Below are 127,329 nucleotides of genomic sequence, written 5' to 3'. Positions count from 1 at the left end.
TTAACAACTTATAGAACCATAGAACCATACAGCACAAAACAGGCCCTTCGGCCCACCATGTTGTGCCATCCATCAAACCACCCTCACACTATCTAACCCTTTCCTCCCGCATATCCCTCTATCTCACATTCCTCCATGTGCCTATCCAACAAACTCTTGAACCTGTCCAATGTATCTGCCTCCACCACCACCCCAGGCAGTGCATTCCATGTACCAACCACTCTCTGGGTGAAAAACCTCCCCCTGACATCTCCCCTGAACCTCCCACCCATAACCTTAAAGCCATGCCCTCTTGTCTTGAGCATTGGTGCCCTGGGAAGGAGGCGCTGACTGTATACTCTATCTATTCCTCTCAATATTTTATATACCTCTATCATGTCTCCTCTCATCCTCCTCCTTTCCAGTGAATAAAGCCCTAGCACTTTAAGCCTCTCCTCATATTCCATACGCTCTAATCCAGGCAGCATCCTGGTAAATCTCCTCTGCACCCTCTCCAACGCCTCCACATCCTTCCTATAATGCGGCAACCAGAACTGAGTGTGGTCTAACTAGAGTTTTGTAAAGCTGCATCATCACTTCACAGCTCTTAAACTCAATCCCACGATTTATGAAAGCTAACATCCCATAGGCCTTCTTAACTGCTCTATCCACCTGTGAGGCAACTTTCAGTGAACTGTGAATATGAACCCCCAGATCCCTCTGCTCCTCTACACTGCACATGTGGTAATTTTGATATTGTCTCAACTTTCAACTTCAAGCATAAAATTGAGGCAAAATCAATCGCGAGTATTAAAATGTAAACAAATTTTTTTCTAAAGAATGAAACACTTTTGTAATTCACACAAAAAAGGTCGTTGCTGGTTCCCAGAAGTCATGGCATTTAAATCTAGAAAGAATAGAAGGACATCACATGTGTTGTTGTGAAAGGAAAAGCTGATGACTAATACCCTTACACTGATCAGGTTCTGGGACTCAGCATTTAAAAGGGAAATTGAGGCAATCACAACAAAAATGCCACTGAAACAACTGTCTTAAAATCCATGTGATCACCATTGAACAACTGGGAATTGTCTTCCAAGCACATTACATTTTAATTGACAAATCCATTAAATTCACCATGGTTTCAATACAAATGTAATTTTGTACATCCAGGAAGAAGCTGGTCTAGTGTCTGTTATATTAATTAGCAGTGCAGAGTGAAGGAGAGATGGGCTAATGTGTGTGGGGGATGTGAAAGCAAAGGTCAGACTTTACAACCAGTCAATTGTTCACTGTATAAAATACAAAATTTCATGAATGAACAATTATACTACAAACAAAACAGACTTTCTTTTCAGTGGACTGATTATGAACATATGCAAACCAAAAGAAATTAAGCACATCATGGTGTTTATATCCATAAAACTAGGATAATTTGGTCAATTACTAATAAAAAGGGAGGAGTGAAAGGTATTACAATGAAGTGTATGACCATTTGGTAATTCTGTAATAACCTCATATCAATATAATTCCTAAAATAATAGTAAAATCTTAAATCAAAAATCTAAGACTTGGCTCCCAAATACTAACACGTGAATACTAATTTATGAATTTTGCATTACAAAAGAAGTTGTAATTCATGTAGGAAGTGTTTGCCTGGCACACAGTAATGAAAAAAAAGAAAAATATTTCAATCATGCCTTATGTGATCTTTAAGCTTTCAGATGGGAGCCAAGTTTGAGAAGTTAGATAATGAGAGGCGACTTCCCATTGGTTGGTGGTTACAATAAAGGGGGCAGCGAACTCCTGATTGTTAACAGGAGAAAGAACGGGGAAGTTAATAGAGAAGATGATATTTTCATTCATTGTACTTTAAAGAACATTCTGTTCCCAGGGTGTTGTGAGAAAGAGAAGGTGGAGACCTAACAAAGAAAGAACTTGTAGCTCCTTTCACTCTCTCAGGAAGACACAGAGTGCACTTAAACCAATGAAATACTTCTGAGGCTTAGTCACTGTTGTAATCTTGGAAATGCAGCAGCGAATTTACACACAGCAAGTTCCCAAAAACTGAATTATGATAAACAATCAGATAGTCTACCTCAAAAATGTTGGTTGTGGGATAAATATTTACCAGGCCACCAGGCAGAATTTTCTGAACTGTGCCATGTGATCTTCAATATCTGCCTAAGAAGCCACTTTAATGATGAATCAGTGCAGAGCAGCACTGCTCAGCATTACAATGAGGTAAAAGCTTGGGTCTTGCACACAGGTCTCAGGGGTTAACTTGAACCCATGGCCTTTGCACTCAGGTGAGATTACTCGCTGATACTTCCATCTTTTTTATCTCCCCTAAGTTATGATTTCTACATAATTCGATTTAAACATGGGGCAAGCCTGGTCTAGTAACTCCTTTTTAAGAAGATCCCAAAAATTTTACAAGAAGCAGGAATTTGATTAAATCAATTATATCAGAAAATGTTTATCGAATCGCAGAAAAGCTTTTAGGCCCATGTCACACTCTGTGTGCAGCCCAGAACTGACTGCCCAATCATCCCCAGCTGGAGGCAAGACAATGATAATTAGAGCATCGTCTGTTTTTTATTTAAAGCAGTTCCAACTTATTTTAAATTAGAATTGCTGTCATGGTGATCAAACATATTTTTTACATTAACATGACTTAAACACAGTAAAACATTTCAGTTGAAATGACTTCAATAAGCTGCAGACAATCTAATATGTGAGCAGTCTTCCAGTCGAATGATATGATATTCCACATAATTTTTTTGTATAACGAGAAAGATAAATTTGCTTCCATTATAAATTGACTTTTCCAAAAGAGCAAACCACTGAGAGGCACTGAAATATGATTGTCAGCAAGAACTTAATGCGAACTCTCTACTGATCACTGGCTAAACCTTGGCTGGAGAATTGCTCCAGATCCAGGCACCCTACCTTAGTACGAGGTCACGGAGAGGGTGGAGAGAAGCGACATTCGTTTTTATGAAGAGGTAAAGTAAGAAGAGTGGGAGGAGATTTGAAAGAGGTGCTCAGAACTATTGATGTAGCAGACAGTGGAGAGCATAAAAAAGATAGAGCTACTCAGCAAGTCAGGTAGCATCTGTGAAGAGAGAAACAGTGTTAATGATTCAGCAACCAAAGAAATGGAGAGAAACTGCTTCAGCAAACAATCTGCTGGAAGAACTCAGCGGGTCGAGCAGTATCTGTGGGAGGAAAGGAATTGTCGACGTTCCGGGTCAGAACCCTGCATCAGGACTGAGAGTGGAGAAGCGAGATGGCCAGCATAGAGAGGAGAAGAGGAGCCGTGAGAAAGGAGTTCGAGGTGATCGGTGGACTGAGGAGGGGTGCAAAATGACAGGTTGTACCAGGTGGAGGAGATTGCTCCAGATTCCAATCTCCTTGTGCCTTTGGAGAATCTGCTTCCACTGCCAAGAGGAGACAGATTTATAAGTGGTAGACTGGGTTGGGGGCAGGGGGTGGAGGGTGCTGAAGCTGATGAAGAGAACTCTTTATATGCAGTAACTTGTGATCCTGAAAATGTATCAGAAGCAGCTTCAGTGATTACTTTCAAAGGGGGACTGGATGAATACTTGAAAGGGGAAAAGTGGTGCTGTAGGGAAAGTGCATGGGAACATAATTAATCGGTAGCACTTTCAAGGGGCTGCTGCAGGCAGATTGGGGGAAATGGCATTGGTTCTGTGTTGTAACATTTTATGAGTCTATCAGTTAGTGTACAGACATGGTTCAACTAAATCCTCTGGAATTAGAAACAAAAATGAAAAGTTAAACTCACTGATCCCATGCACCAGATGGAATGGGTCATCGTAACTGCTGAGAAGGTACTGTTCCTCTCCATCTATTCAGAGGTACTTCCCTGCTGGGGTATGGGATTGGTGAAATTTTATTCGTACTGTCTTTATTTAGAAAAAATATAAAGTGCCCTTTGTTTTGGTCATATGCTTTTTATTCATAATAAAATCTATTTGTTTTTTGTTAGTACCAAGCAATGAAATAACTGCTAAACAACAAAATCCTTTTAAATCCACCTCTTTCCTATAGTATTGTGCATTATTTTTACCAACAAGTTTCAGAACATTCTCTTGCAATCAGCCCGTTCCTCTGCTGAAGCAACAAACAAGCTGCTGGAGGAACTCAGCAGGCCAGGCAGCATCTGTGGAGGGAAATGGACAGTCAATGTTTCGGGCTGAGACCCTTCATCTGTGTATCCATTCCTTTCCTGAACGCTGTCTCCAGCAGTTCCATAAAATCAGTGATCTAAATGTACCACTGCAGTATTGGTATTGGTATTGGATTATTATTGTCACTTGTACTGAGGTACAGTGAAAAGCTTGTCTTACATACTGATCGTACAGGTCAATTCATTACACAATGCAGTTACATTGAGTTAGTACAGAGTGCATTGATGTAGTACAGGTAAAAACAATAACAGTACAGAGTAAAGTGTCACAACTACAGAGAAAGTGCAGTGCAATAAGGTGCAAGGGCACAACAAGGTAGACTGTGAGGTCATTGTCCATCTCATTGTATAAAGGAACCGTTCAATAGTTTTATCACAGTAGGGTAGAAGCTGTCCTTAAGTCTGGTGGTACGTGCCCTCAGGCTCCATGCCCTTCACCTGGACCTGAGAGCGTGGACATTTGGGAGCTGGGGTTGGGAATGTGGGGTGCAGTGCGCTGAAATCGGATCATGGGCAGAGTCATTACATCCACTGCCACCATTGCAGTATTACTTCTGGGTTTGATCCTGCATATGCAGCATCAAGAATATGTGGACCTGTGTGATTCGATCTCAGCTGAAGCCTCTGAAGGTGACTAGAAAGAAGAAATTTGGAGAAGTTGGACAGATTTGCTCAGAAACTGTGCAAGGTGGACCCTGGACATGTGAAGGCTGCACACCTTGCTTGATGTTCAGCTGTGGACAGGGAGAGTTGGAGAGAGAGGCCCTTCCACAGAGTGGGTGGAGAAAAACTGCTGCTGCCACAGAGGGTGTGGCTGGAGATCAGTAGCTGGGGCATTGTGCCAGACTCCTGGACTCAGAGCAGGAGGTACTTTAATGAGCCAACCAGGTCAGAAGACTGGAGTATGGTCATGGTGACATCCTGTGGTGTTCACCAACCCCTCACCTCTCTCTTCCTCACGTCACCTTGCTAGCATACCCTTCCTTCTCTTTCCACTCATGAAACATTGAACAGTAGAGCACAGGAACAGGCCCTTCAGCCCATGATGTCTGTGCCAAACATGATGCTGAATTAAACTAATCCCTTCTGCCTGTACACCATCCATATCCCTCCATTCCCTGCATACTCATGTGTCTATCTAAAAGTCTCTGAAATGCCGCTATCCTATCTGCTTCCACCGCCACCCCGGCAGCCCGTTCCAGGCATCCACCACTATGTAAAAAAATTGCCCCGCACACCTCCTTTAAACTTTCCCCCTCTCACCTTAAATGCACGTCCCCTGGTATTTGACATTTCTTACACTATCTAGGCCTCTCATAATTTTATAAACCTCTATCAGCCTCCAACGCTCCATAGAAAACAACCTTAGTTTGTCCAACCTCTTGCCCACTCCCTTTCTCACCGCTGTCTATCCATTCGTAGGTGCCTCCTATCCTTGACCATCACCAAGCCTGATGCCCCTTCTTTTCAGGCATCTTCAACCAAATCCATTGTATTCACCAGCCGACCACATGCCATCACACTCACTCAAAATTCTGTGATCTACTTTATGCAACAATGCATCCAACTGGAAGGCCCTGCATTTATCTTGAAGGATCTGGAGACTTAATGTGGTGGCCGCTTTCACAACCACTGGTTACACGTGGCCAGCAGGGAGCAGGTCTTCCTCCAGGATGAAGCAGATGACACAAGCCAAGCCTCCTGAAGAAGTGGGTTTCCAACAGGTCAGTGAACCTGAGCCTCTGCCAGTAGATCCAGTGCTGAGTTTCTCTGCTGCTGCCCCCACCTCTCTCTTCAACACCTGTTGCTGTTGCAACATGCATCTTGCTTCTTGCCCAAGGTCCAAAAAAGAACACCCATGGTACCAACATGAGTTCAAGGAATAGCTTCTCATCTTCTGGTTATGCGTGCTACACTCCGCAAGACTCAGCACCAAAGTCAATTATTTCAATTGACTAGCTATTCAAGTATTATACCTTATGTTCTTTCTCTCCCAGTGTTTCAGATTTAATTCATCACCTCCTATTTACATCTCACCCAGGTGCACCTTTACTACCCTCTTTTGCCTTGCACTACCACTACTTGTGTCAATCTCTTCTGAACTTTATCCCACCAGAATTGCAATTTCCATGTTTAAATATCCATATTGCAATCCGCATACAGCTTCCTGGGACTCACAGTCATGGCAGTTTAGCCGAGTTCGAATACTAGATGGCATAGCTTTGAGGAGAGAGAGAAGGAAAGTTTAAAGGAGGTGTGCAGGGCAAGGTTTTTACACAGAGGTCCCTGGAACAGGCTGCCAAGGGTTGTGGTGAAAATAGATACAATAGGGATGTTTAAGAGACACTTAGACATGAACATGCAGGGAATGGAGGGATATGGATTATGTGCAGGGAAATGGGTTTAGTTTAATTTGGCATCGTAGTCAGTACAGACATAGTGGGCCGAAGGGTCTGTCCCTGTGCTGTAGTGTTCTGTGTTAGTCTGTGGTGTCCTGTGGTTGCTGTACTATAGCTGACTGTCACCCGCCTTGTTTGCTGTTGTGAAATTGGCTCATTATATTAGATATTGCAATTCAGTTCAAACTATTGCATGAAGAGTGGAGTTTTTAGCCAATTCGACATAAACTGAGAAGGAGTGCCTTCTCACTTCCAACAGCTGTGGAAATGTTCTGTGGCCATAACAGTGTCATTTTCTTTTAATAAACTGCTAAGTATTCCTGTTATAAAACTAAAGCATATGATGTTTGGAATGGTGGTGGGGTGGAGAGCATAATCGCGGTTAACTGGAAAACTATAGAGAAGCATAAAATGAAAATAAAATATCTAGAGTTCAGACATATAATTGCTGTAATTAAGTCTCCTATTTTGTTTAATCAGGTCTAAATCTGGAAGCCAATTATTGCACTACATTTCCCAATATTCATAGCAGCCCATGAGGGAGAACAGGAAAATGCTGAGCTGATATAATCTGGTTACTTGGGTAAGTTTCAACAATTTGCAGGCTTGGTTGCAAAAACAGTTCCATTTTATTAACTGATATTACACACTGTTGCAATTTAAATCTTGCATTTTGAAGTGGTTCCAGAATGCAGGGTTCTTTGGATAACAAAATCACAGGATAATTATAGATAAGGAAGACCTTCCTGACCAGCTTGATTAATCCATTCAGAAACACCCTGACGTTTCTTCAACATACCATATAATTGTTTACAAATATTTCCAGTAATTTTTGCCTGAACTTGTAAATCTGTAATTTTTTTTCTCATTCTCTATGTGAATGATATCCTCATAAGAACTTTGAAAAATAATACCATAATGATCAATAATGAATTCAATGGGGAGCTCTTAGAGAATCTTTTTTTACCCAGATCCAGTTTGTGTCATGTAGAACCCATTTCTCAGGCACTAAACATGTAACTTTTGATTTCACCCAGGAGTAGATCATGGTAGCAAACATTTCTGGGTAAAACCGCGCAATCACAAGATTGAACCAGACACCTCCATGTGCGATCACAGTGGGCATGCCTTAACTTTTTCTAGCTGCAGGCGTGCATCGTGTGATGCTGCCAGTTAAGTATTTCTGCCCATGTTGACATTCATTGGAGTCCAAGGTGTCACATAATACATGTTGTGGAACAATATTGGCAGAACTTAGAGGGTAATGTGCTCATCTCATGATTCTTCTCACTGCTTGGTAGGCCCTGATGCTGACATCAGGAGAACTGACTGGGTAACTGAAGAACTCACTGCAGCCTTCTCAAACACTTAGAAAACCTGAACCTATGAGTGCATTGTTTAATCGGAGAGCTCTAAGTAGAATGCTGAATCTTCACAAATGGGAATGTTTGTGCCTTCTGCTCCAAGGTGTCCAACCCATACTGCATGGCCATCGAGATCCAACTATATCAACTTATCACCATCTATCAGATGATGAGGCTCTGAATGAAACTCCCTCGTATTTTCCTCAAACACTGGTGATATGTTGTTTAACTTCTTGCTCCCAAACCAATCTTTTCTTGTGGTTCCCTCCCACATCCCAAAAACCCATCATTAATAAATAAAAACAAGACAATGAAAACTGCTGGAAATGTTGGTAAAATATTTATCAGGCATCAAAAGCACACTGTGGCCAGTGACCACAAAATAACCACAGAGAAATATTACCCATATTGAGACAGATCCCTAAGTTATTCTGTGTTGACACATTTTTGAGTAATTCTACAGAAACACCAAGCATAACATGTTAATGAAAGGTCACCAACCTGAAGTGTGAATTTTGTTTCTCTCCACAGGCTACCAGAGGGTATACAATATACTATATTTGAAGTATACTCATTGTTGGAATGTAGGAAACCTGGAAACCAATGTAATAGGTAGTGCTGACACCTCACAGTTCCAGCCACCTGCATGTTCTCCGTGATCACACGGGTTTCCTCTGGGTGTTCCAGTTTCCTCCCACATCCAAGGATGTGCGGGTCAGAAGGTTAATTTGTTATTGTAAATTACCCCTAATGTGGGTGGGTGGTAGGAGAACCAGGGTGAGGTTGATGGGCACATGAGAGAGAAAATGCTACAGGGAAGTAAGTGGAGGAATGGAATTGTTGGAATGCTTTGTGAACTGGACTCTGTGGCATAGACTAGATGAACAAATGGCTTCCTATATTTTAAGGATATATGGGAAAATATCCAATAAACAGCAATGCAATCATGACCAAATAATCTGTTGTGTGAGGGATAAGTATTGGTACAGATACTGGAGAGGACTCCTCAGCTAAATGACATAGTACTGTTGGATGTTTTAAGTCTGCCTGATGGGACCTTGATTTAACATCTCGTCCAAGAAACGGCAGTTCAGAAAATGCAGCAATCTCTTGGAAATGGATCAGGAGTGCCAGCCTTGATGAATTTATCAGGCTAGAGTGTTACCATTGTCCCACAGCTGATTAGTGGTTAAGTATGTGGACTGTGTGATGACTGTTCATTTCAGCAAGCATTACACTAGCAATTTACTCGCACTTCTCCACAATGGAGTCTATTGCATCAGACGAAACAACACAAGGAAAAAAAATCTTTTATGTTGCAAGTTATTTTACTAATCTGCAATATAACTCGTAGAGGTGATCTGTGTCTGAATCCCTGAGTACATTGACTTTTCATTTGCTCTTCACAGCTAATAGGCCAGATTATGCGGGACTGAGTCAGTTACCCAGATCAGTTGCCCATGGTCCTCACATGGTTGCACTTCTGTAGACTGGATGGGGAGGCCCAAAGCCGGTGATCTTCCATTTCCTGGAGTTGGGCACCAAGGTGAGTGGGCCTCAGGTGGAGCAATGCTGAAATGCTGAGGCCCTGCCCCTGGAACTGCTGTTGAGCTTTGAAAATTTGTTTTGGGGGGGGGGGGGGGAGCGGGGGGCAGAGGCAGAACTCTTTTTGTCAAAATTATTAGGGATTTGAAACAATTTAAGAATTCTAATATTCGGAAATATTTAAAACCAAATAAAAATGAAGTGAATATAAAACTATTTTTTAAAAATAAGAAAATAAATTTAAAATATATAAACATACTGAAAAATAATTAAAAAGATTAAACCTAAGTAAAATAATTTTTTAAAATATTTAATTTTTTTTACATTATCTTTTAATTTGCATTTTAATTTATTTTGCATTTTAACTACATTGCCTCTAATTCACCACTTAAGATCCATATTGAAATGAATTGGGTGTCTGATCCAAGTCTGAACTCATGTACGATCCAAGTTCTGATTCCCCTGGCAAGGCTGGGCTTCACCCTTGGGCTCCACATGGAATCCAGTGAGAAAGCACAGCAACAGATATGGCGTGGGACCATCTGTCAAACAGCACATCTTTGGATTTCTGCGTTCGACAGCAGATGTGGAAGTCCGAGATGTGCTGAAGATTGAACGGTTGAACACCAACAGTTCTCATCAGAGCTGCAGCCAACTCCAGTCAGCATGGTTCACCCCATTATATATAACTGGCCTGTGGAGGAATGAGGGGGAATCCCTCTTCTTCTTTAACGTGCCTCCTGGTGGCAAGACTAGAGAGCAGCCTGAATCTCTGTTACAAAGACATGCAGTTCCAACCTTCCAACCTAAATCCAGATGCAGGGGAACAAACAGCATGGTATAAACAATGTGTAGTGTATAATCCTGCCCTTTCTAAAATAAAATTACTGGATAATCTAAAACATTCTTGGTTTAATTAAAATGTGCAACATCCAAGCCAAATATATAAACATACACAAACTCAAATATTTTCAACAGATGAATTTAAGATTATAGCTGTAGAGTGGTGGGTCCACAAATGTTTATGCTATTTCATTTTCTCATCTGCAATTATGAAATTGAGCAGAAGGTGGCACCATTACGGCACATTCGTGGAAGAAATGGCATTGCACTCCTGGCCTGGGTCATCCAGTCAAACAATAAATAGCTGGGAGTTAATCGCAATGATGCAGCCGGTTCAGAGTTGTTTTGCAGCTAACTGCAATGTCAATTTGGAATTCATAAACAATTACCAGCATTTTTAAAATTTCTTTACTGTACACATCCACAGGTTGATAATCTCTGTCATTAACTCCAACCCCAGCCTCCTGAGTATTTCTGATTTATGTTTTTCCACCTCAAATGGCCAAACCTTCAGCAGCCTCAGCCCTGAACTCTCTCTGAACTTCTTAATCTCTTTTTCCATCTTTTAAGATGCTTCTTAAAACCCATCACTTTAACAACTTTGTTCATCAGGCTCGGTGTTAAGGACTCTACATAAATACAAGTTGATGCTGATGATTTGTAACACCACTTTATTGTAATTAGTAGATGCCAATGTGCACTGCAGGATACCAAACAGTAAGAAACATCCAGTCACAGACAGGTTACCTCTGTGTACAGAGTAGCAAAGGTTTAAATTTTTGAGCAACACACAAGATGCTGCATGAACTCAACAGGTCAGGCAGCATCTATGGAGAGACATATGAATGATAGAGAAATGGTGGGGTGCGATGTGGGAGGGAAGGGTTAGATAGATCTTAGAGCAGGATAAAATGTCGGCGCAACATTGTGGGCCGAAGGGCCTGTACTGTGCTGTAGTGTTCTATGTTCTATATAAATGGACAGTCGACATTTTGGGTTGAGACCCTTCATGTGGACTGACTTCTGGATTTAAATTTGTGAACCTGGGAACTTACATTGAACTTATTAATCTAATTTTAGTTACATTTTATTTTCAGAATTCATCTTAGGTAAGTAAATGCATAATCACACAACTCTGTTGATGTTGCAGGCTATAATTTTTGAGGCTGTAATATAATCTCAGAATCATAAGGATTTTTTTAAACTGAGCATTCCCACTCAGAGCTGCACATCAGCAATCACAGGCACAGGAATGAACGATCACACAATAGTGTGATTGTTAAGTGTGTAGTTCAATTGATTATGCCTAAGCTGTGAGTACAAACTTGAAAATTCACTTTCCATCACCTGAAATATTAAAATATTAGTGCTAGCTATAGTGTGCTTTTCAAATCAACTACTGAAACTCGCAAGACATCCAATGAAAGCAAATACTTCTATTACACGTCACATAAAACTGTAAAGTTAAGTCCTTCACTTAATTAGTTGAAGTGTTTGGAGGGAGTTCCTGCTTTGGTACTAGAGGGTGAAGATGGGGAGAAGGAATATATATTGTGGATTATAATTCTATTAGATTTAAATGACAAAAATTGTAAACAATATTTTGGCACTTTTGTGCCTAACTTTCAATTGCAAGTTAAGGAGTGGTTGTATTGTTGTTAAGTAATACAGTGGCTTTGACTATTAGTCTACAGAATTTGAATTCACAGTGATAGCTTGAGAACGTCAGCTTAGTTTTTAAGGATAAAATCTCAGGAAAATTTACCATGAAGTATATGGTAATGAGGAGGTGATTTACTGTCCTGTGAGGAAGGATAACTGCTGTCGTTAATTAGTCTGATTCAGGTCCCACATCAACCTGTCTGACTCTTAGCTACACTTTGGTGAAGTAAGTTGGTTGAATCAAACAGAATGGGCTATTTTTGCTGACTTTGCACAAGCCAGTGATAAATGTTTATTTCCTCTGTCTCTACATTTTCTACAGGAATCATGCCTCTCTAGTCCCTCTCCCTTCCTCTTCGTTCAGTTGTTTCCTCCTCATTGTAAGTTAATCTGAGACCGGGCTCTGCACACAGAGGGCTGCTGGCAGAGCCCGGATGCAGGTCAGCATCTTGTTCTCTCAGCTGGAGCTGGTGTGTGATATGTGGAGATATCAGCGGAGAAAGCAACAAAATAATCTCCACTGGATGTATTGTTAAACTAAGAAAATGATGATTAATATCTATACTTGAGGAATGAACAAAACAACAATTGACAATCATCCCAGCAGGACATGTGACAGGATCCTTGATCACAGTTTGTCTATATACACAACGTAAGAACACTAAACACAATGAAATAAGATCCATTCTCAAACAAAATGTTGACACTTTATCATTAACAGACAGAACACTTTTGAGATCTAGCCTCACAATTGCCCACTTTCCAATCAGATAAGTAGCTCAGCAAGCAGTGGTTTCCTGGGGAAGTTCAACAGCTGCTCCTATCTCAGTGCTCATGACTTTCTCAGTTTATTGATTCTTGCAGTGAAAGCCTCTTCTTGCTTTTGCAGTTTTTCGTTTATCTCACTCTGTGGAGGTGACAGGACAGGGTTAATAAAGAAACCATCTTATAGAGTACTGTCTCCTTCATACTTAGGTTTGGTACTGGGCTAACAGTGGTTGATAACCCTTGCACTCCCACTTTCCTGTTTTTTACAAATGGAGGAGATATCTCTGCCCATGTGCGATAACTGTCTATCTTATAGTTTACAACTTTGCACATCCACCCTCCCAATATACATGATATCTACAATGAACAGAAGGTGTAAGGAAGTGATATAAGATATAAGTAATATAAGAGATATACTTATGGTAACTGAATTGCAGAAAAGGCCTGGCAACTCAATCAACAAATTACTAAATATAGTAAGAGATTATATGTCCGAATGCAATTTGACATGATGAGTATTAGACACAAGTGATATGTGCTGAGTGCAGGCCTTCCACATTTATGGAAGAAGCCATGCAGGACATTAGTCTTAATTTGGATTTGCTTACTTCAAATTAGTTGTTTATTTGAAATGAAACAGCACGATATTGGCTCTCATGTGCTATTCTATTCAATTCATGACCTGAACGACAGGAAATTAGATTTTTTTTTAAATCACAAAATTTTTTTTGCACCAGAATCATATGCCTCGTGCTTTTAGAAGAAGGAGTTGAGCAGAGACATTGCCCAAGAGAATCAACGATGGGCATTGGGATAAGAACATGTATTTACCTGGTGCACATGAAAGACTGATAATTGTGTGAACTATAGCTCTCCAGAGATACAAATTCTGCATAACTCAACTGCCTTTGGATCTAACTGAATATGTGCACTAACCCTCTAAGCTGCCATCCAGAAAATATAAGATCACTAGACACTTGGCTTTTTAATTCTCCAAGTTAAACTATTGAGAATTCTGCAAGTGTTTTCCAAATCTAATTGCTTATCATGGGACACATCACGTAGATGCCACAGCCAAGAAAGCTCACCAGTGCCTCTAATTCCTCAGGAGGCTAAAGAAATTCAGTTTGTCCCCTTTGACTCTCACCAACATTTACCGATGCACCATAGAAAGCATCCTATCTGGATGTATCATGGCTTGGTACGGCAACTGCTCTGCCCAGGACCGCAAGAAACTGCAGAGAGTTGTGGACACGGCCCAGTGCACCACAGACACCAGCCTCCCCTCCTTGGACTCTGTCTTTACCTCTCGTTGTCTTGGTGAAGCAGCCAGCATAATGAAAGACCCCACCCACCCAGGTCATTCTCTCTTCTCTCCTCTTCCAGCGGGTAGAAGATACAGGAGCCTGAGGGCACATACCACCAGATTTAAGGACAGTTTCTACCCCACTGTGATAAGACTATTGAACGGTTCGCTTATACGATGAGATGGACTCTGACCTCACGATCTACCTTGTTGTGACCTTGCACCTTATTGCACTGCACTTTCTCTGTAGCTGTGACACTTTACTCTGTACTGTTATTGTTTTTACCTGTACTACGTCAATGGATTCTGTACTAACTCAATGTAACTGCACTGTGTAATGAATTGACCTGTACGATCGGTATGCAAGACAAGTTTTTCACTGTACCTCGGTACAAGTGACAATAATAAACCAATACCAATACATCTCACTTACCGAAGCTTTCAACACAGGATATTAAAATTCAATCACAGGCAGTGATAGATAGGTGCTTTGCTGGAGTTTAACTAGGTCCAACCATGCAGTCTTTCTTACTGGTTGTCCAGCTAGCAGTACCTTACTTACAAGGTCGCTAACTTACAGGGAGATCTGGCCCCCATTATCAAGGACTCTGGTCAACCTGCCTGGTTCAAGTATCAAGTGACTTGTCAGTCATTCAGGAACAAATCAGTATTAATTTTCTACTAGTAAATATGTAAATGATGCCAAACACACTTCAAAGAAGCATTAGTCAAATGGAATTAGTGATTATGAGGAAGCATTTTTTACAGGAAAATATTAATGAAAAATGCAGGTTTATATTTTTAACTGGTGTTTAAATCACTCTGTAGTCTGTACCTCTGTAACCTCTTGCTGCACTACACCCCTGCCTAACTCGTCTTTTCCAAGAGACTGCAGATGCTGGAATCTAGAGTAAAAGCCAAACTGCTGGAGGAACTCAGCAGGTTGAGCAGCATCTGTGGGGAGGGGCGAAGGAATTGTTGACAATTCGGGTCAAGACCCTGCTTCATTTCCAAGTTAAACTGTATGTAACCTGAAGTATGATTTGATGGTGGTGTATGATTTGACAGTTAAAGTTATAAATCTGAGAGCTTGTTACTGAAAAAGTTGGACTACCGCAGTACATCTTGAAGATGGTACACATTCCACTCCAGTGTCTGTGGTGGTGGTGGTGGTGGTGGGCATGATTATGGTGGTGGATGAGGTGCCTTATTACCCTGGATAATGTCCAGCTTTTTGAGGGTTATTGAAGTTATGTTCATCCATGAAGTGGAGATTAATCAAACACATGCCTGATGTGCCTTATAGTCAAAGGACTTTGAAAAGCTGGGGTGAGTTACTCTTCACAAAATTGTGTATCTTCAAACAGCTCTTGCAGCTGCAGTGTTAATGGGATTGGTCGAGTTAAGCTGCTGATCAATGGTGACTCCTGTGATGATGATGATATTGAAAGATTTAATGATGGTAATGACGGTGAATATGAACAGGATATGGTGAAACTCTACTTTTTTAGAGATGGTAATTGCCTGACACAACTATTACCTGCCACTCATTGGTTCAGGCCAAAATGTTATCGAGGCCCTGCTACATCAGCAAGCATTCCCACTTCTGACCTCCTCGGGAAGGCTACTGAAAATGCAGCTGAAGATGTGTTGTCCTGCATTGATGGCCTGGGGCTGAGATGATTAGTTTCAAAAATATCACCCCACCCTGCTTTGGGTTAGGTACAGAATCGGCTGATCAAGAGTTTTCACCTTAATTCCTACTGACATCAATTTTATTCGGACTCCTTGATGTCACTCAGTCAAATGTGGCCACGATGTCAAAGTTGATCATTCTCATCTTGCCTCTGCAGTTCGGCTCATTTGTTCGTGTTTGAGCCAAGTCTAGGATGAGATGTGAAGGCAAGTGATGCTTGTGGAACCCAAACTGAATGCTGGTGAACAAGTTATTGGAAATTGCCACTTTTGTAGCACTGTCAACCCCACCTTATTGATTGACAATAGACAGATGAGGTAGCATTTTATGAAGTGCTTTTGCCATTTTACAATAAATGAAAAAAATGAAAGTTGTACTTATTGGATCAGGCTAAATTCACCAGAATTCTAATCCCAGTCAGGGCTCCATTATAAGGGAAATATAGTACTGCATTTGGATCTACAACCTGCATTCCTATTTGATATGATTCCCCACTCAAGTTGTTTGTATGACACTGGTGTATCTAAATGACTTGCATTAGTGTTTCACCTTTAAGATAGAAAAAATATTCCAAGAACTTCATGGAATTGTAAGAGGAAAAAAAAGATGTAATTTTAAAGGAGAGATTTTGAGGAATGACAACAAAGTTAAGTCACTGATGTTTTAAAGAAATACTTGAATGAAGCTGGAGGGATTTAGGCAGAAGTAGGCTTACCAGTAGGAAAGCGGCCGACACAATTGGTACGAATGGGTTAAATGGGCAATGTTACCAATACGCCACACTGGTGGTAAATTTAAATTACTTTCACCCTGGCTTTACGGAAAGAAACCTAAAGAGTGTGTTTTTGATGTTGGAGGGCATTGCTAACAATGGATGAAGGGAGGGACTCAGTGCAGAATAGTCTGGAACATTGCATACATGAGAAGTTGGGTGGGGGTGTAGTGCAGCAAGAGGTTACAGAGGTACAGACTACAGAGTGATTTAAACACCAGTTAAAAATATAAACCTGCATTTTCATTAATATTTTCCTGTAAAAATCGTTCCTCATAATCACTAATTCCATTTGACTAATGCTTCTTTGAAGCGTATTTGGCATTATTTACATATTTACTAGTGGAAAATTAATACTGATTTGTTCCTGAATGACTGACAAGTGAGTCAAAATGAGTCTGGCACATTGTCTGGAAGGTATGATTCTGTAAGGATAACTATGTCGGGCTGTTATAGTCAACAAGTATTCAATAAATCACTGGGAAGTAATGGATGCTTTCAATACTTTTATGGAGATAATTAATTCTCTTCCAACTGAAGCTTGTCATTTTGATATAATTTCCAGAATGTAATAAGTAAGCAGTTTTAGTTGAAATTTAAAGAGGTTAAACTTGACACATTAATAATCTTTTTTTGGTTGTGGAAGCTCATATCAAGAGCTTGATTAAAGGGATTACTTTAGTAAATTTTCCATCCATTTGAAGTGCAAAATTGTGTAGATCATATATACATGGCAATAAAAGACCTAGCTATGTGGGAATGGAAACTTCTGATAAATATGCAATTACCATTACATACTTTTTCTGCCTTTTAAACAACCTCATGCATACCCTGTTCTTTTTCCCTATTACACTATGTGTCTCATTCATTAACAGACCTGTGGCACTTTATCAAATGCATTTTGAAAATGCATATCAAGTGCATTTCCAATATCAATACATTGCTTCCTGAAAGTACTCTTAAATACTTTTGGAAATTGTTTGCTTTTTACAAATCCGTATTGGTTGTCCTTAAGTAAACTATGTATTTCTAGTGAATACTAATTTTATCCCATGTTATTGAAACTGGCAATTCCTCTGGCACAACTTTGACATTCAAGGGTTTTTTGAAAATTGTGGTCAGATCAAAGCCTTGCTATATCCTGCTTGATTTTCCTCAGAATTCAGGGGTGCATGCAGGGGCGATTTAAAAGTTAGAGGAGTACCTTCAGCTTTCTTTTCAGCGGTGAGAGAGCGGAGAGAGCCGGAAATTAACGAGAAGCGAGTTTTTTTTTCTTTCCTTCTAGCGTTCGGGATAGTGGCAAGTGACTGTGCAGGCACGTGACGTCACTCGGAAGCACGCAGGCGATTTAAAAAGACCACCATATCCAGTGGGCAGCGTCGGAGCGGGCAGAACAGTGAGAGGGAGCAGAGTGGTTGGGCTTTGGCTCAATGGGCTTCGGCGAGACCGGGTAAGAGGTGAGATTTATAGAGCGGGGGTAAGTGTCTGGTTTATTTATCTCAGTAGTATAGTATTGGACAGTGCTATAGCAGTATGCATCTGGGGTTGGTCTTATGTTTGGAGTGCCAAATGTGGGGACCCTGGGAGACTACCAGCCTCCCTGATGACTACATCTGCACAAAGTGCACCAAGATGTGGCTCCTCAAGGAACGTGTTGAGAGTCTGGAGCAGCTGCTTGATGACCTTTGGCTGATTAGGAAGAGCGAGCAGGAAATAGACAGAAGTTATAAAGAGTTTGTAGAGAGTACCTCTGTGGCGGTCCCCCTCGAAAATCGGTATCTCATTTTAGATTCTGTTGGAAAGGATGACCCGACAGAGGAAGACCACGGCAACCGGGACCTGGGCACCGTGCCTGGTGCTGTGGTCCAGCAGGGAAAGAGTAATGCAGTGGTTATTGGGGATTCTATAGTGAGGGGAACGGATAACAGATTCTGTGAAACCAACAATGAATCCCAGATGGTGTGTTGCATCCCTGGTACCAGGGTATGGGATGTCATGGACCGGGTCCAGAATATTCTGAGGGGAGAGGGTGATCAGCCATAAGTCTTGGTACATGTAGGTACCGATGACATAGGTAGAAAAAGAGAAGCGGTCCTGAAGGAGGAATACAAGGAGTTAGGAAGAAAGTTGAGAAGTAGGACCTCTAAGGTGGTAATTTCAGGATTACTACCTGTGCCACGTGCTAATGGAAGTAAGAGTAGAAAGATCTGGCAGATGAATGCATGGCTGAGTGACTGGTGCAGGGGGCAGGGCTTCAGATTTCTGGATCATTGGGACCTTTTTTGGGAGTGGCATGACCTATTCACTAAGGATGGGTTACACCTAAACTCCAAAGGGTCCAATATCCTGGCAGGAATGTTTAATTTAGCTGTTGGGGAGGGTTTAAACTAATCTGGCAGGGGGATGGAAACCAGGATGTTAGGATACAAGGTGTTAGGGTAAGGGAGGAGGTTTATAGAAACAAGTCCAAGACAGTGTGCAGTGAGGATGGTAAGAAGGACAGGCAGGTGAAAAGTTAGGATAATTTGCTGAACAATAGAAGTGCAACAAAATCAGTAGCAGATACTGGACTAAATGTACTATATTTAAATGCACGTAGCATTAGGAATAAAGTGGATGACCTAGTGGCACAACTACAGATTAATAAATACGACATTGTGGCAATCACCGAGTCATGGCTTTATGACGGATGTGATTGGGAACTAAATGTCCAGGGGTACACAGTGTATAGGAAGGATAGGCGGGTAGGCAGAGGGGGTGGTGTGGCCCTGGTGGTTAGTAATGATATAAAATCAATAGAAAGGAAGGACATTGGGTCAGAGGAAGTGGAATCCTTATGGGTGGAGCTAAGAAATAGCAAGGGTAAGAGGACAATAGTAGCAGTTATATATAGGCCCCCTAACAACAGGCAGGATGTAGACTATAAGTTGCAGTTAGAAATAGAAAAAGTGTGTCAGAGTGACAACGTTAAGATAATTATGGGGGATTTTAACTTGAAGGTGGACTAGGAAATCCAGCAAGGCAGTAGATCTCAGGAGAGTGAGTTTGTGAATGTCTACGGGATGGTTTTTGGAGCAACTTGTTGATGAGCCCACCAGGGATTCGGCTGTTTTGGACTGGATGCTGTGTAACGAACTGGAGGTGATTAGAGAATAAAGGTAAAGGAACCATTAGGAACTAGTGATCACAATATGATTGAGTTCAGTTTCAAATTTGAGAAGGAGAAGCTGATAACTGGTGTATCGATATTTCAGTAGAACAAAGGAAATTACAGTGGCATGAGAGAGGAGCTGGCCCAAATTGATTGGAAGGGTAAGCTAGCTGGAGGGACGGCAGAGCAGAAATGGATGGAATTTCTACAAGAAATAAGGAAAATGCAGGATAGATATATTCCAAGAAAAAAGGTTTTGAATGGAGAAAAGGCACAAATGTGGATAACGAGAGAGGTGAAGGCTAAAATAAAAGCAAAAGGGAGGCCATACAAGGAAGCAAGAATTAGTGGGAAAGCAGAAGACTGGGAAACTTTTAAAAACCTGCAGAAAGAAAGTAAGAAGGTTATTAGGAAAGAAAAGATGAATTATGAAAGAAAGTTGGCAGATAACATTCGAAAGGTTTTTTAAATATATAAGGAGTAAAAGAGAGACACGGGTTGATATAGGACCAATCGATAATGGTGCGGGAGAGATTATAATGGATGATAAAGAGATGGCAGAGGAACTAAATGAGTATTTTGCATCGGTCTTCACTGTGGAGGACATCAGCAATATACCGGATAGTCAGGGGTCTCAAGGAATGGAACTGAGTTCAGTTAAGATTACTAGAGAGAAGGTGCTAGGGAAGCTAAATGGACTAAAGACTGATAAGTCTCCCGGACCGGATGAGGTGCATCCCCGGGTTCTGAAGGAGGTGGCTTTAGAGATTGCGGGGGCACTGGTGATAATTTTCCAGGAATCGATAGACTCCAGCATGGTTCCAGAGGACTGGAGGGTCACAAATATAGTTCTGCTGTATAAGAAAGGTGGGAGGCAGCATAAAGGAAATTACAGACCTATTAGTCTGACATTGGTGGTGAGAAAGTTGTTAGAATCAATCCTCAAGGATGAGGTTATGGAATACCTAGAGGTGCAAGGCAAGATAGCTCCAAGCCAACATGGTTTCGTGAAGGGAAGATCCTGCCTGACCAACCTATTGGAGTTCTTTGAGGAAATCTCAGGTAGGGTGGATAAGGGAGAGGCGGTAGATGTTGTGTATTTAGACTTTCAAAAGGCCTTCGACAAGGTGCCGCACAAGAGGCTGATTAATAAGATGAGAGGTCATGGAATTACAGGTAGGATAACAGAACGGGTGGAGCATTGGCTGGTTGGCAGAAAGCAAAGGGTGGGAATAAAAGGATCCTGTTCTGGTTGGCTACCAGTTACTAGTGGTGTTCCGCAGGGGTCGGTGTTGGGGCTGCTTCTTTTTACTCTGTACATTAACGATTTGGATGATGGAGTAAATGGTTTTGTGGCTAAGTTTGTAGATGACACCAAGATAGGTGGAGGAGTAGGGAGTATTGAGGAGACAGGAAGGTTGCAGAGAGACCTAGGTAGTTTAAGAGAATGGGCAAGGAAATGGCAGATGAGATTCAATGTTGAGAAATGTGCAGTGTACACTTTGGAAACAGAAATAAACAGGCAGATTATTATCTAGAAGGGGAGAAAATTCAAAGTACAAAAGTACAAAGGGACTTGGGGGTACTCGTGCAGGATACCCTAAAGGTTAACCACCAGGTCGGATCGGCGGTAAGGAAAGCGAATGCTACGTTGGCATTCATTTCAAGAGGTATAGTGTATAAAAGTAAGTAAGTGTTGATGAGGCTCTACGGGGCAGTAGTGAGGCCTCATTTGGAATACTGTGAACAGTTTTAGGCCCCATATCTTAGGATGTACTGATGTTGGAGAGGGTTCAGAGGAGATTTACGAGGATGATTCCCGGAATGAAAGGGCTTACAATATGATGAGCGTTTGTCGGCTCTTGGACTGTACTCACTGGAGTACAGAAGAATGAGAGGGGACTTCATACAAACATTTAAAATGTTGAAAGGACTGGACAGAGTAGATGTGGCCAAGCTGTTTCCCTTGGTGGGTGAGTCCAGGACCAGAGGGCACAATCTTAGAATTAGAGGGTACAGGTTTAAAACAGAGATGAGGAGAAATTTCTTTAGCCAGAGGGTAGTGAATTTATGGAATTTCTTGCCACATACAGCAGTGGAGGCCAGATCATTGGAGGCGTTTAAGGAGGAGATAGATAGATATCTCATTAGTCAAGGTATCAAGGGATATGGGCATAAGGGCGGAAATTGGGGTTAGAATAGTTTTTTTTCTGCTCATGGAGCAGACCTCCCCCCCCCCCCCACCCCGCCATTTCTCATTTCTTTTTTCTTTCTCCCCTTTTCTTTGAAGCAGACTCGATGGGCTGAATGGCCTACTTCTGCTCCCTTGTCTTGTGATCTTGTGATGCCAACAGAGTCTGGCTCCCTTTCCAGGCTGAGTTCCATTAATGGTTTTTATAATTGCCCTGTCTAATTGTTCCAGTTTCTCATGTGTTCTTTCATGCCCACTATCACACTTTTTCTGTGAATACCAAAGCTATTCAGTAGCTCTAACACTCTGTTTTCCTCCTGAAGATTTCATTTTAATCTCTAATTAACTAATCACTTTTTATTTATTTATAAAATCCTTCACCCATTCCCCTTATTTGATGCACCAGTTTTCCCTTATACTTCCTTTTGGCCTTTCTAATTTTTTGTTTGTTTCCCCTATATTTTGCATTATTAGCCCTTTATACTTTTTTAAATTCTCCTCCCAAATTTGGAACTGTAGTTGTTTACTGCATTCACATTTCTCCTTGTGGGAAGATGTACAGTCTATATAAAAATATCTTGTTTTTCATTACTTTTCATTCTTTAAAAGAACATAAGAAATAGGAGCAGGAGTAGGCCATCTGGCCCGTCGAGCCTGCTCTGCCATTCAATACGATCATGGCTGATCTGGCCATAGACTCAGATCCACCTACCTGTCTTTTCCCCGTCACCCTTAATTCCCCGACTATGCAAAGATCTATCTAACTGTGTCTTAAATATACTTAATGAGGTAGCCTCCACTGCTTCCCTGGGCAGAGAATTCCACTGACTCACTACTCTCTGGGAAAAGCAGTTCCTCCTCATCTCCATCCTAAATTTACTCCCCCAAATCCTGAGGCTATGTCCCCTAGTTCTCGTCTCACCTATCAGTGGAAACAACCTTCCCACCTCTATCTTATTTATCCCTTTCATAATTTTATACGTTTCTATAAGATCCCCTCTCATTCTTCTGAATTCCAGCGAGTATAATCCCAGGCGACTCAATCTCTCCTCAAAGGCTAACTCCCTCATCTCCGGAAACAACCTGGTGAGCCTCCGCTGCACAGCCTCCAAAGCCAGTATATCCTTCCTCGAGTAAGGAGACCAGAACTGCACACAGTACTCCAGGTGTGGCCTCACCATTACCCTGTACAGTTGCAGCATAACTTCCCTGCTCTTAAATTCAGTCCCTCTAGCAATGACGGCCAACATTCCATTTGCCTTCTTGATAACTATTGCACCTGCAACCCAACCTTTTGCGATTCATGCACAGGCACTCCCACGTCCCTCTGCACAATAGCATGCTGCAATCTTTCACCATTTAAATAACAATCTGATCTTCTAATTTTCTTTCCAAAGTGGATGACCTTGCATTTACCAACATTGTACTACATCTGCCAGACCCTTGTTCACTCAAACTATCTATATCTCTCTGCAGACTCTTCACATCCTCTGCACAATTTGCTTTTCCACTCAACTTAGCGTCATCAGCAAACTTAATACACTACACTCGGTCCCCTCTTCCAAATCGTTAATGTACATCGTGAACAGTTGCGGGCCCAGCACTGACCCCTGCAGCACCCCGCTCACCACTGATCGCCAACCAGAGAAATGCCCATTTATCCCAACTCTCTGCCTTCTATTGGTTAACCAATCCTCTATCCACGCTAATACATTACCCCCAACTCCATGCATCCTTATCTTATGGATAGGTCTTTTATGCAGCACCTTATCAAATGCCTTCTAGAAATCTAAGTATACAACATCCACCTGTTGTATGCACTATTTAAAGAAAACTGGGTGTCTCCTGGTATCCTGACAAGGTTCTTCTATCATTCAAAGTAATAAAAAAACAAAATCACTTTGCTGTTTGTGAGATTGGGCACAACTTTGGTGCCGCATTTTTTAATTTGATCTTGGAGTGTAAGCCATCATTATTGGCAGCAAGGGCTGCCTACTGAGAGCACAGATTTAACCTTGTAACATGGATGGTCATCTGCAAGCCAGACTAGATAAAGATAGGATGTTTCCCTCTTTGAAGAACATTAATGAACACAAGATTTTGCAAGAATCCAACTGCATTCATGACCACTATTTAATGACAGTGCACAAAAGACCATTTATCTTGAATTCATTTCATATTTATCATAGTGAAATCCTGAACCCGTATCTAGCGCTGTAATGGATTCACTAATTACTGTTGCCACCCCTTTTCTTTTTTAACCCTATTTCCTGAATATTTCATTAAAAATGTTTCATAGGAAATATTTAGTTTTAATTCTGCCCAGGCCCAAGGTATACATCTATTCATAGCTGTTATATCACATCCAATTCAATTGACCAATTTAATGCAGAATATTTGTGCATTTGATTATATAGAACTCAAACTTGTTGTAGTTTTACAACCATAGAACAGAGAACATTGAACAAGGAAAATTGAACAGTATAGCACAGGGACCGGCCCTTTGGCCCACGACGTCTGTGCCAAACAAGATGCCAAATTAAACTAAAACTCTTCTGCCTGCATATGATCCATATCCTTCCATTCCCTGCATATTCATGTGTCTATCTAAAAGTCTTTTAAATGCCACTGTTGTATCTGCTTCTACCATTGCCCTTGGCAGCATGTTCCAGGCACCTACCACTCTGTGTAGAAACCTTGCCCTGCACATCTCCCTTAAATTTTCCACCTCTCACATTAAATGTATGTTCTCTAGTATCCAACATTTCTACCCTGGGATAAAAGATACTGACTATCTACCCTATGTATGCCTCTCATAATTTTATAAACCTCTATCAGGTCTCTCCTCAGCCTCTGATGCTCCAGAAAAAACAATATAATAACAAAACTTCTCACAGCTCACCACCCCCCCACCATTCCAGGTAAACCTCTTCTGCACCCTATCCAAATCTTCCACATCCTTCCTGTAACAGGGTGACCAGAAATGCACACAATAAATCCTAATATTGGTATTGGTATTAGTTTATTATTGTCACTTGTACCGAGGTACAGTGAAAAACTTGCATACTGTTCATACAGATCAATTCATTACACAGTGCATTGAGGTAGTACAGAGTGCACTGAGGTAGTACAGGGTAAAAACAATAACAGAATACAGAGTAAAGTGTCACAGCTACAGGGAAGTGCAGTGCAGGTAGACAATAAGGTGCAAGGTCACAACAAGGTAGATTGTGAGGTCAAGAGTCCATCTCATGGTATAAGGGAACCGTTCAATAGTCTTATCACAGTGGGGTAAAAGCTGTCCTTGAGCCTGGTGGTATGTGCCCTCAGGCTCCTGTATCTTCTGCCTGATGGGAGAGGGGAGAAGAGAGAATGATCTAGGTGGGTGGGGTCTTTGATTATGCTGGCTGCTTCACCAAGGCAGCGAGAGGTATAGACAATAAGTTAATATCTGCTCCTCCTCCTAATAAACCAAATGTCTGCCATCCTAACATTCCTTGCTTCATCTATTTCCCTTTTTGTTTCCTGAAATTATTCTTTCTTCCATTCCAACACCAATAACTTGCATTTATATAGCACCTTAACAAAATAAAATTTCCTGCCCTACTTCATAGATTTGTTATAAGGTGAAAATTGTCACTAAGCCTAATAAGGAGATGCTAAAGGTAAATAAAAGTCAGTCAAAGATTTTAAAGGGTATTTTACAGTAAGATTTAAAAGAGGAAGGATTTAGAAAGAGAATTTTAAATCTAAGGAACCGACAACTGACAGCTGAAGGAAATCAAGGATGAGCACCGAGTTGTTGAGTTCCAGTGTTCCATGTGCACCCTATAGTTTACCTCATTGTAGTGTATTTATACTGTTTTCTACACTAGGCATGCACTATATAAGTACAAGTTATTGATAAATCAGCTTTTAATTTTGTGAAAGTGAGAAACTGCAAACCTGAATATTGCCAAGCACTTCGCCTGTTACTTGACTCAGCACTGATTTGACATCATCTATGTTATAACATGCCAGAGGATCCTCAGTTGTGGAGTCTTTAACTTCTGTACCCTCCTCAGTCTCCGCCTCAACCTAGAAAAAGATGTCAGCCAGTAGATAATTTATCTAAACATGGGAATCTGTGAACAAATTCTTGATTAGCCATGAGCTTAGAAAACTGGGCAATACCTCAGTTTCTGGTTCCTCTGTTGACTGCTGTAGAACGAAGGATGAGTAGATATCCCAAGTTAAACTCTCCTCCAATGGTGAAGGGAACGGATCTGCTGACTTGATGACTTCAACCTCAAGCTTAAAACAAGGAGAAATATATTCTAAATTAAGATACTGTGTCCAGTTCTCCGAGCCATGATAAACATAAAAAAGATAAAGTTCAGCAAACAAATCACTAAACTTATCTGTATATGAAAATCAAAAAAAAACTTGCAGATTCTAGAAATCTCAAATAAAAACAGAAAATGCTGGAAGCGCTCAGCAGGTCAAGCAGCATCTGTGGAAACAGAATTAATATTTCAAGTTAGAGACTCTTCTCTAGAACTGGGGAAGACCTCTCTTTCTCAGTTCTGATGAAGGGTCTTGTACCTGAAACGTTAACTCTGTTCCTTTTTGCACAGATGCTACCTGATCTGCTGAGTGTTTCCAGCATAAACTTATCACTTCCTTACTTGCTTGAATCATAAAATGCTTCCAATAATTTGTACCTACTGAGGCTCACTTCTCTCATGGAGAACTCTGCTTTTCCTAGGTTTCTGCATCCCAGATATTTTCTACAGGATTACCTTCCAGATTGTTCAAATGCAATGAGCTTCCCTCATGTTCCAACTTCTGGCTGCTATGGGCCCAGCTCTCTTCTGCAGAGTCACAGAGCTAGTCACTCTATTCCTTGCCTGCATGCATGTATTTGAAACTTTCAACTCCCTCCGCTTCACTGCTCTGCTTTGGGCTCCATTTTCAGGTCCAAATTTTTCCACTGCATTCACACCTCTTTTCAATCCTCTTTTCCCAAATCACCTTCCAGAATGCTAGCCCTTATAATTTAATGAGAAGGAATACAGAAGAGACAGTCTAAAATCTGTCTGGCACTTCACATCAAATACGCAGTGAGGCAATAGGGCAGCACAGTGGCACAGCCAGTAGAGCTACTGTGTCACAACACCAGAGGCCTGGGTTCAATCCTGACCCCAGTTGCTGTCTGTGTGGAGCTTGCATGTTCTCCCTGTGACCTCATGGGTTTCCTCTGGGAGCTCTGGTTTCCTCCCACATCCCAAAGGTGAGCAAGCTGGTAGGTTAATTGGACACTGAAAATTGCCCCTAGTGTGTTAGTGAGTGGTAGAATCTGGGGGGAGTTAAGGGAATGTGGGGAAAATAATAAAATGGTATTACTGTAGGATTAGTGTAAATGGGTGGTTGATGGTTGGCATGGACTTGGTGGGCCAAAGGGCCTGTCTCTGTGCTGTGTCTCTCTATGACTCTGAGACACAAGTCATTTTAATACTTCCCACCCATGTTTATCCACTGCTTTGTTATGTTTTGGTCCTTGTTCATATAAGCCCATTGTTGTTGCAACAAGAACCCTCATCCTTACATTCTCTGGATCTCTATTGTTGCAGTTACTCCAAGCCCTAGATTTTGCAGCTCTCCCTTTAGTAAGTACCTTGGTCTGACTGTTTTACTTACTCAGAAGTGCACACTATCTATTCACAAGTCTTCTATTCCACCCCAACTCCTTTGCTTCTTCAATACATACATATATGTCCCTCTTTCACCCTCCCTTTAGTACCATTGCCATTCAACCCTCTTTTCCCTTCTGTAGAAAAAGAGATGTACTTATGCTGGCCTTCAATGTGAACCCAAACCACTTTACTGCCAATGAAGTACTCTAGAAGCATTGACCAACCAACTTGCTCACAGCAAATGCCCACATCCAACACTGTGATAATGATTAGATTGTCTGTTTCAGTGATGTTAGTTGGAAAGTACATATTGGCCAAGACACCAAGAGAACATCCTTGTTCTTCTTTTAATGGTGTGGTGAAGTCTTTTACCTTCGTCTGACGAAGCAGATGGGTTGTCGGTCTTATCCAAAAGATCACCTTTCTGACAGTGTTGTGCTCATTCAATACACTGTGGGATCTTTAGAACAGGACTTGAAATGATAATTTAACAGAATATGTGTTCAAATCTTTGAAACAGAGTTTGAACCAGAAACTTTGTGGCTCTGTTAATAAGTTATAACATTTATAAATTAAGATATGTCACAATTTATTCTTACATTATATATTTTCCTACTGATTAATTCAAAATTACTCAATAGGTTATAAAAAGCTTTGTGACTTTCCAAGTTTGTGAAAGACACTTTCTAATTCACTGTTCAGATATTGGTTGTTTTCATAATTTCCATTCCACCAATTGAATGTGGTAGTCTGCATTTCCTCTCCAGCAGGATGGAATTTCTACCCGAGTGATGTGGTGCTGGTGTCACCAGATCACCTGGGCTTTGGTATCATTTTAAATATTTAAATATGTTTTGTGGTACCAATAATGGGCTGAACCGTGCTGCTGCTATTTCAGTCAATGACTTGAAAGAGAACCGCTTGCTAGTTGCAGAGTGTAGGTCAGTTTATTCCTGTTATATGTGCTTGCCCACTGCAGCACAAAGATCAATTGCATCTGGCCCACTGCTCCTCAGCTGGACTTAATACTGAGTACAAGGTGGAGCATATTTTTGTCTTGAGCTGTGGGTCCAGATGCACCTGGTTCCTCAGCCTTACACCAGCCATGGCTGGCATAAATAGCCCATCCCCATTCATTTGAATGGAGAAAGCAACTGCCTTTCAAAATATGAATCAGGTTTATTATCACTGACATATGTCGTGAAATTTGTTGTTTTGCGGCAGCAGCCCAGTGCCAGACATAAAGACATAAAAAGTACTTTAAGTTACAAACATAAATAATGCAAAAGAGGAATAACAAAGTAGTGTTCATGAGTTCATGGAACATTCAGAAATCTGATGGCAGAGGGGAAGAAGCTGTTCCTGAAACGTTGAGTGTGGATCTTCAGGCTCCTGTACCTCCTCCCTGATGGTAGTAACGTGAAGAGAGTATGTCCCAGATGGTGAGGGTCCTTAATGATGGATGTTGCCTTCTTGAGGCACCATCTCTTGAAGATGTCCTCGATGGTGGGAAGGGTTGTGCCCGTGATGGAGCTGGCTGAGTCTACAACCCTCTGCAGCCTCTTGCGATCCTGCACATTGGAGTTTCCATACTAGGCCATGATGCAACCAGTCAGAATGGTCTCCACTGTACATCTGTAGAAGCTTGCAAGAGTCTTCGGTGACATACCAAATCTCCTCAAACTCCTAATGAAGTAGAGCCAGTGCCTTCTTCGCGATTGCATCAATGTGTTGCGCCCGAGATAGCTCCTTTGAGATGTTGATGCCTAGGAACTTGAAGCTGCTCACCCTTTCCACAACTGACCCCTCAATGAGGACTGGTGTGTGTTCTTCCGACTTCCCTTTCCCGAAGTCCACAATCAATTCCTTGGTCTGCTGACATTGAGTGCGAGGTTGTTGTTGTGACACCACTCAACCAGCCGATCTATCTCACTCCTGTATGCTTCCTCATTGCCATCTGAGACTCTGCCAACGTTGGTGGTGTCATCAGCAAATTTATACATGGCGTTTGAGCTGTGCCTAGCCACACAGTCATGAGTGGGCTAAGCACGCATCTTTGAGGTGCGCCTGTGTTGACTGTCAGCGAGGAGGAGATGCTACTACCAATCCGCACCTACTGTGGTCTCCCGATAAGGAAGTCGAGGATCCAGTTGCAGAGGGAGGTACAGAGGTCCAGGTTTTGAAGCTTGTTGATTAGTACTGAGGGGATAATGGTGTTGTATGCTGAGCTGTAATCGATAAACAGCAGCCTGACATCTATTCTGCTGAGGTCTAGATGCTCCAAAGCCCAGTGGAGAGCCAGTGAGATTGCATCCGCTGTAGACGAATTGTGACGGTAGGCAAATTGCAGCGGTTCCGGGTCCTTGCTCAGGCAGAAGTTAATTCTAGCCATGAACCAACCTCTCAAAGCACTTCATCAGAGTAGATGTGAGTGCTACTGGGCGATAGTCATTGAGGCAGCTCACCCTGTTCTTCTTGAGCACTGGTATGATTGCTGCCCTTTTGAAGCAGGTGGGAACCTCTGACTGCAACAGTGAGAGGTTGAAGATGTCCTTGAACATTCCAGTTTGTTGGTTGGCACAGATTTTCAATACCCTCGGGGCCTGACGCCTTGCGAGGGTTCACCCTCTTGAAGGATGTTCTGACATTGGCCTCTGAGACAGAGATCACAGGGTCGCTAGATGCACTCAACCAGCTGATCTATCTCACTCCTGTATACCTCCTCATTGCCATCTGAGATTCTGCCAACAACAGTGGTGTCATCAGCAAATTTATAGATGGCGTTTGAGTTGTGCCTAGCCATACAGTCATGAGTAGGCTAGATTCACTGGACCTAAGGGGCTGCAAGAAGCAAATGTGGCTTTTGGCTGCAGGAAGAGCACAGTGAGTGAGTGTTCAAAAGGGGGCTGGATAAGTACCTGAAAGGAAAGAACCTGTAGAGTTATGGGAACAGAGTGGGCAAGTGGGGCTCCCTGGATTCCTTCTATTTAGAGCATAGAGCACATTTGGACTCAATGAGCTGAATGGCCTTGTTCCATTGTGCATCATTACCAGAAAGTGAATAATAGTAAGTGTAAAATCCCATTCCTTAAGGCATCGGATATGGGAAATTATAAAACAAAATACATAATTGGGTTTTTTTGTGTCTCAAACAGTCTCAGTTCCTTTTTTTTGTTCCTCTTTTTGGACCTGATTTGACTTGATTTCCCACTCTTTCTCATAGATCATTTCTCAATAATTTCATCTCACTGGTTAAGAGGAAACATTGTTATTCTCATTTTTCACCAACTATTCCACTTTCCTCACTCCATCATTATCAGCTCCTACACTGCATGAATATGTTTAACTGCAGGGCATGTTGCAGGATTCTCTACTCCAGCAAAATCTGGGGCATTTGCTGCAGCCTTCTGCTGCTATTTGCACCTGACCTTTGGATTCAGCTTTATGGCTGAACTGTAGGGACAGATATCTGTTTTTTTTACTGCAGGATACAGCAACTGATTCCATCAGGGACCACAGTGTTGCCTCCACTCCAGGTTCCACCAATAAAAGGGAATAGAATATAAGTCCCACATGCTATTATGGTGTCTGTTTTGAGCATTCAATGTTTCCTCCAATTTCCCAATGCACAGTAACCCTGGACCCTAATGAATGCAGCAGTAAACAGGTGTCCAGCATCATTGTTGAAATATATGATTTATAATTTTACTTATAATTTGAAATTATAACAGGAGGAAGAAAGATCAGCTGGCAGTTGCATAGCACATGCTTATTGAGAATTTTGCAACTGAAAATCAATTTAACCCAGGGTAAATCTTGAAGGTGCTTTAGAATTTCTAGACATCTGTGTGTTTCTGCTTGTGAATTCATCTGCAAAGAATATTTAAACCATCCTCTGCACAGCACATATGAATTTGGCACTATGTGGCATGAATTTTACATGGAGATGTGCATGCAAACATGAAAGTCTGGAAGTCGCAGTCAGCAGCTCGCCACTGGATGGCTGACTGCACGTTGTTGTTTGACTCCTCATAGAGTTCATAATGGGAGTGGGAACTAGAGTAACATGATCAGGACTTCTTGAAGAATCTGCACTGAATATGAGCAATTGTTTTCTTCATCTTGGTTTAAGTGGGACAGAATAAGAGTCTCAGGTAAGTGTTCATCATGTAAAGTCTTTTGGTGTAAAAAATGCACTTTATAACCTTTTTATTTTTAAAGGTATATTTTAAAAATATATAAAGTAAAAAAGTACAAGTAGTTCTGACGCTTATCGCACATTTTCAGCATTTAGTTGATTTCTCTGTCCTGGTATTTCAGATTTCAGTCATCTCCTCCTATTTATACCTCCACTAGACATAGCTTTACTGTCCTTTTTCAGATGATTTGATGAGGGCAGGGCAGTAGATGTGGTCTATGTGGACTTCAGTAAGGCCTTTGATAAGGTTCCGCATGGTAGACTGCTACGGAAAGTTAGATCGCACGGGACCCATGGAGAGCTGGCTAATTGGATACAGAATTGGCTGGATGGTAGGAAGCAGAGATTGATGGTGGAAGGTTGTTTTACAGAATGGAGGCCCATTACTAGTGGTGTTCCCCAGGGCTTGGTGCTAGGCCCATTGCTATTTGTCATCTATATCAATGATTTGGATTCGAATGTACAAGGCATAGTTAGTAAGTTTGCAGATGTCATTAAAATAGGTGGTGTCATTCACAGTGAAGATGGTTATCAGGATTTAGAGAGGGATCTTAGTCAGCTGGGTAAGTGGGCTGAGGAATGGCAAATGGAGTTTAATTTGGATAAATGTGATGTGTTGAATTTTGGGAAAACAAATGAAGCTAGGAATTTCACAGTGAATGGTAGGGCCTTGGGGAGTGTTATAGAACAGAGGGATCTAGGAGTACAAGTACATTGTTCCCTGGATGTGGTGTCACAGGTAGACAGGGTGGTGGAGAAAGTTTTTGGCACAATGGCCTTCATTAGTCAGGGCACTGAGTATAGAAGTTGGGATGTTACTGTATGTTGCAGTTGTACAAGACGTTCGTGAGGTCACATTTGGAATATTGTGTTTGGTTTTGGTCACCCTGCTATAGGAAAAATGCCATTCAGCTGGAAAGAGTGCAGAGGAGATATATGACGATGTTGCTGAGACTTGAGGGACTGAGTTATGGAGAGAGGCTGAACAGGTTGGGACTTCTTTCATTGAAGTGTAGGAGAATGAGGGGTGATCTTATAGAGGTGTATAAAATTATGAGGGGCATAGACAGGGTGAATCCACACAGTCTTTTTCCCAGGGTTGGGGAATCAAGAACTAGATGGCATAGGTTGGAGGTGAGAGGGGAGAGATTTAATAGGAACCTGAGGGGCAACTTTTTCAAGCAGAGGGCGGTAAGTATGTGGAATGAGCTGCCAGAGGAAGTGGCTTGGATAGGTACATTAACAACACTTAAAATGTACTTGGACAGGTACATGGATAGGAAAACTTTAGGGGAATATGGGCCAAATGTAAGGAAATGGGACTAGCTTAGGTGGGAATTTTGGTCAGCATAGACCAGTTGGGCTGAGGGCCTATTTCCGTGCTGTATGACTATATGATTCCATCACCAGTTCTCTCTGTTCTCGAAACTACTACAAACTTCACATTTTGTTCTCTCCCCACCTCCTCACATCTTTCTCTCCAACATAGAAACTTGTTTCATTTGCAACCTTTCCCAGTTCTGATGAAAGGTTTTACTCTCTCCATAGCCGCTGTCCAACTTACTCAGCTTTTCCAGCATTTTTTTGTTATTATGTTTTAAAATAACATTGAAAAAAAGGAAAACCCTAAATAGAAATATTAAATATTTTAAACCATCTAAAACATATTAATAACCAAGACATTTTTATAAAAATAAAAAGTTATAAAGTGCATTTTTCACACAAAAAGACTTTACATGACAAACTCTTAGCTGATACTTTTATTCTGTTCCACTTAAGCCAAAATGAAGAGAACAATTGCTCTTATCTGTTGCAGGATTCTTCAATAAGTCCTGATCATAAGTGTAGAGCATGTTGCTCCAGTTCCCACTTCCATGCTGAACTCCATGAGGAGTCAAGCATTAAGGTGCAGTCAGCTGTCCAATGGCAAACTGTTGACTGCAACTTCCAGATGTTCATGGTTGCATGCACATCTCCATGTAAAATTCATGCCTATATGGTGCAGTTTAACAGAGTACAGTTTAAATATTCCTCTGCAGATGATTTCACACATTGAGGTCTTCAGTCAGCTGATTTTTTATTATCTATTTCTCTTAATAGCTGTAGATAATGGAAAAAATAGATTAAGTTAATTTTGTCATAATATTTTTAAAGTACCATAGCTAAATGATGGCAAAACTCCAAATATATGAACTAATCACATTACAATTTCCTAATCTGAGTAAATATGCTTGTTGCGATAGAGTACAGTTATATGTCACCACACTTAGGGATATAAACAATCAGTCATTATCAGTTTATCACCATCACCAACTCAAACCCACGTGACATATTTGAGTCTAATGAAATTATTTCTAAACCAGTTATTCTAAAATGATCCCTTGTAGCGACTCACTGCACCGCCATCAAACCGGCTCCCAACATCGCGAACGTCATAGGAGGCCCCGATCCAAGATGGCGCGGGGCCCTCCTTCTTCCCTATCGTCGGGCTAGGAAAGCCCGTGCGTGGGAAGGTCAGGTGACCCACGCGTGACATCAGCACGGGAACTGTAGCGCGGGAAGTTTTGGGATATTAAAGGTACACCGCACCCCTGTCGTTCATTCAACTTCTGATTTCGAACCAGAGATTCTGTGTCTTCATTTTGTAGTGTGTAGCTAGCAGCTACACCCTAACAAATATATCCTGAAGTAAATATAATCTGTCCTTGGTAGATATTTTATCTCAATCTTGGTATTGTATTATAAAGCACATGGATAAAAGGCATGATTCATCTTCATTTCTATGTTGCTGACTGTGCAAAGAGATACTTCAGAGTACTTAACAGTCAATATGTATCGATCTACAAGCTGAGGTGGAGTTGAGTGGAAGAGAGTCATGTTGAAACAAAGCTATGGGTTAAAGCTAGATGTCAGATAGGTGTTGCAGTAAAAAATATTGACTGTTTTATTAAACAGTTCAACAATATTCAATCTTTTGTAAATATTGATACATTGCTCTTAAACCTTTTAAAGTTTCCAAAGCAATTTGTGCACAATATTCATGCGATCTAATACTGTAATATTTGTTAAATTCTTTCAATAAAATTCAAACATCCTTCACTTATTTGTCAAATGCAATTAGATAATCTATGGTTAGACTATCAAATCCTTCTATTCTTAAAAGTTAATTAAATATCCAGCTAACGACCAACATTTCACAATTTTATTGGACAATAATTGAATTAACAGTGATTTGTATTTATTTTTAATTGTCAAATGGTTTTTGGAGACAATAAATGAGCTTTTGTCAAATATTTTAATGAATATATTGACAATTTAGAAGAGTTAATCAACTTAAACTGGGAAGTAAAAGGCTTAAGAGTTCATAACCTCGGTTGACACAAAGGCAGGAAAGAGTCTGGACTTCATCCAGAGTTTAGTGCCCTTCTTCGAATTATCGCACTATTTCCTTGAACTTCAGAAAGGCTGATTTCACACAGCATATGCCAGTGCCTCTCAATCATCAAAAGAAAACTGCTGTCTAAAAACTAAACCAATGTGGGTGCATGTAGAGGATAATTAAGATATCTTTCAATCAAAGTAACATAGAAAAATGGTTTCTCAAAATCTTGTTTTTGAAGGGAAGCTAAGTCTAAAAACAACAGGAAGTTTCCCACCAAGCACACAATTTTTTGTGAGTTGCGTCATAATTATTGAAATAAGTGTGAAATGATAATCCAAAAGACTAGATGAAATGGATAACTTTTCTACTTTTACAAATGCTTCAAGAAATAATTTCATAAAATAAACAGCAGAAAACCATTGCATGCTGACAATTACACCCCCCACAAGCTTCTGCCCATCTTCATCTAACTCTGTCACTATAGCTTTTTAATCTTATTTTCCCCTTCGGGCTTGCCTAGACTCATTTTGAATGCATCCACATTTGTTGAGTTGGCCAAATCCGACAGCAGCACATTATATATTCACACCATTCGTTAGGTGAAAGAAGTTTCTTTTTAATTCTCTCTGATTTCTTGATCGTTCTTATATTGTTGGCCTCTAATTTTGCTTTTCTCCAAGCAGAAACACTCTGGTCTGATAACTCAATCACATAATTCTGTTTTTTTTCAACATTATGCAGTTGAAAATTAGCTTTACTTTGAGTAAAATGTGATAATAACACTGCTGTGTTATTTTGCGTTACTTCAGAATTTTGACAGGGCATTTCCCAGAGTGGTTCACGCATGTGTGCCTGAGGAGGTTTCCAAGTTGGGTCATGCACAGGATGATGCTATTTTCCGTACCATGACATTCTGCTGCATTGCAGAAGAAATTTGGCCCAGCTGACCCAAGAGTGACAATGAAAGTCAAAAAATGCAGATGCTGGACATCTGAAATAAAAACAGAAAATGCTGGAAATGCCCAACAGGTCAGGCAGCATGACATTTTTAGATAAAAATACCTTTGTCAGAACTGGAAAAGAGGGAAAACCAAGTTAGTTTTAAGTTTGCAGAGAAGTGGTGGAAGGGATGATTAGGACAAAGGGAATAGCTGCGATAGGATGAGGCTAGGGTCAATGGGGCAGTTAGATAGTGATTAAAATAGACAAAAAAACTTAAAGTTCATCAAATGGCAGGGTTTTGGGACATGCCCAACAGGTCAGGCTTTACTAATGGAGAAAAAAAAGACTGAGAAAAATCATGTGTGAAAAATCATGTCTCATGAATTTGATTCAGTTTTTTGAAAAGGTCACCAAGAAGATTGATGAGGGCAGGGCAGTAGACATTGTTTACATGGTCTTTAGCAAGGCCTTTGACAAGGTCCTACATGGTAGGCTGGTCTGGCAGGTTAGAACACATGGGATCCAGGATGAACTAGCCAATTGAATACACAGCTAGCTTGGTGGAAGGAGACAGAGAGTGGTAGGGTTGTTTTTCATTTTGGAGGCCTGTGACAGATGGTGTGCCACAGAGATCCGTGCTGGGTCCTCTGTTGTTTGCCATATACATTAATAATTTGGATGGGAGTGTAGGTGGCATGATTAATAAGTTTGAAAATGACACCAAAATTGGTGATATAGTAGACAGTAAAGAAGGTTGTCTAAGGTTATAACAGGATATAGATCAATTGGGAAAGTGGGCAAGAGTATTGTAGATAGATTTTAACTCAGACAAGTGTAGAGTGATGCATTTTGGGAAGTTCAACCAAGGTAGGCCTTACACAGTGAATGACATGGCCTTGGGGAGTGTTGTTGAATAGAGAGACCTTGGGATACAAGAACATAGTTCCCTGAAAGTGGCAACACAGGTTGACTGGGTGGCAAAGAAGGCGTATGGCATACTTGCTTTTATTGACTGAGGCACTGAGTACAAGAGTTGGTACAAAATGTTACAGTTGTACAAAACGTTGGTTAGGCCACACTTGGAGTATCGTGTGCAGTTTTGGTTGCCACACTCAGGGAAGGATGTGATTAAGTAAGGGAGGGTGCAGAGAAGATTCGCAAGGATGTTGCCTGGAGTTATAAGGAGAGATTGGATAGGCTGGGTCTGTTTAACCTGGAGCAAAGGGGCCTGAGACTTGACCTGTGGTATATAAAATTATGAGAGGCTGTTTCCCACAGTAGGAGTGTCTAAAACTAGACGGCACAGGCTTAAGGTAAGAGGGAGGTGGTTTAAAGGGGACCTGAGGAGACCAGAGGGCACAAAAAGTAGTTGGTATCTAGAATGAGCTGCCAGAGGAGGTCGTGGAAGCAGGAACAATACTTAAGTGGCATCAGGACAGGTACTTGAATGAGCAAGGCAGAGAGGGCTATAGAATTAATGCATGCAAGTGGGATTAGTGTAAACAGGCAAGATGGTCGGCCAAAAGGCCTGTTTCTATGCTGTACACTTAGATGATTACTGCCCCATCCCAACCACAAACTTCTCTTCCTTGCCCCAATATATTAGTCATTCCACATCTCCTTCCCAGCCTCAGCCACTTATCCTGGTGTCTGATCTAACTCCAAGCCCAAATCTTTGGGTTTCAGCCACAGGCTCTCTCCCTCTTGAATGGCATAGTTTCTATTATGAGAAAAATGCAATGCCTATTTAGTGGTGGACCAATAACCTAACCCACCGACTTTAGGCACAGAAGAACCTCTAAGCTTCTCTCTGTGTCTTCTCTATCACAACCTCTAATAATTTTGAAGATCTCTCTTGTATGACACCACAGCTTTGTTATTTTGAGAGATAAAAGACTCAGCCTGTTCATCCTTTTCAGGAAGATTTAATTTTGTACTTCTGGCACTTTTATGTTTTATGTACCTTCTCCAGCAACTCTATATCCTTTTTTATAATAATCAGAATTTTATGTACTCTTTCATGTGCCGTCTAACCAAATTTCAACACTAATTCAATATACATTTCTAGAGCTCTAGAATTAACTCTAGTACTTGGTTTCCTTTTTTTTTGAGACCTTTTAAACCTATATCCCCACTTTTGTGATTTATATGTTTGTAAGGCAAAATCTCCTTAATTTTTGAACATAAACATATAGTTTTATATCAGTTTTGATACAATATGTGTAATTCCTTTGATGATGGTTGAATAATAACTATGAGTATTGAATATGGCAGATAAGCTACATACAGTAAAACAACGATCTCACACATCTAAGCTAATCTCATCTGGGCTCACAGTAAGAGACCTACATTAATCTCTTTGTCCCAGGGAGAAAGATGATATTGGCATTTTTGAAGTTACATATTACTGACCTTAGTATCCAGAATCTCTAGGTCAGGAGTATGATGGAAAAGGAACTCGTACAGTCTATAATGCTGAAATAAACTAGGAAATAAACACAGTTAATGCAAAATAGCCTAAGGCTTCCTAAAATAAAATTATACATTGTGCAATATTTAGAAATGAAATTATATTAAATGTACATGAAATATAGCCCAAAGGCCAAAACCTGTCTGTCGAAGACAAGCAATAAAACTGTAAGGTTTTCAGAAATGTGACACAAAGGTAAGTCTTTATTGATCAATGGTGTGATGTTATTATTGATCAAGTGGTTGATGTTATTTGTTGACCAGAAAATGCAAACCTGAACTTTAAGGCGATAAGTAGCTGAACTTTAAGGCTAGAAATAGTTACAGGTTCAAACGTACTCTGTGCTCAGTACAGTCAGAGGCATAGCCTAGGCCCAAGAATTGGTCACAGTCTCCCTACATTGGGTAGAGAAAAGTTGTTCATTGTCCTCTTTCCTGATCATTCTCTTAAGATCTGAGGATCCTAACACATGAGCAGACGATGGAGTTGATTATGATGTACTCTGCAGTTTAATCACATTCCAAACCTTGTTATTTAGGGTCTTGCATGAAGGATCAATACTTGCATAGGGAACTGTCATTCTACCCTGATAGTAACTTTTGTTGTGCTGTGAATCATGATTTATTTACAACTTAGTTTCCTATTATCAGAAATTTTGGAAGGATCAGTTTTCTCAATCATTTTTTTTCATGGAAATAACCCAATATCCATCCCAAACCTTTGCTTGCTAATATTTGCAGCCTTTATTTATGGTCTTCACCCTTTATTCAGTGCATTTAATTCCAATTGCACTTAATTCCATAGCCTGCACCCTTTATTCGGTGCACTTAATTCCAATTCTCTTACAATGAAATTAAATGGAAGGGAACGAGAGTAAAATTCAACAAAGCACAAAGACTTTCAGGAAAAGAGCAAAAGAAGAAAGTAAGGGAAAAAGAGACCCATAAATACATAAATGCCACCTTGACTCAAACCCAAATTATGCAAGAACTACAAAGGGGAGAACTATAGACTATAAAGAGGCAGAATTTAATAGAAATAAGTGTATACTGATAGTTGGTATTGAATTAATTAGATTCATTGGGAAACTAGGTTGGTGAACTTTTACGTAATTCTTTTAAACACATTCGGGTCTTTGGATTTTGTTGGGAAAGTAAGAATTCCTGACAGCATTGAGGTAAGAATACTTTAAACATTAAAAAAAGCCCTAGTTATTCATCCCTCCATTAAACTATTTTTAAAGATACAAACAGCAAGAGATTGACTTGAGAACTAGTAGAAACCAAATTATTTCTCTCAATTAGAATTTGGGTCTCAAGCAGAAAGTCCAGCCCAGGATGAGTTGCAACAAATTAGATAAACTGCACATTTAAGGGTCAATGACTAGATATCAGTGTCACAAGCATGCAAGTTGAACATATTCTGATTGACGTAAGGTATCTCTTAAACAAGTTCTACATAAAAACAAAATAAATAAGGTCTTCAGCTGGGGAGGATTTAGAAAAGCAATCTAAATGAAAATACAGTATAATTTCTACTATTTTCTATTGTTCATTATATTTAAATACAGGAAGGTTCAGCAATGTTGTCTATGTGTTTACTAACTTTCTGCAATTGAAGAATCTACTGTTGACTCTCAAATTATCATTTTCAAGTTGCAGACATGGTCTCTGATTGCCAGATATGCTGTTTATATGTGGTATTCCCACAGATCTGTGCACGTAGCTATCTCATTTCCTCTTAAATCATTTTATCTGGCCTGTAATCTATCAATTGTTATTCCCATTAAGGTATATATTCCCAAAAGATCTGTTCTCCCTCTCTCACTATTTCCTCTTCATATCAGTGACACTTTGCACTCATTATATCACTTCAATAAGAGGTTTGTGTGCAAAATTAAAGCTCATGGGATTGGGGTTTATATGGGACTGGCACGGAATGAGAAATGATTGACAGACAGGAAACTGAGTGGGAATAAACACCTCTTTTTATCCCCCATTGCGATCAGTGCTTGGGCCTCAGCTATTCGCAATATGTAACAATGATTTGGATGAGGAAACTAAATATAATATCCACATGTTTACTGATAACACAAAGTTGTAACGCAATGTGCGCTGTAAGGAGGATGCAAAACTGCTCCAATGTGATCTAGACAAGTTGGGTAAGCAAACTACATGGCAGATGCATCTTAATGTGGATAAACGTGAGGTATTTATCTTGCTGTATTTTCCTTGGTCCTGCTTTAATGAAATTATAGCATTCGCATCAATAACAATGAATCATGTGGTAGTGATTCCCAAATTCTAAACAATTTCTGGGTAAAAAAACATCATGAATTTGCCATTGAATTTATTAGGGATGATCTCATATTTATAAATTGTAATTTTGGCTTTTCCAGAAAGCATAACCTGCAGTTTGAATATTAGAATATAGAGCATAGAACAATACAGCATAGGAACAGGCCCTTTGGCCCACAATGTTGTGCCAAACTAATTAAACTAGTAATTAAATGCCTAACTAAACTAATCCCTTCTGCCTAGACAATATCCATATCCCTCCATTGTCTGCACATTCATATGCCTATCTAAGAGCCTCTTAAACATCTTATTACCTAAGTAAACCACTTTATCATTTCAAAGGCCTCGATTAAATCACCCCCTAAACTTTCTTCTCTCTGCCACCATGGAATCATCTTCAAAAGAAAGCTGTGCATTACAAGCCGTCCCTGGGTTATGAATGGGTTCTATTTTTTACAGACATCCTTAAGTTGATTTAAATATCTTAATATTAGATATCTTAATCTTTATTAGTCACATGTACATCTAGACACACAATGAAATACACCTTTTGCGTGGAGTGTTCTAGGGGCAGCCCACAAGTGTCGCAATGCTTCTGGCACCAACATAGCATGCCCACAACATACTAACCTGTATGTCTTTGGAACGTGGGAGGAAACCCGAGCACCCGGAGGAAACCCTTGCAGACACAGGGAGGACGTACAAACTCCTCACACAAAATCACTCCATACAGTAACCATACCTCTACAATATTGTAATGAGTGGTGTTGATGAGAGTCAATTAACAAGAACATTTATTTGTCTTTCCCTGCCTAGTTACAATGGTACAGAATCAGGATTTCTCACACTCAATGGCTGGTTTCAATGGCCTTGAGGTATCAGTGCATGTGACTTGCTTAATAGAGTATCATTGCAGAAGTATCAATAGAAGCAATTGCTTGACAATTTTGAAAGCAAATCTCTTAAATGGCCTCCCACAGTGAAACTGGCAGCCCTGTGTTCTTTAGAGACAATGGTGTCTGATTACTATGTGGTGGTCTTGTTTTTTCCCTAGACTGGTTCTCATTTGAATCTATTAATATTTATGGCAGCTCACTTGTAAGTACAGGGTGTCCACAAGTTCGGCATTTGTAACCTGGGGAGGGACAGTATTGTCTTGTATTAAGTGAATTTACAGGTATCAATCAATTGGCAAATATACAGTAAAATATATATTTACAACAGGTATAATGTGGTAGACCCTCAAAAGAAAAACAATAGATATTGCCACCTGCAAAGTTAAACTACTTTTAGCTTCCATATGTGCAACTGCTCTTTCTAAAAGCCTTATCAACCGTAGAAGCTAAATAAAATTTTGAAGACTGCAAACTAATAGAATAATTGAAAATCACCCAGAAGAATACTGTTCCAGCAGTAATGAATTTGACTGTCAATAATAATTCAAAAATAACTTCCATTAACTTACATAACTGAGTAAATTATATGGGATGGAGATACAAGAGACTGCAGATGCTGGAATCTGGATCAAAAAACTAACTGCTGGAGGAACTCAGCGGATTGAGCAGTGGCTGTGGGGCGTGGGGTAAAGGAATTGTTGACGTTTCAGTGGAGAGGGAAGGTAACCAGTATAAAGAGGAGAGGGGGGAGGGTGAGACAGGGGCCAGTAGTAGATAGATGGACAAGAAAGGGCGAGGAATGATGGAATATGTAGTAAACTAACAGGAAATACAAAACAGATTGTATGAGCTTCTACACATATGTATGGAAAATAACAGTAAATGTAAATGTTGGTCTCTACAGGGAGGAGAAATTTTAAAAGATTAAAGAAAAAGCTGTGGATTAAACAACTATCTGTTTCTGTACTCACAGCAGAAGACAAAAAAAACAGATTGGGAATCCAGAAATCTAATGGGAATAAAGAATTTATAGTAGTTGATATTAGTAAAAAAATATATGCAGGAAATTGAAGTGATAAAAAAACTAACAAATCTCCCTGAAGATAGTCTACATCCAATTTAAACATAAAACCTTCTAGATTATATTTGTTTTCATCAATCAGTACTGATCCTGGTATTGCAATGGTTGGAACTGGGTTCTGTCAGCAAGTCTGCCAATTACCTGCACTGACAGGTTAACTGCATCTCAATTTATTTCACTTCTTTGAAATTCTAAATACAATATGTCAGTAGTGAGTATAAATTTACATATGAAAATATTCACCAGATAAGGAAAGAAAACAACAGACCAGGTCAATTAGAAATGGCAGAGCACCAGTTCAAGCTCTATCTGCTTGGAAGATGTATCTAATTAAAGGTATCTCCAGTCATCACAAGATTTTACTAAACTTCAGAAAACAATGGCCTAGGAATTGCATTTCACCCTCATTAAGTGCACTAAACATGCACAGCATATAGCACAAACACCACTTGGATCTCTGGGAAAAAAACAGATTTAAAGGATCTCTATGGTCTATTGCTCACAGAACCATGCATTAAAATGGGATGGGTGTGATTCGTTTCAGGAGCTACACAAAGAACTTCCAACCACTGTGTCATTGTGATCAACGGGAAGCAAGTCAGAGTTTAAAGAACTCTCTCCCTGTCAGCCATGGTAAATCTGCAGAAAACATTACCCTGGAGGTAAAACACACGGATGTGAGTGAAGGCATTTTTCTTGTGTGTGTCTGGGTGCTGTACATGTGATAGTCCATTCAAGGTGCCAATGATAGCAAAATGTTTAGATTTTGTCTGCACAAAATGTTTGTGATCAGTGAATGAACTATCGCTGATATAGATTCCATAATCCTGATAATTGAAAACTGAGGCAGGTAGATGCAATGAGATATTTGATGTCATAGTGCAGATGCTCTAACTGCCTTCCCCTTTTTAATCCATTCTTTTCTGTAGGTGATCAGTGAAGATCATACATTACCCTAAAGAGCTCCAATTTCTACCAGCAGTGGAGGAAGCATAAATTGTATAAACTGTGATGTCATTTGTGCACGACTGATAAATATCAGCTGAGCTAAGGTGAAATGTGTGCAGAAGTGCCTGGTTGAATTCCTCAATGGATGTAATTACATTCTCTATCTTGCATAAAACCACTTTTTTGTCCAATTTGCGCACAAACAAACTTGAGCAAATGGATCTGATTTCTGAGATATTATGCCTTAAGCATAGAAATACAAGTAGGTCATTTGGTTCCTGATAACTCTTCCATCATTCAATGAAATCAAGTCTGTGTTGTATCTGAACTTCATCCATTTGCCTTGGCTCCATATTTGATACCTTACAAAAATTTATCAATCTCAGGTTTAAAATTATAAATTAAGCTGGCACCTTTTGTGAGAATTCTATAATTCTAACATTAATTTGAAGCACGTGGTCAAGCCCAGAAACCAGTTATTCTAATGAAGGCCTCCCTATGAATACCAAAAAATCGGAATTACAATGGGTTGATAAAATGATCTGTACACTTTTAAGAATCCAATTTAAAACAAAGCTCTCACAAATGAACAGGCAAAAAAAGTGTATCTTGTAGTTGAGAAAGGATCTGCGGCTTCTTTTTTGAGGTTCGAGTTGCAGTCCAGAATTGTTACATACAAAAATGCTTATGATTGACCATGCCGCTGGGGCACTGTGGCAAAGCAGCACCATAAACTGCCGTGTGTAAAGGTGCAAAGTTCACGTGAAGATTTCTGAAAAGGAATTCAAAAATTGCAAAATAGTTTCTTGATTGGTATTCAGAAAATATATGAGTGCACTACAACAATTTAGCTATTCTGATTAGCTGATTTCTGTTGCTTCTGCTTTGCAGTGAATAATTTGCAGTTGAGTATGAAATATACATTTTGATCGCATAGTATTCTCCTGCCTCGTGGAGAACTTAGGAGTACAAGAGAGTGCTAACACCTTGAAACATGCAGTCTGAAGCAAACCACAGTGAGAGGCTTAAATAGTTAGGGACAGAAAAATATATAATATCAAAGGATTGGATAGTGACAAAGATGAATGTGATCCCTCTCTAGAGCTATGGTAAAGGATATCACTCAAATAGTGAAGTACATTCTGCAAGAATCTGCAAACAGCAAGAGATCATCACCTGTACTGGAACTCATAACATGAGCAGAAAATATGTGACATTTTAAGAGTAGAATTTCAGGAGGTGGAAAAAGATTAAAGAGTAAGACCTCAAAGATGGTAAGTATTTGATTACTTCCAGTGTTTTATGCTAATACATACAGAAGCAGAATGATTATACAGGTGAATGGTTGGCTTGAGAGGTTCTACCAGAGTGAGATTTTCAAATTCCTGGAACATTGGGACCAGCACAAATCAAACAGATTGTACTCAAACAACACTGGGATCAACATTTTCACAAGGTGATTTGGTACTATTGTGAGAGAAAGTTTAATCTGGCTGTGAAATCGGCGCCAAAAGCTGCATAGAACAAAGACAAAATGCAAAGAAAGCCAGAGGTTCAAACAGAAACACAAATGATAATGTAGAAACAGCAGGAATCAGACATGAAGACACAAAGCAAAGTCAATTAGCATTGCTTTGGAATATATGTATGTTGATGTGAGTAATGATACAAATAAGAATTAACATAGAACAGTGCAGCGCAGGACCAGATCCTTTGGCGCACCATGTATATGCCCACCATGATGTCAATCTAAACTAATCATATTTGCCTGCATGTGGTATGTATTGCTCTATTCCTTGCCTGTTCATATGCCTGTCTAAATGCCTCTTAAACATTGCTATCGTATCTGCTTCCACCATCTCCCCGGCAGCGTGTTCCAGGCACCTACCACTCTCTGTGTAAAAAAAATGGTTGAAATAGGGTGAATCACAAAGGAAATAAAAGTTAATATAGAAAAGGGAGATTTATGACAGATAAATGGGGAGAAAACACAGTTAATGTTTTAGTAGAGGAGGGGGAGAAGGAGGGGAGTACCTGACACTTCAGTGTCTGATATTCACTATAAACCTTTTACTAGTTAATTGTAGCTTTTTATACGCTTGATTCAAAAGATGTAATGTTATTTTCAACATATTTTCCATTGTCTCTAAAGGATTTAGTGGTAGATGGAAGTAGAATTTCCAAGTACATGCCATAAAGGTCCAAGTGACTGAGACCCTTTTGAAGAGACCAATAAGCAGCAATGATGAGCAAATATCTACAATCAATGTCAATAAGTGAAGTGCTGTCATTTTTCCTGAGGATGTACAATTTAACTAAATCCTGCAGAATTGGAGCTTCCACCCCTGATTGTAATGCTCTGACCTATCCATCCTTCCCAGTTATCTGTTATTTACACATTCCTTCATACATCATTGGGATTCCTTTCTTGCTAGCCCTGGCTTCTATTGTTTCTACTCTCTTAGTTTGCAATGTCTTTTTTGCCTGTATATTTTATAATACTTGACCTCTATTGCATGTAAAAAAAATTAGAAAATCACCATTCATCTTTTCAATCCTGGGTTGGCCCAAGTCCTCTTGTTGATGAATAATTTTCTTCTTATCAATCTTCATATTCATTGGTTACTTTACAGCTTGAAACTTTCTCAGTCTGGCTCTTAAAGCAGTAGTTTCTGCAGTCTCTCTCCTTCCCTTTATGATTAATCTAGTTCTCTCTATCACTGTCACATTCCTTGAAACCACTGCTACTCTCTTCTCCATTATGTCCTGGCAGCTCAACAACAAAATGTGATGTGAAGCCAATGCTGTAAGATAATTTAGTTTGACAGTGATTTCCTTCTACTAACCTGAAACATAACTTGCCAAAACCTAAAAGAAATGCTTGGTAGGAAACAAACTTACATTTTTTTCCCACTGTATTACAAATTGTTGCTTAACTTTGGTTTCCCTTTTAAAACTCTGAAATCTTCATAACGTAAGTTACTAAAATATGCTTTAATGTGCCACTTTTAGCTATATTTCTATACTGAAAATTACTTACATGCTACAATTTAAAATAATGAGAACTTCCTGTTTTATATATTTTTGTCAAGAATTTGGAACAAAGATAAGGAGAGTGATTTACAAAATTAAAATTGTAAGACAGCCAAAAACATAAATAAGCTACATTGGGAAAGTATTTTAACAGTTACACAAATACTATTCAAAATGAAAACACAGATTAAAAATATCTCAGATTGTATCATCAATAGGCCTGTTCTTTAGATTAGTTAAGGAGCCACTGTCAAATTAAAATTGCTATCAATCATTGGAAAAGGGACATTTAGCCAGGTTTTCTCTCATTAAGCATTATTCCGAGAGCTATATTGATGTGTATGGATGGAGACATGTATGGCCTGACAAAATGAATCCCCACAGTCAAGACAAAAGACGAGTAACAGCCATCTGTATGACCTTACTTGTGAAACTGTATCCAGCATAAGACTTCAAGAAAGCTGGAGGTATGGTAGAATGCACAAACGGGAAGTTGAAAAGAAAAGGTAGAAAGTTGACACCAAAAGACGCATGTTGAATTATAGAACATTACAGGGCTGGAGGCAACCATAAAGTCCATGGTATTTCCTGACTTTTTCATAAAGATATCCTTATAGCCCCACACCCTTGTTGTTTCACCATAGCCAAAGATGATTTTTCTTTTCTAACATGTAATTCAATTTCCTATTGAAAGTAATGATTAAAATTGGTTCCACCACTCTCTTCAGCAGCACATTCCAGATTACTGAATAAAGCAAAAAGATCCTTCTCAACATCTTATAAATAACGGAAATTCTGCACACACAGACATCTTAGGCGCCAAAGTTATCAAAAGACGCCCATATATGTAAAATGTTTACTTTTCTGCGGACCATTGATCTCCATATTCTAATCTATTTTCCACTACTGTGTCACTCACTGGCTAACTAGTTAATGACAGTGTCTACACAGCTTGCATGAATCTTATCTTCTGGTGAAACCAGTTAAGAAAATCCTCTGCACTGAATATTTTTCCCCATATATGATTTCAACACCTTTGGTTCTTTTTGTCAGCTTTATCGAGCACCAGAATACTGCCTAAAGGTTAAATAAATAACATTAACAGAACTTGGTGTGCACGATTAGTTCTCTTGGGTTGGTCAGTGGGACTGTGTATTTCTGTCAGGAAATAAGATAAAGGGAACATGGAAAGCGAATTAAAACAACAAGCAAAGACTGGTTTTGCTATCAAGCCAGTTGCACACTTCAGAGTGCAACTGAACAACTTGACATCAATCATCTCCTGTCTTGCCATTCGTCATGTAATCTCATGGAAAAGGCAAAAAGAAAGCCTGAGAATAACCTGAGTCCCTTGGGTAACTAAGCAGAGAGAAAAAAATACCGGGAGATTCCTCTCTGTTTTCCTGAGGATTTCAGGAGCTCTCACTAATGTGGAAAATATAGTGATCTAAAATCCACCCAGCTTTAGTACACTCAATCTATTCTTTAGTTACACCTTAGTAACAGTCACGGTAGATAAATTGCCCAGGTTTCTTCTGTATATCTTGCCCTACTGCATTTAATGAAAAGGATGATCCATTCATGGCTAACTAAAGATATTAAGGATGCTATCAAATTGAAAGAAAAGGCATATGCCCAGAAATATGTGCAAAATTGCTCTACACGTTAAGCCAGTTTTTGATAGTATGGAACCATCTTCTCCAGAGTGGGAACAAATTTCTAGCTAGAGATACAGCAGAGGGATAAGTAAGTGGGCAGAAATTTAGCAGAAGGAATTTAAAGCAGGGAAATGTGAGTTTATCCACCTTGGTTCGAAGGAAAATAAAATATTGTTTAAATGCAGTAAGACTACAAGATGCTGTTGTTCACAGGAATCAGATTATCCTCATACATGAAACAGAGAAAGTTACCATGCAAGTAATTAGGAAAGCAAACAGAACATCCGTGTTAATTGCAAAGGAGCTGGAACATAAAAGCAGGTTAGTCTTATTTAAACTGTGCAGGTTGTTGGTGAGACCACAGTCTTGGTTGTAATTGAAAATCAAAAAACTACAGATGCTGGAAAGTGAAAAACTCAACAGGTCAGGCAGCGCCTGTGGAAAGAGAAATAGTGTTAACGTTTCAATCAAAGATCCTTTGTTATAAGTGGGAAAGAGAGAAAACAAGTTAGTTTTAAACTGCAGGATGGGGCAGGAATGGACAGGACAAAGGGAATATCTCTGATAGGGTGAGACCAAGACTGCCATGGGGATAAGATGTAGATGGAATTATCCACTAGATAGGTTGATAAAGGGAGAAAGAGGGGGAGGGAGGGATGGAGGGAAAGAGAGAGAGAGAGAGGTGGGAGGGAGGGGGGGAGAGAGGGAGGGAGAGAGAGAGAGAGAGAGAGATATGAACATAAAAGCAATGAAATGAGGGCGATTTTACAGAGTGAAAACACAAATAAGAAGTGTTGTAAGATGCAGAGATCTAGGAAATGCCCAGCAAGTCAGGCTGTGCTAATGGAGAGAGAAAAACTGAACCATTATTACAGATGGATGACCTACAGCAGAAATGACTAGTTCTGATACAGAGAAAGAGAATTATCTGAAGTTGTATAGTTCAATATGACAGAAAACATGAGAGAAACACTGGGTGGAGGGCTTGTGGAATCTCACAACTGTCTTGATTATACTTTCTCCCTCCCTTTATTCCATTCTGCAGCTTTCTTGATCACTGTCGTATCTGGCCCAATGAAGAGACTTTCCACAGAGATGCCTCTGAGATATCTTCCCTTTTTCTTCCCCTCCACCATAGCTGACAGTGCCCCTGACTGTTTCATCTATTTACCATTCTCTCACTCCCATTCCTCCTGGGCAGAGCTTACCTTTCATGCCACTCATCTCTGCATTCAAAGATCATCCTTTGCAATTCCATCACTTTCAATGAGATTCCGCTATGAGACACACCGTTCCCTCCTCTCCCTTCATGACCCCCTGATCCACTCTTCTATCCTCACTCCCTTTCTCAAGGCACTTTCCTGTGCACTATGGGAGGGCAATACCTACTCTTTACCTTATCTCTTCCCACCATCCAGGGGTCTAACAGTCCTTCCAAATGTAGCAGCAATTTATTTGCATTCCTTCCAATCCAGGGTACTCCATTTGGTGGTCACAATGTGCTCTCCTCCACAATAGGGAAACGAAACACAGATTGGTTCACTGCTTTGCAGAAAACCTCAACTCAGTCCAAAACAGTGACCCAGAGCTTCCACTGGCCTGTTATTTTAATTCTTTATCCCACTCCCAATCTAACATATCTGTGGCCTCCTACACTTCCAACAAAGCCCAATATTCAATAGTTCAATAATTTCAGATAACTTGCTTTTCTTTTCTGTACCAGAACTTGTCAGTTCTGCCAGGTTATCCATTTTTTGCAGTGGCAGGTACAGCAGCTGGGCAAAACTTACTTGACACACCTATTATACCTTCACATATATCATTACTTGCAGATCTTATTATGTTATTTGTCATAGTGAGTGAGAACATATACTGTTTTTTCATCTCTGTGATAATATGAAAGATTTGATTGGATCAAATGTTTCACTGTGAAAGCTGAGTTTAAAAAAGCATAAAGTCCTTTAATATTTCTGAGGCAAAGAGAAAATTTTTTGTATATTAATGTACAGAGTTAATCCTGGAGAATATATTTCAACTGTGAATATCATTATTTGTTGGTAAAGGTTAATCAAATTAGTAGGATAAAGTGGATAAGGATACAATGAAGAAGGAAAGAGATACAAATGAGTGAAAAGAACAGATGTCACAGAAAGAGAGAGGGGCAGAGACAGAGTAATAAACAATGATTTAACAACATTGAAATAGTTAAAGAAGTTGTGGAAGCATAGCATATTTTGCTGTGATTTCCTTTGCACAGAAGTTCCCAAGATTTTGTTTCTCACCTAGGTTACATAATGTGATCACTTCTGTTGTGATGACATCATAAATGTCCATGGTAACTACAAAACTACTCTCTCTAGGCTACATTTGTTTTAAGACATGCCAAGATACTTTAAGTTCAGTTGGTTCACAAGAAGATTAAGGAAGCTAAAGAAAGCAAGAAGAAGTCCATCTTTTCAGTTTTATTCCAATTTATACGAAGGAAAATACAAAATACCCCTGAATATGAAAGAGTAAATGACTTTGATCTTGAAGAAAGGCCCCTCACCGTGGCTGAACAATTACAGCTTGGGTGCTACTAACATCGAGGAAGATAGAGCACTAGTACCTGATCTTCATGTAATTAATAATGGCCTTGGCTTGCTCGATAGTGAAGAATTCCACGCCACGACTCTTATCTGAACTTGACTGACTAACTTCAGTCATGAGTTTTGTGAGCTCTTTTAAATTACCTGGCATTGGCAAGTGTTTGTCTGCAATAAAACACAACACCAACTGAGTGAATGCCTTAGAAGATATTCCAATTCATATAAAATGATGAAGCAATAAGCAGAGAGTGACAAAATCAATTTGAAAGCTTGTTTTATCTACTGTTAAATTAAAGGAGTAATCTCTTATACATATACATGTAGTATCAAAATCTTATTAATTTAACTATCAGTTGGTAAGATTAGTATGAATCTAACCTTTTCACAAGACATAATATTTTCTTCTGTTAGGAGGTTTCTTTGCCTTTTCTCACCAATGTGGAGATTGGTTGAGACACACAGGGCAAAACATTCCCTTGTTTGGTCCCTTTTTTTAATCTTAAGTGTAGAATTGACAAAAGCAATACAAATGGGCTCAACGCCTTTCTGGAACAGCAAAATTCTGCAAATTCCTGTTCATTGTTCCTATCCAATGAGCCCTGTTGGAATGTGCTTGTGTGTGGATGAGGCCAGCAATGAACATAGGCAATAGGAGAAGGAGAAGAATGGAAATCTGATCCCATCCTGTTTCTTGAACCAATACACCCCTTCACTGCTCTGCAGAGCCTATTCATAACTGTCCAAGAAATCACTGCCCTTCCCTTTTTCTTGTAAACTTCCTGTACCCCAGTTCTCCCAGAACCTAGGATCCCAATGAGCCAACAACCCCCCAACATAGTGAACATTGAGCATTTGCAACATTAGCATTTCTCTAATTTCACTATTATCATATGGCTATTTCTTATCCCCTCACCCAAAGTCCAACCAGTACGTCATTCCACGATCACACTTAGTAATTCAAGGCTCCAATATTCCCAAATCTGGAGTCATATAATAACCCAGATATGGCCAAAAATTCCACAAAATCTATTTCATGCTGCAACTCAACCTCTTCAATGTTGCGGCCTCAAATGATTATTTTGTCTCTAATCCCAAATTATTTCCAGATCTAAATGTGTAAGTGTTATGACATCAAAATGGAAACAGTTCATATCTGACTGACCACGAAGAGATAGAGTCATTTTACTTATGCAGACAGATGCTGCTGGGAAAGTAAGCATTAAAGTAAGAACCTCATTTTTGCAGTGCAAAAGTACAACCAAAGTAGGCAACATTTTTGTAAAAATCTGTTAGTTTTAAGCTTTAAGAAACTAAATACATCTGGTAGAAAAATTATTTCCAGAAACAATTTCTATGAAGATTCTGGCAAAAAGCCAGGCCACATATTTATAACTTATCAAAATAGCATGCTGATGAAAAGAAAAAACAAAGGTTCCAGACATGTTTGTTAGTTGATTCGCAGATTTAAATGGTACCTATCAACTAATGTATATCTTCCAATTTTTTGATATAACTTTCTGCTAAATTACTCCATTCTCCTGTGATTGATCATTGCGAACTGCATCAAAAATTATACTTACTGCTGATGTTCTCCAAAATGATATTAATAGAGTCATGAAGGCAGATATTTGAAGTATCGCAAAGTTTTGCTCTTTGGCCCACCAAAACCCAGAGACATAATAATCCAAGAGGATGCCTTCTTTCATGCAATTCTGGTACTGTTTGAGTTGTAGGATTTCAGCCAGTGCTCTTTAATGAACAGAACAAGAAAGGAAAATTACATTCCCTAGAAAACATTTTCATGGATAACATATGTCTTTAAAATACAATGCTTTGGAATGCAATAACACTGAATGAAGTATTCAAGGCTGTTTTTGTCTGAAAATACTGGTAGCGAATCCAACTGTGAAATTGTTTTCTTCACATTAATATTCACCGGAACAAGATTAAGAATAAAGGTGCAACTATACAGCAGTTTTCCCAACCTCACAAGATCCCAAAGCGTTTCACATCCAATCAAGTATTTTTAAAGTGCAGTCACTGTTACAATACAGCAGTCAGTCTGAATAAACGTAGCAGAGCCTCACAAATAGCAATGAGATAAATGACCAGATAATCTGCATTGTTGATATTTGTTATGGAATTAATATTGGCCATTCTTTTCCAAAAAGTGGCGAAGGATCAGGGTATAACATCTTGCAATTCCCACATGATTAGTTAGCCTTTGTACTCTCAGGTAATGGGAGACAATAGTGACTCCCTCATCAATGTGAAATATGCAGACATTGGTCACAGGGAGACCTTCAAAGCTGAAGCATGGCCTTAGTTTGTTTATGATAAAAGCTAGTACCTTAGCATCTGTTTATCAATGAAGTATGATCTTTTTTCATTTTGAAAGTGTTAAATCTGGTGCTTTGGATTATAATAAAGACATGCTGTACAATGCATTAATTTATCTTTGTAATGGATTATGCCATTTAAAACCAAGATCGGGAGAAGTTTCTTCACCCAGAGAATGGTTAACCTGTGGAATTCTCTACCGCAAAATACATTGGAGGCTTCACTTCTTAATTCTAAAGGGATTAAGGGATATGGGGAGGAGGGCGGGGACAAGCTTTGGCATGGATAAACGGCCAAGATTGTGCTGAATAGTGAAGCAGGTCCAAAGGGCTGAATGGCCTACTCTGCTCATATGTTTCTATAAGTTTCTATCCGTATGTAGCATGGCTACCCGTCCACTGGTCCACTCTTCCATTCCCATCAACCACCTCCCTTCTTATGGCATTTTCCCTTACAACTGCAGGTAACGCAACACTTGTCCTTTCATTCCTTCCCTTTCCACCATACAGGGACCCAAACTGTCTTTCCAGGTGAAGAAGTGATCCACTTGCACATCTTCCAGTCTACATCTCTAATGCACTGCAATTGGTGTTCGCAATGTGGTCTCCTCTATATTGAAGAAATCACACGCCGATTGGGTGATTCCTTTGCAGAGCACCTGTCTTCAGTCTACAAGGGTGACCCTAAGCTTCCCATTGCCTGCTACTTTAATTCTCCATCCAATTATCACTCTGACCTATCAGTCTGTGACATAGTGTGTCATCTGCCGTCAGGGCATGTTGCAGCCTTCTGGACAATGCTGAATTCTGCAACTTCAGGTAACTAGATTATGCTGTCTGTATCAGTTGTCCACATGTGATATGTGGCTCAGCTTGTTTGTTTTATCCCCCTGGATGTGGAGGACATGCCCAATCTGACCTACCAGGCATGTCTTCCTGCTCTGCATTTCGCAACTCCTGCATTCTTTTATCTATGTTGTTTTGTCTATGTTCTCATTCTCTAATTGGTCCCATTCTCTGGATGACCAAGTAACCTTGTTTATAGTTTATCCCCATGGTCACCCTGGTTTTACCCTATCTAAGACATCCCCCCTCCCCCACCTGACTCTTAACAAGTTCCTTTTGTCTCCTTCCTAGTTCTATCTTTTACATTTTCTATAATCTAAATATATTTTAGATTTCCAGCATCTACAGTTTTTTTTCTGATTTTTCACTCACCCGTCGTTATAGAGTCATAGAGTCAACTGGCACAGAACCAGGCCTTTTAGCCCAGCTGGTCAATGTCGACCAAGGTGCCTTCCTGAGCTACTCCCATTTTCCTGCATTTGGCCCATATCCCTCTAAACCTTTCCTATCCATGAACCTGTCCAAATATCTCTTAAACATTGTAGTTCTATCCTTCTCTACAGCTTCCTCTAGCACCACCCTCTGTGTGAAAAAGTTGCCCTTCAGGTCCCTTTAAATCTTTCTCCTCTCATGTTAAATCCATGTCCTCTCATTTTAGACTCCCCTACCCTGGGAAATAGACTGTGGCCATCCACCTTATCTATGCCCCTCATTATTTTATATACTTCAATGAGATCACCCCCCAGTCTCCTTTCCTCCAGGGAAAACAGTCCCAGCCCAACCAGTCTCTCCTCATAACTCAGTTCTCCAGTCTCAGCAATATCCTTATGAAATCTTTTCTGCACCCTCTCTAGCCTAATCACATCTTTCCTACAGCATGGTGACCAGAACTGCATACAATTTTCCAGGTGCAGTCTCACCAACGTCTTATACAGCTGTACATGTCTTCCTGACTCTTGTACCTGATGCCCTGTCTGATGAAGGCAAACGTGCCATACGCTTTCTTCACCATTTAGTCACCACTTTCAGGAAACTATGTACTTGTACCTCTAGCTCTCTTTGTTCTACAACACTCTCTAGGGTCCTGTCATTTACTCTGCAAGTCCTGCCCTGTTTTAACTTCCCAAAATGCATCACTTTGCACTTGTCTAAGTTAAATTCCATCTGCCATTCCTTTGTGCTCTTTCCCAGTTTGTCTAGATCCTGTTGTAACCTTCAACAACTTTCTTCCTTGTCCATCACACCAGCAAATTTTGATGTCATCTGCAAGCTTACTATCTATGCCAACTACATCCTCATCCAAATCATTAACATAGATGACAAACAAAAGGGACCCAGCATTAATCCTTGTGGTACACCACTGGCCACAGGCCTCCAAACTGAATAAACATCTCACCCACTGACTTCTTCTAATAGAATTATGGTCACTGGTCCCGAAGTGCTTCATCACTGACACTTCAGCCACTTGCCCAGCCTCATTTCCCAAGAGAAGGCTGAGTATTGCCTCCTCTCCAGTAGGGCCATCTACACATTGCTTGAGAAAACCTTCCTGGATACACTTCAAACAAATTCTAACCCCGCAAATCCCTTAATACAATGGTAGTCCCAGTCAATATTAGGGAAGTTAAAATCACCTACTAATACAACCCTATTATTTCTACAGCTATTTGCAATTTCCCTATATATTTGCTCCACTAATTCTCACTGACTATTGGGTTCTACACAATTGCTTTGTTCCTCATGGAAATTTCAGGTTTAAAAAATAATCCTTTGTTCAGCATAAAATATGAAAGTTACTAACATCAGAGAATGAAAGGACAACTTTAACAAAATGAAAATAGATAAATGAAATTTATAGCTCATTTGATAAATTATTTTGAAAATCCAAGTGCTTTTCCATTGTGATTGCATGTTGCCTTCACTGTTCAACCACTACATTGCAGTAGTTTCCCAGTGGCTTTTGTGTAGGTTCTGGAAGGCTGTTCCCTTTGTGTGATGGGAAAAGTAATTGTCCATGTTGAATGCTCGCAGTGAACCCTTGCCTGGAAGATCTGGCGTTCAACTACTGCTACAGGACTAACTGCAGTAAGAGAAAGTTGGCTGTGAACGCATTGCCTTAAATTTCATTGTGGGAGAAGAAATCCTGATATTCCGAAAGGAGACAGGACTTCAGAGTCCTGATGAAAGGTCTCGACCCGAAACGTCGACTGTTTATTTCCCTCCATAGATGCTGCCTGACCTGCTGAGTTCCTCCAGCATTTTGTGCAAATTTACAATTCTTTGTTTAATCCTGAAATTCACAATGTAATTGTTGTTTGCTTTCTCTGGCCTTTGATTATGCATAGCAAATTAGCAGCTTTGTGATACCTCCTATGGCACTAGGCTAAAAAGAGTTGCCAATATTTGAATCATCTCTTTAAATGAGACATCATCTCTGTTGTGTAGTGTCAATTAGCTGGCGTTGCACATGTATCCACACTCTTAACTACTAGTAAGGCTTATATAGCTCAAAGATCACAGAATTTTGTTCTTTGGAATTTTTACCCGTAACTTCTACAACATTATTGTCTTTGGAGAACTTAAACAACCGTTCAAAGTAAATGCTCAGTGCCTCCAGAGATCTGCCATATTTATCAGTTTCTCAATATACCCTATTTGTACTGCTTTTGCCATCCAGTTTTACATCCTTTTTACACATTTAATGACGTCTGTATTGAAGGATTCACCTTCTGTCTTTCCCTGCTTTATTAAAGTCACAGATTTACAAGTGTCACTTTATAGCAACGTAGACTCTCACCAGTGTGGTGCATTGGGTTCTTCTAGCACATAACTCAGTTAACCCAGGAAAATCAGGAAAACATGACCACTTAATACAGTAGTCAATACTTAAATGCCTGAAACACGGTATATACAATGTTGTGCAATAATGAACCACATGACATAATGTCTTAAGGTAACAGCAACTCCACCAACCTTAAAACAACAGTTCAGACTTATGCATTTATGCTACATTCACCATCTATCTCCATCTATCAAAACCCTCTCATAATTTTGATTATTTCCATTAAATCTCTTGTGGATTTAAGAGATGTAATCGTAAACAGTGGCTTCTCATGGTAACGAAATGCCACCCCCTGCCTCTGACACTCTCTCTCCCCAGCATACACTTAAAAGTAATTCTTTTCTAATATTTTAATATATCTGTACAGCACCAACCAGGCCCACCATTAGAACAGCTTGGCTAGATTTGTCTTCTCCAGGGTTGGTCTTAGGCTTATGAGATTTCTTAAAGGATAGGGGGAGGGAGGAGAGAGAGAGAAAGAGAGAGAGAGGGGAGAGGAGAGAGAGGAGAGGGGGAGAGGAGAGAGAGGAGAGGGAGAAAGGAGAGAGAGAGCAGAGAGAGAGAAAGAGAATGTATATGTGCAACCACTCACAGTGAAGCACACAAAATATTCCAAACTAACCCCATACATATCCCACCACTGCCTTTCTACCCCCTCCATCCCCTACATAGGGATCACATTTCTAGAGATTGGATACTAGAAAGGTTACACAATGCCCTTTGCCCTTCATTTCCTCCATTTAGGCTAAGACAATGAGGGATAGGAGGGAGACCACAAGCACAGGAAGATAATCAACGACTGTAGTGTCTCTCCAGGCTTTAAGGGAGCATGCTTATCCTCTTGGGAAGAGGATTCAGAGAGATGCAAATATGACTTCAGAGAAGTTATACAGAATCGTCTAGATAACCACACTAACAATTGATTACTAATCCCCTTTGATTTGATCATTATCCATGTGCTGCATCATCATAAAGATATTTGGATGCAGCTTACAAGCACAAATACATTGTGATTTGTCTCTACAAGTTACCAGCAAAACCCTGTTCCCCTCCCCCCCCACCCCCCAAAGTATGAGGAAATGAAAGGAAATGAAGCATGCAACAAAGACTGGAGAGAAAGCAAGTGAAGGGAAATAATAATGATGAAGACAATAATGTTCTTTATGTCTGGCCTCCTTGAGGACTGGACAGAATAATTGAAAGAGATGCATGACACAGGAGATACACCAGGCACTAACAGGCTGCAGTGTGCCACCAGATGTAGGCAGTCTGGTGCAAGGACTTGTAACAGAGTAGGCTTATGCAGCTGCACTGCTCCAGAGGTCTCATTTGAGGTTTGTGTTTGGCACGTTGTCATGACAATGCTGATGTGGATGCACAAATAGATGGTTAGCAAGTTGTTTGGGCTGCCTAGGCAAATGCAGAAGATGGAAATGAGCCTGCATAAATCCATCTTCACGTTCTTGCAAGATGTTGTGTGGTACCAGGAAACCATGATTTCCCTCTGGAGATCATGTGCACTTTTTGCAAGGACTGGGCAACATTTCTGTGACACCACACCAACAGCTGTTAAATGATAGCTGCCGCAGAAGCATAGACATAAACCGCACAAAGTCTTTCTGCTTTTATGCAGTATATGCTGACCCAGCTAGAGGCCTGACTTTTATCATATGGGAATGCTGAAGGAAACAACTGTATGTAGGGAGGAGCATGATGTCCTGATTGAACACAGAGATGTCATTCATAAGTGGACTGCTATTCTGAGAATCCCACTCCTGAGAAAATGATTAATCTCAAACAACAAAGGGATGCAGCCCATGAGAAATTCGTGGTTCTACAGGAGCTCAGGGATGCTGAAAATGAGCAGCTTTCTGTATTCCATGAACAGTGAGAGGCTGCATGTCGCTAGGTAGTTCAGAGATGCCATGTGTAAGCAGGTTGCTCTCCTATAGAAGCAGGGATATGGCACATGGATACTCATTACTCTTCTGCAGGAGCATCAGCATGCACCTCCCAAACACTGCCCCCACTCACACACCTATTCATTGTAAGCAAAGTTCTGCTCAGATTGCACAGATAACTGACTCCAAGGGGATGAATGAAGACAGCAGGGACCAGACATTGTCATTCGGGACCTGTCAGCAGAACAGCTCCAGGTCTAGAGGTTAAGACAACGGTGGAGTGTCTGAACGCCAGCTGATCATTGCACCATTACCTACCCAGTCATCTCAAGGGTTGTCTCATGTGCAGGATCATAAGGGCATCGATTAAAGCTCCCATTAGACTCTCAGACAGCACACTAATCCACTTATCCATGCTCCACAAGTCAGCTATCCCATTTGATCTGTCAAAGGCCCAGGGCAGGAAGCTGAACCTAACCTATGTATGCAAGACACTTTTCTGGATCATTAAAATGACATCAGTACAGACTCAAAGGGAAAGGAACCAGTCTTCTGGTAGCCAGTTTGCAGACACACAGGAGGCACTTTGATATACCACTAAGGTATCAAACCACACCGACAAGTTTGTCAATCAAGAAAGGCATTCTGATGTGGTACATTTACAGACAAATGTTATGATTTTCCATTCATGTATTAGCTCTGTTTTAAATTATTCTCAAGACATTAGCACTATTCAAATACTTTCTCATTTGAAGTAAATAATATCCTTCTTCTTTCAAAGGTAGGTCACATTGGTTTGGCAGCTGCTGACGTTGAACAGACCCAACACTGCCTCACCAAGAAAGGTTTACTAATTTCAGGTCAATTTACACATTTCAGGTCAAAAAGCTTCAGAAAAGTTTTGATTGTCACCATCCATTGAATGATGTTTTCCCCTTAAAAATGATAGCTTCAGTGCATTGTACCGAATGACTGTGAAAGAATTAGACTCAGGCCATAATTGCCATGTTACTTTGGCAATGATTACACCTGACCTCCAATGTGAAGTTGATTATTATCTCACATTTTTATCTCTTGCTTGTTCTGCTCTTACAATACTTATCATGGTCACTTCTAAGGAAAAGATATACGAGTGAGATGAAGCATCTGCTCTAAATTGTTAATTTCTAGGAACCCTCCTTTATACGGGGATGAAAATGATTGTAAACAGTGGAGGCAGCATTAGTGAAAAGCTATTAGTTGTTCAGGAAAATGTGACAATCAAATGATCAGATCCAGTTGTTGCCAGTTGAGTAAAATTCTGTGCTTTCACACTGATAGTTCATCAGTTCTGTCGCTGTATACCATGAAATGTTCAATTCACACAAAGGCTTAAAGTGGAATTCAAGTGGAGAGTCAGAAAGAATTTCTCCTTGATGCATGATTGTGGATTTCACCTACTTGAAATGTTTGCCCTTCAATGTATCTCCTGAGCCAATGAATGCCAATCTGATCAATATGTTGCTAGGTGCATTACTCTCAGCTGCTGTGGCTACAATGCTGGCCAGGCAACCTCAATGTTGAAAAACATTCCAAAAGGTTCAAGCTTCTGAACAAGGTTTAGATCTGAATAGCACACTAATCCAAGGGAAGTTTACCTTGCGCGAAGGTCAGAGTTCTTTAAACTAGGTGCTGCTCATCAGGAAATTCAGAGATTTTGCATCAAACTATCTAAATCATTCATTGCTGTGTTATATTCGGCACAAATGAATGTGCACAGCAGGATATGGGAGAATGTTATGTGCCATCTGGGCTCTCCTAACTGATTATCTATGCACTATGTTGACGTTAAGGATTGGAATGTGGAGACAGGCACTAGCAGGCTCCTTATGAAAATGGCCTGTGATGGAATTCTTTATGGCCCATCCAGACCATGCCTCCCCCCTCTATTCTGCTGGGAGGTAAAGCTGTTCCTATTCAACTGGGATTTCTTGTAGCTCTACTTGTCCTACTAGAAAAACAATATACCTCATTGGTGTATATTGCAGGCCACACTGGCACACTGGTGTGCAATTTCATTTTCAGAAGACCAAAGGCTTTTCCACAACGACTCTGGTATTTGTGTAGTTCTCATTGTATTTGTGTAGGGCTGTTGTGGTTAGACAGGGAAGGAGAGTCAGCCCTTAACCCAGAATACATCCCTCAGGCAGTGCTAATTGCTGGAAATGCGCAGCAGTGCTGACTCTTTCAGACACAAGACTATGGGTGAAAGTCTTCCTGAAGAACGTCACCAGTGGCAGCTTATATTGTCAGAAGGCCATTTCATTGTATCATAATATCTCTGATAATCATAGGCATTTGGAAATGGGTAAAAATACAAATTAATGTTTTTGAAGTTCTAAAAATAATATATTTCTTTAATAACACATTGTTATTAATTAATTAAAGACAAAAATAGACAGACAAGGAGGGCGGCACTGTTCCACAGTCCAGTGACCCAGGTACATTCCTGACCTGGAGAAACAAAGGACTGCAGATGCTGGAATCTAGATAAAAAAACAAGATGCTAGAGGAACTCAGCAGGTCAGACAGCATCCGTGGAGAAAAACAGACAGTCAACATTTCGGGCCAGGACCCTTCTTCAGGACTGAAGATAGGAAAAGGGAAGCCCAATATATAGGGGGTAAAAACAGAGCAGTGATAGGTGGACAAAAGAGAGGAGGCTGGGTGGGCACAAGGTGGTTATAAGTAGATGCAGGTAAAGGATAACGATAGGCAGGTGCGGGAGACGGGGTTGGGTCAAAGGTATGGAGGCAGGTGGCATAGGGAGAAGGGAGGAGAGGAAAAGGAGAGAGAAAAAAAATGGTCAGAGAAAAAAAGAGAGATTGGCTAGGAAAGGTAAGAAAAGAAGCAAGGGAGGGGGGGAGGTGAGTTTACTTGAAGTAGGAGAATTTGATGTTCATGCCATTAGGCTGTAAGGTCCCAAGACAGAAAATGAGGTGCTGTTCCTCCAGTTTGTGTTTGGACTTCTGACAGTGGAGGAGGTCGAGGACTGACATGTCAGTGATGGAGTGGGAGGGGGAGTTTCTTCTCCAAACCCACTGATGCCCACAGCTACCTTGATTACAGCACCTCTCACTCTGCCTCTTGCAAGCACACTATCCCTATCTCTCAATTTCTCTACCTCTGCTGCATCTGCTCCCATGATGAGGCTTTCCACTCTAGGTCATCTGAGATGTCCAACTTCTTTACTAACCGTGGCTTCCCTCCTTCTGTGGTTGAGAGAGCTCTCACCCGAATCTCTGCCATTTCCTGCACCTCTGCTCTTACCCCCCACCACTCCCAGACCCAACAGGAATAGGGTCCCTCTTGTCCTCACATTTCATCCCACCAGCCTACGTAGCCAACACATCATTCTCCGCCTCTTCCGCCATCTCCCACATCCCACCACCAAGCATATCTTCCCCTCTCCACTCATTTCAGCTTTTCACAGGGATCGCTCTCTCCGTGACTCCCTAGTTCAGTCCTCCCTCCCCACCCATCCCGCTCCCACCCTGGAGACTTTCCACTGCCCCTGCCACATGTGCAACACCTGCCTCGACACCACCTCCATCCAGGAACCTAAACAGTAATTACTTGTGAGGCAGAGATTTACCTGCACTTCCCTAATATCATCTACTGCAATTGGTGCTTAAAGTGTGGCCTCCTCTACATTGGCAAGAACAAGCGCAGACTAGGTGACTGTTTCATAGAACACCTACGCTCCATCTGTAACTGTAATCTGCATCTCCCCATTGCCAGTCACTTCAACTCCCCCTCCCATTCCATCACTGATATGTCACTCCTCAGCATCCTCCACTGCCAGGAGAAGCCCAAACACAAACTGGAGGAACAACTGCTCATTTCTGTCTTGGGACCTTACAGCTTAATGGCACGAACATCGAATTCTCCCACCTTAACTAACCAGCCCCCCCCCCCCCACCTGGCCTTTTTTTTTCTTTCCTTATCTCTTTCTTTTGCTTGCCATTTTTTCTCTCTCCTTTTCCTCTCCTCCCCTCATGCCGCCTGCTTCCATAACTTTGACCCACTCCCGGTGGATCTGCTCTCCCCTCCTCACCTGTATCTGCCTGTCACTATCTCTTACCTACATCTACCTATCACCACCTTGTGCCCGCGCCGTCTCCCCTCTTTTGTTCACCTATCACTGTTTTGTTTGCCCCCCTAAATATTGGGCTTCCCCTTCTCCTACCTTCAGTCCTGAAGAAGGGTCCTGACCCAAAACGTTGACTATCTGTTTTTCTCCATGGATGCTGCCTGACCTGCTGAGTTCCTCGAGCATCTTGTTGTTTTTTTCATCTACATTCCTGACCTCTAGTGCTGCTTGTGTGGAGTTTGCATGTTCATCCTGTGATTACATGGCATTCCTCCAGGTGCTCCAGCTTTCTTCCACATCCCAAAGACGTATGGATTGGTAGGTTAATTGGCTACTGTAAATTGCCCCTAGTGTGTACATATGTGGTAAAATCTGAGGGGAGTTGGAGGAAATGTGAAGAGAATAAAATGTGTAGGGTTAGGGTAAATGGGTGCTTGATGGTCAGTGTGGTCTTGGTGGGCCAAATGGCCTGTTCCGTGCTGTATCTTTCCATGACTCTAAGACAAGTAAAGAGAAATACACCAAAAACTTGCCTATTTTTATTTCTAAGTGAAGGTTAGTAACACAAACAAATGGGGTCACATTGACGCGCCAGCTATGGCTGGTATCCTTGGCTTAGCAACTCACAGATTGCCTCTCAACTCAGATGTGCACACTTCTGATTTCAAGTGTGTTCCTGATGTTCATGGAGCATGCAGGCATAATTATCCAAAACATACTGGGGCATGCATTGCAGATAGCTAGCGGTTCCTTAGAGAACCACCAGCTGGCAGCATGTTCTGGTTCATTATTCAGAGAGGTTCAGGTAGGATGTGTTGTCTCTAAAAGTTCTCTGAGAGTATGGTCTTTGTGGATGTGCATATTGTTTTCTTCCATCCTTAGACTCCCAGCCCTCTCCAAGTGGTTAACCTTGTAATCCAGTAATGTAGTATTGCCAGCGGTGTCACCACTGAGATATCCAAATGGAGGAGTAACACTCATTATAAATATAAACACAGTCTGTAGATCTTTGGAGATGTCTGAACAGCCTACAATCAGTTCTGAAGATGCTCAATCAAGGTTTCCCGATATCAGCAGAGTGTCCCTTTAAGTGGCAAGTGAGGCAACAAACCAGCTCATAATTTTATTGAAACTGTTCTAGTTTAGTCTTGTATGGAGCTTGGAGCTCCGACATTTGACTATACAAATGGAAATGCAGCAAAATGTCAGGCATGCTAACAAGGATTGCGACTAGGAGTACCTGGTCCAATTTTGTAACTAGCAATTTCACCTAGCAATGATTGCAAATTCGTCCTGATCCAAAGGTTAACAAAAAAAGGTCATTTGAATATATAGCAGCTAAACTAAACCAGTGCCGAGCAATCCAAATTCTAGACTATGGTAATTGACTTACAAATGATATTTATTGCCCTAATACACGTCTGATTTCCATTTGCACCATGAAATCTTACACAAGATTCTGAAGACAAATCAGAGATACAAGTAACTTTGTATACATCAATCGAATTACAAGAGGGATTTTAAAAATATTTTTATATTTAGTTCAATTAATGGATAAATGATTGAATAACACCTATGTGGTAATAAATTAGATTTGAGAGAAAATATATGCTTACATTCTGTAGTACTACATTCACGATTTATTTGAGAGTATAATTATCTTGACCTAAGTTAAAAAAATACCATTAACAATGTCATTTGTAATTACAAATAAGAGCTCCAGCTGATTTCCTCAAACAAAGTTTTATCTCAGGAAATACTTGCTCTGAAAGATCACATCCTGTAACTAATTCTCTGAATGCAAATCCAGCTAATTTATGCAGAACTCTTATCTTTTTCTCTGACAAATATGCTTCCCTCCTGAATAATTGCAATTATTGGGACTATTGAGGGGTTCAGCATGGGAGAGGATGCGGAATGGTTCTTCTACTTAAAACCGAACAGATCTGCTTTTACCCACTTAACCAGGTGGAACCTCAGGGCTTCTGAGCACAGGCTGAAGTTCAGCCTTCCACTCAGCTAAGGACTCACTGGGATGTTGTGTGGATGGGAGGACTTCAATTGTAGGGAGAGACCGGATAGGCTGGGCTTGCTTTCCCTAGAGCAAAGAAGATTGAGGGGAGACCTGACAGAGGTATATAAAATTATGAATGGCTAGACAGTCAGAATCTTTTGCCCATGTTAGGCATGTCAAAAAACAAGAGGGCATAGATTTAAGGAAGAAGTTTAAAGGAGATCTGAGGGGAAAGCTTTCTTTACACAGGGAATGGTTAATATCTGAAACGTGCTGCCAGAGGAGATGTGGCATCAGATGCAATCACCACATTTAAGAGGCATTCAGACAGGCACTTGAATAGGCAAGGCATAGAAGGATCCTTCTCTAAAATGGGCAAATGGGATTAGTGTAGATGGGCAAAAAGGTCAGCATGTACCTAGTGGGCCAAAAGGCTTGTTGTGCTGTATGACTCTATGACCCTTGGGACACCTGTGCTGTATCTTTGGACTTGTAGAGTCAGCAATTAGGCTTGGAAATCTGACCAGTCAACCTACGTCAGCTAAATCTGGCAGTAATTCCAGCAGGCCCAATGACTTAAATGGAATGAAATGGCTGCAAAAAAAATGGTTTAATTTATTTTGAGGCAACTAAAACAACTAAATACTATAAGAATGTTATAGTGTTAAATGATTTTCGGAACTCTAGGTTTTAATTCTTTTAATAATTCAGATATTTTAATAGTATTATTTATTTTTAGTAATGCTTGAATGTTTTTGAATGCTGGTGAATCTCAAAGTAATTCACAAACATTTAATCTAAATGACAGCTTCGACAGCCAGGGCATGAGGCCCCAATATCAGGGTAAAGAGCATGTCAGCTATGGTTGGAGAAAGCCTTCTGGACTTCTCTGTAAAGCTGGGTGTTCGGGCCCATTGCAAGCGGCAATGGGTTCTAAGGCAGATGACACACAACAGAAGATTTCACCTCACCCCATTATTTCTAACTAAAAGGTATTTATTAATTATCATTCTAAACAGCATATAATATGGACTTCATTAAAACAGTGTCTGAAACATACTCCAGCAACTGCAGCAATGATTGATGAGAGGAGAAAGTGGGATATATGCAAATTAACAAATATATGTATTGCTTTCAGAAGGTTTCACATCAATTACACTGATATTCCAGTACAAGTGTTTCTTGGACTGTTATTTGAAACTGTATGGTCTAACAAAACAGACTAAAAATTTGGGATTTGTTGGTGTGTAGAAGTTAGAGCATGCCAAAATAAGCAGGCTTTACATACGTTCATTTGTTCATATTTTCAGCATAGAAAGAGACCACTTTAGTTAATTTTCCTTCACAGTTAATGTAAAATTAACTTTACTCAAGAACAAAGTACCAGCTCTAAACTACTGTTCTATGCCACATCAAGTACTACCCTTTAATACTTATTAAATACTCATATAATTTGTTCTGAAATGTAGTAAGAATCAATAAGAAGCTTTGTGCAATTTTTTTCTAATAACCCTTGCAATAAAAAGACTCCTCTTTTCAGATCCAATGCTGATTTTAATTCCCCATTCACTAACATGTACAAACATTTTTTCAATACCCTTTCATCATTCCCAACACTTCCTTTTGTTCTCTCTCAAACTTTTATTTTGCAATGAATATAGCCCAGTTTTCAAACTTGTCCCCATGATCATATTCTGTACTTCTAGTGAATCTAAGCTCCACTTGTTCAAGGAATCATGTGCTCATACCTGCCCATTGCACTCCATCTCTGATTTAACCAAGGTTCTTTACAAAGTTATCATTTTATCTCACCTCACAGACCTTTGCCCAAATGTTAATTAGAGTCACCCTTCATTAAGAATATTAAAAACTTTTTTTCTCCATTAACATAGATCATTGATCATATTCTGTTGATCATGGAAACATAATGATAAATTGACAAACATTGACAACATAAGGGCACTCCTGGGTTTCATTATGAAGTCTACTTTGCTTCATGCTTTAAACATTAGCGGCAAATTTGTTACCATACGGACCAAAGCAGCCTAACTTATAACTTTGTTGAAGCCATTGAACAAACCCTAAAGTGTCCAAAACATGGCAAGTGACTCAAACTCAACTTTTGACTCTCTAAGCACCTCTAAAGCTTGGATATTCTTCTGTGCATGCAGCAGAAGGTGACACTTGCAGAAAAAATTCCTCTGTTATCTCCTGTATTCAAATGGAGTGGAGACCATGGAGGAAACATTGGGGAGCATTTTTCAGAAATTGGGGAGAGAATCTCGGGGAGGTTGGTAGAGAGTCAAAAAGAGGATCAGTGAGGTGGTCAGAGAGAACTCAAACCTGAAAGAGAGAGGGGGATGGTAGGTAGGATGGAATCAGAGGACCAGGTGAAAGCTGTTGATGAGATGATCAGTGGTGGAGAGGATGTGAGTTCTGAAGGATTAAAATTAGAGACTTACCTGGAGGAAAATGGATGCCTTAGACTCTTCAGCAACTCTATTAACACCAAAGCCACACTCAACCCTTTAGTTAAGATCTGCTTCATTATTCTTGCGAGCTTTGTATATGTGGTAGATTTGTGTGACATCACTGTACATGCATATAGTTCCTGTGCACCAGCATGGTGTCCACACAGAAGAGCTGGTGAATGAAAATGGCCATCCAAGCACTGATATTTGGGAATCTCTGCTCTGTAGTCTATGCTGACCTATCCAGTGCTACCCTAAATACTCTATTTCTTCTTGTATTAGTTTTACAAATGCCATATTTATAGGCCATTATAAGGGACTCAACTAACTTCTTACACAAGAGAAACAAAGGACTGCAGATGCTGGAATCTAGATGAAAAACACTATGATGCTGGAGGAACTCAGCTGGTAAATGCAATGAGGGCTGGGTGAGAAACGTTGGGGAAATACAATGTTCCTAAACCCTCCAAAGCAATTATTTTTTTAAGTAGCATTTACGAAGTGAGGGTACTATTGAAACCCAACATGTTTTGAATAGTTTAAAGTGGTCTTTGCTGTACTTATTACTTACTTCTCAACTAAATCCACTGTTAATAGTACAAGGTCAGACATCTGGGAAAAGGAGATAAATTTCCAGGCCAGTGGGTTTTCTCTTTCCTTCACAGTGACCTCTTCACTCTATTTAATAAACAGAAATATAACTTTCAGTAAATCACAATGATTCATTACAATGTGGATTTATTGGTGGTAAATATGGATTCCAAGTCCACATCAAATGTATGTAGTATCAAAAATTAAAAAATATGATGCAATTTTATTAACATTACATAAAAATATATTTCCTAATTTTAAGTACTTCAATGTGTATTGAGATGATACTTTGCAGTTGCCAAATAAAAATGTGCACCCTCCATTGCACATTGCAAACTTCACCAAGAGGAAAACGGAGCTGTACAGTTTGTTTGACAAGATCAGCTACATCTTAGTCAATTAAAGGGAAAACTGGCCAAAGTTATTTAATTCAAATATGGGCCGCAGTGGAGGAGGGTGTTTTTGTAACAGATAAGTAAGATCTACATATTTTCTTTAGAATATTACCAGGATGTTATCCATACATAGTAATGGAACCCTATATAAGTACTCAAGTAATAGCTGATTAAATGAATAAATATTAAACTCTTATCAGAAAATAAAGTCAAGATGTTGAGATGAATGTCATGAGGTAGCTGAATAAAATGATGTTAAAAGAGGCAGAAAGAATAGGACAATGGAAAAAGAAAGGAGTGGAGAAGAGTCAGGCATGTGAGAAGGAGAGGGGAGGAGGACTAAGGGTGAAAGAGGCCTAAGAATAAAAAAGATTTGCAGTGAGTGGAGGGTACTTCCCAGGGGAGTGGAACAGTGGAAAGAGGATAATAGTGATATCTACCTTGAGTTCTGTAATTATTAAACTAAATTTGCTTTTTGTTTTCAGCTGGTTTCTGGTTGATGGATTTGGGATGCTTTGGAGATGACCATAGTGTGTTCAGGAACTTATATCCTGGGAAGTTTGTTGTTAATAAGTTGACAACTCCATTCTTTGAAATGCTACATTCATTGACTGTTGGCTGTGAGTAAATAAGAATACGACATAGCCCAGGCAGCATCTATTTGTCAATTACCCTGTACATTACATTCAAGCTGTAAATGACTGACAAAATATATCTTGAAACTATTCTGTTACACCTTTAGTTTTATAATCAGAGTAATTGAGTGCAAAAGAAGAAAATAATGCTTAATCTTTATTATTCACTTGATAAGTTCTAGCTGCAATAGTCTATCAAAAACTGGGCACCACACTTTGGAAAAGATGCAAAGACCATGGAGATGTACTTGAATGATATTGCCAGAAGGGTTATTAATCAGAGGACACAGATTTAGATTGGCAAATGAACCAGGTGAAATGAGATTCTATTTTTGAATAAAGCATATTCTTATGTTGTGGAATGTATGGTATCCCTGAAAAGGTGGTGGTGATTCAGGGATAACTTTCAAAAGATAATTGGGTGAATATATGAAAAGGAAGAAATTGCAAGGCAATTGCATGGGAAAAGTGGAAAATTGAATCTACTAAGATGGCTTTTTCAAAGACCCAGCACAGATTCAATGAGTTAAATGGCCTCTTCCCTCAGCTGTCAATGGATAAATAAAGAACTTCAAAAGATCAAGTTGTCAATTATCATTTGTAACAGAATTTCTTTTTTTCAAGAAAATACATGTTTCAATAGCGAATTTCTACTTCTTTTCCGACCAGTAATCATGTCACACAAAGCAATATGTCCTGTAATGCTACGTCCTGTTACAATATTGTCATCTAGCTAGGTCAAACCACTCCGGACCTTAGCTCTTGTCATATTGCACCCAGCTGTGGATTCCTAGGCACTTGTTTGGCACCAAGTGCTATATAGACAAGCCACAGACTTGCAGCTGAATGGAATGATATACGTTATATCTGCAACTTTCAGCTTGACTCTGACTTACACCCTGCACCTGCCTTACCTCTATATATGTTCAATCCACTTGCCCACCCAACTCTCATAACAACATTGTCTTCATAACAGCCAACCTGACCAGAATGTGTCTCAACACACCATTTGGAACAAGGAACAGGAATCAATGAAAGAACAAATTCTTCAACATCCCAATAATATTAAGTTTTCATATCTGGAGTAGACTCCATTAACAGATTTAGGATGGGACACCAACAACATAGAGACAACCTTCCTCTCTGAGGCCTGTGTGTTCACCTTTCTGTAGCTCTGATGAAATACAGAGAATGTTGCTTGTTAAGGTATTCCCTCACCAAATTTAGCAGTGTGACAACTGTAAACTCAGCATATAAGGAGACTGTCATTTAGCTCTGCTAATAATTTAAGGTCATACATCTGTAGGCATAGTTGCTTTGAATTAGTGAGGTTACTTCCCATGTGTAACGTACAATAACTAAGTAAATAAAATCACAAAAATAAATTTTCTTCACAACGTTGTGTGGCATAGAAGAAATAGATCATATGTGTGAATCCTCAGAAGCTTTTGTATGTTAACATGTACTCATGGCTCACTCTACTACCTAATGAAATACCTCACTGTTTAGTTTGTTAACAGGCTTTCAACTCAGATCAAAGATGGATTCCTTTCTTTCAAAAAAAAGCTTACCCTCATCAAACTCTTTGATTCATGTACAAATTATTTTGTGTATTCCAAATTTTTAAAATTACAAAGTATATATATCCCTCCAGGGCATTGTACTATCAAACAAGTTAAAGTCCCACAAGAATAAATTGATCCAATTATTAACATTTCTTTGGGCCTTCTTTATTATTTTTACTTTATTAAATAAATATTTCAAGTTTTTGCACTTCTGTTAAGAGAATCTTATCTTCAAAGGAATTAAGGAGATTTTCTTGAGTTGTTAGTCCTGTGTGGATACTTTATATAGGAACACTGCAAGCATTGAGCTATATCTATTGGTAGGAGAAAGCCCATACATTACAAAGAGAAGCTAATCACTTGTTGCAAGATGTACATTATCACCTTTCATTGTTATACAATCAAATATTGATAGTGCCATGACAGAAGCATGTTGGCGACCATTTCTAGGTCATTTTGTGTCATTTAGAAAATTTCACCAGGCACTTCCTATTATCAGTTACTCCTATAACACCAACGCAAGTTCCACATCTAGACTACATGGGATGACATCATTCCCTATCCAGTGCGTCCTTTGGAGCAGTGAAGGAGAATTTGGACCACAGTGTCCTCAGGGTACCCACTGCTGAGCATTCTCAAGTCACTGAGGTTTTGCCACTGTAGCACCAACCTGGGAGATATGTCGGTGAATGAGAATCTTGAATCCTGTCATCAACTACATCACCTTCCCAATTAAATCTATACCCTACACTCCAAATCTCAAGGAGATTCTCCAGTCCCCAACATCCACCTCATCACTGCAATCCCCCTCCAGTAAACTTCCTGGCCTCCATCCCCTCTGCCCCACACCACTTTCAGACTGATTTTTCCTGCACCAACCTCTCCTCACCACCACAGATACGCTGTTGAATTCCCAATCCATAGTTTTCCCCCTCCCACAATCACAGAAGTACTGATTTTCTAATTCCTCCCTCCTTCCACCACTGAAGAATCCCACTGAAGTCCTGATCCAAGACCAACATCACCCCAATCCCACCACCACAGAAGTGCCTGCAAATCCAAATCATCTCTTCCCCACCCCCCATCACCACAGAAGTGTGACCGAAATGCCATCACATAACTCTGCAGTGGAGTACTGGAGTATTCCTACACATAGACGGCAGGTGAGGCATTACTCCAATGCCCACCCTATACTAGCCAAAGGTCCCCTCAGACTGAAGCCGCAGGAGAGGAAGATGAAGCAAAATGCAAGTTTTCAGATTTTAAGAAATATGATCCATTTACAAATGCCATAGGTTGTTCAAGCAAGAAAAATATCTAATCAATCTGGATGATAATATCGTTCTCTTTATTGTTCTAAGAATTTGACACATTTCTAATGTCACCAGAGCATCCCATTAGTGCATGGGTGTAAGTTTTGTACAGAGCCTTCATTGTCTGACTTAAAAATCCCACCAGATTGTTCAAAGAGCAGGGGTATTCTCCTCCCTTCATCACAAGAGTAACTGCATATCAAAAGTACCCCTCTGTTTCTGAAGTACTTCTGAAAGGTGCTATATAAATCAAGACCTTTGACAACAACCAACCTACTGGCCTCTTGTGAAAAAACAAACTGTTGGAGGAACTCAATGGGTCAGGCAGCATCTGTGGAGGGAAAGGAATAATTGACATCTCGGGTCGAAACCCTGCATCAGGACTGAGATTGTAGAGGGAAAATGGCCAGTATAAAGGGAAGAGGGGAAGCGGTGAGGCAGGGCTGGGGGTGTTAGGTGGAAACAGATAAGGAAGGGAAAAAAGGGGTCAGAAGCAACCTGGTGGGGGGAGGGGAGGGTGAAGGTACAAATAGAAGCTGGAGGGTAATAAGTGGAGGCACAAGAGGTGCAAATGCTGGACTCTGATAAGTAAGCAAGGTTTTAAGTGGAACCAGATAAGAGAAGGCTGATGGGCAGCTGAAATCCAATAGGGGAGGGGATGGGAGACCCTGTGGTAAAACTGTGTGGGTAATAGATGGACGGAACCAGGTGGAGGAGGGGGACAAAACTAGGTGATGGGGGAACTAGAGGGGTGTTTGAGAAAAAGAGGGTGTGAGGACCTAAATGGATCAGAAGGAGTGGGTTACCTTAAGTTGGAAAATTCAAAATTAATACTATTGGGCTGTAGATTATCCAGGCAGAATATAAGATGTTCTTCTAGTTTGTGTTGGGCCTCACCCTGGCAGTGGAGAAGGCTGGGAATGGACAGGTCTGTGTAGGAATAGAAAGAAGAGTTGAAATGGCAATGGCAATGCAACCAGGAGGTGAAGATGGCCATTACAAAAAGAGAGCTAAGGTTCTCTGCGAAACGGTCACCTGGTCCACGCTTGATCTCGCTGATGTAGAAGAGGCCACATCAAGAGCACAAAATGCAGTAGGCAAGGTTGGAAGAGGTGCATGTGAATCTTTGCCCCACCTGGAAGGCTGTTTAGGTCCCTGGATAGTTGGTGAGGGACGAGGTGTAGCAACAAGTGTTGCACCTCCTGTGGTTGCAGGGGAAAATGCCAAGAAGCAGGGAGGCATGAATGATGAGGGATGAGCGAACCAGTGAATCAGAGAGTGGTCCCTGCGGAAAGGAGAAAAGGGTTGGGAGGGGAAGATGTGGCTGGTGGTGGGATCCCATTGCAACTGGCGGAAATGACAAAGGATGATGTGCTGGATACAGAGGCCAGTAGAGCTGAGTGAGGACGAAGGGAACTCTATTCCTGTTCTGTTTGGAGGGAAGGGGCATGAGAGCTGAAGTCTGGCAAATGGAGCAAATATGAGAGAGGGCTCCATCAATCACAGCAGGAGGTGGAAGCCAAGTGTTCTGATAAAGGAGGACATTTCAGATGTTCTAGAATGGAAGGCATCATTGTGAGAACAGATGCAGCAGAGATGGAGAAACTGAGAGAAAGGAATAATATTCTTAAAAGAGACAGAGTGCAAAGGGGCATACTCAAGATAGCTGTGGGAGTCAGTGAGTTTATAGTAAACGTCAGTGAATAGTTTCTTAAATGAGATGGAGACAAAGGGATCCAGAAAAGGGAGAGAAGCATCAGAAATGGTCCAAGTGGACTTGAGAGTGGGGTGGAAGTTAGCAGTGAAGGTGATAAAATTTACGAGTTCCGCACAAGTACAGGAAGCAGCATCAATGTATTTGTCGATGAGGCAGAGAAATAGTTGGGGAGTGGTACCAGAAAAAGTTTGGAACAAGGACTGTTCCACACAGCCAACAAAAACACAGTAGGACCCATTTGAGTCCCTTAATGCTACACCTTTGATTTGTAGGAAATGAGAGGAATCAAAAGAGAAATTGTTCAATGTAAGAACAAGTTCAGCCAGGTGGATGAGAGTGTTGGCAGAGGGAACCTGGCTGGATCTTTGTTGCAGAAAGATGTGGAGGGCTCTAAGACCTTTCTGGGGATGGAGATGTATAAAGATTGGACATCCATTGTGAAGATGAGGCAGAGGGGGCCAGGGAGTTGGAAGTTGTCAAAATGGTAGTGGGCAAGCAAGATGTCCCAGATGTAGGTGGGAAAGGACTGGACAAGGAGAGACAGGATACAGTCAAGGTATGAGGAGATAAGTTCAGCGAGGTAAGAGCAAGCAGAAACAATTGGTCTAACAGGACAGTCCTGTTTGTGGATCTTGGGTAAGAGGAAGAAGTGAGTAGTTGGGGCACCATCAGGTTGGAGGCTGTGGAGGGGACATCTCCTGATGTGATGAGATCTATGAAAGTCCAGGAGAAAGTAGCCTGGCGCTTGTTGTTAGGGTCATGGTCCAGGGGTAGGTATGAGGAAGGGTCTGAGAGCTGACCTCTGGCCTCTGCAAGGTAGAGGGCAGTTCGTCAGACCACAACGACACTGCTCTTGTCTGCAGGTTTGATGACAAAGTTTGATGAAATTGGTGCAAAGTGAATAAAGTGTGGCACGTTTGGATGGGGCGAGGTTGGAGTGGGTGAGGGGAGTACAGAAGTCAAGGTGGTTGATATCACAGCAGCAACTGGAAATGAAAAGATCGAGAGGGTAAATGGCCCAAAGGGGATGACCAGGAGGAAGGGCAGGGCTGAAGACGTGCAAAGGGGTCTTCAATGGGAGGCAAGGATAAAGAAATAGAAAGACGCAACTGAAGAACAGCTTGACATCACATGAGACTCTGGACTCTTTAAGATGGAGGCGCAGGGGTACAAGGGTGAGGACAGACCACTCAGCATCAAAGATCGGTGGGGGGGGGTAATGATGAAGATCTGGTAGGGGTTGGAGCTGGGTAAGGCATGGGGTCAGAAGAAGAAAAAGAGGGTAATGGGAAGGAGGGCTTGGGGCAGGGGGGCTCAGGGCAGGGTTGAGAGGGAAGTGGGAAGGGTGGGGTTGGGGCTGGGGGTGGGATATGAGTTCAGAGGAGTTAGGAAGCCTGGTAAGAACAGCAGCAGAGGAAGAAGGAAACTGCTTCAGCAGAGCTTTGGGAGCCTGGGACCTGGCAGGAAAACAAGGAAGTCAAGGCAGAGCATCGAGAGCCTGGGGCTGGGTGAGAGAGCAAGGAGGCCCCAGCAGAGTGGCTGAGGAATTGTGCTTGCTTAAAATAAAGTTCGCAACTTGGTTCTAAAAGACAATGTAAATAGCACTGTAGAGTTTATGGTAGCATTAGGGGGACACTTTTGGGAATATTCTGAACGTTGGCCAGGCTAATTGTAACTGATCCGAGAGAATGGAAAAACTTTGGAAATTCAGCATCAGGGAATGTAGCGCTGATAAATTGAGCTGTTAGTACATTGAATAGAAACTGGTGTATTGGAGCCAGAAGTGAATGGGTTGTTTCCTGCAATTGCCTGTAAGGCTAGTTTATCATTTCAGCCAGAAGTCAATAAAAAAAGTGCAGCGCGAGTAAATCTAAGTGAGTCACTTTTCTAAAGTTCTTCAGAAGAATTTCAAGGAAAATATAAAGCAGTGTTGCATTTATAGTTATCCAGATCATGGTCCCTGAGTTCAGTCAGATGTTGACAAACCACAAAATCTCAAAGAGTATCAACCCAGAAATTAGATGGGGAGGGATGGAGGGGGGATTCAAACTGGAAGGTTGTGAAGATGGGTGGGGATAGAGGATGCGCAGAAAAATGGTTCAGGGAGAGAGGCAGTTGGTAGGTTTGGGGGATAAATGGGAGAGGTAGTCGGTAGAGAAAGAGGTCAAGGGGAAGAGTGGGCAATAGGTGGGGAAGAGTGGGCAATAGGTGGGGAAGAAGCAGTGGGCAGTGGGGAGTAGAGCTGGGCAGCACATGCAGGATGGGAAGACATGAGCAGCAGTATGGGGAGGAAAAGGAAATCAGAGACAGGTAGCAGGAAGATGCTTAGTGGAAGAAATGGGCAAGAGAAGGAGGGCATGATGATGGTATGGGAGTGGAGAGGGATGTGAAATTGGGACACTGGAAGGGGAAGAGAGATGATAGGTTTAGATGAGCAAGGAGATAAGTGATTGCATGACTTAAGGTGAGAGGGGAAAGATTTAAAAGGGACCTGAGGGGAAATTTTTTTCACACAGAGGGAGGTGGGTATATGGAACAAACTGCCAGAGGAAGCTGTAGAGGCGGGCACAATTACAATGTTTAAAAGACATTTAGACAGGTACATGGATAGAAAAGGTTGAGATGGGTATGGGCCAAACACAGGCAAATGGGTCAGCATGGATGCGTTGGACCGAAGGACCTGTTTCCATGCTGTATAACTCTGTGATTCTATGTTGGAATAGCATCGGACAAGGTGGGTGGGGGAATGGGATGTGGAGGGGATCTAATGATGGGAAGGAATATAAATAGACAAGTTTTGTCTTTTCACATCACATGTGGTTTCTTTCTGGAACTAGCACTGCAGTTAGGAGCCAACTCAATTTTTAAGAGCAAGTCCTTTGGTAACAACATGGAGCACTGTACTAGACAGGACACACTCTTACTTGTTTTATATAAATACCTTATCTTCACCTGAACAGGGCTTGATGCAATGGGGTTAGGAGCTGATGGAGATACTAGGGAGGAAGATGATGGAGGGAGAGAGAGTGGATGAAAGGAAGGGTTTTCGACTTGAAATACATAATGAGGAGGGTTATAGATTAATGGAATGGTGAGGGAGAAGAGATAAGATGATAGGGCATGGAAATAGGAAAGGTTTTATTGAAATGGGGAAGGGAAAGAGGGAGTGTAATGGCAAAGAGGGAAAGTTATAGACAAGAGGAGAGGAAGGATGACCAGAGCGGGTGGGATGAGAAGATGATTGGATGGGGTTAAGGGGCAGGGGAGGAATGATGGGATGAGGAAGATGGAGGAGAGGAGAAAAGCTGGAGAGGAGAAGGGCTGATGAGGAGGAGGTATGGACTGATTGGATAGAAAGGGGAAGGTGATGGTCTGAAATGAATATTGATGGGATGGGGAGAAAGTGGGACCAGAAAGAGTTATGAGAAGGGATTGATGGGGAGTGGAAAGAAATGATGGAAGGGAAGAGGGACACTGATAGGGTGAGGTGGTGAGGAATTACAAGGATTGATGTGAAGAGGAAGAAGGAAACCAAGGGAGGGTTAATGGAAGAGGTTTAAAGATTGCTGAGAAGGAGAGGCAAGGACTGATGATCAATACTGGTGGGTCACAATGGGATGGGGCAATGGGGAAGGGGTGTTGGGGAGAAGAGGGAGGCAGGGAGTGGAGGAGATATGTGAAGAAGAGAGGTTGATTATGGATTAATGGAGAGAGAGCTGGAGGTGATGAGAAGGGACAAAAGGGGTGATGAAGGTGGGATTAAAAGAGAGGGGATGGGGTAGAGAGAATGGGGTGAAGGGAAGAGAACAGGGAGTTGATAAGGAAGCAGGGTGATGAGGAAGGGAGAGGGGATTGATGGGGAAAGGAGCAGGGTTGCTCGGAAGAGGAGGATCTGCGAGATGATGGTGATAAAGAGGGTATTGGCAGGAGCGAGATGGGGAGGAGAGAAGAGGGAGGGAGGGGAGAAGAGGATGGTGGAGAGTGATAGGCAGAGATGGGGAGGGAAGAAGTGGGATGGAGGCAGGAGACGAGAAGGTGACAGAGGGAAGGGGGCTGGAAAAGGCATGACAGGATGGGGAGGAAGGTGGGGAAGGCGAGCAGGAGATGACAGGGAGAAGAGACAGAGTTGATAGAGTGAGTGAGAGGAGTTGTTGATATGAAGAAGTTGAAAGGAGAGGAAGTGAGAGTGTTTGATGGGGAGGGAGGCGATGGTGTGGAGAGAAGAAGCTGAAAGGGATAGAAAGGAGTAAAGAGGTGGGTAAAATAGAGAGGAGAGATTTGATGGGGAGTGGAGGCTGGGGAAATGTGGATCAGAGAATGATGTGGGGGAGAAAAGAGAATGTTTCTGGAAGAGCAGTTGGTGATGGGGATGAGTGGGATGATAGGGAGGTGAAGGGGGAAGGCTAATCAGAGGGTCTGATAGGGAGGAAGGGATGATGGGATGGATTGGTGGGTGATAGGGAGGGGTTGTGATTGGGTGACGAGTAGGTGATGGGGAGGGAAGAAGTGTGATGGAGATGGCAGGAGGGTGATGGAGAAGTCAGGAGGGGTAGTGGTGGTCAGGAGGAGGGAAGAGGGGTGCTGTTGGGAGGAAGGGATGCGGTGATAATGGGGTGAAAGGGAGTTGTGAGGAGATGAAAGAACTGATGAGAAGAATTCAGTTGCACACGGGATGATGCAGATGGGAGGAGGGATGGAATTGGAACATGGTGATGGAGATCGGAAAAAAGGAGGGTGTTGGAGAAGTGAGGACAGGAGGAGAGGTGATAGGAATAGTAAGTAACCCATATGATAAAGAGTTTTCATTCTTTTCTCATGTCTATCACAACTACTCTAGAATTGATTACTTTTTTATCGATTCTCGATTAGCTCCATGTGTTGTCGTTTCTGATCATGCGCCATTGAAACTATCAATCAAATTAGTGGATGTACCCTCTGGTGCTAGACAATGGCAATTCAATTCTTCTTTACTTCAGGATTTAGACTTTGTTCATTTTATTAAAGAACATATTTCCTTTTTTTTCTCAACTAATCCTATGGAAGAAACTTCCAGTGTGAATATCATGGGATACATTTAAAGCTTATATCCGTGGTCAAATTATTTCATACTCTGCTGGATTGAAAAAACGAACTAATAATGAACTACACAGATTGGTTGATAAGATTAAAGAAATCGATAAAAAATACTCTGATGCTCCTAATTTGGAGCTTTATAAAAAGAGAACTGAACTTCAATTGCAACACAGTTTATTATTAACATCTCCAGTTGAAAATCAACTACTTAAAGCTAGGAGTCAGTTTTATATACATGGTGATAAATCTGGTAAATTATTGGCCAACCAACTGAAAGCTGCTTCGACTAAACGTCAGATTATTAAAGTTCGTAGACGAGATGGTAATTACACAGTGGACCATGATCAAATTAATAAATCCTTTCAAGAATCTTATACTTCTTTATATCAATCAGAATTTCCTGAGGATTCTACATCAATGCATGAATTCTTAAGAAATTTGAAGATTCCGGAATTATCACTTAATGAACATTTAATATTAGATGCACCCATTTCGGAGGAAGAAATAAAGAAAGCAATCTCTTCAATGAACTCGGGAAAACACCTGGTCCCGATGGGTATACAGTTGAATTTTTTAAATCCTTTTCTGATCTTCTCTCTCCCTGTTAGGTAAAATTTTTAAAGATGCCCTATTAGCAGGTAAATTACCACTATCCTTTTATGAAGCAACTATCTCTTTAATTCTTAAAAAGATAAAAGATCCTACTAAATCACAAGATCACAAGACAAGGGAGCAGAAGCAGGCCATTCGGCCCATCGAGTCTGCTCCAAGGAAAAGGGAAAAAGAAATGGGGTGGGGAAAAAAAAACTATTCTAATCCCATTTTCCAGCCTTATCCCCATATCCCTTGATACCCTGACTATTTAGATATCTGTCTATCTCCTCCTTGAACACCCCCACTGATCTGGCCTCCACTGCTGTGCGTGGCAAGGAGTTCCACAATTTCACCACCCTCTGGGTAAAGAAATTTCTCCTCATCTCTGTCTTGAAACTGTACCCTCTAATTCTAAGATTGTGCCCTCTGGTCCTGGACTCGCCCACCAAGGGAAACAGCCTAGCCACATCTACTCTATCCTTTCCTGTCAACATTTTAAATGTCGCTACGAGGTCCCCCTCATCCTTCTGTACTCCAGTGAGTACAGTCCAAGAGCCGACAAACGCTCATCATACGTAAGCCCTTTCATTCCCGGAATCATTCTCGTAAATCTCCTCTGAACCCTCTCCAACGTCAGCACATCCTTCCTAAGATGTGGGGGCCCAAAACTGCGCACAGTATTCCAAATGAGGCCTCACTAGTGCCCCGTAGAGCCTCATCAACACTTCCTTACTTTTATACACTATACCTCTCGAGATGAATGCCAACATAGCATTCGCTTTCTTAACCACCGATCCAACCTGGTGGTTAACTTTTAAGGTATCTTGTACGAGTACCCCCCAAGTCCCTTTGTACTACCGTACTTTCAATCTTCTCTCCTTCTAGATAATAATCTACCCACTTATTTCTGCTTCCAAAGTGTACAACTGCACATTTCTCAACATTGAATCTCATCTGCCATTTCCTTGCCCATTCTCCTAAACTGTCTAGGTCCCTCTGCATCCTTTCTATTTCCTCTATGCTCCCTACTCCTCCACTTATCTTGGTGTCATCCGCAAACTTAGCCACACAACCATTTATTCCATCATCCAAATCATTGACGTACAAGGTAAAAAGGAGTGGCCCCAACACCGACCCCTGCGGCACACCACTAGTAACCGGTAACCAACCAGAACGAGATCCTTTTATTTCCACCCTTTGCTTCGTGCCAACCAGCCACTGCTCCACCCATTCTGCTATCCTACCCATAATTCCATGACCTCTCATCTTATTAATCAGTCTCTTGTGAGGCACCTTATTGAAGGCCTTTTGAAAGTCTAAATACACAATGTCTACCGCCTCTCCCTTATCCACCCTACCTGTGATTTCTTCAAAAAACTCCAATAGGTTGGTCAGACAGGACCTCCCCTTCACAAAACCATGCTGACTAGGTCCAATCTTGCCTTGCGCCTCTAGGTATTCGGTAACCTCCTCCTTGAGGATAGATTCCAATAATTTTCCCACCACTGACGTCAGACTAATAGGTCTGTAATTTCCTTTGTGCTGCCTCCCACCTTTCTTATACAACGGAACTACATTCGCTACCCTCCAGTCCTCCGGAACCATGCCAGAATCTATCGATTCCTGGAAAATAATCGCCAATGCCTCCGCTATCTCTACAGCCACCTCCTTCAGAACCCGGGGATGCACCTCATCCGGTCCGGGAGACTTATCAGTCTTAAGCCCCTTAGTTTTCCTAGCACCTTCTCCCTAGTAATCTCAACTGAACTCAGTTCCAATTCGTGAGACTCCTGACTAACCGGCACATTGCTTATGTCCTCCATGGTGAAGACCGATGCAAAATATTCATTCAATTCCCTTGCCATCTCACTATCGTCCATTATAATACCTCCTGCACCGTTGTCAATTGGTCCTATGTCAACCCGTGTCTCTCTTTTATTCCTTATGTATTTAAAAAAGCTCTTAGAATCCTTCCGAATGTTGTCCGCCAGCTTCCTTTCATAACTCATCTTTGCTTTCCTAATGACCTTCTTAGTTTCTCTCTGCAGATTTTAAAAACTTTCCAATCTTCTGTTTTCCACTACTTTTGCTATTTTGTACGCCGCCCCTTTTGCTTTTATTTTATCCTTCACCTCCCTCGTTATCCACATCTGTGCCTTTTTTCCATTCAAAACCTTTTTTCTTGGAATATATCTATCCTGCATTTTCCTTATTTCCTGTAGAAATTTCTTCCATTTCTCCTCCGCCGTCCCTCCAGCTAACTTACTCCTCCAATCAATTTGGGCCAACTCTTCTCTCATACCTTGTAATTTCCCTTATTCCACTGAATATCGATACACCAGTTATCAGCTTCTCCTTCTCAAACTTGAAACTAAACTCAATCATATTGTGATCACTTGTTCCCAGTGGTTCCTTTACCTTTAGTTCCCTAATCACCTCGGGTTCACTACACAGCACCCAATCCAAAACAACCGATCCCCTGGTGGGCTCCTCAATAAGTTGCTCCAGAAAAACATCCCTTAGACATTCCACAAACTCACTCTCCTGAGTTCTACCGCCTTGCTGGATTTCCCAGTCCACCTTCATGTTAAAATCCCCCATAATTATCTTCACATTGTCACTCTGGCACGCTTTTTCTATCTCAATCTGCAACTTATGGTCCACTTCTTGACTGCTGTTAGGGGGCCTATTTATGACTGCTACTATTGTCCTTTTACCCTTGCTATTTCTTAGCTCCACCCATAAGGATTCCACTTCCTCTGACCCAATGTCCTTCCTTTCTATTGATTTTATATCACTACTAACCATCATGGCCACACCTCCCCCTCTGCCTACCCGCCTGTCCTTCCTATACACTGTGTACCCCTTGACATTCAGTTCCCAATCACATCCATCATGAAGCCACGACTCAGTGATTGCAACGATGTCATATTTATTAACCTGTAGTTGTGCCACTAGGTCATCTACTTTATTCCTGATGCTACGTGCATTTAAATATAGTACGTTTAGACTGGTATCTGCTATTGATTTTATTGTACTTCTATTGTTCAGCAGATTATCCTGACTTTCTACCTGTCCATCCTTCTTACTATCTTCGCTACCTACTATCTTAGACATGTTCCTGTAGACCTCATCCCCTATCCTAACATTCGGTATCCTAACATCCTCATCCTAAATGTGCATCTTACAGACCTACTTCTTTATTGAATGTGGACTCCAATATTTTTTCCAAAATATTGGCTTCTAGACTGGAAAAGGTACTTCCACAAATTATTTCTGATGACCAGACAGGATTTATTAAAAATCGCTATTTGCATTTTAATATTAGGAGGTTAATGAGTATTGTATATATCCCTTCATCTACAATTCCAGAATGTGTTATCTCGCTAGATGCCAAGAAGGCGTTTGATAGAGTCAAATGGGAATATTTATTCAACATGCTTGAGAAATTTAATTTTAGCCCAAATTTCATATCTGCGATTAAATTGATATACCATACACCTTTGGCTTCAATACTTACTAATAATCAGAGATCCCCCTTTTTCAGGATTTTTCAAGGCACAGGATTTTTGATCAGGAGTTTTGACAGGGCTGCCCTTTAAGTCCTTTATTATTTGATATTGCCTTGGAACCCTTGGCAATTGCCTTTTGGGACTCTTCTAACATATTTGGCATCACTCGTGGAAAGGGGACCCATTAGATATCACTATATGCAGATGACCTGTTACTTTATATCTCTAACCCTGAGAAATCCATCCCTGCAGCATTATCACTGCTTGCTCAGTTTAGTGTTTTCTCTGGTTATAGATTAAATCTTAATAAGAGTGAGCTTTTCTCATTAAATATGCAAGCCCCAATTTATAGGCAATTACCATTTAGATTAGTGACTGATTATTTTACTTAGATTAGTGACTGATTATTTTACTTATTTGGGTGTTAAAATTACCAAAAAGCATAAGGACTTATTCAAAGTTAACTTTTTACCCTTAATTGATCATGTTAAACAATTGTTTACTAAATGGTCCCCATTGTCTCTATCATTGATTGGTCGAATTAATGCAGTTAAGCTGAACATTTTACCAAAATTTTTGTATTTATTTCAGATGGTTCCAACCTTCATCTTGAAATCCTTTCTCGATACTATCAATTCTAAAAATTTTTCATATATATGGCAGAATAAAAACCCAAGGTTAAGTAAGAAATATTTACAAAAATTAAAAAAGGATGGTGGTACGGCTTTGCCTAACTTTAGATTTTACTATTGGGCAATTAATATTAGATATTTAATTTTTTGGACACAAGATTTAGATGTAATTCAATGTCCCCGATGGGTGTATCTTGAGTATGAGTCTGTGCAAGGATTTTCAATTTTCATTAGCTTCTATTTCAGGAGCCTCACTCCCTTTTGCACTTACTAAATTGAGTAAACAAACGATTAACCCAATAACTAAACATACAATACGAATATGGTTTCAATTTCGTAAATTTTTTGGATTGAATAAATTCATTTTATCAAGTCCTATCCAATCCAATTTTTTCTTTCAACCATCCAGAATTGATTTAGCTTTTTCTTTATGGAAAATGAAGGGAATAACATGCTTTCGTGATCTATTCATTGATAACTGTTTTTTGTCTTTTGAACAGTTGTCTAATAAATACAATTTGCCTAGATCACATTTTTTTCAATATTTACAGATTAGAAATTTTTTTAAAGTTATTTTACCTACTTTTCTGATACCACATAAAATTGAAATCACAGAAAAAATTTTAGGTTTTAATCCTTATCAGAAGGGCTTGATAGCAATAATTTATGGTCTGATTATGAAAATATGTCTAGAGCCACTTGATAAAATTAAGAATGAATGGAAGAGAGAACTCCAGATACTTTTACCTATAGAGACATGGAAGAAAATTCTCCAATTAGTTAATACATCTTCAATGTGTGCTAGACACTCTTTGATACAGTTTAAGGTGGTTCACAGGACCCAAATGTCTAAGGACAAGTTAGCCCGTTTTTATCACCATATAAATCCTATATGTGACAGATGTAATTCGGAGGTGGCTTCCCTGACACATATGCTTTGGTCTTGCCCTCTTTTGGAAAAATATTGGAAAGACATTTTTGATATTATTTCAACTGTATTGAATATTGATTTACAACCTCATCCTATTACTGCAATTTTTGGGTTACCAATGATGGATTCTGGCCATTTATCCATTTTAGCTTGTCGTATGATTGCATTTGTTACATTAATGGCCAAGAGATCCATTCTTTTAAATGGAAGGATCCTATACCTCCTACCACATTTCAATGGTTTTCTCCAACTATAACATGTTTAAACTTAGAAAAAATTAGGAGTGGTACTGTTGATCCTTCACTTAAATTTGAGGAAGTTTGGAGTCCATTTATTCAGTACTTCCATATGATATAAGCAGACCTTTTTCGAATCCCTTTCAATAACCTTTGAATATAGAGGAGCGGAGCTAACGACATAATAATGTTTTTTTTAACTGAAGAAATAACAGTCCAGCTTTTTTTTTTTGAAGTTTTTTTGAAGTTTTTTGAAGCTTTTGTTTATTTTTTTTAATTTGGGGGTTCTCTTTTCATATAATTAAATTTCTTTTCAAATTCTTTTGTATCATGCTCACTTAGTAAGAGATCGGGAGGTTTAGATTATATATTTTACTCCCTGTGAGTGTACATGTCAACTGTTATTATTGTTATCCCGATCTCTTTGCACTATGTGTATAATCACTAATGTTATGTATATTAATTTGAAATTTAATAAAAAGATTGAAAAAGAAAGAGATAGTAAGTAGGTGGGGGTTGATGGGGATGGGTGAAGAGAGCATGATGATGATGGGGAAGGAAGGAGAGAAGATCATGGGTAGGTTAGATGGAGCTGGGAACATAAGCATAAAAGAAAAAATGAGCAGAAATGTGTCATTCAGCCTCTTGAATTTATTTTGTCATTTAACAATTTCATGATTGATCTCCCTCAACATCATTTTCCTGCCCTATCCCCATATCCCTAGCCTCCTCAGTGAGCCAAAAATCTATTAGTTTTGAATAAAATCAAAATATAGCTAACACTTACTTTAAATACCAGTGTAAGGTTTCTCCATGGAAGAGGAGACTGCATCCTGAATACCAAATGTAATCATGATACTCCTGATGTGCTCTCTTCTACAGTTGAGGAACTACATGCAGATTGGGTGACTGCCTTACAGAACCCCTCCATTCAATCCGCAAGATTGACCAAGGGCGTCCAGTCTTCTGATACTTTAATTCTCTGGGCCACTGCCATTCTGACCTCTGTCTTTGGCCACTGGTACTGTTCCAACAATACCCAATGTAAGCTCAAGAAACAGCACTTGGACAAGTTGCTGTTCTCAGAACTCAATATTGAATTCAACAATTTCAGTTAACCAATCTTTTTTTCCCTGGATATTTAATTTCAATTTGTTCCTTTGATTTTTTCCTGTCTCTGTCAGTATGACTACCTTTACACAACTTTGGTCTGACCCTGTCATATACATTCCCTCTCCTCTCTGTCTCTTTCTGCAACTGAAAACACTCTTATTTTCTCAGTTATGCAGTTTGATAAAGGATCAATGACCAGAAACATTGACTGTTTTTCCACCACTGATGCTTCCTGACTTGCATTTCCTGTTTTTGTAACCATTTGTCTCGCTGCCTGTTGCACTTACATGTTAGGTTCCATTGACCTGTGTACAAGGATATGCAAGTCCTTTTGAACATCAGCACTTCTTATCATTTAAAAAATACTCAATATTTCTGGTTTTACTACTGAAGTGAGTAACCTCACACTTTTCCACTTTGTACTCTATCTTCTATGTTGTTGCCCACTTACTCAGTTTGTTGGTATCTTGAAGCCTCTTTGCATTCTCAATTGCCTATGCCCAATTGCTGTGAATCGTTGGAGCTCAAGCCCCCTTCCCTGTGATATGGTGCTAGTTACAGCCTTCCAAGCTGAAGACCTGTTTATTGCTTTTCTTGAATTCTTATCCATGAACCAATTTTCAATCCACACTGGTATATTACCCTCAATTCCATTTACTGTTTAGCATCCTCCTGCGTGGAACCTTGCTTAAAGCCTTCTGAAGATTGAGGTACACCACATACACTGGTTTCTGTACATCTATTCTACTAGATACATCCTCCAAGAATTCCAGTAATGTAGTCAAATTCGATTTCCCTTTCATAAATTTATGTTTACTCCATTATATTATTTTCTTAGGGCCTTGTAATCACATCCTTTATTATAGATGCCAACATCTTTTCAACAACCAATGTCAAGCTAACAGGTAGGTATTTGTCAGCTTTTTCTTTTCTCTCTTTTTTTAAAATACTAGGGTCACATTTGCTACCCTCCAATCTGCATGAACCATTCCAGAATCTACAGAACTTTGCAAAATGATAACCAGAGTGACATTATCCACATTGCCATCTCTTTCAAAACTCTGGAATGTAGATAATCGCTCTTTCGCTCATTAATTTTACTGGTAGCATTTTTTAATCATTAATTTTTTATATTTTTTTATTCATATTAATTTCTTTTGCCTCCTCAAATGCACTGGACCATTGGTTTTCCTGTATTTCTGGAAGGTTTTTCGTGCTTTCTTCCATGAACACAGACACAAAGTATTTGTTTAATTTCTCTGACATTATTCCCCATTATAAATATTTCCATTGCAGTCTGTAAAGGATCCATATTTGTTTTCGGTAGTCTTTTCATTTCTCTTATTCATATTTTAATATTTACAACAAAGAAGGAGCCATTCAGCCCATCGGATCTATGCCAGCTCTCAGAGCAAACCCAATGGCCAGGTACTGCAGCAGACTCACGGCTGCAACAATCCAGTTTAATCCTCACCTCCAGTGCTGTCTCTATGGAGTCTGCACATCCTCCCTGTGAATGCGTGGGTTTCCCCAAGTGCTCCAGTTTCCTCCAACCTCCAAAGACATGCTGGGCTGTATAGGCTAACTGGGAATGTAAATTACCCTAGTAGGTGCCTGGTGGAATCAGATGGGTGTTAAGGAGCATGTAAGAAAGAATAGGTTATAATGAAATAAGTGGAGTTGCTCTGAGATCTCATACAGATGGAATTATTTTATTATTATAGACGCTGAATTGCTGCCTTATATATGATTAACAGAGATGAATCAATCCCACTCCCAATTTTTTTGCCTGTATTCTATTCTCTCTCAGATACTCATTAACTTCCCTCTCATTCTTCAAGTGCCCACTTACACTTCGGGTACTTTACAGTGATCAATTAACTTATTACCCTGCAAATCTTTGGGATGTGGGAGGAAACCGGAATACCAGGGGAAACCCATGTAATCACAGGGAGAACATACAACCTCCATGCAGACAGCACTGGAGGTCAGGATTGAACCCATATCACTGGAGCTATTAAGGATCAGCGTTACCTGCTGTGTGTCTGTCCAGTTTTGTCCGCTTTTAGAAGTTCTCAATGTCTGTTTCGATGTTCCTTGCAAGCTTACTCTCTTTAGTTATCAATTTCTTTGTCAAACTTTCTTATATTCTAAAACACTCCCAGTCTTTATGATTACTGTTTTTTCAAGCAACTTCATGTCTTTTCCTGAGATTTAAATCCACCTTTAATTTATCCTCTAATCTATGGTTCGTCTCACATTTGCTGTTGTGTCTTTGTGCCTGAAAGGAAGGTATATTTGCCACAAATGATGTATTAATTCCTTAAATCTTAGCTATTGTTTGGCCATTGTCAAACCCTATAATGTAGTTTTCCAATTTACCACAGTCAACCTACACCACATTCAAACTTAATGTAAAATTCTACCATATGATGATCGCTTATTCCTTGGGCCCATTTAAAACAAGGTGATTAATTTACCCTTTCTTTTTGCAAGGTGTTAGATCTAAAATGGTCTATTCCTGTGTCATTTTCTGAACATACTGATCAGGAGATGGGCAAGGTCCTCAATGAATAATTCTCCTCTGTTTTTACGGTGGAGAAATACATGAAGACTTCAGACCTTGAGATAATTAACAGGGAGGTCTTGGGGATAATCTGCACTGCAGCAGAGGAGGTATTGGATGTTTTAAAACGTATGAAAGCAGATAAATCTCCAGGTCCTGGTTGGGTATATCCAAGAACACCCTGGGAAGTTAGAGAAGAAATTGCGAGAGCCCTGGCTGAGATATTTGCATCATCCTTAGCGACAGGTGAAGTGCAGAAGACTGGAGGGTAGCTAATGATGTGCCTTTATTTAAGAAGGGCTGCAAAGAAAAACTTGGGAATTATAGACCCATAAGCCTAACATCTGTAAGTTATTAGAGGGGATTCTGAGGGATAAGATAGTCAAGTATTTGGAAAGACATGGGTTTAGGGATGGTCAGCACAGCTTTGTGCACGGGAGATCATGTCTCATGAATTTGACTGAGTCTTTTGAAGAAGTAACCAAGAAGGTTGAAGAGGGCAGATCAGTAGACATGGTCAATAAGGACTTCTGTAAGGCCTTTAATAAGGTTCCACATGGTAGGTTGCTATGGAATATTAGATCGCATGGGATTCAGAGAGAACTAGCTAATTGGATAAAGAATTGGCTTGATGGTAGGAAGCAAAGGGTGATGGTGGAAGGTTGTTTTTCGGACTGGAGGCCCATGCCTGGTGGTGTTCCCCAGGGCTTGGTGCTAGGCCCATTGCTATTTGTCATCTATATCAATGATTTGGATGAGGCATGGTTAGTAAGTTTGCAGATGACACTAAACTAGGTGGTGTCGTTGACAGTGAAGATGGTTATCAGGATTTACAGAGGAATTTTGATCTGCTGGGTAAGTGGGCTGAGGAATGGCAAATTAAGTTTAATTTGGATCAGTGTGAGGTGTTGCATTTTGAGAAGACAAATGAAGCTAGGACTTTCACAGTGAATGGTAGGGACCTGGGGAGTGCTGTGGAACAGAGGGACCTAGGAGTACAAGTACATGGTTTCCTGAAAGTGGTGTTGCAGGTAGACAAGATGGTGAAGAAAGCTTTTGGCACGCTGGCCTTCATCAGTCAGGGCATTGAGTATAGAAGTTGGGATATTATGTTGCAGTTGTACAAGACATTGGTAATGCCACATTTGGACTATTGTGTTCATTTTTGGTTGCCCTGCTATAGGAAAGCTGGAAATAGTGGAGAGAAGACTTACAAAGGTGCTTCCGGGACTCAAGGGATTGAGTTATGGAGAGAGTTTGAGCAGGTTGGGACTTTTCTCATTGAAGTGTAGGAGAATGAGGGGTGATCTTATAGAGGTGTATAAAACCACGAGGGGTTGGGGAATCAAGAATAAAGAGCATAGGTTTAAGGTGAGAGGGGAGAGATTTAATAGGAACCTGAGGGGCAACATTTTCACTCAGACAATAGTCAGTATATGGAATGACCTGTCAGAGGAAGTGGTTGAGGCATGTACATCAACAATATTTAAAATGTACTTGGACAGGTGTATTATGAAAGGCCAGGGGTCAGATGACCGTGACAACACTACTGACCCCCATGGTCGGATGATAGCATTGCCTATCAGGTCGGAAGCTATACCACTGTCAATCAGGGGTCCGGCTCCGCCCCACCCATTAAGAACACACCTGAGAACTGGCTCATAACCCACCATTGTTCTTGACCCTGAATCATTGGCTCGTTTCACCTGAGCGGGCTCCACCCCGCTACAGCCCTATAAAAGATGGTACATGTGGGCTCTCTTTCTCTTTTCTGATTGCTGCTGGGGTTGAGACCACAGGTGAGAGGGTGCACTTCCACAGGGGTCTAGGAGCGTCCTGAGTAGATTCCCAGTAGCGTAGAGCCGTTGTTTGTCCCGATTCAGGGGGTCCAGACAACGTATTTGTTCGTTCCCTGATAGTTTGTACTAGTTCGTTGTGTGTGTGTGAGAGTGTGTGCACTTCACCTCTGTTGCGACTCCCCCCCCCCTTCCATGTTTCGCGGTCACCCTAGTGCGAGTCTGCGAGGGTGCATTTGTTCCTTCACATTCTGTTCCCATGTTGGTCTTTGTGAATAAAATCCTCCTTTTAAAGCACAAAGACTGTGTGTCCAGATACCTTTTATCTTTAAGATACCAAAAGAACCTTTCGCATAACAACAGGTATATGGATAGGAAATGTTTAAAGGAATATGGGTCAAATGCAGGCAAATGGGACTATCTTAGATGGGAACTTTGGTTGGCATAGACCAGTTGGGCTATTTGACTCTAAGATTCTATCTAGAAATCCATTTTAATGCAGATTCCAGGAATTCACCCTCTACATTGTAAATAATAATTTCATCTGCCCAGTCTACTTTTTGATTAGAATCATGTGATCGCTGTGTTACTCCTGTCACATGCACCTCCAATTTGCTTGTTTATACCGTGTATATATCACTACTACTGTTTGGAGGCCTAAAAAAATCTCTGACATTTCTCTACCCTTGCTTCTTCTTCAGCCCACCCAGATGAACTCCAATTTTACACAACAATCTGAATGTGGAGGTGGGAGGTAAAGGGGAAGGATGATGAGGGTGGGAGAAAGGAGGGTGATGGTTGGGGATGAGGGTGGGAGAAAGGAGGGTGATGGTTGGGGATAAGGGCGGGAAGAGGGAGGGTGACGTTTGGCGAGGAGGATGGGAGGGTGATGGGTGGGGGATGGTGGGAGGAGGGAGAGTGACAGGTGGAGAGGAGAATGCGAAGAGAAAGGGTGGGGGGAGGTGGAAGGAGGGAGGGTGAAGTGTGGGGAGGAAGATGGAGGAGGGAGGGTGAAGGGTAGGCAGGAGGTAGGAAAGCTGGAGGGTGGGTGAGGGGTGGGGAGGAAGGAGGATGGGAGGGTGATGGGTGGGAAGATAGGAAGAAGGATAGTGAGGGGTAGGGAGACAATGGGAGGGTGAGGGGTGGGAGAAGGGAGGTGACGGGTGAGGAAATTGGTGGGAGGAGAAAGGGTGAGGGGTTGGGGAGCACGGTGGGAGGGTGAGGGGTTGGAGGGTGAGGGGGTAGGGAGCACGGTGGGAGGGTGATGGGTTGGGAGGTGACCGGTGGGAGGGTGAGGGGTTGGGGGGCACGGTGGGAGGGTGAGAGGTTGGGAGGTGACCGGTGGGAGGGTGAGGGGTTGGGGGGCACGGTGGGAGGGTGAGAGGTTGGGAGGTGACCGGTGGGAGGGTGAGGGGTCGGGGGGCACGGTGGGAGGGTGAGGGGTTGGGAGGTGACCGGTGGGAGGGTGAGGGGTCGGGGGGCACGGCGGGAGAGTGAGGGGTTGGGAGGTGACCGGTGGGAGGGTGATGGGTGGGAGGGTGAGGATTTGGGTACGAGGGAGGAGGGTGTGAGAAGTGCTGAGGATGGAGACATGTTCACTGCCTGTTCAAGGACTCCCATTGCTCCCCTACCAGAATGCTGTCGACGAGCACCTTCTCGGAAACTTTGTGCTGCGATCGCGCAGTCCTGAGCTTCAGTCGCGACGCCGCCATGCCTGGTCACCATGGAGACGGGAAAGGAGGCGGAGCCTCGGCGCGCAGCCGCAGAAGCGCCCCACGGGTCAGCGGGCACCTTCCCGCCTGTCATGTTGCCAGGGCGACGGGATTGCTGGATCATCTCTGTTACTTGTTTCAACTATTTTATCCTTTGGGGAAATCCAGAAGCAGGTTTCTTTTTCATTTTATACTCTGTTCCATTACAAAAGCAGTCCATACGTGATTGTAAACATTGGTCACTATGTAATAGGTTTTGTCAACCTGATGGCAAACTATTTTAAAACTTTCTGAAGAACCTAAGTTATTACAGTGATTCCCTACACAACGGCTTGGACAGTCAATTTATCTGAGTCACCTACACCGAACCGACAACATCTTGACAAGAATATCTGGTTCCAGCACTTAGACCTAATGCCTCCTCGTCCCGCGCTTCCAGCTTTTAAAAGCAGAAGTGTTAATGCAGCAAAACTCCGATGATCCAGCACACGGGACGTTGTGTTTCGGAGCTGGTACATTTTCTGGACGAAGAAGTTGCTGGGGGAACTCAGGTGGTCAGGCAGCATCTCTGGAGGGAAATGGAGAGACGACGTTTCGGGTCGAGACCCTTCATCTCGACTGAAAGAGGGGAGGTAGCCAGTATAAAAAAATTCAGAATCAGGTTTATTATCACTGTCTTATATGACGTGAAATTTGTTGTTTACGGCAGCAGTACAGTGCAGGGACATAAAAAAACTAATAAATTACAAAATAAATAAATAGTGCAAAAGAGGAATAACGAGGTAATGTTCATCAGTTCTTGGACCGTTCAGCAATCTGATGATGGGGGGGGGGGGGGGGGGGAAGAAGCTGCTCCTGAATCATTAAGTGTGGGTCTTCAGGCTCCTGTACCTCCTCCCTGACGGTAGTAACAAGAAGAGAGCATGACCCAGATTGTGAGGGTCCTTAATGATGGATGCTGCCTTCTTGGGGCATCGCCTCTTAAAGATAATCTCGATGGTGGGGAGGATTGTGCCTGTGATAGAACTGGCTGAGTCTGCAACCCTCTGCAGCCTCTTGTGATCCTGTGCATTGGAGCCTTCATTACAGTAGATGTGAATGCTACTGGTTGATAGTTGTTGAGGCAACTCATCCTGCTCTTCTTGGGCACCAGTGTGATTGCTGCCCTTTTGAAATGGAATCTAATAGGAAAGGAAGATGGAGTGTGGAACCAAATAAGGGAGGTGTGGAGGGCAAATGGGAACAGTAAGGGGAGGGGATTCAGTGGGAGGATTGTGTAGGTGATGTGAAATGGAATGGGTGGAGGAGGGGAAAGAAACGGTGATGGGGTGGGGTTGATGTGAGAGGAATTGGGTAGATCAGGAGGAGAGCAAAAATGGACAGAAGGGAGCGGTTTACGTGAAATTGGAGAATTCATTGTTGACACTGTCAGATTATAGACTACTGAGGTGGAATATGAGATGCTGTTCCTCCAGTTTGTGTTTGGCCTTACCCCAGCAGTGGAGAAGGCTGAGGACAGACATGTCAGTGTGGGAATGGGGAGTGGAATTAAAATGGCTAGCAGCAGGGAGCTCCATAAGGCTATGGCAGAGCACAGGTTTTTGGCAAAGCTGTTGCCTAGTCTGCACCTGGTTTCACTGATGAGAAGAGGTCACATCGAGGGCACCAAAAGCAATAAACAAGGCTGGTGGAGATGCATGTGAATGTCTGCCTCACCTGGAATGAGTGTTTAGGGCCCTGGATGGAGGTGAGGGACGAGGTGTAGGGACAGGTGTTACACCTGCTATGGTTATAGGGGAAAATGCCTGGAGAGGGGGAGTGATGAGTGGATCAGGGAGTCACAGAGAGAGTGGTCTCTGTGGAAAGCAGAAAGAGGTGGAGAGGGGAAGACGTGGCTGGTGGTGGGATGATGATGTAGCTGGCGGAAGTGTCGAAGAATGGTGTGCTGGATGGGATGAAAGGTGAGGACCAGGGGAACTCTATCCCTGTTCTATCTGGGGGGAGATGGGGGTAAGGGCAGAACTGCTGGAAATAGAGGGGATGCAGGTGAGGGCACCATCAACCACAGTGGGGGTGAAGCCCTGTTTTCTGAAAAAAGAGGACATCTCAGATATCCTGGAGTGGAAGGAGTCATCTTGAGAACAGATGCAGCAGAGACAGAAACTGAGAGGAAGGACTGGCGTCCTTACAAGAGACAGCATGGGAGGAGGTGTAGTCAAGGTGTGGACACTGTGGCAAGGCAAGGGTTAAGATAGTGTGCAGGCAGAGATGGTTTGCAGACAGTCAGAAGTCACCCATGCTGAGCAAAGTCCTTGAGAGCACAGCTGCTCTGTACAGCATGGGAGCCAAGGTCACCAGCCATACCAAGACAAGACAAGAATGCAAACAAAGGATTGCAAGGCATGCACTAACTATCGGACAATTACTTTACTAACTCGAAGGTATTATTGGCCATTAACATATAGTTTCTATTGGTTATTAACACCTATATTAGTGGAATGTGATTGGTATTTTATTTATGCAAATGAAGATTTTAATTGGTCAATATCTGTTTAAAAAAAGACAGCTCTTTGTTGAAACTTTAGAATAGTTTGGTGACAGAGGCCGGACTGTTTGCCTTGTGCACAAGTAAATAAAGTGTGATTGAGAAATGAGTGCAAGTGTCAGAGTCCAATTAATCGGCGACAACAGAGGCAGCTGTGGAAATCAGTGGGTTTGTAGTAAATGTCAGTGGATAGACTCCTACCACTCCCTAACAACTTTTCTTTTGACTCCTCTGACTGTCTTCAAATCAAAGGTATAGCCACAGGCACTTGCCCCAGCTATACTTGCTTTTTCGTTGGCTTATGTGGAGCAGTCCATGTTCCAAACCTACTCTGATACCACTCACCAACTCTTTCTCCACTACGTTGATAATGGCATTGGTGCTGCCTCCTGTACTTGTACAATTTCATCAACTTCACTACAAACTTCTACCCTGCCGTCAAATTCACTTGGTCCATTTCCAACACATCTCTCCCATTTCTTGATATCTCTGTCTCCATCTCAGGGGACAGACTATCTACTGACCTCTACTATAAATCCCCCGCTCTCCCCCGCTCCCATATCCTGACCCCCCCCCCCCAACTCTTTCTCATTGTGAGTGTGTCTTTTCCTTTCTCTGAGAGGATGTGTATATATTTATATATTGTATATATGTTTCTGTGCATCCTTACTCCATGTCTGTCTCCCCTCTCGGGGGTGAGTGTATGAAGAACTGGATAGATCAGGGGGAGCAGTTTACCATGTTCATGCCGTCAGGTTATAGACTACCCAGGCAGAATATGAGGTGGTGGTTTTCTAGTTTGTGTTTGGCCTCACCCTGGCAGTGGAGGAGGCTGAGGAAAGACATGTCTGTTTGGGAAAGGGGAGGAGAATTAAAATGGCCTGCAACCAGGAGTTCCAGATGGCTCTGGCAGGTAGAGCATGGGTGCTCAGGCAAAGCCCATTTGCACCTGGACTCCCCATTACAGCTTCCAGTAACTTGCTCACCCTCTACCCCTTTTCTCTCCTCCTGATCTACCCAGTCTTCCTATACTCACCCCAGCCCCCATCAACCTGGTTCTTACCCCTCCTCCACCCACTCCATCTGCCCATCAGAAACACACCTCCCACTAGTTCCGCTCCTCCACTGTTCCCACCTCCCTTCACTTTAATCCATGCTCCACGCTATCTTCACCATGAGGGACACTGCAAATATCCCTAAGATAACAGATGGTCTAATTTTAAATAACGGGGAGGAACTTATAAAAATCCCAATCACAAGGGATGAAGTATGAGAGAAACTCACGGGGCTAAAGGTAGGCAAATCACCAGGACCCAATGGCCTGCACCCAAGGGTTTTAAAGGAAATGGCTTCAAGATAATGACTTGTTGTTTTGACCCATTGGTTGAAACTTTTCAAAACTGGCTAAATTCCAGGAGGTTATCAAAAGATTGGAAAACAGTCAATGTGACTCCATTGTTCAAAAAGGGAAAGAGGCAGAAGGCAGAGAAGTATAGGCCAGATAGTTTAATGTCTACTGTTGGGAAGATGCTAGAGTCAATGATCAAAGAAGAAATAACTAATCATTTAGGAAAGCTGAATATAATCAAACCTAGTCAACATGGTTTTATGAAAGGCGAATCATGTACTCAGGTAGACAAGGTGGTTAAGAAGGCTTATGGAATGCTTGCATTTATTAATCAAGGTATTGAGTATAAGAGTCAAGAAGTTATGATGCATCTCTATAGAACTCTCGTTAGGCCGCATTTAGAGTATTGCGTGCAATTCTGGTCACCTCACTACAGGAAGGATGTCGAGGCTTTAGAGAGGGTGCAGAGGAGGTTTACCAGGATGCTGCCTGGATTAGGGGGCATGTGCTATCAAGAGGCTGGACAAACTTGGGCTCTTTTCTCTGGAGTGGCAGAGGCTGAGGGGTCATTTGTTGGAAGTGTATAAAATTATGAAGGGCATAGATAGGGTGGACAAGCAATACCTGTTTCCCATTATTGAGCGATCCAATACCAGAGGGCATGCATTTAAGGTGAGGGGGGTAGGTCCAGAATAGATGTGAGGGGTACAATTTTTACTGAGAGAGTGGTGGATGCCTGGAATGCATTGCCTGATAGGGTGGTGGAGGAAAGTTCATTGGGGGCTTTTAAGAGGGGCTTGGATGGGCACATGAATGAGAGGAAAATGGAGGGATATGGGCATTCTGTAGGTAGGAGGGAATAGCTATGTCGGCACAACATTGTGGGCTGAAGGGCCTGTTCTGTGCTGTACTGTTCTATGTTCTATATACTCTCTTCCATCATCTGCAGCCCTTTGTTGCCTCCACCTTTCACCTCCCAGCCTCTGTCACTATTTCCACTGTCCCCTCCTCCATCTGCATATCACCCCTCCTCACCTGGATCCACCTATTGCTTGCTAGTTCTTGCACCATCCTTTCCCTCCACGTTTTTATACTATCTCCCCTCTATCTTTCAGTCCAGATGAAGGGTCTTGACCAGAAAAATCAACTGTCCATCTCCCTCCATGGGTGCTGGCTGACTCTCTGAGTCCCTCCAGCATCTTGTGTGTTGCTCCAGATTCCAGCATCTGCAGTCTCTTGTGTCTCTGTCTTTTTTTTGTATATGCCCTCTGTCATTTTCTTTTTGCTTTGTTTCTCTCTCTATCTCTCTATCTCTTTCTCTTCCTCTGCGAATACCTTAATTTTGCTCCCTCTGTATCTTCCTCACACCTCCCCACCATCAATAACTTCTCCACTCTCTCCTATGTTCTATTCTCTCCTTTTATTTTGCTTCTCTTGCTTCATGTCCCTCTCTGTATTTTGTGCTCTGCCTTCCTGGAGAGAAGCTTCAGCAAACATTTAGACACAATTCATAACAAACATACATTACTTTGGAATGAAATACGACGGGCCACATGGTGCGACAATGGCTTAAAAATGAAAAGGTAGACGGAAGGAACGCATAGATAATATTGACAAAACTAGCAACAACCTTGAGAATTAGGAGAATTTTGGAAATATAGAAAGTACATCCAAGGAATTGATGAAGAGAGAAAATAAAATATGAGAGTAAAGCAGTAGGATATGAAAACAGATTATAAAACCTTCCAGAGGAATATAAAATATGGAGGTTTGTAGCAGTAAAACCAGTGGATCCCTTACAGGCAAAGAGATGACAATTATAAGGGGAAGACAAAAGTGCAAGAAAAAATTAAATCCATGCTGTCTAGCTGTATCCCAGTAGGAGATTAAAAAACATTTTGGAAAGAATGGTGATCTATTCAGAGAGAGGAACTTTCAGAAATTAGGATTTGTAAAGTATGTAAAGTAAGTAGTTCCATTGGTTTAGGCTTCGATAAATTATAGAATCATCCCATTGGATTGAAAGGTAGCACACACATCCCCGTCATTCATCAGAAGGAGAGGAGAAAAGGAACCCAGACATCAGTTGGCCTGGTGCTAGTCTGAGGGCAAACACTAGCATCGATTATTAAGGACCTGGTACCAGAGCACACAGAAAATCAAAATGTGATGGAGAAGAATCGAAACAAAGTTAAAGAGAACTGTATTTAACAGATCGGTTAGCAGTATTTTGTGGTTGCAGGAGGTGGGTTGATAAATGTGGATCAGTGGAGTTTCAAAAGGGATTCAATAAGTTGTCCAAAAGGTTCTTATTTAAAATTTGGGCTTCTGCAATTGGATCGATCATTGTTGGTAATCAGTGTACTAATGCATATGTGTGAGTTCTCCCTTTGTGTGTGTATGAGAGAGAGAGAATGAGAAAAACAGTGCATGGCACCAGCCTTTCCCTCCCTCCATCTCTCCACTTTCTGCCCTCCTCCCACCCACCTACAGACCCTTTCCCTTCAGCCTCCCACATTGCTCCAGTCTCCAACTCCCTTCCAACCCATGCTCTGGCTCCTGCTACCAATCTGAGCACACACCTGCTCCCAGTTCCTGGATGTGTTCTTTATTCAGTCAATCAGTGTATTATGGAGAATGCACAAGTCCTGATGCAGGGTTCCGACCCAAAACGTCGACAATTCCTTCCCTCCCACAGATGCCGCTCAACCCGCTGAGTTCCTCCAGCAGCTAATTTGTTGTTAAATGAATGTATTATGTCTGATATCAAATGCAGCTTATATTTTTTTGCATGTTCTTCTTTTATCTAGTGCCTCTAATTTCTTATACTTGGTTTCTAGTTCGAAAAGTTAAATTTGTCTTCTCAACAGGTTTAGTCATGATTTTCATGTTTGATCATGCCTATTCTACATGTTCAGTATGTTCTGTTACGTATACCACGATGACAATAGCCAACTTAAATGATGTGGGACAAAACGTTAAAACCTCAGATTTGAAAACTGCAGATTATTTTTGTGGAGCAGCAGATAATGCAGATGCCACACAGCTCCAGCAACACAGGTTTGATTTTAGAGTCATAGAGTTATACAGCATGGAAACTGACCCTTCAGCCCTACTGGTCCATGCCAAACAAGATTTCTATCTGAGATAGTCCTATTTACCTGCATTTGGCCCATATCTTTCTAAACCTTTTCTATCAATGTACCTGTCCAAATGTCTTTTAAACATTGTAATAGTATCCACCTCTACTGCTTCATCTAGCAGCTCATTCCACATACCCACCAGTCTGTGTGTGGAAAAAGTTGCCCTTCAGATCCCTTTTCAATCTTTCCCCTCTCACCTTGAATCCAAGTTTTCTAGTTTTAGACTCCCCATCCTGGGAAATAGACTATGACAATCCATCTTATCTACGGCCCCCATGATTTTAGATATCTCTATAAGGTCATACCTCAGTCTTCTACACTCCAGTGAAAAAAGTCCCAGCCTCTCCTTATAACTCAAGCCTTCCAGTCCTGGTAACATCCTCATGAATCTTTTCTGCACCCTTTCCAGCTTCCTATGGCTGGGTGACCAGAAATGGGCACAATACTCCAATTGAGATCTCACCAACATCTTGTCTAGTTGCAACATGACATCCCAACTCCTGTACTCAGTGTCCTGACTGATGAAGGCAACCTCCTTCACCACTTGCCAATGTCGCCGATTTCAAGAAACTATGTACCTATACCCTTAGGTGTCTTTATTGTAAAAAAAACACTCCAGGACCCTAACATTTACCATGTAAGTCCTGCTCTTAGCAAAATGCAACAACTCATACTAGTCTGAGTTAAATTATATCTGCCATTCCTTTGCCCACTTACCCAGATCATCTAGATCCTATTGTAACCTTAGATAACCTTCTTCACTGTCCACTACATCATCAATTTTGGTGTCATCTGCAAATATACTTACCATGTTCAACATATTGTCATCTGAATCGTTAATATAAATGTGAAACAACAGTGGACCCAACACCGATCACTGTGGCACATCACTGGTCACAGGCCTCCAGTGAGAATAACAGACCTCTACTACCACCCTCCGACTCCTTCCACCAAGAGGGTAAGGCACTAGGAAATGAAAATAGATTGTAAAAACATCTAGAGGAATGTAAAATATGGTCTGCACCAGTAAAACCTGTGGATCCCTTACAGGCAAAGAAATAAGAATGATAAGAGGAAGACAAAATTGGAAGAAAAAAATAAATCCATGCTATCTGTCTATCATTCCAGTAGAGGGAAAAAACCATTTTGGAATGAATGATGAATCAAGGATCTATTCAGAGAGAGGAACTTTAAGAAATTAGGATTTGTAAAGTATTTAAGTAGTCCATTGCTTTAGCCTTCCATAGATTATAGAATCATCCCATTAGATTGAAAGATGTCACACACATCCTTGTCACTCATGAGGAGGAGAGAGGAAAAGGAAATCAGTTAGCCTGGTGCTAGTCTGAGGGCAAATACTGGAATCGATTATTAAGGACCTGGTACAAGGGCACATAGAAAATCAAAATATAATTGAGAAGAGTCAAAACAAAGTTAAGAAAGAGAACTGTACTTAACAGATTTATTGGCAGTATTTTGTGGTTGCTGGAGGTGGGTTGATAAAAGTGGATCAGTGGATTTTCAAAGAGGATTCAATAAGTTGTCTAAAAGGTTCTTATTTAAAATTTGGGCTTCTGGGATTGGATAGATCAGTGTGCTAATGCATACGTGTGAGTTCCTCCTTTGTGTGTGTGTGTGTGAGAGAGTGAGAAAGACAGCAAGTGACACCAGCCTTTCCATCCCCCTATCTCTCCACTTTCTGACTTCCTCCCACCCTCCCACAGACTCTTTTCCTTCAGCCTCCCACATTCCTCCAGGCTTCAACTCCCTTCCAGCCCATGCTCTGGCCCCAGCTACCAATCTGGACACACACCAGCTCCCACTTCCTGGATGTGTCCTTTATCCAGTCAATCAGTGTATTATGTCTGATATCAAATCCAGCTTGCTTCTTTTTGGATGTTCTTCCTTTACCCAGTGCCTCCAATATCCTGTACTTGGTTTCCAGTTCTTGAAAGTTGTTTTGTGTTTTCTTGGAAGGATTAGTCATGATTTTCATGTTTGGTTGTGCCTACTCTACATGTTCAGTATGTTCTCCTATGTCTGCCACGATAGCAATAGCCAAAACATGTGTTTTCCAACTTAATTGACATGGGACAAAACATTAAAAACCTCAGATTTGAATGTGCAAATTACTTCTGTGAAGCAACAGATAATGCAGATGCCACACAGCTCCAGCAATCCAGATTTGATTTTGATCTTTGGTGCGATGTGTGTGAAGTTAACATGTTCTCCCTGTGACCCATGTGGGTTTCCTCCTGGTACTCCAGTTTCCTCCAAAATCCCAAAGACGTACTGGCTACTGTAAATTATTTTAATCTACATGGGTGACAACAGAGCTGGGAATTCATGGACACCTGAGAGTGAACAGTTACAAGAAAATAAGTGAGGGAGCAGGACTGAAGCAATCTGAGAACAGGCAGAGATTTGATTGGCAGAATGGCCTTCTATGAAAATCAAACAAAGCTGCAGATGCTGGAAATCTGTTTAAAAAAAACAGAAAATGCTAGAAATACTTGGCAGGTAAGGCGGCATCTGTGGAAAGAAACAGTCAACATTTTGGGTCTGCGGCCTTTCATCAGAACTGGAAAAGAGAGATGCAAGATGGTTTTCAGTAGGAGAGAAGCTATGGGAGGGAAGTTTGGAACAAAAGGAATATTCTCTCTTTCCCAGTCCTGATGAAGGCTATCCAACCCTCCTGTTTCTACTCCCACACATACTGCCTCACCTATTGAGTTTTTCCAGGACTTTCTGTTTTTGGCCTTCTTCTATGTTGTGAGAAAATATAAAATATGAGAAATTCCAAATACAAGACATTAGGTGTGGACAAAGACTGTGTGTTGACCTATGAGGTAATTTCTCTGGGTTGACATCCAGATAGCGAGCTACAAATTACAAAGGCAAATGGAGCAATGGATTGGGACTATATTGTGTGGTTGCCAAAGGTAGGAGGTTAACTTATGGAGCAAACAACAAAACGCTGGAGGAACTCAACGGGTCAGGCAGCACCTATGGAGGGAAATGGACAGTCAATGTTTCAGGTCGAGACCCTTCATCAGGACGAGAAAGAAAGAGGGCAGGTGGCCAGAAAAAAAAGGTGGGGGGAAGGGGTGGAGCAAGATTTGGTGGGTGATAGGTGGGTCCAGGTGAGGAGGGTGATAAGCAGGTGAGGGAGGGGGAGAATGGGAATGATATAAAAAGCTGGGAGGTGATGGGTGGAAGTGACAAAGGGCAGAAGAAGATGGAATCTGATAGGAGAGGTCAGTGGACCATGGAATAAAGGGAAGGAGGTGAGGAGGGGAACCGGTGGGAGGAATGTGTGGGTGTTGGGCAGATCGAGAGGGGGAGGAAAGGGGAAAGAGATGGGGTGATGGTGGCCAGTGGGATAGGGAAGAAAGGAAGACAGAGGGGAGTGGTTACTGGAAGTTAGAGAAATCGATGTTCATGCTGTCAGGTTGGAGACCACCAAGGCAAAATATGAGGTGCTGTTCCTCTAATCTGCGTCCAACCTCAGCTTGGCAGTAGAGAAGGCCGTGGACTGACATGTTGGTGTGGGAATAGGAAGTGAAATTAAAATGGCTGGCCATGGGGAGATCCTGGCTGTTACATTGGACGGAGCAAAAGTGCTTGACAAAGCTGTCACCCAATCTGTGTCGGGTCTCATTGATGTAGAGGAGGCTGCACCAGGAGCACCGGATGCAGTAAATGACACCAATGGATTCACATGTGAAGGACTGCCTCACCTGGAAGGACTGTTTAGAGCCCTGAATGGTGGTGAGGGAGGAGGTGCAGGGCACTAAATCCTGCACTTAGCGCAGTTTCAGGGATAAGTGCCTGGAGGGGGAATCAGTAGGGAGGGATAAGCGGACAAGGGAGTCACAGATATAGTGATCCCTGCCGAAAGTGGAGAGGACAGGGGAGGGGAAGATGTGCCTGATGGTGGGATCCCATTGGAGATGGCAGAAGTTGCGGAGAATGATATGTATGCAGGGTTGAAATAAGTGGGTAGTGTTGCCAAACACGGCGCGTGGCAGAAAAGAAAACGCAGAGATGTGGAGGCTGGACTGGAGCAGACTTTACTGACTGAAACAAAACGCGTGCACTCGCAAAAGTACCCGAGAGCCTCTCCGGCAGATGTGACGTCAGGTCCTTGCCGGAAGGCCCGCCCCGCGGTTAGTCTATGCCGCGCTCCAGCGCATGCGCCTGCGGCCGCTGATGGCAGTTCAAGTTCTGCGGGTCCAGGCCGCTACACCACCCTCCCCAGAACTGTCCATCGGGGGCGTGGGACTCCCAGTCTGTGTCCCTCTTGGGTGGCCTGCCCTGCCGGTGCGGTGGGGGCACCTTCACGGGCTGCCCAATGTCCAAATGCGCCGGTTTGAGGTGGTCCACTGCGAAGGTCTCCTCACAGCCACCCACCTCCACAACACATGTAGATCCGTTGTGCCAGATCGCCTTGAAGTGTCCTTCGTACGGCCTCTGCAGAGGTGGCTTGTGCATGCCCCTGCGAATGAAAACGTACTCACAGTCCCGGAGATCCTTAGGGATAAAGGACGGTGTAGTGCCACGTCTGGAGGTTGGAACCAGTGCCAGACTCCCCACCTTGTCCCGCAGCTTCGTCAGCACTTCCGCCGGCGTCCCTGCTGGACCTTGGGCCCGGGACCGTCAGTGGGGTGCCGTAAACCAACTCCAGTAAGGAGGTGCCCAGGTCCTCCTTGGGGGCCGTGCAGATGCCCAGTAGAACCCAGGGAAGCTCATCTGTCCAGTTGGGCCCTCTGAGGCGCGCCATCAGGGCTGACTTGAGGTGCCTATGGAACCGCTCGACCAAGCCATTGGCCTGTGGGTGGTATGCCGTGGTCTGGTGTAACCGGGTGCCCAGGAGCTGCACCAGTGCTGTCCACAACCCTGACGTGAACTGTGCCCCTCTGTCGGAGGTGATGTCCGCTGGGAGTCTGAACCTGGCGATCCAGTTTGCGATGAGCGTCCTGGCGCAGGACTCAGTGGACGTGTCTGCTAGCGCTATGGCCTCCGGCCATCTGGTGAACCTGTCGACCATGGTGAAGATATACCTGGCACCCCGGGAGACGGGCAGGGGGCCAACGTTGTCCACGTGGATATGCTGAATCCTGCCGAGCGTCAGTTGGAACTGCTGGAGGGGAGCCTTCACATGCCGCTGGACTTTGGCGGTCTGGCAGTGTACGCAGGGCCTGGCCCAGTGTCCGACCTGCTTGCACAGACCGTGCCAAATGAATTTGCCTGCTACCAATTTGATAGACACCCAGATGGACGGGTGGGCCAGGCCGTGTAGCGTGTCAAACACACGCCGCCTCCATGCTGCTGGTACCACGGGCTGAGGTCTGCCAGTCGACGTGTCGCACAGGAGCCGAACCGCTGTTGGGCCGACGGGGACGTCCTCCAACTGGAATCCCGAAACGGCGGTGCGATAGGCCGGGATCTCGGTGTCCACTTGTTGTGCCTGCGCCAGCACCGTGTAGTCAATCCCTGGGGCTGAGGTGGTCACTGAGTGGATGTGGGGACGAGACAGTGTGTCGGTGACCACGTTGTTCTTCCCCGCGATGTGGCGGATGTCGGTGGTGAACTCCAAAATAAGCGAGAGGTGCCTCTGCTGCCGAGCCAACCATGGGTCCGATACCTTTGCAAGGGCGAAGGTGAGGGACTTGTGGTCCGTATACGCGGTGAACTCCCTTCCTTCGAGGAAATACCGGAAGTGCCGGATAGCTAGGTAGAGCGCTAGCAACTCCCTATTGAAAGCGCTGTACTTCACCTCCGGTGGTCACAGGTGTCGGCTGAAAAAGGCGAGCGGTTGCCACTGGCCCTCAACGAGCTGTTCCAGGACTCCGCCGACCACCGTGTCGGAAGCATCGACTGTGAGCGCCATGGGTACATCGACTCTCGGGTGTACTAGGAGGGCCACCTTCGCCAACGCCTCTTTGGTCCGCTCAAAAGCTTCCTTGGACTCCGCGTCCCATGCCACCTCCTTGGCCTTGCCGGCTATCAGACTGAACAAGGGTCTAACGATGCACGCCGCCGCCGGCATGAACTGATGGAAGGAATTTACCATCCCCACGAACTCCTGCAGGCCCTTGACCGTGCTGGGTTTGGGAAACTGGCGGATGGCCTGGACCTTGTCCGGCAGAGGGGCGGCTCCTTGCTGGTTGAACCTGTGGCCCAAGATGTTGACTTCCGTCAGACCGAACTAGCACTTCACCGGGTTATTTGCCAGTCCGTGGTCACTCAGGCGCTGGCAGAGCTGGCGCAAATGTGCCATGTGCTCTTTGCGTGATTTGCTGGCCACAAGGATATCGTCTAGGTAGATGAAGACGAAATCCAGGCCTCCCCCCAACGAGTCCATTAGCCTCTGGAAAGTCTGAGTGGCGTTCTTGAGGCCGAAGGGCATCCTTAGGAATTCGAACAGCCCGAAGGGAGTAATGCAGGCTGTCTTGGGCACATCGTCGGGGTGCACGGGGATCTGATGGTACCCCTGTACCAGGTCGATTTTTGAAAAGATAGTCGCCCCGTGGAGGTTGGCCGTGAAATCCTGGATGTGAGGCACCGGGTATCTGTTGGCGGTTGTGGCATTGAGTCTCCTGTAGTCCCCGCAGGGCCTCCAACCTCCTGCGGACTTGGGCACTATGTGCAGCAGCGATGCCCAAGGGCTGTCCGAACGGTGGATGATCCCCATCTCCTCCATCTTCCGGAACTCCTGCTTGGTGAGGCGGAGCTTGTCGAATGGAAGCCTACGGGCCTGGGCGTGCAGGGTTGGTCCTTGCGTGGGAATGTGGTGCTGCAGGCCGTGTTTGGGACCAGTAGTGGAGAACTGTGGGGTGATGATGGAGGGGAATTCCGCCAGAACCCTGGCGAACTCGTCACCTGAGAGTGTGATGGAGTCCAGGTGGAGGGCCGGGAACTGGGCTTCCCTGAACTGGAAGGTTTGGAAAGTCACATCATGGACCAAACGCCGGCCCTTCTGGTCAACCAGAAGATGGTCGGCCCATAGGAAATCCGCCCTTAGTAATGGCCGCGACACCGCTGCTACTGTGAAGGTCCAGGTAAAACAGCTGGGGCCAAAACACAGTGGGATGGTACACGAGCCATACGTCTGGATGGTGGTGCCGTTCGTGGCAATGAGGTCGGGGCCTGGGGCCACGGTACGGGTGTCCATGTTTGAGGAAGGAAGGACGCTGATCTTGGCCCCGGTGTCCACCAGGAAACGTCGCACAGAGTGTCGGTCCCAGAGGAACAGGAGGCTGTCGCGATGGCCAGCCGTCGAAGCCACTAGCGACGGTCAGCCCCCACGTTTCCCAGAAGGGCACACGGTGGATGGCAGCGGCACGCGTTTGACCCCCACCTCTGATGGTAAAAGCACCATTGATCCGATCCCTCCTCCTTGTCCCCCATGGGTCTCGGTGGTTTCAGTTGTGGGGTCTTGGCCTTAGGCTGCGCGGTCGTGGTTAGGCAGATGAAAGCCGCTCCCCGCTGCTTACTCTGCCACAAAATGTCCGCCCTGGCCGCGAGGCTGTGCGGGTCGCTGAAATCTTCACCCGCGAGGAGGAGGTGAATGTCCTCTGGCAGTTGCTCGAGGAACAGCTCTCCAATAGGAGGCAGGGCTTATGGCCATCCATGAGCGCCAGCATGTCGTCCGTCAGCTCCGATGGCTTGCGGTCGCCCAGGTCGTCCATGCGCAGAAGCCGCGTGGCTCGTTCACGGCGGGAGAGTCCAAAAGTGCGGAGGAGGAGTGCCTTGATCTTAGTGTACCTGTCCTCCATAGGTGGATGGTGCAGGAAGTTGATGATCCGGCCTGCCATGTCCTGGTCGAGCGCGCTGACCACGTAGTAGTACAGCGTGGCGTCAGCGGTAATGCCTCTGATACTGAACTGGGCCTCAGCCTGCTCGAACCAAACGTGGGGCTGAGCGGCCCAGAAAGTCGGGAGCTTGAGCAGGACTGCATTGTGTGAGTCGTTGGGATTCATGTCGCAGGTTCCAGATGCCATCTAGGAGTGTTGGGGTCACCAAATGTAGCTGAACACGGTGCGTGGCAGAAAAAAAACGCAGAGACATGGAGGCTGGACTGGAGCACACTTTACTGAAACAAAACGCGCGTGCTCGCAAAAGTACCCGAGAGCCTCTCCGGTGGATGTGATGTCAGGTCCCTGCCGGAAGGCCCACCCCGCATTTAGTCTACGCTGCGCTCCCGTGCATGCGCCCGCGACCGCCGATGGCGGTTCGAGTTCTGTGGGTCCGGGCCGCTACAGTCGGACCTTCTACTACAATTCTAAGCTATGTATTATCTCTATACTTTGAAATTATGCCCCCTTGGATCTAGGATCTAAGACAGTAAATGCAAAACAAAACAGCAGTTCTCATACAGTATTACAGACAGTATCATTGTATGCTTCTCTCCAGTCTGAAAAACAACTGCTTTTCAGCTCTTGGAAGCCCTGTGTTTTTCACTATGGTTCATTCAGCAGTAACCTTCTCCATATATGGCATCAGCAATCACTCTGGTTAAGGTTGTGAAGCTATTTATTGTGGCACAATGTAGTCAATTTCTGTTGGCGCATGGTATTGTCTTTGGTCTTTAACCTTTACTCCCTGAGGTATCCTAACATCACGGCTGGCGTCATTCCCCGTAGTGGGGAGATCTTCTTCAGTCCTGTAATTGGATTTAACGATGTTTCTCAGCATTGGAATGCATGTAAACTAGGGACTCCAGTGGGGCAGTGTGAACTTCCGCAGATTTCCCAAGTCTCAGGCTGGGAAGTCTGCCTGCTGAGCTGGCCCCAGGATCAACTTGACATAGGTACAGCTGTTCAATCAAATGAGAGAAATTGGATTCCAGAAGTAGAGCACTGTTTCATGCACTGTTTCATTTCACTGGGTTGGTTTAAATGTTTTTCATTGTTCTTAAGTGGGCTTTTTAATCTTTTAGCTTGAAAAGAATTAGTAATTTTCTTTTAGCATTTGTACTTTTTGACAGATTACAAGTGATTTTGAGTGTAAATGTCAAGTGTTCATAAACATTCAATAACAGTAATAGATTTGACAGTTAGTGAGCCTGAGGCCGAGACCTCACAAGCAATCAAAGCCTTTCTGTGAGTTCAGCTTGTTGCACTCCAGCAGGTCAAAGTGGTAGGAGCTGGACTCCTAGTGAAAGTGGGGCCTCTCTGGAAGAGAGAGCATGGCCCTAGGCAGAGCAGAGCTCTATAATAACAAGGGACTTTACACAATAATTCAACATCTGGCATGAGCTTACAACATTTAATGATGCTTTGTTTCACCCTGTACAAAGTTCATTACTTTCTCTTCCAGAGAGGCAAGAAAGTAGAAAGAACCAGAAAGCGCTTTCTTGCTGATCAGTGGTCAATGTTTCTCAGTGCTAAATGTACGTATGCAGTGACAATTTAATAGTCTTGAAAAATGCATCCATATTATTAACTTTTGGAATAATTTGGACTGACTGTCTATCTTGTCTGGATCATGGGTTGCCTGTCAGTAATTCACTCAGGTGTCATTCTGCATGTCCTACCATCTAATTGCTGCTCCACTTGTTTAATTGCATCAGTGTAAATGACCTTGGGATGTGTTGCTGTATCAAAAATGTTGTAATAATATAAGTTCTTGTTAGCATTGTTGGTTATTCCTTTCCTTCATCCTCACTTTAATTATTTTTCTTCTTCCAAAGTTCATGTAATTAAACAGGTTATCATTATTCAGGATGTGGCGATCGCTGGCAACACAAGCAAAATTGCACACCTTTAAGTGCCCTTGATATGGTGGTAGTGACCTGCCTTCCTGAATAACAACATTTTCTCTGGGGAAGGTACTCCAACAGTATTGTTAGGTAGGGACTTCCAGGGTTTAGACCCAGCAACGATGAAAGAATAGCACTATATTTCCAAAGTTATGGTGTAAACACAGAGGGGAATCTGCAGTTAATGATGTACTTGCTGCTCTTATTCTGCTTGGTGATAGATGACACAAGTTTAGGAGATGCTCTCAGAGTACCCTGCATGAGTACAAGCAGTGCACCTTGTAGATGGTACACATTGCAACCACTATGCACTGATGATGGAAGGAAAGAATGTATAGGATGGTTGGAGGGCTGTTTTGTCGAGCTGAATATTGACAAGTTTCCTGAGTGTGATTGGAGCTGTACATTCACACAAGTGGGGAGTATTCCATCACAGTCCTGATCTGGGGTCTATAGATGGTTCTGCCAGGCTTCAGCATGTCAGGAGGTGAGTTACTCACCACAGGATAACCAGTCTTTGGTCTACTATTGTAGTTGCAGTACTTATATAGCTGGTCCATTGAGTGCCTGGTCACTGGTGGCCCTCCCAAGGATATTGATGGCAGAGTCTCAGTAATAGTAATGCAACTGATATCAAGGCTAAGTGGCTAGACATTCTCTTATTTGAGATGGAAATTGCTTAGTATTTGTATGCCACAAATTTTACTTGCTACTTATCAGTCTAGTTCTTGCTACACACAGGCATGGATTGATTTATTTATTGATGAGTTGAATGGAATTGAACATTCTACAGTCATCAGTGAACATCCTCACTTCTGATCTTATGAAGGTCATTAATGAAGCAGCTAAAAAGAGCTGCAACTTGGGCATGGCCCTGAGGAATTCCTGAAACAATGTCTTGGGATTGACATGGTTAACCTCCAACAGTCAGAACCCTTTCCCTTTTGTTTGCGGTGTGATTCCAACTCTTGGAAAGTTTACCCCTTGATGCACATTGACTTCAATATTACCCATGCTCTTTGTGTCAATGGTCCTTGATTAAATATTGCCTTGACATCAGTCATCCTCTCTCACCACGTCTAGATTTCAAGTCTTTATACTTGGAACAAGACTGTGTCAAGATCTGGAGCAGAGTGGTCCTGGTAGAACACAAACTAAGCATTGGTGAACAGGTTAGTGATAAGTGCTGCTCATTGGCACTGGTTAGCAACACTTTAGTGATGATTGAGAGGAGGCTGATAGGGAAATAGTCACATTGGACTTACCTTGTTTCTGGTAGATGTTGTTCAACTGGGCAATTTCCCAAACTACCAAGGAGATATCAATTTTTTAAAAGTAGTGGAATACCTTGGCTAGAGGCAAGGCTAGTTCTGGAGCACAGGACTTTGGTGCTTCATCTGGGATATTGTGATCCCATTGCCTTTATTTTACCCCTTGCTCTCACCTGTTTCTTAACAACATGTGGAAAAAATTGAATTTCTGAAGACTAGTTTCTGTGATGGTTTAGATCTCAGGAAGAAGCTGACATCTATTTGGCACTTTTGGCTGAAGATGGCTGCGAATGTTTTAGCCTTATATTTGGCACTCACATGCTGGATTCCACTATCGTTGAGAATAGGGATGTTCTTGGAACCGCCTTGTCTTCTTGCCAGCTCTTTAATTGCCCACCACCATTCATGATTAAGTGCATCAGGTCTGTAAAGCTTTGAACTTTAACTGTAGAGTTTCCTTCTCCCACCATATAGTGAGTTCTACTGGGGTGAGACTGATCTGGATCAGTAGTGCCACCAGTAGTGTCTCTGGCCTCCCTTAAGGACTTATCCTTCTGTTTCCAATTCACCTGCTGCCTCTCAGCAAACAATGCATCAACTTCCTTAAATACATTGCCATCACTCGGATATACCTTACTTCCTCCTCTCTTGACCTTTCCCTTGTCGTTAAACTGTAAATCTACTGGTTTGATGCAAGTACTGAATGAACGGAAATTTCTTCCAATAAAATATCAGGAAGACCAGAGACGTTATCTTCAGTTCTCATCATAAACTGTCCCCTTAATACTGACTCCATCCCTCACCCTGTCAGCTATCAGAAACTGCATGAGACTGTTTGCATTCTTTGTATTTGATATGAACTTAGACTCTATGCCATTACTAAGAATGCCAATTTCCACCTGTAATATCATCTGCCTCTGTCCCTGCTGCAGTTGATCTGCTACTGAAACTGTCTTCCATGACTTTCTTATCTTTAGATTTGACTATTCCAGCCTGGGCAGTCTCCCTCCTTCCACTTGCTGTATACTTGAGGTCATCCTACACTATGTTGCCTGTGTCCTAATGCACATCTCCTCTTCACCCATTGTAAAAGTCGACCCGTGCTCTGTAATAAATCAGACAACTGCAGAACCAAAGAACTTACGATTAATGCTTTATCATTTTTAACACTAGCGGGAGGGAGGGATACAGACAAAGAGTAAACAGTGTAACCCGAGCTCTGTAGTGATACTCACTCAAAGATTCACATCCCGGGGTCTCTCTTTTATACTTAAAACAAAGAAGCCTACGTGCCAAGTTCCACATACCAAGCTATACTAAAAATGTATTTTTTCTTAATTAGAATGATTTATTCTTTGCCTCATTATTCGTTATTTTCCTTTATCTTTAAGCACTCTGTAACTCAGCAGCAGTTCATCATGTTACGATCTGAAGTCACAGACAGCTCCAGACTCCAAGGATAACTGCTTATCGCAAAGACAGGATATTCCTTTAATTAACTACTTCTTTGATTTACACAAGACACCTGGGTGACATCATGCATCTTTACTATAGTCAGCCGTGGTTGAGCCATAGCAAGCCGAACAACATTAACCCTTACACTCTCAGTTACTTTTACATTACCTCCTTTTCTAATTCCATGATAACCACTTAGAGCAAGTTTAACTTAAGATAGGTGTGTAACTTACAAAAGCACCGTAAAAGCAATATTATCAACAGAATAACAGCGAGGATGCATATACCCTGGATAAATGTTGTCCACCATCCCTTAAAAGGCCACCAAGATGGTCCCGGGGAATTGTAATTGTGAAATTGTTCTCCTATTTCCTGTACCTCAGTTATCCGTTCCTTGATGTGGTTTACTAAATGAGTGATATTCTGCACGTTCCTCCCTTGGTAAACTTGGTCAGTGTAAAATGCGGAGGCTCTCTGGACTGATTATATTTGGGCTTATACCACTTAGTAAATATGTGTGCCGTAGGCTGACATGCCACTGTCCCAGTGCTCTTCTGGGTCCTGTTAGAGTGACACCTCTCTGCCTTATGTTCAGTGTCGTTAAAAGGTATTGCTACCATAAGGATCCCCTGACCACTATAAGTTGGTATATGCATACATTAAGGACATGCGTAGATAAGTATTGTCATGCCATTCCCGTTTAGCTACATGGTTTGAACACTTTCCCCTTGCATCAAGGTATTCATTACAAGGATGCCCAAAACAAATTGTCCATTCTCACCACTTAGAAGTCTCATCAGGGATCTTGCTTGTCCTCTGTCACGTCATGGTTATCCTTTAACTTTTCTCTGAGTGTTATGTACCTGCAAATGTAGAGTCTCAAGAACTTTGGTTAGTTTTTGTACATAACTAATCATTCTTTCACTAAGGGCATGTAGGTCAAGACACACTTCTATATTTTTATCTGCAGCCCAAGGTGCGCGCAGCGGTCTTCCAAATAACTGTGCTAGTGTGCGGGGTAATCCTCATTCACTTTGACAGTAAAATGTGGCCGATTGTCTGAACTAATAATGGTTGGGATCCCAAACTGAGGTATTATTTCCTGCAGTATAATTCCTACTGTCGCCTCTGCTGTGGCGTTTGCTGTTGGTATTGCCTCTATCCATCTACTAAAGAGATCAATGATAACAAGACAGTACTTGTAGCCATGCACTCTAGGCAATTCTATAAAATCAATCTGTATGCTATCAAACGGGCCTATAGGCATTTTTGTCTTACCCGGAGGACACTTAACTGCCTTACCAGGATTATTTTTCTGGCAAATATTACATTCTTGTGCCTTTCTTTGTGCCTCCTTCCTCAGATTGGGGTGCCCCCATGTTTGTAGTGCCACTCCTACCATTCCCTCCCTACCCAAAAGTGTCATTTCATGAATATAATTAAGTAAAATAGGTAAAAATACATCTGGTACACAAACTTGTCCAGCTGGGGTTGTCCATAACCGTGTGTCAGGATCTCTGGTGCACCCCTGCTGTTTCCATAATTCAATTTGATTTGCAGGGGCATCCCCCTGAGGTTTCACTACACTTCCCATGTCAGGCAGGGCCGGTCTAATCAAGAGTTGTCTAGCGCCATCTGAATAGATGGTAAGGGGTCCCTGGATAGCAGTAGTCTTCACGATTACATCCGCGTAGGCATTTCCCGAGGGAATGGGGTCTTGAACTTTAGTGTGTGCATCACACTTGATTATTGCTAGGTGCGAAGGTTGGGACAGAGGCGCTAGCAAGTTAGACACAAATGTAACATTTTTAATTGGGCACCTGAGGAGGTCAGAAATCCACGATGTTGCCACAATGCACCAAAGTCATGGGCAACCCCAAATATCGTGATCGGACAGTCCTTTAAATCCTCACGAGCCGAAGTTAGGAAATGATTTCTCTGCAGACAGTCATGATGTCATTGATAGCACGCAAATCCTGTACTAGGCACCACTCAGAGCATCCAGGTTTCGGGACTGGGAAAATCGGTGTGTTGCAGAGGGAGCGACAGGGTACAAGAATGCCTTGACGTACCAGTGAGTCCACCGGCTTCCTTATGCCTTCACGTGCTTCTGGCTTTAAAGGGTACTGTGGTATAGACGGTAGCTGGATGTTGGGTTTCACTGATATGTGTACTGGTGCACAGGTGGTTTTTTTCCTACCTCCTATGGAGATGCAGATCAGATCTCATCAGGAATCTCCATCCTGTCCTTTGACCGGTGATGTTTCAATATGCCAAAAACTTCTTGAGTGGTTGTCCAGTAGGTTAACGCACCTTGAGGGAACTTCTGTAAAGTAGACAAATTAGGATCAGCAAGACTCACCAAGCATCGTGTCAAAACACCGAGTTCCTTAGCCGTATGTCCCTTATTAACAGTGAGTGTAACATGTGGATGGATTAATCCTGTTTGCTTCCACATCATATCTGGCACTTCCGCAATCAGGGCTGTTCCCTGCCGTCCCTCAACTTTCCCTGTCAAGCATACATTAGCCGTGTGTCCTTCATACGGCTCATAGAAGTGCTCTTTCTCCCAATCGTGACCAGTGGGATCATAGCACAGGGTGACATGAGGGTTAGGCAGGTCAGAAAAGAACGGCGCTGGGGGAAGATCTTCTGACAACCATTAGGGAGGGCTGACTGCTGGTGGAGCCCATGGCTGTACAGAAGGTGAACTCACATAGAGCCCCCTATCGGTGCACAATATTTCCACTCCAAGTCCTCTGAGTAAATCCCTTCCAGCCAAGTTGCACTCCAAATTTGATGTAATGGTGAAGGGTAACGTATGAGTAGCGTAATCATAAGTCACTTGTAAGGGTGCTGTGGTCAGATAGTCTCTGAGATTACCTTCCAGTCCAGACATTCAAACAGTACCAGTAGCTACAGGGAATCCATATTCCTCCACGAGTTCCTGATCCAGGGTGGATAAGGTTACCCCTGTATCAATCAAAAATGGAAGAGAGACTCCCTGCACCTTTATCATCACAATGGGCTCTTCACTTCCCACTTTTGCTATAAGTGGAAGAGCCCTTCCTGCGAGCTCGGGTCACTGTCTGAAGGGGTTATTGGTGGTAAAGGGTGCCCTCGTTCTCTCATACCTGCTGTCTGTATTCACCTGGTGATCAATAGGACAAACCCACTGCCAGTGTCCCTCTCGCCCACACTTAAAGCAGACGTCCCTGCGTGGTGGTGGCAGTTCATTAAAAATATTCAAGCGACCCTTTTGTATGCCTGATCTCCAGCATATGTCTGATATGCTGTAGCAAAACGCTCCCAAAATTCCTGAGCCGTCTCTTTAAAAGTAGGTTTACATTCCAGAACCTTACTCATGACGATTAGTCTTTTCAAACTCTCCGAGAAAGCTGTCAACATAATATTAACTTGTTGATTCGGATTATCATTCTTCTGATTTAAATCTTTATATGTATCAATAGGACTTCCCCCTCCTGCAGGAAGCAGCATTGCAATTAATAACATCTCTTCGGGTTTCCATGGTGTATAAATCTGCATAGTGTCTGCCTGGCCGTGAGCACCTGCTCAGGGATTGGGGAGTACTCAAGCAGAGTGCATTCTAGCATCAGGGTTTTCCTCCCTCTGCGTCTTTAATCAGGGTTCTGTTTTCACACGTTCTGGTATCCCTCCTACTATTTGCTCATCTCTGATGGGAGGCGAGGCTTGGGGTAATTGCTCCGCACCATGAGGTGTTTGTACCAGTTCCTGCGGTGGCAAAGCCTATGATCCCTGGGGGGCATACGGGGGTGGTCTCACCCACAAAGAATCTTCCAATTCCTCATCCTCATCATTCTGCAAGAATAGGGTCGCCATGCCTGACAGTGGGTCCCCGGGTTATTATCAGTCTCATTGTTTTTGGCCACTTTATTAATCAATTGACGCTGTGCTTTGTTATCTTTACACTCCTTTTCTTGCTTGTCATACCATTCACACTCAGCCTTTAAAACCTCCCAGTCTTCTACCACTCCTTTAAACCTTGTTCTTTCCATTCCTTTCCCCTCCTAGTACATAATGTTGCTCATTAACTATTCAAAACTTAACTTAGAACTCAATTCTCAAAAAAATCTTACATAATATGAAAGACAAAAATAACCCAAAAACAACATTTATACGTTAAAGTATCAATTTAAAAAACATAAATTTCTACCACAAACAGAAAAGCAGTCTTGAAATTAAAGAGCACACTTTACATGAAATTAGAGTCATAAAAATAAAAGAAATTAAATTAACTATCCCCCTTGATGTCTTTTAAACAGATGACTTAATGTGCATCTTGTGCCACTGATCGGCCACTCTTCATTACCTAATCTTTTAGCTGCTGACAATTGTCGATACTGCTTTCAATGTTCTGGGTGCAAATAACACATCTGTTGCACCAGGGCACCCTATCACTTTTATCTCTAAACTCTTTCCCATTCTGATTTACGTCTGATGTCCGAATCACAATTTATCCTGGCTTCACTGCCTCAAATCGAATTACAATTACGTACAGACTATGTTTCCAAATGAACTCTGTAGTACTACTTTATTTCCAAATGAACTTATCCCAAACAAACTTATTACTTATTCCATATGACCTTATTTATACCAAACGAACTTATCTTTACCAACGAAGTTACTTATTCCATACAAACACTAATTTTTACCAAGTGAATGCCAAACAAACTCTTTTTCTTTATTCCATACGAACTTTAATTCCATATGAACTTTATACTATACGAACTTTAAGTACTTAGATCTCTCTCCACCAACACTGTGCTCCAGTGTTACACAAAACGAACTCTTTTTCTTCACCATACAACTATTCCTTAAAAATAACATGCTCCTACCTGTGAATTTCTTTATTCTTTTTCCTGGTTCTTTTTGGATTTCGGCAGGGAACCAGTCTACCTCGGTTGAGGGACCACAGTGTTCCTGGAGGTCAATGTAGGAGTCAGACACAAGGGGTCTGAAGGTGCCCTATTTCTCCTGTTGACCTTCTGAATGCCGTCAGCCACTTACTCAGTCCGAAGGTGTCCAGGTATCCTTGTGAAATCCTGCCGGCTACGCCAATGTAAAAGTCAACCCGTGCTCTGTAATAAATCAGACAACTGCAGAACCAAAGAACTTACAATTAATGCTTTATTATTTTTAATGCTAGCAGGAGTGAGGGATACAAGAAAGAGTAAGCAGTGTAACCCAAGCTCTGTATTGACACTCACTCAAAGATTCACATCCCTGTGTCTCTCTTTTATACTTAAAACAAAGAAGCCTACGTGCCAAGTTCCACATACCAAGCTATACTAAAAATTTATTTTTTTCTTAATTAGAATGATTCATTCTTTGCCTCATTATTCGTTACTTTCCTATATCTTTAAGCACTCTGTAACTCAGCAGCATTTCATCATGTTACGATCTGAAGTCGCAGCCAGCTCCAGACTCCAAGGATAACTGCTTATCGCAAAGGCAGGATATTCCTTTAATTAACTGCTTCTTTGATTTACGCAAGACACCTGGGTGACATCATGCATCTGTACTATAGTCATGACGTGGTTGAGCCATAGCAAGCTGAACAACATTAACACTTACACCCTCAGTTACTTTTACACCATCACCCATCATTCCTCTGCTTGTTGACGGCACTAGCAGCACTTAGATTTTAAAATGTTCACTCTTTTGAATTTTCTCAATGATATTACCTTTCTCTATTTCTGTAATCCCTTCCAGCCCCACAACCCACTGAGAAGCCTGTGGCCCTTCAATTTTGCCCTCCTCAGCACCCCCAAATGCAATCACTCCAATTTACTCTAATATCAGTGGCAAAGCCTTCAGTTGCCAAAGCAATCCCGAAACCTATTTTCTTCCCTATTTCTCATTATTCTTTTAAAACACATTTTGACCAAGCTTTTTGATATTTCCTTAATATCTTTTTTATGTAATCCCTGAGATGTTCCTCAGGGCATTTTGTAATGTTTACATGTAAATGAAAGTTGTAATCAAATTTCATGGGATGAAATTCATCTTGTGGGGTAATGCACAACAGGCAGCTCATTTAGGCTCTGTTCAGTTTTAAAATTAATAGAAAATAGAAGTGGCATGAGCATATTCCTGTTTGCCGATTTACAATTTCCCATCTTGCCTTGTTCTCCTGAGGTGAATATTGCTCTGTTACTTTAACCTTAAAATAATGATAGTCCACATCTGGGAAAGGGAAATAATGATAATCAAAGGTCAGCATTGTAGGTTCCTGCTATTTCTAATTTACTGTACATCATTTACTGATATATAAATATCACATACACGTATAGTGATTCAACATAATAAAATATTCCAGGTGATTCACTGGAGCATTATCAAACAAAATGTAACACCAATTCAGGTAATGATGTGTTAGGACTAATGAGTGAAAGCTTCCTTAAAGATGTAGATTATAAAGAGCATTTAAATGAAGAAGAGATTTAGTTCTAGAGCTTGGGGCCACTGCAGCTAAAGCACAGCAGTGATTGCTGGAGTGTTGTAAATAAGGATGAAAGGCCAGAGCTGGATCCAAAAATCACAGGTTATATGGCTACAGGAGGTTGCAAACAACAAAGGCAAGCTCATGAAATGACTTGAAAGTAAGGATGAGAATTTTAAAACAGAGGCACAGGTAAACTATGAATTAATGATGTTCGTAAGCAAGGGGTGGATGAATGAATGGGATATGGTTCAAGTTAGAATATGGGCACAAAAGTTTTGAATGAATTCATATTCAATATGTGCTACTAATTAGGGGAAAATATGGTTGTCTTTTGGCACCTTTGAATGGTATCATGATGGTTATGTCAGCAGATAAAATAATTGGTTTCTGGTAAAGGAATATTCGTCCGTGGGAGTGAGATTAGTAGCAGATGCCTTAATTATGTCAGCATATTTTCTTAAACCTATTGCTAACAGCAACAACTTTCAGCCAAAATTTGATACAAGCCATGCAAGAAGTTACCAAAGCCACTGGCTAAGAGCTTGGCAAAGAAGGGGGTTTTAAGAGTATGCTAAAGGAGGAAAGTTAGGTGAGGACTTTTATGGAGGGAATTTAATAGTTAAGTACCTGAAGCCACTGCTATAATGGAAAGACAAAGGAAAACAGGGAATCAGAGGAGAATTAAATTGGAGGAATGCAGTTTTCCTAGTGCGTTATAGGGTTGGAAGAGCCAATGGAGGTAGGTGGGACAAAGTCATGGAGGACTTGAGCACAAATAGAGATTGACAGTAAATGAGGGTCAGGGTAAGATGAGGGCAGAAGTGGTGGTAATGAATGAAAAGATCTTGGTGCAGGAAATGGGCAGCAGAGCTGAGGTTTACAGAGGGTGACAGATGAGAGGTCATCCAGGAAAGCATTGGAAGAGCTGGTGATAACAAATGTATGTATGAAGATGTTTTCAGCAGAGAAGCTGAGGCAGGGGCTAAGATGAGTGTTATTACAGAAGTATGGTATTACATTCATTTGGAAGAGTTTATAGTTAGCACCAGAATCAAAACAGAACTGCTCAAATTGTGGAACAGCATTTAACAAAGCAAATATAATTCTCTTGTTAAATAAATAGACTATTGGTCTGTAGTGTGTTGCAGAAATTCTGCAGTGCTCTTTGACCAGTTTTGATCAGTGCTCCACAAGGAAGGCTTTAAATTCTTAAATTTGACTCACAGATGAGTCTCAGTCCAAATGTCATTGCAGCTGATAAAGAAAGCCTGGGGTTTTATGTCTGATATCATAAATACATATGGCTCAAGCTAATATCAAAATAACCATTAGCTGCAATCAAGTTTGTAGCAATTAATGACATATCAGTGTTGAGGAATGCATTATTAAAAGCTTTAATATAAATATTCAAAATGATTGGTGAAGGGAAAATTTCAGCATGAGAAACTAGAAATGAATTCTGCAGATCTTCTTTGCCAGTTCAAGTATATTTATCATCAAGATGTTTATATCTTAAGATAATACGAAATTATGGGATGCAATTAATATACAGAAGCCTGGAGATATTTCAAATCCCACCATGGGTGTCAGGACTTTGACTGAATATTGTGCATCAGCACTGCCATGTTTACTTCAAGAAAACCTGCCTCATTTAATAGAACATAGAACACTACAGCACAGTACAGGCCCTTCGGCCCACAATATTGTGCCGACATTTTATCCTGCTCTAAGATCTATCTAACCCTTCCTGTTATGTTTATTCTTCATCACGAGACAAACTTGGCGTGGGTTTAACATCTGAATATTTATTAAAACAACAAAACAACAACAGGCTGCAACAGACCTGCAGCAGACAGACTGGCTGCTTTTCCCGCTCTTTCCAGCCACTTCCTGTTTCCCCCATGTGACCCCTTGCATTGTCTGCTGGGAACTGTAGTTCTTTATTATAACTACATAATAACACATCTTCCCCCTTTAAAGAAAAAACAAACACAATATTTTGTCCTTATAAACCTGCTAAGAACCGTTGTCCACTCAGCAGCTTTCAATCTCTGAGGTGGTTTTATGGTCCTTATTGGTCTGGTACTTGTTTCTGCAGGTGTGTTGCTTTCATTTGCTGCATTGGTGTTTTGCTGGGAACTCTGGTCCACATGTTCATTTTCTCCATATGCTGGCCCCTTTGGTGTATTGACAAGAGATGGGTCACAGACATGGTTTGGAGCTTGTGGTCGTAGATCCACGCGGTTCCTCCTCAGAGGTGTCTCTCGCTCCATCTGGATCTGGTATGAATGTGGATTTACTTCCTCTTGCACAACTTGCACGGACCATGTGCTAGAATCATGATCTCGGATTTGCACTTGATCCCCAGGCTTCAGGACTGGTAGGCTTTTCGCTGTCTTGTGATTCTGTTTCTGTTTTTCTTTCCCTTCCTCTTTAGCCAGTTTGACCTTGTGTGTTCCTTCAGGTGTCAACAGGTTTTCACGTATTGGAAGGTTAGTGCGTATGCGTTGACCCATCAGCATTTGGGCTGGTGAAAGGCCGTTCTGCAGTGGCGCACTTCTGTAAATCAATAGACTTCTGTGGAAATCCTCTCGTCCATCTTACGCTTTCTTCATGAGGCCCTTCACCACCTTAAGTGAACTCTCTGCTAGGCCATTAGATTTTGGGTGATGTAAGCTTGAGGTTATATGTCGAAACCCCAAACATTGGCAAAGGATTCAAATTCACTGCTCGAAAATTGTGGACCATTGTCTGATACTACTTCACATGGAACTCCATGCCTCGCAAACACAGCTTTCAGGAACATGATAACTGCTTTGCTGGATGTTGATTGCAGTGTCGCAACCTCTGGGTAATTGGAAAAGTCGTCTGTTACAACAATATGGCTCTTCCCATTACAGTCAAACAAATCCACTCCAACTTTGAAGTACAGCTTGTTTGGTACAGGGTGTGGTGTAAGTGGTTCTACTTGCTGCTTTGGTCTGTAGGTAAGGCATATTTCACATGAAGCAGTAGTCCGGCTGATGACTTGGTTCATTCTTGGCCAGTACATCACTTCACATGCTCTACGTTTACATTTTTCCTCCTCAAGATGCCCTTCGTTTATCTTGTGAAGCATCTCCTTGTGTAGTGACACCGGAATCTCAAACCTGTTCCCTTTGAAAACCATATCTTTCACTACTGACAGTTCAGCTCTGCATGCCCAATAATTCCAAATACACAATGGACAGTCATCCTTTGCTGCTGGCCATCCTATCCATATTGTATCCTTGAGTACTTCCATTGTTTCATCTGCCTCTGCTGCTTTCCTAATCTGCTCTGTTCTATCGGAGATACTGGAAGAGAGGTGACAATCATGTCAACATAGGCCTGTATATCTGCATTAACCTGTTGGTCACTTTTTTCTGTCTTGTCGACTGCTCGAGACAGAGCATCAGCAGCAAACATATATTTTCCCGGTGTGTAGATCATCTTCACATCATATTTCTGCAGCCTTATCAACATGCGCTGTATCCTCATGGGACCGTCATTCAGTGGTTTGGACATAATTGAGACCAATGGTTTATAGTCTGTCTCCACTTCAATAGTTTGCCCATAGATGTACTGACCCCCAAACCTTTCACATGCATATGTAGTGGCAAGAAGCTCTTTCTCTATTTGTGCATAGTTGGCTTCCACACTTGTTCAAGCCCTTGATGCATAGGCCACAGGTTGCCATTTTCCATCACGCTGCTGCAGTAGTACTGATCCAAGGCCATGCTGGGACGCATCAGCTGATACCCTGATACACCTTTCCGGATCATAAAACTTCAGCATGGGCTCTTCAGTTAGGACTCTTTTCAACATCTGGAAACACTCTTCTTGCTCATGAGACCAAATCCATTCATTTTGTTGCTCAAGGAGTGACCTAAGTGGTGCTGACACTGTTGACAGTCGAGGGATGAACTTAGCCAAGTAAGTCACCATCCCTAAGCAACGTCTCACCTCCTCTTTGTTTTGGGGCCTCTCCATGTTTTCAATGGCTGATGTCTTTCTTGGGTCAGGCTTCACTCCCTCCTCAGATATGACATCTCCTATGAAGGTCAGTGTCTTGACACCAAACTCGCATTTCTCTTTATTTAATTTCAAATTGACATTCCTTGTCACATCAAGCACTTGTCTCAGTCGAGTATCGTGTTCGTCCTTGGTGGATCCCCAGATGATGATGTCATCTATCACGGTCTTGACACCAGGTATGCCCTCGAAAATCATATGGATGGTTTTATGGCAGACTTCTGGTGCGGACAGGATCCCATATGGCAGCTGAAGATAGCGATACCTTCCATGTGGGGTGTTAAAAGTACACAGTCTCGAACTTGCCTCATCAAGCTTCATTTGCCAAAACCCAGACGATGCATCGAACTTGCTAAACCATTTGGCACCTGAAAACTGGGACATGATCTCCTCCCGTGTTGGCAATTTAATATGCTCTCTCTTGATGGCTTTATTGAGATCTCTTGGGTCTAGACATATCCACAATGCTCCATTTTCCTTTTGCACAATGACCAGTGAACTCACCCAATCTGTTGGTTCTTCAATTTTCTGTATGACATTCATTGGTTCCATGCGTGCTAGTTCTTGTTTAAGTTTATTTCTAAGTTGAAACGGAACTTTCCTGCATGCATGGACAACAGGAGCCACTGCCTCATCTATGTGAATTCTGTGTACACCAGGTAAGCATCCGAACCCCTCAAAGACATCTGCATACTCTTCCATGAGTGTTGTGTGGTCGTCTTTGGTATGTGAAGCTAGTATGAAAACTCTTTTCACTAGGTTGAGCTTTTCACATGCATTCAGACCTAATATTGGCTGTACTCTCTTTTCTACAATCAGTAGCTGTGATTTTAAATGCTGCCCCTTGTGCTTAAAGGTTAACATACAGACCCCTTTTACTGGAACTTTCTCTCCAGTGTAGCCTGTCACTTTTAACTTCACAGGGTAAATCTTACTCTTTACTGTGAGAGTCTTATAATCATCCATGAATAACAGATTCACCTGAGCTCTGGTGCCAAGCTTGAATGGAATTACTGTCTCATTCACAGTTACTGGAACAATCCATTCTGTTTTACCAGCAGCCACAGTCTGTACAGAATCCACAAAGAATTCCTCCATTTTCTCATCAACTGTGTGCACCTTTCTCTTGTTAGCCCCAGCTTTACAGCACCTTGCAAAGTGATTCTTCTTCCCACAGCTATTACAGGACTTCCCATAAGCAGGGCACATCTTTGGAATGTGTTTACCTCCACATCTGCTGCATTTGCTATTTGAGCCTTCCTCTTTGATTTGCTGTTGCTTTCGGAAATGTCTTGGGAGCTGCTTCTCTGTTTTCACAGCATGTACTGTTGTGTCTGTTCTGTACAGCTCCTTAGCTTGTGCTCATGTGGTTTCTGCCGACTTACACATATTCACCGCCTTTTCCAGGGTCAAATCTTTTTCACGCAACAGTCGTTCTCTGAGTCCGTTATCCGGAATTCTGCAAACTATTCTGTCTTTAACTAGTGAGTTTCTCAAATCTCCAAATTCACAAGACTTACTCAGTGTGCGAAGCTCATCTAAGTATTGGTCGAAGCTAACACCTTGTTTCTGGTCACAGGAAAAGAATTTATATCTCTCAAATGTGACGTTTTTACTTGGGATAAAATACGCCTCAAATTTTTCCATCAAGGTGCCCAACTCAAAAGCTGTCTCATCAATTTGAAAGCTATTATAGATGTCCAAAGCATCTTCGCCAATCACGTGCAGAAAAATAGACGCTTTCAATTTTTCATTAATCCTTCCCACTCCACTAGCATCTAAATATATGTTGAATCGCTGTTTGAAGCGTTTCCAATTATCGGCTAGATTGCCAATAAACTGCATAGGCTTGGGAGGACTTAGCTTATCCATAACGGGAATTCTCGGTCTCTCACCTGAATCTCTCTTGGCAAATCCGGTGACTGCTGAACTTCAGGAACAATGTGCTCCTTCGCCATGCTGGCCGGCTTTTTCTCTGTCTTTTTACAGCTTTTCTTTCATACTCACTGAGTCTCTTTCCCAATTGCACACAGTATTCATTTACTTTCCTTGTTCAGACCTCACACCAACTTCTGACACCATGTTATGTTTGTACTTCATCACGAGACAAACTTGGCATGGGTTTAACATCGGAATATTTATCAAAACAACAAAACAACAACAGGCTGCAACAGACCTGCAACAGACAGGCTGGCTGCTTTTCCTGCTCTTTCCAGCCACTTCCTGTTTCCCCCATGTGACCCCTTGCATTGCCCGCTGGGAACTGTAGTTCTTTATTATAACTAAATAATAACACATAATAACACACGTCCCTCCCACATAGCCCCCTATTTTTCTATCATTCATGTGTCTATCTAAGAGTCTCTTAAATGTCCACAATGTATCTGCCCCCACAACCTCTGCCGGCAGTGCGTTCCACGCACCCACCACTCTCTGTGTAAAAAAACTTACCCCTGACATCCCCCTTATACCTTCCTCCAGTCACCTTAAAATTATGTCCCCTTGTGTTAGCCATTGTAATCCTGGGAAAAAGTCTCTGACTGTCCACTCGATCTATGCCTCTTATCTTGTAGACCTCTATCAAGTCACCTCTCATCCTCCTTCTCTCCAAAGAGAAAAGCCCTAGCTCGCTCAACCTATCCTCATAAGACATGCTCTCCAATCCAGGCAGCATCCTGGCAAATCTCCTCTGCACCCTCTCTAAAGCTTCCACATCCTTTCTACAATGAGGCGACCAGAACTGAACACAATATTCCAAGTGTGGTCTGACCAGAGTTCTATAGAGCTGCAAAATCACCTCGCAGCTCTTGAACTCAATACCCTGACTAATGAAGGCCAACACTCCATACGCCTTCTTAACAACCCTATCGACCTGAGGGATCTATGGACATGGACCCCAAGATCCCTCTGTTCCTCCACACTGCTAAGAGTCCTTCTATTAACCTTGTATTCTGCCTTCGAATTCGATCTCCCAAAGTGTATCACTTCACACTTATCCGGGTTGAACTCCACCTGCCACTTCTCAGCCCAGCTCTGCATTCTATCAATATCCTGTTATAATCTACAGCAACCTTCTACACTATCCCCAACACCACCAACCTTTGTATCATCAGCAAACTTACTAACCTACCTTTCCACATCCTCATTCAAGTCATTTACAAAAATCACAAAGAGCAGGGGTCCCAGAACAGATCCCTGCGGAACACCACCGGTCACCGACCTGCAGGCAGAATACGCTCCAGCTACCACCACCCTCTCTCTTCTATGGGCGAGCCAATTCTGAATCAACACAGCCAAGTTTCCCCGGGTCCCATGCCTCCTGACTTTCTGAATAAGCCTTCCATGAGGAACCTTATCAAACACCTTAATAAAATCCATGTACACCACATCCTCTGCTCTACCTTCATCAATGTGCTTTTTCACATCCTCAAAGAATTCAATCAGGCTTGTGAGGCACGACCTGCCCCTCACAAAGCAATGCTGACTGTCCCTAATCAGCCTATGCTTCTCTAAATGTCCATAAATCCTGTGTCTAAGATTCTTTTCCTGTAATTTGCCCACTACTGAAGTAAGACTCACTGGTCTGTAATTCCCAGGGTTATCCGTACTTCCTTTCTTAAACAAAGGAACAACATTTCCCACCCTCCAATCATCCGGCACTACTCCTGTGGCTAGTGAGGATGCAAAGGTTGTCACCAAAGGCACAGCAATCTCTTCCCTAGCTTCCCGTAATAACCATGGATATATCCCATCCAGCCCCGGTGACTTATCTATCCTAATGTTTTTCAATAGTTCCTGCACATCCTCTTTCCTCATATTGACATGGCCTAGCATACCAGTCTGTCGTACACCATCCTCACAAACATCAAGGTCTCTCTGGTGAATACCGAAGCAAAGTATTCATTAAGGACCTCCCGTACCTCTTTCGACTCCAGGCACATGTTTCCTCTTTTATCCCTGATCGGTCTTACCCTCACTCTAGTCATCCTCTTATTCTTCACATATGTGTAGAATTCTTTGGGGTTTTCCTTGATCCTACTCGCCAAGGACTTCTCATGCTCCCTTCTAGCTCTCCTAAGTCCATTCCTAAGCTCCCTCCTGGCTACCTTGTAACTCTCCAGAGCCCTGTCTGATCCATGCTTTCTAAACCTTAGGTAAGCTTCTTTCTTCCTCTTGACAAGATATTCTACATCTTGTATCAACCACCGTTCCTTCACTCTACCATCGTTACCCTGCCTCAGTGGGACAAACTCATCCAGAGCCCCATGCAAGTATTTGTTAAACAACCTCCACATTTCCACTGTGCACTTTCTCAAGAACATCTGTTCCCAATTTACGCTCCCAAGTTCCTGCCTAATAGCATCATAATTCCCCCTCCCCCAGTTAAATATTTTCCCATATCATCTGTTCCTATCCCTCTCCAAGTCTATGGTAAAGGTCAAGGAGTTATGGTCACTCTCTCCAAAATGCTCTCCCACCGAGAGATCTGAAACCTGATCAGGCTCATTGCCTAGTACCACATCCAGTATAGCCTCTCTTCTAGTCGGCCTGTGGTACTGTGTCAGGAATCCTTCCTGTACACACCGAACAAACTCAGTCCCATCTGTCCCCTTTACACTAAGGAGGTGCCAATCAATATTAGGGAAGTTTAAATCACCCATGACAACAACCCTGTTATTTTTGCACCTCCAAAATCTGCCTCCTGATCTGCTCCTCAGCATCTCTGCTGCTATTGGGGGGTGGGGTCTGTAGAATACTCCCAATAGAGTGATCGCTCCCTTTCTGTTTCTGACTTCCACCCACACTGACTCAGTGGACGATTCTTCCAGGACATGCTCCCTTTCTACAGCTGTGACACTGTTCCTGATCAGCGAAGCCACTCCCCCACCTCCTTTACCTCCGCCCCTGTCCCTTATGAAACATCTGAACTCCGGAATATCCAGCAACCTTTCCTGCCCTTGCGACAGCCAAGTATCTGTAGTAGCCACCACGTCATAGTTCCATGTACTTACCTACGCTCTAAGTTCATCAGCCTTGTTCCTGATACTTCTCGCATTAAAGTAGACACACTTCAGCCCATCCAACTGACTGCAATTTTGCCCTTTCAACTGCCTATCCTTCCTCACAGTCTTTCTACACTCTGCATTTACTTGTACAGTAAATGAACCAAGCTCTGACCTTTCACTCTGGTTCCCATCCCCCTGCCAAAATAGTTTAAACCCTCCCCAACAGTTCTAGCAAACCTGCCTGCAAGAATATTGGTCCCTCTCCAGTT

The 127,329-nt window shown here is 42.1% G+C and overlaps 1 protein-coding gene across 1 annotated transcript; it reads right to left on the bottom strand.

Moving 5' to 3' along the window:
• Positions 1-10,771: 10,771 nt before the first annotated feature.
• On the bottom strand, positions 10,772-91,989 carry cabcoco1 (ciliary associated calcium binding coiled-coil 1). Its single transcript, XM_052027767.1, has 8 exons — positions 91,906-91,989; positions 68,177-68,283; positions 52,637-52,809; positions 51,081-51,225; positions 38,502-38,574; positions 26,066-26,185; positions 25,838-25,969; positions 10,772-12,915 (listed from the first exon to the last, which is right to left on the bottom strand). The coding sequence occupies exons 1-8, from the start codon at positions 91,984-91,986 to the stop codon at positions 12,841-12,843; spliced, it is 906 nt and encodes a 301-aa protein (XP_051883727.1). The 5' UTR covers positions 91,987-91,989; the 3' UTR covers positions 10,772-12,840.
• Positions 91,990-127,329: the final 35,340 nt, after the last annotated feature.

The sequence above is a fragment of the Pristis pectinata genome, chromosome 12, assembly GCF_009764475.1.
Source record: "Pristis pectinata isolate sPriPec2 chromosome 12, sPriPec2.1.pri, whole genome shotgun sequence".
In the NCBI taxonomy this organism is placed as follows: Eukaryota; Metazoa; Chordata; class Chondrichthyes; order Rhinopristiformes; family Pristidae; genus Pristis; species Pristis pectinata.
This window is presented reverse-complemented; position numbering and strand designations above follow the sequence as displayed.

Excerpts from the sequence above, each read along its gene's own strand:
- cabcoco1 (XM_052027767.1), bottom strand. The coding sequence starts at position 91,986 with ATGGCGGCGTCGCGACTGAAGCTCAGGACTGCGCGATCGCAGCACAAA. Across the intron at positions 52,810-68,176 it reads ACAGTGGATTTAGTTGAGAA|AGCACTGGCTGAAATCCTAC; the intron begins GTAAGTAATAAG and ends TGTTCATTAAAG. Across the intron at positions 51,226-52,636 it reads TTGGAGAACATCAGCAGTAA|ACAAACACTTGCCAATGCCA; the intron begins GTATAATTTTTG and ends GTTTTATTGCAG.